Source organism: Amphibalanus amphitrite, unplaced genomic scaffold (assembly GCF_019059575.1).
Source record: "Amphibalanus amphitrite isolate SeventyFive unplaced genomic scaffold, NRLGWU_Aamphi_draft 000412F_arrow, whole genome shotgun sequence".
In the NCBI taxonomy this organism is placed as follows: domain Eukaryota; kingdom Metazoa; phylum Arthropoda; class Thecostraca; order Balanomorpha; family Balanidae; genus Amphibalanus; species Amphibalanus amphitrite.
The window spans coordinates 3,970-125,865 of record NW_024881906.1 but is presented as its reverse complement, the minus strand read 5'-3'; the positions used below and the strand labels follow the sequence as shown (position 1 = coordinate 125,865).

Here is a 121,896-nt window from a genome sequence, read left to right as displayed (position 1 = left end):
CGACCCGCCTCCCCCCCCCCCCCCCAGTAAAAAATCCGTGGCGACGCTCCTATATAGGTGGGTTTCACTAACTAAAACTACTGAGCCGAGTGACTTACGATAAAACTTCATCTTATAAACGACGAAGATCAAATGTCATTTTTTGATCTCGACATACTCGCTCCCTACCCCCCCCCCCCCGGTCGTCAGAATTCATTCACCAGACCTGGTATGTCGGCCGACTGGTGACCCCCCCCAAAACGACCCCCTAGATCCGCCCTTGATCCCAGCCCAAGATTCATGACTGTCTCTAGTAAGGAGCTCGATGAGATCAGATCCCTACAGGCCTTATAGGCCTCAAAATTCTGTATTGGTAAGGTAAGGTAAGGTAAGGTAACATTATTTTGTTGTATTCTTTCACATAAGTAATAGCAAAACAGTTGGGCCACTTTTTTACTCAACGAAAGTTTCAATTCGGATATCAACGCTGACGTCACAAGAGTGCTTGTAAACATTTGGCTACAATTGCGACGCAATAACAAATTTTGTAAATAATTTCCATTTTGAACGCATTCGGCTGGAACGCGTTTTAAACATTTTAAATTTTGTTTTGCGAGGTTGGTTGTGTTTTGAATGTTTACAGTCATAATGTGATATGTTTGAGGAGTTGCAAGAGCCTGTATGATGTTGAAAATTGCTTATTTCACCCTTCGCTCAAAATTGAATAAAAACTAGATCGTATTTTAATTTTTCACAAACAATGCCTATATTAAACCAGAAAATCGTGCATATGATACTTGCTCGTAAAAAATGTGCATACTTCGAGAAAAGATGTCAAAACCTTATCTAACCTGACCAAATCTTATGTAGGTAATTAGGTATCTTGGGTACCTTGCCTGTCGTCAATGGATGGTCGGACTCGGGTCAACTCACCTGTGCGGTGTAACTTATTAAGCATTTTGTGTAAAAATCAGTGAAGTATTAGTGTGTGGTAGATATCATTTTGGTTTCTCAAGCTTAAAAAATTTTGTTCATTCCTTTCATGTTTATTTTTTTGCAAGTTTCTCCAGTTTTCAGAGGGCGGAAATTGGAAAAGGTTTTTGTAGGTACCGTAAAACGGGGTGTTAAGGGACAGTTTTGAAGTGTTTTGTTATATTACTCAAGAAGGGTTGGAGATAGAAGCATCAAATTGTCAGCATTTTATGTGGAATTTGGTGCTTTACATGCCTGCCACATTAAAGTTTTTAAGATTTATACCTGCATATTATTTTTTATTTTTTTTTTCATCACTGTCCCTTAGCACCCCAATGTGGGGTGTTAAGGGACACCTATATTATTCCAAGAAATGGTCATCAAATGCCCACAATTGGGGTGTGGAAGGGCACACAATTTATTTATTGAAATGTTTTGCATATTCTGTCACAAAACAAGTCAGGTTCATTCACCACTAATGACCTTTTTAGCCAATTACGTGTAATGCAGTTTACGCTTGTGGAAAATGTGCTAATTATAAGGTAAAAAGAACCAAAAAGTAATCTTCTGTCATCAATAAAAACCCGTGTTGAAGCTTGTCACTTGTCATTATGTTGCCCTCTTTGTTTTAGCCTTTTTATGATGACATCACATTTACTTACATCAGTCTCCATTGACCCATCATTGTAAAAGAGAGTGTTGAGATGTTTTGTTACATAACTTAAGATGTGTTAGAGATAAAAGCATGAACTTGCCAGCATTTTATGTGGAATTTGGTGTTTTCCATGCCTACTTAATTAAATTATATTTAGATATTATTTTTTATTTTTTCTTCCCTGTTCCTTAGCACCCCACATCCACCTCAAAATATGCATGTATCCGGAAAAGAGGAAGAGGATAATGAATGAATGGGTGGATTTGCACAAGTTTTTCAGGAAACATGTGCAATACATGTGACAATACACCTATGTATTCATTTTCCCTGTACACCCACTAGTTTATGTGGTACACACAGAGTTTTGGAGATGTTTCAATTTTGTGAAAATGTAGGATGATTTTCAAATCCATTTTTGAACCAAATCACTTGCATGAAAAAACATACCATTTTCTCCTATGGTCAAGAGCAAAACAGTGTCAACTACCACACTGAAGTTTTTATTGAATCTTCTCAAATTAGGAAGTTAATATGACTCAAAGTTTTTCCCATGCAACTGTCCCTTAACACCCCACTGTCCCTTAACACCCCATTTTACGGTACCTACAACCTACCAACCAACAATCTAACAACCTACAACCTACAAACCTACCAACATGAAACCTAAAACCTACAAGTACAAAGCTACAACCTAACCTAACCTACAACCTCAAATTTCTGCCATTGCATATTCATATGGGCCACAATAGTAGATCGGACCTTATCTTGACAAATACTGATGTTTTTAGTTGCTGGGGTCACTGAAAATTTATCACACTAAAGTTAAGATGCACAAGGTTCCACTCATCTAGGAGTTAACTTATCATAAAGTTTGGCCCAGTTTGATGGCAACAGACAAGAGCTTTCATTTGCCTGTTGCCCTCAAAAGAAACTTTCTACTCTTGTTGCCACTCTGGATGGTTAATTTTCATAGCCATAAACCTATCTATTCTAAAGTACATCAGTTACCTGGTATGTTGTCTGTTGTGGAGGTCTGGTTGACTGATGATATATCATTCAAGCTGGTATTTTAAAAAAAAGAATGTACCACAAGACTGAGGTAAGGGCTGTAGCATGTTGCATTTTCTTTGTGCACAACTTGCTTGGCTGATTCAGCATTGTGGTCCTAGTATATGTACCTAAATGGATACAGCTATCATTCACTGGAGCTACACACTTTATTTTTACAGCTTTTTTATCTTGTATGCTAATTGATATATTATGAGGAATGATAAAAAGCATTTCAGTTTGCCATCAAGTCAAGCATGAAAATATGTGGCATCTATGATCTACCTACCTACTTATGGCATTCACAGTCAATGCTACCCCTACGCCTATCAAAATGTTTAGTTACTTAAGGGCAACAATTTTTTACGCCTATCATCTAGTCTTGTGATGATCGCCCACAGGCCACGGTTCATACATATTTTCTTCAACATTGCACACTTCTTAGGTTTCTCTTCTCTTTGAGCTCACTATAATAAAACACTTCTTGTTTTGGCAGTGGGCCATGGTGCAAAATGCAAATGTTGTCACTGAGGCTTAGGCATTTAAGCATTTGTTTTGTGGATATTTAAACATATTTTTGGTGATAAAATAACAATGATTGATGATAGTAAGCAAACATAGAAGTTAGAACTTGTAATAGCAAGGTAAATATCATTCAAATATTTTTTATAGGCTCACCAATCACACTCATCACCAAGATAACTTTATCTAAAATCACAGCTGATATTCAGCTTTGTGTCAGGAGGTTAGGATATTTTACTTATTCTTCTTCTTTCTTCACAGGGGTCTGTGTGAGTTACAAGCCAAAGATTTAACATGTGGGAGTCGCATAATGAATTTGATGACATTACCTTTGTGGAAGAAGAGGAGGTCTCACAAGAAGTCACTATTCAAGAAGATCAAGAAGAACCAGATGCAGTTAAGAAAGTCAACCCTCTCAGTGGGCTGAAACACCAAGATCCATTAAGCCTAGAGGCATTCTTTCTGGATGAGCTGACCCGAGAAATTGGATATGAAACTGATGAAGATGCCATCATTGATGTTTTGTGAGTATGTTTTTTGCATCATGTTGGTTCCTTCCCTGGAGTAGGGACATCCTAAAGAGTTGATATACATGTGCAGGTAATTTCATATCAATGAAATCAACTTCTTAACCAGTGCTTAAATAATCTTCGATCATCTAGTCTGGTGTAGATGAACCAAGCAAATAAATGTCCACTGACATTTAACACTTTGTTCATTTTGGTTACATGCTACCTAGTAAAGGATATCTAGTTCCAATATCTGGTCTATTCCAGACCGTCGGAGAAGGAGCCTCCTTTGCCGAACATTAAGAGGGTCGACTTGTACTTCGAGGAGACCATCCCCAGGATGAGTGACGCCGAATTTCGCGAGAATTTCCGCGTCAAGCGGTCGACGCTGGCCTGCCTGGTTGAGATTCTGGGCGAGCGAGACGGCACCTTTCAGAGTCACTGTCCGATCAACTCGTACATGTCGCGCGAGCGCCAGCTGCTGCTCGCGCTCTTCTACCTGGGCAGCACCGTCTCCTTCCGGAAGATCTCGGAGCAGTTTAACATGACCATGTCATCGGCGTTTGACTTCATCGACGAGGTGGTGGAGCAGCTGGCAAACTTGAAGGAGATCTTCATCCGCATGCCGTCTACGCACCAGATGCAGGGCACCGTGGACGGCTTCTACGAGGTGTCGGGCGTGCAGGGCGTGCTCGGCGTGGTCAACGACTGCCACATACCCATCCGCAAGCCGATGCACGACCCGGAGACGTTCTCCAACTGGCGTGGCTTCTTTTCTGTCCACCTGATGACGGTGTCGGACGCCTATGACCGGCTGACGGACGTGTGCGTCGGCTGGCCGGGCGGCATGCACGAGGCCGAGGTGCTCGACAGCGGTCCGCTCTCGGCGCAGCTGTCGCGCGACGACATGCGCGAGAATTTCGTGCCGGGCGACTGTTTCCTGGTGGGCGCCGAGACGCTGCCGCTGCGGCCGTGGCTGATGACGCCGTACCGCGCCAACCGGCTGCCGCCCAGCGACGCGCGCAAGTACTACTACAACACTAAGATGGAGCAGACGGCCGAGGTGGGCCGGCGGGCCGTCGGCGTGATGCGCGCCCGATTCCGCCGGCTCAGCTTCGTCGACACCAAGTCGGTGAAGAAGGCCGTGATGCTGACGTGCGCCTCGTGCGTGCTGCACAACATGTGCCTGACGCTGGAGGACCGCTGGGGCGAGGAGCTGGTCGAGGAGGATGAGGTGGAAGGCGTGAAGCGCGCCGAGGGGCCGCCGGGACCGGGAGGTAACCTGGCGCCGGCCGGCGCGCACCGCCGCAGGAACCGGTTGGTGGAGGAGCTCTGGAGCCAGCGGTCCCGGCGGACGTGAGGTCCACGCGACAGTCCAGTGACCAGTCCCAGACTTCTGACTGCACGCCTGCACGGCAAGGGGACGCGGTGGAGAACGTCTATCAGAAGACCTTCGTCAAGACTGAGAACGTTGGGGCGAAAGACTGGCTCATCATATACAGGTTCATCATTCACGAAACACATCTCATTTAGCTGGTAGATGGTATCATCAGAGGCCGACGGTTAGTTTCACATGCAGTGTCCGGCGCTATTTGTGTTGATGTGTTTAATGCCTTTCGTTTAGTTTGTAGTGTGCTTATCTCGCTTTCATTTGATATCAAGTTTCTTTTTATTTTAGCTTGAACTTACTGTTCGAAATTTATCCCTCTAGTGCGATGTCATCCTTCATGTAAGTAAATTTTGCACCAGCATCGAAGTGCATACTGCATAGTAATGGGGCGGTCTGTGAGAAATGTGAACTGTTGTGAATGTCACATTTTCGAATGAATGTACATACTTGAAGCGTGACCGCCTCGCGTTGCTACTGTCTCCGACTGCGTGCATGGAACTGATGCAAACGCAATGTGAATAAAAATGCGTACTGCAGTCGCTCGTCTTGGAGTGTGACTGCGCGCAATTCAGTGTTAGTTGGCAAATGAAGAAATTAACCCACGAGCCGCTGGGGGGGGGCATAAAGTTGCCCCCCTTTACGTTTTGTGAAATATCTCCGAAACCTGATGAGCTACGAACGTGAAACTTGGCATAGCTTCAAATGAATACCTAGGCAATGTTTGAGGAAAGTTTGGTGGTTGTAGTACCTAAGATGACGTCACAGTGATGTCATAAAGTTTTGTCGTTTTCCGATATGGACCGTTTCTGATGACGCTGAGCATGAAACTCAACTGTAAATGAACTAGACAGCACCTGCTGTCATCCTAAAACATTTAAACACTTCCATCTAGTTTCTGACCAATAATCGACCCTTTATATTCGGTCCAATATATCTGATGTATCGTGAGGAATATGAGAGTCGCAAATCTATAATTTCACTTATGACGTCACTGTGACGTCATTTCAAATGGGATCGACACCAACTTTGGACACAACCTCAGCTAGGTATTCAGAAAGATGTGTGCAAAGTTTCGCTTCTCTATCTCTTCGCGTTGCGACGATATCGTCGCAGAAGTAAAGGGGGGGGGGGCAACTATATGCCCCCCCCCAGCGGCCGGCGGGTGGCGCGGAGGCCCAGCGGCCGCCGGGTTAAAGAGGCTCGTAGACGAAGCGGGACGGAAGTGAACTGACAGATTACTGCACTTGTCACAGCTCTACTGTTATAAAAATGTCTCGGTTTGCGCCTGACCTGGCGATCGGCCTGTCAGAATCTTTACATGGGATGCAGTCACAGGTCATGTACGGCAATAGGCGGGAACTTTGCATCTCTTATTCCATTTCCCAGACCTCTGAGCTCTGACCATACGCTCCACACTCGTGCTTTTGTACGAAAATCAGTCAATCTCATCAATCGCTACCAAATAGTGTGTTCACTGAACGCTGAATTGGAAACTCGCACCCGCGACCGCATACAATGGTCGAACTAGAAAAAGGTCATCTGACGATCCGTAAAGGGCTACAAATGTTTCGAAATGTTTAAATGTTAGTTTCTTTAATCATTTTTTTTTCGAGCAATGAGCAGTTTTGAAAACAATACAATCGGGAGGATTTGGATCGGGCGAGGTTTCGACTAGGCTATGAGAGAAAAGTCAATATCCAAATCCCCTCCTGTACTCCGAGCACTCGCCAGTACACAACGATATTTTGCAAGTGAATCGGCAAAGACTGGCAATATGTCCCCCGAGACTGTATATTACACAAAATATCGCAAGCTGACAATCGACATGTCACATTCATTTGACATTTCTCAGGTTAACAAACCAGCTCAAGAAATGTCTGAATTCAATGAGCTGTGAACACGCCCGTGTCGCAATACCGAGAGGGGGAAATAACTAAGAAAACCTATATTTAAAATGTTCCCATGCTTTGCTCAATGCTCATGGTACCACGAAATAAGCCTAGTGACATATGATGAAAAGAAAACGCACAGATTTCGCTCGCGTAGTCAATCCAAACGACGAAAAACAAGTGCTATCATTCTCGCCACACTGAAGATTATGATACATCGTAACACTGCTGTGGTGATGAACGTGAGAACAAAGCCTGGATGCTATTTACATCGGATGATATCAGGTAGACCCGGAGCAGCGCATTCCACTCCCGCGCGAGAACAGCGACGCGCACTGTCCCGTAACTTCGTCCATCGCGCACGGTCCGGACTCCGCCAAACGCCAAATCAAATCGCAAAATCCGCAGGCACTCGACTCAAGCACACTGAACGCCCCACGAGCCAGACACCTCGGTGTCCGTGCCTCCTACCGTCCGCCACTCCCCACACCTGTCAGCCAGTTCGTGCACACTCGCCGCCACCGGCGTCTCAGGGGTGAATGCGCCCCTCCATGACGTTGACGAGCCTCTCGAGGGCACGGATGCGGCGCTCCTCCAGCTGGAGGCGCTGCTCCTCGCGGCGCGCCTTCGCCCGCAGGTAGTCCTCCACGAAGAGCGCTTTCCGCTTGGTGGCGAACGCCTCGATGTCGGCCTGCTGCTGCTGCGGCGTGCCCGCCTGCAGCACGGTGGCTTCCACGGGCGGCGCGGAGGCCACCGGCACGTCATCCTGCGACAGCGGCTGCAGCACGCCGTTCGGACCCAGCTTGAACACGGACGTCTGGCTACCGGGAGAGGCCACCGCCGCCGCCGCCGCCACCGTCGCAGCCGCCGCCTTCGCCGCCTTGCTCAGCTTGGGTGTGCCGGCGGCTGCCTTGGGCGTGCCGGCCGCGCTGGTAGGGGCCGACGGTTTGGGAGGCGCCGGCGCGATGTCTTTGAGCTTGCGTTTACCGCCCGCTGGTTTACTGGCCGTCAGCATGTTTGCACCGGTGGAGAGCGGGAACCCGGAGAGCGGCGGCAGCGTACGAGATGATATCACCATCAGTGGGATGGTCGGATTCAGACGGTCGCCCAGAATACGCTCCATCTGCTCGTAGTAGCGCCACTTGATCTTCGGCTCGCGGCCATACCGTCTGGCGAGGTTGTCGCGGTTCTGTCTGGTGCGCTTGAACGAGCCGACCAACATGTTCCAGCGGACACGCACCTCCTCTCCGGGCATCTTGAGCAGGTCGCCGATCTCCCGCCAGAATGACTTGCGGTTCTTGGGAGACAGCTTGCTGTACTCTTCATAGCGTTCCTCCATGATGTCAATCAGACGAGACGTGCTGGCCATCTCGCCCTCCGCGTCAGCCGGCAGCAGCATACCCGTGCCCGTCTGCACGCTGCCGTCCTCATCCGGCTCCAGCGGCATCGAGGAGAGCACGAACTCGGGCCGGTTCACCGCCGCGTCGCCCAGCACCTTGTCCATCTTGTTGAAGAAACGCCAAGGGTTGCCTCGCATGCGGCCCTGCGAGATGGCCATCCGGACCCGGTTGTAGGAGGCGGTCAGGTGGTTCCAGCGCATGCGCGCCTCCTCGCCGGTGGCGCCCACAATCTGTCCCGTCATCTTCCAGTGCTTCTTGCGCTCCCTGGGCAGCAGCTGGATGTACCTCTGGTAGCGCGCCTGCATGCAGTCGATGAGCAGCAGGATGCGCTCGTCGCTCCATTCGACGCCCGGATCGTCGGGCACCGAGCAGAACTGGGCGTGCTTCTCGCACATGGCCAGCTCGCTGAACAGCATGCCGCACGTGGGACACGGATAGGCGTTGGTGGTCTCGGGCTCGTCCTCCTCCTCGGGCTCGGCCTCAATCTCCTCCTCGGCCTCCACCTCCTCCACCTCCGCGTTCTTCGACATTGTTGCCGCGTAACCAGAAACAGCGGTGCTCTGAAACAAACAGACGGTTAATTTATACATTTTTAAATGTTTACCTTGGCGCTGTGGGAGGGGATGAGAGAATGCCCAGAATATTCCAGATTGCATGCATGTACCAGTGACAGCAATATCGTATTTCGTGTATAACGATTTTTTAAGAGACCTGGGGGCTGAAGCCAGGTGCTATGAGATAGGTGGGCACCATTCATCAGGACCGTAAATTCATTGTTTGTTTCCTCCCTTCAACAAAACGAGGCTTTTTATAAATTTGGTCCGAACCTTTTGATTGGAAGGATTCACAAGGACAGAGCCCTCGCTAAGCAAAGCTTGTTGCGTTGACCCTGCCGGCTGCCCTCTACTCTCCGATCGCGCAATTCCGGTTCTATGGCTGAATTTGGAGTCCAAAGTTTAACGTGCGCGCAAGCCGCGCACGCCGGTCCCCTCACTGACCTCGCCTGGCTACGGCCTGCCACCAACCGCAACCATACCTATCAGGAGACCCATAAACGTCAAGCGCCCGTCGCGCTTCGAACACGGACTGTGGTAACCGGGAACGCGTGCTCTCACCACGCGGAGCCCAACGCTCTACCGACTGAACTACAGGACCGGCAAATTCGCTGTTCGCAAATTTTTCGCAAATTCGTTGTTGTCGCTGTTGAATGGCAAAGCGCTGTTCACGGGCCCTGTGTGCGGTCAGACCGTACACAGGCTCTAAGCTCCGCCCACTGCGTCCCTAAATCAGCCTTCCGTCACCACACACAGCGACCGCTGTGGTCGGTCGGGACCGGGGACCGGCCGCAGCGGACCGTCCACCGCACGCAGCCGTGACGTCAGAACCGCCTAACCATTCCCTACCCCCACGCCTAAATCGTAACAGCAAGACGTGCGAGACTCCGCACCTTAGATTGGCATCACCATCGTACTCATTTTCCATCCAGTTTGGCAACAAAACCCAAAAGTTTAGATTTGCCCCGAAAACAAACTTTTGCATTTTGTTGCCACACAAGGCATATAGTTTGTTTAGTGATAAACCCAATCAAGGAGTGGAGCATGGCGCCTCTACTTGCAGTGAGTTCCGACCGACTGATAACATGATCTTTGAGTTATTACCGGTTTTGTCGAAAAAATAATACCTACCACGCAGTCTGCTGAGGGCTGTACCTATTTGAGTGGATGAGGAGTTTAGAGATCCGATTTTTGTGATTTTTTAGCCTAATTAGATCATTTTTAGGTTTGAAATTAGGGAAAGTGTATTACCAAATCATCAAAATATATTAAATTGGAGCACAATCCGGCTGTTTTTATCCGACACAGAACTTCCTTTTCACTAACAATTGTTCTACCCTCATTTTGGACAGACCAACCGATTGTAGGTATACAGCTTGGAGACCATATTCCGCGACAGAGTTTCTTTGGTGGGACATCATTTTTTGTAAGTCAGCACATCACCATATAGGAAAAACGATCTCTTGACGTCAACGCCAGTGACTGGCGCGTATTTGAAGCAGGCCATGTCTGCCGGCGTCGTTGTGTGGACGGTAGCACCGCACTCGGGTCCTCTCCCTGCAGGGTGTTATCGACGACCTTCAGCATTGCAACATCCGGAGTTCTCACGAGAACGTCTTCGAGTTTGTTGTGACTGTGCGAACACTGTGTTAGACTACAGGCTTCTCAGTCCTCTCCCAGACTCTTGCCAGTGCTCAGCTCGGCTGTATTTTCTACACTACCTGCCAAACACCACCGGTTCACAAGGTCTGACTGGGTGTAGCTTTAGCCTGAGTGGCCGTTTTCCCTGACAAATCATTTTTCAGGCTTGAAATGTCAAAAATATGTGATATTATGGTCAAATGTCAAGCCTGGAATTATGGTAGAAAACATGGCTAATAGAAGCCTCTCAATGAACCAAGTATTTTGCATTCCTTCAGAGTTATCAGTTCTGAGAAAATTCCTCAAGATCCATCTTGGATCCATGACCCAGTAGATGGATGGAATGGAGATTGAGACAAAACCGGGATAAATAGAAATGAATGAATATTTTTGGCAGGGCTGCGGAGTCAATGGATTTTCGGCGACTCCGACTCCGACTCCGGCTTTCAAAAACCAGCTCCGACTCCGGGCAGAAGTGTCAACTCCGACCGACTTCAACTCCCGACTCCGACTCCGCAGACCTAGCAGACCTTTACTGTAGCTCTGGCACGGTGACAAAGTTGCAAAAAAGTGACTTGAGGTTGGGTCATTCAAAGTGACCTGGTGACCTGACCTTAACCCGCGCCCTGCTGGGGGGGGGGGGTGTTTGAACACCCCCCCCCCCTTGTGGTTTTTCGCGAATATCTCAAAAACGGCGGCGCGGAGCGCCGCCGTTTTTGGTAAACCTTATCATACATCAATTCTACACATGTTGTGAAAATTTCAGACCAAGGTCATTCAAGGTCAGGTCACCAGGTCACTTGAAGTGACCTCACCTCATAAAAACTTTCAATGTCTGTCATAGCTACACCGAGTGACCGATCGCTTTGAAACTTTCAGCGATTGCTAAGGGCAATAGCATGTACAAAATGTATATCTCAGAATTTTGATATCGATGACCTAAGGTCAGGTCAATTTTGCGACCTCCCCATTATAAGTCAATGGGAGAAAATTGAAATGAGCCTCTTTTGGATGAAAGACATTATAAACACTCCCAAACACCGAATTACAAGTGTTTTAGACACACTGAACTTGAAAATGGTGTCCGTGACCCTTGTTTATGCCCTGAGGTCATCTCAGGTCACGAATGGTATCTAACAGTTTTTCGCAAATAACTTTTGATAGAGGCATTCTAGAGCGATGAAAACGCCTTAGATGTGTTCAGCTCGACGATACGGATCGACTGATATGCAACATGACCCTTTCCGGTCAGGTCATGACCTTGACCTGAGGTCAAATTTTCAAGTTGACCCTTCAAGGTCAAGTTATAGTTCATTCGATGCGTCTTGACGAGAGGAACACGATGGCGGTAAAAGTAAGCTCGTACAAGGCTTGGGTCAAAAGTTATTGCAGAAAAACTGTTTTCGAAAAAATCGGCTATTTTTGCAGTTTTTGCCCCCTGCAGGCAAAGCCGTTGACGTTAGGTCAAATCTGAGAGAATTACTCAGAAAGGGCGTTAATAGGGCTATCGAATGCGCTTTTCCGCGGCGCTGTAGCTCTATTGGTTCCCGAGTTATGCGTTGGCTTCTTGGAAATTTTCGACATTTGACCTGGAAATCGGCGAAATTTTGTCTTCAATGACCTCTGGTGACCTGACCTTTGCCCTGACCAAAAAATTGACCGAAGTGATTTCGTCATTATTTTTGACGCTCTTTCGAACGCCGCCTTCCGCGTATCGCTACGTGGCCCAGGAGCCGAGTTAGAAGGGGGGGTGTTCAACCCCCCCCCCCCAGCAGGGCGTGGAAATCCAGGACCCCCAGCAGGGCGCGGGTTAAAAGTTAGGAGGTTCAAACTAGCACATCATGTGTAAAATTGATAAGAGAATAGTCATAACAAATTTCGCGGCGCTACGCGCCGCGGTTTTCCCGCTATTCGCGAAAAACCTCAGGGGGGGCGGATATCCGCCCCCCGTCGGTGCGCGGGTCAAGGTCAAATTACAGTTCATTCGACGCGTCTCGGCGAGGGGAACACGATTCTGGCAATAGAAATGTCGTGGCTTTTTGTAGTCGAAAGTTATTGTCGAAAAACACTTTTCGTAAAAACAGCTATTTTTGGATTTTTTGCCCTCTGGAGGCTAAACCGTTGACCTGAGGTCAACATTGATAATGACCTTTTCAAAAGAAGAGTTCAAAAGCTATAGATTGCTCTTCCATGCCTTTTTCTAGCTACCATAGTTCCTGAGATAGCGGCATGTTTTCTGAAAAATATGACAATTGTCAAATTTTGACCTTTAATGACCTCTGGTGACCCCAATATTGCTCTAAGGTGAAAAATGACCGAAATACTTTCAAATGTACGCATTGAGAGCTATCGACTGCTTTTTACAGCGTCTTTCTAGCCCTCTTAGTTTTTTAGTAAGAGGTGGGTGGTAACATATGCCCCCTCCCCCCCACTAGAGCGAAGTTGGCTGAGACCACCACTGGGGCGAGGGTTAATAAACGCTAGCCCATGACATTGACATAGCTACACACGTTACTGTTACACCGCCAAACTTACATGTTCTGAATAGAGCTGAAGGTTTAAAATGTGGTATGTCTATGCACTCATAATAAATTGCATAATAAAATGACAGTTTAAGGTGATTAATTATCAAGAGCATCGCTACTGATACAAAATAAAATTGATGCCTATAAACTAGAAGGGCCAGTTCCAGAGTGTGACATTTATGGCTCACCTTTTCAACGCCTTTTTACGCTTCCACCAATAACTTGAAACGTAAAAGCAAAACACCGAATAATTTGTTTAATACTTATCCCACTTTTTAGCATGGAGTACACTGCAATGCTTCAAATTCAAATTATTTCGGCCAAATAACGCGCCTCTTCTGCGCCATAAATGCAGGGACAGACTGCGTTCGAAAGCGGGCGTTGACGAATCGCAAAGAGCTTCTTCGTCATCCACGAGTTCTGACCAATCAGAAAGCTGCTTTGGTCTGCGTTGAGCGCTTTGTCGATAAATAGCAAACTCTGTTTTATCACTATTTATTTTAAATTTCACTTTTACTTTATGTTTGATTACTTTTCTGGTGATATAACCACTATAATATGTGACTTTGTATCTAAAAGACGGTGTCGCGCACTTTAGTACCAGCGACTTGTCAATCACGTCGGGCTCCATGATTTGCATTGGATTTACGTTACATGTGAGATTTATTTCAATTTTGCGGTGAAAATTAGGTAGTTTTATTTGCTGATGCATATGCAAGACATAGTCAAAATAATCTATAATGTCTTCACTCATGCCAACCATCCAAACGATTAAAAAATTGCAAGACATAGTGCTCGAGTCTGTGCTTTCTAATGTATTGTTAGCTTCTCTAGTGAGTTGTGCATGATCAAAAATCCCTTACATCAATTGCAATAGCCGTGTTTACATGGAAGTGTTGCAAGCTTATCATTAGGTATAGCTACGCCTGTAATGTTGCAATAGATGCCAATGGTGCTTCACAATTTACAAAATGATGCTTTCTCAATCTTCCAAGAGCACTCCATCAAAATTATCACAAAATAAATGAGCTAAAGCATAGTTAAAAAATGTTATGTAACCAGGCATTATATAAGAATAGTTAGATTTCTGACTTTTTGATTTTTTTTTTGGTTTAGTAAAATTGTCATTAGTCACGTTTACTAGCATTTTTGATGAGGCTCCAGCTCATTCACTCTGTGATAATTTTGAAGCAGTGATCTTTGTATATTTAGAGGGGATAGTTTTGTAAATTGTAAATTGCACCATTGGCATCTTTTGCAACCTTACAGGCGAAGCCATAAGCTTGCAACAATCCCTATGTAAATGAGACTACTGTAAACATTTGCCCTAAATCCATGAACAAATAAATGCATGTCAGCAACTGATTTTGCTGACATGCAAAATCAGTCAGCAAAATAGCATTGCATGCTAAGCATGCAATGCTATGCTTAGCATTGCAGTTTGTAATCTATTTTGATTTGTAACAGTAATGCACATTCACTCTGTTTGTGTATCCAGGGCCACTGGTGTTGAAATATGGCCTTGCACATCCTGGTTGGATGGGCTGCTGGAGGGATGGGGGCATTTGCCCTCTCACAATATAAGAAATAGCATTTTGTCTCTTTTCTTTTTTGTGCTAGTGCATTATTGTTATACTGCTCAGAGTGTTCATGTTCTAGTGTTCAAGTAGCTATCAGTGGTTTCAATTATATTGTTTAAACAGTACTCAGCATGAGTAACATTATCAGTGGTTAAGGTTTCAGTGATATTGTTTAAACTGTGGTCATAATGTTTCTTTCAGATGAAGAAGTGAAGTTTGTGCAATATCACAATGCACCCTGGTCAGGATTACTATGGTGGACAGAGGATGCCAGGTCCTCCCAGGCCATACTCGGGTCCTCCACCACCAGCCGGGTCACAAATGCCTCCCTTTGGCAGTCCTCCAGAGTACTACCCACCCTCCAGGTCATATCCCCCACCACCGCCGCACCCTGGCCCCTATTACCCTCCTCATCCAATGAACGGACCGCCGCCGGGGGTGCCGGGCGTTCCACCACCGTATGGACCGCCTCCCTTTGGCCCTCCACCAGCCTGTGATCCCTACCGGCCCATGTACCCGCCTCCTCGCTGGGGTGCGCCGCCGCCTCCAGGGCCTCCCCCGCCCCCGCCCCCGCCGCCGCCCGGTGAGCGGCCGCCGAGTCGGCAGCAGAGGGAGCCACCTCGGGACGGCCGGGCGTCGGACCAGCCGCCAGGCCCGGAGAGGGACCGCGACCGAACCCGAGATCGAGACCGAGACCGAGACCGAGACCGAGACCGGGACCGGGACCGAGACCGAGACCGAGACCGGGACCGGGACAGAGACAGAGAGCGGGACAGAGACAGAGACAGAGCTCGAGACGGAGAGGGGGAGCGGAGTCGGGACCGGATGGACGGTGGCCGCGACCGGCGCCGTGTGGACGATCGGCGAGGGACCGGCGGTGGCAGGCCATGGGAGCGTCCACAGGACGGCAGGTCGAGCCGATCCGAGTCGTACCGGCGAGATCGCGGCGACGCCGAGCCGCGACGGGAGAGGGACGACCGCGTCAGACGGGAGGAGAGCCAGTCGCGCCGGCGGGACGAGTGCCGTCCGCAGCGGGAGAGGGAGCGGGAGCCGCGTCCTCGCCGTGGAGAGGAGGACCGCCGTGACCGGGAGCGCAGTGAGAGCGCCCGCCCGCGGGGCGCCGAGGACCGCAGACCGGACGGCCGCCGGCGGGACGACCGGTCTCCGCCACCGAAACGGCGCCGCCCCGACGAGGGTCGGCCGGACGGGGAGAGGACGCGCCCCAGGCGGGAGGAAGAGCGCGGAGGGCGGCGACGTGAGGAAAACCGCCGGCCGAAGAAGGCGCCGGGAATCGGCAGCCAGCCGCCGACGGACCCCGACCTGCTGCCGGACAGCACCGAGAGAGACAAGTAAGGACCACCAATGGGCAACTGAATGGGATAGGGAACCCGCAGCAGGGATGGGGAACGCAGGTCGCCGTGATAGGTCACGCCGCTAGAAATGCGTAAATTTATTCACCTCCCGAATAACTCCCTTCTCGTGTCCCCTGTGCCTTCCGTGAAGCTATCTGCCTTTTTTATATCGCCCGTGTCATCCTGTCTGACGACGGTCTGATGATGCCTCCAGGCGGTTTGAAGAGGAGGAGCGGCAGCTGCAGGAGAAGCGCGAAATGATCCGCGCCGCTCTGGAGGAGGAGGAGAAGATCTGGACACGCTCCTCGCCGGCCGAGCTCTACTATCAGCGGCAGGCCGAGTGAGTCGCGTACAACGTCCAGTTGCGGACACCGTCAGCCTGCCGTTGATGCCGAGAGGGATGCTGGCTGGCTGCTGAAACTCATAGCATGCTGTTGGAGATAGATTGAACACCAAAACATTTTGATCGTGTGGTCACCTAGGTCTCGATTTTCCGTTATTGATTATAATATGTATCGTGTTTATGCGAGTCTTTTAAGACTGCTTTTAGTTGTCCCATAAGCATAAGCTTCTTCCCACACCTCCAGCATAATTAGTTCACGGCAGACTGCGACTGTGTATGTGTGTAAGATTGCAGCATGATCTGCTTAGTGATTATCCCATCACCGGGCCTCCTGCTGACCCGCCCTCCCCTGTGTTACTACAGAGACGGCCGCGTGACGGAGGCCACGGAGCGGACCCGCGCCCAGTGTGCCGGGTTCCGGCACGAGCTGGCCGAGCGGGCCGACCGGGTGCGCGCCGAACTGCCGCCCGTCGAGCTGCCGCCGCTCAGCGCAAAGTGCCACGTCCACAACTGCGGTACGTACTACGGCGCGCAGTAGCAGCAGTAACGAGGTGTACCTGGGAGTGTTACATCCGTGATTCGTAACATTTCCTCATTTGGCGACATTATTGGGTGGTAGGGGTATTGACTATATCACTGGTAGCAGTTAGCGGTCTGGTCTTGGTACATTTTTTTGGGTGAACGATCCCGAAGAGGCAAAACATTGACATGACCTCCGGCACCCCTCCCGACCGACAGGTGGCAGTGAGAGCGACGACAGCTCTTCGAGCGGCTCCGAGAGCGAGGACGAGACTGTGCTGCTCAATGAGGAACTGGACCGCAAGAGCCGCCACCCGTACCGGCTGCACCCGGAGCTCTGGTACAACGACGCCGGAAAGGTACGGCGTGCCGAGGGCGGAGGGTGAGGATGTCGGGATAGCTGTGTGTCCATGGGGATGAAATTTCAATGCGATGAGGCTACTCATGACCTTTAAACCAAACACTAAAGTTGACTAATGTTAATTAATGTTTCTCTGGTTTCAGTTTCATAGTGCATTTTAGCACCAAGCTGTTGGAATGGTTTTGATCCGATCAACACACCTCTGTCCATTGCTACTGACGGAAACGTCTACCCGCCAAGTATTACTAGCCTAGTCTAACTCAACTCCTCCCTTCCACTCAGATGAACGTGGGCGATGTGTGCCGGTGCAGCATTAAGTCGCGCCAGGCCGGTATCCGACACAACATCTACGTGGGCGAGGAGCCGGTACCGCGCTGTGACCCGTGGACCAACAACGGCGACAAACTCTTCCACTACCGCGTGCTCATCTGTCCGCCCACCAACTTCCTGGTGAGTGCGGAACAGATATCGCCATGCCAGCTGACGTGCCGGCGATGGCATCGGCATGGAAACTGGGAAACTGGGGCTGAGAATTGAACGGGGCTGGGAACAGTTGGTGCAGCTGGTTTGTCCTTTGTGCCGTCATATTTCTGGCGCTGTGTGTAATTCCTGTGCTGTTCTTTTAAATCACTTGTGCTGGTGTTCGTTTTTTGTTTTCTCACCTTATCCTGACTGCCTGATCTGACCCTCCACTGCCGCTGTACAGGTTGGTAAACCGACCAGCATCCACCACGACGGGCACGAGTTCATCTTCGAGGGCCTCTCGCTGCTGTCGCACTACAAGCTGACGGAGCTGCCGCCGTGCCACATCATCCGCTTCAACATCGAGTACACGGTGCTGTACGTGGAGGAGAAGCTGCCCGATAACTTCGTGCTGGAGGAGGTCGAGCTCTTCAGTGAGTGGGCTGGGGCTGGGCTGGCTAACGGGGCAGTCGCGGGAAGTGAATGTAATATTGGGGAGACAGAAGGGAAATATTAACCCTCGCCCCGTTGGGGGGGGCCATTTTGGCCCCCCCCCCCCTGTGGTTTTTCCTGAATAGCAAGAAAACGGCGGCGCGCAGCGCCGCCAAATTTTCAGTACCTTCCCGGGCATCAATTTGACACCTTCACACCAAATTTCAAGTCTTAGGTCACCTTAGGTCAGGAGTTATTGAGGTCAAACTGAGGTCATGTTCGAGCAAAAATGAGCAAAAAACATGCAATCTTGAAACGCTCACCAAATCTACAGTTATCAAGCAATTTCAAAGTTCTTTATATGGTCTAGTAGACAAAAAGCGGCGCTACAAAACTGCTATCTCGGATTTTCAAAATTTTTGGTTTTTGACCAAAAAAAGATCAAAAAATTGATTTTTTTAGAAAAACTATTAAAAAATCCAAAATTTTTCCGAATTTCGAAAAAACCGGAATATATGTGATAGTCCCAGCGCTCTTCTATATACATACCAAATTTCAGATCGATATCTCGTTTTTTGGCCAAGTTATGGCGAAAAACTGTTCAAAAATGATGACGTCAAATTTTTGAACTCAATTTTTAGCAATTCTAGACCACGTACGGCAAAACAAAGACCACCATTGAACTCCCCGTGACGAGCTGCATCGATTCGATACCCATTTTATGCAAAAATATTAACTTTGAAATTTGACCTAATTTGACCTGACCTTGACCTGACCTTGACCTGACCTTGACCAAAACGTGATCTAAGCTGGCCCCAAAGGCTGCCTGACCCATATAATCGCATTTGTCATGTAAAATGGACCATAAAACATGTATCACACGACACTTTCATATTGTGACCCCCCCGTGACCTGACCTCTGTGACCTGACCTGGTATCAGTGACCTCAAATAGCAAAATATGTGTTTGAAGAACATTTCCCCATCGATGATTTTCAATGAAATGCATTTTACTCGATTTTACAACGCATTTCTTGAAGTGTCTGTAAACGGTGAAAATTGGACCTTTGACCTGACCTGTGACGTCATCGGTTTGACCTAGGTCAATAAAATTGGGTCACAAGGTAGTTCCCCGTTGGGGCTATCCAACGCCGTTTACCGCTTGTCGCTATGTTGCGTGGTTCTCGAGATCTTAGGGGGGGGGGGGCCAAAATGGCCCCCCCCCCCCCAACCGGGCGCGTTGCTCGGCAGAGCCCAACGGGGCGCGGGTTAATCTCGGAGTGACGACGGCTTTCTTTTCGATTTTAGCGTCAGACTGTCAGTTTAGCGTTTCTTTAACCTCAGCCACATTCGTTATTTACTTTTGTTCAATACTACCTATAATGTGTTGACCAGAGTGTTTCCTGATTTGTACTTAACATTTTATACCATTTTATGTCAGTCGTCTAGGATCGTGCTGTATATCGCAGTGTACCTTTTTGACCTGTCAGCAGTCGGTACTGCTGTTTCCACCCCTGACCTCCCTGTCTCTCCGCCGACAGAGAGTTTTCTGTACGACAGCCTGCTGGAGATGGCCGACCTGGACCTGTACCCGCACGCCGACAAGGACAAGACCGGCTGTCCCGTGTTCCACCTGTTCCCCAGATTCGTCAGGGACATCGCAGGTGAGCAGCATGTGCCCTGTAGATGCTGTCAATGAGCTGGTGGTGGCGATCAGGCCAGCGTCCGGCGATAGATTCCAAACAGTTCTGCTAGGATATGTCTAGTTTAAAACGCTACATGTCCCTTCATTTCGGTTCTCACTTATCTTTTACATGCAAAATGAAACAATCATTTATGCATTCTCGTGTTTCCTCTCCCCTGTTCTCATTGGTTTTTGATATTTGTTTCTCTTGGACCTTGTATGTTTTGTGCAAGCTAAGATTACTGTTCTTCCTTTGTCCGTTTATTCATTTCCAAGGCCTCAAGTGAGAATCTCTCTAATGATGGGCGTGGGTGCCCTCCAGGCGCTCATTTCCTGTTCGCTGCTGGTGCTGCAGCCCTCTAACGCGCTCCACCCCTCCCCAGACAACGGGAAGGAGATTCTCTCCCTGAACGAGGTGCTGTCCTACCTGCTGAAGAGCGACGGCCCGCTGGTGGACGAACACGAGCTGGCCGAGATCGCCGCCATGGAGCAGTGGCAGTGGCAGGCGCGCGCCGACCTCGTCAGAGGTGTGGGGACAGGCACACAGATAGTGCGGCTGGGTCGTGATTTAGTGATGGTGCTTTACTGTCGTCAAAAATGCTTAGATACACAGTGACATCGCGTCGAAAATAGCATCGATCCATACTTGAGTTGTTGTTAATTACAGGCTGAAAAGGCCCAAGATGCTTTCTTTCAGGTTCACCCGACTCCCTGCTTACGCTCAGGCCGTGTCAGTCTGTCAGGTATTGTAATTTGAATATGGTAGCTCAGGCTGTGCCCAAGCATTGTAAGCCGAGCTCTCCTGCTCAGCTGCGCCCGTCACCCAATGTTATAAGCTGGGCTGCATTCTCAGCCTGTCTCTCTGTCCTGCAGGGATGCTGGTGACCCACCCGGGCCGTAAGCCGGCCTGTATCCGCCTGGACCAGCTGGACAGAGAGGTGCTGCCGGGCGGAGAGAAGCCGGCAGAGGGCGAGCTGCATTTCCCGGAGATCGTCCACTTCGGCATCCGGCCGCCACAGCTCAGCTACGCCGGCAACCCCGAGTGAGTGACGCCGTGGGGCAGGAGTTCAGGGCGTGGGGGATGGTTCAGGCTGACCTATTAGATTAGCTGGAGTGGATATAAGAAGTTCGTAGTATTGTGCGTTTAAAATGTATGTTTGCTTGATAAACTGTCAGTTTTTCTAGCGAAAGACGAGCAATTCGTCGGAATTTTTCCTAAAAGCTCATAGTCGTGAAAAAATGAATATCACCGAAAATATCGGAGTGCCCGAGAGTCCAGATTTGAGAATGACCCCTTCCGCCCTCTCCCCAACTGTTCAACTGCTCTTACCTTCCATTGTCAGACTGTGACCCGCCCTGGTATGACCTTTCCCTTGTCATCTCCCCTACCAGGTACCAGAAGGCGTGGCGCGACTACGTCAAGTACCGCCACCTGCTCGCCAACCTGCCCAAGCCGTCGATGGAGGATAAGCGGAAGCTGTCGGTGAAGGAGGACCAGCTGCAGACGCTCCGGCTGCAGGCCAAGCTAAAGCGGGACGTCACCGTCGCCGTCTCCAGCAAGGGCTTCCGCAAGACGGGCCTGATGTCAGATGTGGTGCAGGTGGGTAGAATGCATAGGCGGCGGGACGGGGAGGGCACCGGGGCACCGTGCCCCCTTTGATTTTGGCATTTTAACATTAGCCCTATGGGCGCTGCATGGAAAGAATGGGACCAAAAGTCGTCAGTGCCCCCCCCCCCCCTTAATTGAAGGTGTTCCGCCGCTACTGGTAGAATGGTCACACAGTAGGACGGAGGCATATACGGGAGTCACAGTGTGGCACGAATACAATAACGAGTTGAGACTCGATGTGATGAGTTATGTGACAGTCGCTTAGGACATCCGCTGCATGTACATTTTCTTGTTTTGATTACGTACTTATTGCCGTGATACGAGTATGACCACGGACCAGACAGTGCCATTCATGTACATAGGTATGTTTGTGTTTCAGCACGCGCTGTTCCTGCCGGTGCTGATGTGCCACCTGCGGTTCCACAAGTCGCTGGACATTCTGGAGCAGACCATCGACTACAAGTTCCAGAACCGGTCGCTGCTGCAGCTGGCGCTCACACACCCCAGCTACAGGTGGGAGGGAACGGCAGACTGCAAACACCTGGACTTGGGAGCGGGGACAGGGCCAGGGGACTGGTCGGCTGAAGTGGGTGTTCGTTCTGCACACTACACCAACCACCATTGTCACCGCTTTTCCCTCGTTATTTTTTTTCACATCTGTTGGGATAAGTTTACAACTCTGGCAAGTACTTTCAGTGGTTATATGCAGACGCGAGTTTCGAGTCGACGCGCCGCTGTCGAGTGCTCTCGGCTTTAGCTCTTCCCTGCTCTGTGTAATTTGTATCGTATCCCTTTACCGTTCGGACCACTGACGACCTATCCCGCCTGTCGTCAGGGAGAACCACGGCACCAACCCGGACCACTCGCGTAACTCGCTGTCCAACTGCGGTATCCGTCAGCCCGAGTACGGAGACCGGTGCATCAACTACACCGCGTCCAGGAAACGGGGTACGTTCTACGGTCGTTTAACCGAGTGCACAGTCGCTGGGATGGAGTATCAGCTTGGGGGGGACTGTAGGCTGGGTTAAGATGTCGGGATAGGGTGGCGCTGCCATGCTCATGCTGAGCCCTATTGTAACAGAAAGGCATGATCTGATTCTGAATATGTCTTGTCTTTGTCTGTCTTTGTCTTTTACCAGCTCGTTTGATATGCAGTAATGTCCGATGCATTTATGGCCCCTGACCGCCCTGAAGTCGGTGCCTTATTTAGATATTGTTTCAGAGAGTGTTCGGCTAACTCAGCTTGTTCCGATCCCACGCAGGTCTGAACATCCTGATCAACATCATGTCTCAGTTCGGGAAGAAGGAGGCGACAGAGAGTCGGATCACGCACAACGAGCGACTCGAGTTTCTCGGCGACGCCGTGGTCGAGTTCCTCACCTCCATCCACCTGTTCTTCATGTTTCCCGACCTCGAGGAGGGTGGACTGGCCACCTACAGGTGCGTCTGCAGGCCGAATGAGCCGTACCTATTGTAGTCCGTCCATCAGTTAGTGGCTCCAATTACTTGAGTAAATTTGCTTAAGATTATATTACATTTTTGTTTCGATGTACCATACGATTTTTTATTTTGTTGAATGTAACTAGTTGAATGTAATTAGTTCATCGTCCTGCAGTTTCTGGACCTGCGATTATTCATTGTATAAGTCACCACCAGGGCGCCCCCACACTCCGCCTGCACATCCCCTAACCCCACCACCCCATCTCCACAGAGCTGCGATCGTACAGAACCAGCACCTGGCTGTGCTGGCGCGCCACCTGCGTCTGCACGAGTACCTGCTGTACGCGCACGGCTCGGACCTGTGCCACGACCTGGAGCTGCGACACGCCATGGCCAACTGTTTCGAGGCGCTCATGGGAGCGCTGTTCCTGGACGCCGGCATCGAGGTGGCCGATAAGGTATGTGCCAGATGTAGAACAAGACAAAAGGATTTGACAGGAAACTGATTATTCTGAGTTGACAGCATCAACACTAATGACGGATTTACGTTGTTGGTCGGTTGGTACCTTTCTATGATTTTGCTTGGTTTCATTTATAGCAGGAAAGGTTTCACCGGTGCGTTCATGGTATAGTACTGTTTTTTTAAAGGCGTGTTTCAGCATTCAGAAAAATGCGATTCTAAACTATGAGAGTCCTCCCTTTTCCGGGCTTTTTACTTCATGTAAACAAAAGCTTACGTAATACGTATGCCTTATTTAGTTCATATAGGAGTAAAGTGTTATAAAGCCGGTCTTATCCTCTTCGCTGTAAATGACCTCTTAGTAACCCTCCCTTACTCCGCTGCGCCGCCTTCAGGTGTTCTCCCGCACCTTGTACATTGACGACGACCGTCTGCTGAGCATCTGGCAGCACTACCCGCCGCACCCGCTGCAGGAGCAGGAGCCGCAGGGCGACAGGAAGTGGATCGACAAGTTCCCGCGGCTCCAGGTAACGGCCAACGGCTCGCTGAGCCTGGGGAGGGGGCGGGACGCGGAGTGCCACGGTGGACAGGACTGGCCGGTGACCGACCGTGTGGTACGATGATTGGCAAATGAAGATTCGATTTGTCTTTTCATGATAAGTGAATGGTACGTTCAGTTATGCTTGAAACCAACAAAAAGGTGTGTTGGGAAGGTAACTGCGCTGTTGTCTGGCTACTAGCTGAACTTTGTGTTAAATTACCGGACGTTACGAGTACCCCAAGTTTCGGGCTCACGTTTCCGGACTGTGACTGACAATATTATATTACGTTCGCTTGGCTGATGCGTATCCGCCTGAAAACCCCCGACGCTGACCGTCGCTGTCCGCCGCTCTCCGTTTCAGCAAATGCGCGAGTTTGAGAAGCAGGTGGGCGTCGAGTTCATGCACATCCGGCTGCTGGCGCGCTCGTTCACCGACCGCAGCATCGGCTTCAACAACCTGACGCTGGGCTCCAACCAGCGGCTGGAGTTTCTGGGGGATACCGTGCTGCAGCTGATCGCCTCCGAGTACCTGTATCGGCACTTCCCCGAGCACCACGAGGGACACCTCTCGGTAAGTGCACAAAATGTCACCTCTTGGTCAATACAAGGAGTGTTTTGTGGTCTTTGCATTTATGCACGGATGACTTATTTGGCATATCCGGTATATTTAGGGACATCAACTCTGTAGCATGCTCGTTATTCCGTAGCCTAGTAACATTGGCCACTTAATAGCAATTCATGGACTCACCTAAACGTGTCCCTTCCCATCGCCGTCCCCTTGTCTGACTTCGTGCTCCCCTCTGCTGCCCACAGCTGCTGCGCTCCTCGCTGGTCAACAACCGCACCCAGGCGGTGGTGTGCACCGACCTGGGCATGACAAAGTACGCCGCGTACAGCCACCTCAAGTCGGAGATCAAGATGAAGGACAAGGCCGACCTGCTGGAAGCCTTCATCGGCGCACTCTACGTCGACAAGGTGATGAGGGGAGGGATGTGAACGTGCAAGCATGGATGGAGCTGGAACATGTGGGTGTTATTCATTGGAGTTCTTCTGTCCACCCTAAATGGGTGACCTTGCCAGTACCTATATACATAAATAGTCAAACTAAAACTAGCATGCGAAACCAACATCACTGAAACTAACATCAAAATGTTGCGAGCATTTTGAAGCATAAGCCGAAACAAAGCCTCAGCAATGAACGCCACGTAAGATATTTGCCATAGTCACCTCTTGACATAATACTCGTTTGCACACAGCACAATACTGTCCGTCCATCGTGTCTCATTTCGCTGTATCCCGGTGTACCGACAGGGCCTGGAGTTTTGCCGCAAGTTTTGCGAGGTGTGCTTCTTCCCTCGGCTGCAGCTGTTCATCCTGAACCAGGACTGGAACGACCCCAAGTCGAAGCTGCAGCAGTGCTGCCTGACTCTGCGCAACATGGACGGCTCCGAGCCAGACATTCCCGTCTACAAGTGAGTCATGAGGGGATATTTGGTTGGGGAACCATCACATTCTTTGGGCGTATTTTTGTATGGCTATTTCAATTACTATAAAACAGCATGCCAATATCGCAAGGTTAATTGTTTCTGGCCTTCAAAATGAATTAAAATTTGGTTGCTCTTCTGGGGCATTTGATGCCTACTGCTTCTGGAACAGTGGAGCTACACACGTAACTTAGATGCAGACTTGTTCAGCTAATTATTTATGCTTCATGAATGTAGCAGCGGATGGGATACTGATGTCATCCATCGCAGTCCTGCCTCTGGGTTTATCTCCATTCCACCGATTACTGACAGCTGACCTCTGCCGCTCGTCTGCGCCAGGGTGATCGAGTGCATGGGCCCGACCAACACGCGCGTCTACTCGGTGGCCGTCTACTTCCAAGGCCGGCGGCTAGCCAAGGCGTCCGGACACAGCATCCAGATGGCAGAGATGAACGCCGCCACACAGGCACTGGCCAACTGCAAACGTGAGTAACTATCGGCAGACTGTGGGCGCTGGCCAACTGCAAACGTGAGTGCATTGTTTGTACGACACAACTATCGTGCGTGGCGTGGATCGTGAACAGGTTGGACGAGCGGAAGTCAAGATTTCTGCGGAAATCGGATCTGGGGGGGGGGGGGGGGTAGTGATTTCGCTCCTTTTTAACAAACTCCATTTTATAACATTGTATTTAACTGCTTACGTTTTTGACTTTCCAAACTTTTATCATTGCGGAAGTTTTTTCCCGTTCGCCGGCACCCTTCAGTACTCGGTCTTGAATCAGGCTGGGCGGCGTTAATTGCTGCGATCCCCGGTCCAGCCCGCCCTGTTTGCCACCTCCCGCGGTCACCGTCCGTCGTCCCGTCTGGCCGGTTTTTGCCCTCCCCGTCCAGCGCCGGCCGGCGGCCGTGGCCGCGGTCCAGGGTCGCGGCCCCCGTCCCGCCCCGTCAGCACCTCTGTGTGTGTCTGCGGGCTGACTCTGTCTCCGGGCCGGATGGGCCCAGTTACTCCGAGCGTGATCAGCTCAGATTGACCCGTCCCCCGCCGCCCGGCCGCCGGCGGACGCTCAGACAGACATGGGCGGTTTTTGCGAGAGGAGCTGTGTGCGCCCCCCGGCTGTCGCCAGCGCTGACTGTGCGTCTCGTCTGCAGCTGACTGGAGTTTTTGCAGCTAGATGCATAAACAACAATGCTTTTTAGGATCACCACTGCCAGTTTTTGTACAATTTAATTGGGTCTCGCCATTAGTTTTTTTTCTGCTTTCCTCCAGATTTCCTAGTATTTGACATGAACTGTTTATCGTCTGGATTCTGACTTGTATCGTGGAGAGATATGCAGTTGTCAGGGCGTCCGCGAGTCATTTCATAATTTTTATGTCACAGTTTCGGGCGGTGCGATTCCATACGATGGGGCGCACCACAATGTTTGCTGCGTCCGTTGTCGCTATCAGCGGGGCCTCTGATGCTCTAACACAGATTCGGGCGATATTCTTCGGCGGATAGGTACGGCGATAGTAACACATGTAAATCTATCGACCTTTTGTGTACCTATTAGCTATTCAAACATAGTTCGTAATCAGATGTAACGTCGCTGTATCGTATTGCGTACGGCACGATCATGTGTGGGTCCTTAATATAACTAGGACACTTAAATTAGCGACACTTCGTCGTTTTGCGTAATCCGATATGGATGTAATAAGAGTTGTTTACCGCCGGTGACACGATTACGTGTTGAGTCCCAAAACCAGGGCGACTTTGTCAGTACTGTTGATCTCTAAATTAACGCTCCATGTCAAAACACGATGTTCATTAGGATGTGATTGTGCAATTGCATCAAATGTCTCCATCTGCCTATGCGATCTAGGGATCCCATTTTCCTCTCGGTGGCAGGTCATTTGTGCAGTCTGCGCCGAGGTATGCAGTATTCACTGCATGACCTGGCAGTGAGACGCTGTTATTAGTCTGAGTATTGTGTAATGACAGAATAAAAAAGGCATAAAAGTTAATGCGGAAATGAAAGCCCAGTTTCAAATCAGGAGCACACCGGAACAGAAGAGCGGTGCACTACTCGCTAGTCGGGTAAAAATCCATGGAGCTCAGCTCGGCATAAAGCTTTGCAAGCTGATTCGTCAGTACAATCGTGCTTTTGCGGAGCCAGACGTAAGCCCGATACCACGTAACGTAATCTGTTGTTTTTTTAACCGAGCATCAGCTGGCCCTCAGTGGTAAAATGTTTCATAATTTTCGCTGTCGGGCGGCGGTCGGTCGGGTATCTGCAGTGGATGTGGTGGGCACGAGCCGCCCGTGTTGTCAGCCGCGGTATTTGCAGAGTGCGGAGTGCGGATTTCGTACTCCTCTACTGCCCCGCCCCGATCTGCTGGGAAGTTATGACGCCACGGGACAAAGGGAGGTGCAAAGGACGAAAGTCTTCAAAGGTGTGGCCTGAAGCGTGGCTTTCCTTCAACAGCGCTTTGGGTCCAGTTTTCTTCTGAGGGCGTAACGGCGGGACATTAGCTCAATCAAAACCCACATCTGAGCCGGACTATGAGTTATGACCGTGCCGAACTATGCTTCTGACACGGATAGCTTCCCGCCGTGCGCTTCCCCCGGCGGGCTCCGGCGTGACACAGTGTGTGGCCGTCCCGTACGGCCGGACGGGACAGAGGCGTTATCGTCCGGCGGGGCGGGGCCGGGGCGCGGCAGACGTGACCGTCAACAATCCGCCACGGACAGATACGGCACGGATAGGTCGATGAAAACACGCCGCTTGAGGAGTTTGGGGCACAAGCAGTATAGCACAGGATAGCTGGTCGGCTCATGGGCCAGGGATTGGGAATCATTTGGTATTTTCCAGAGATCAAGAAAATCGATAATGTTGGAACCCATAATTTGTGTAGCTCATGTAAATACACTGGTTTCAGTGATCTCGTCTGCATATGCTCAGTCTTTTTTTCATGAATGTAACACATCGTGGCAGTGATAACCTAAAGCGTTCTGCTTGTGCAACAACATATTCCGATCGTGTTCTGTCCTTGTTTTCAGACTTGTTCCCGCAGTTGGACCACCAGAACCGTGTGATCGCCAAGAACATCCGCATCCAGACCAAGCGTCTTGAGGAGCAGCAGGCCGGAGACTCGGCCGACCCCCGATCCCAGTCGCGCGGAGAGTCGCGAGGCAGCGACGCCGAAGGCAGGTCACGAGAGTCGCGAGGCTGCGACGCCGAAGGCAGGTCCCGAGAGTCGCGGGGTAGCGATGCCGAAGGCAGGTCCCGAGAGTCGCGAGGTAGCGACGCCGAAGGCAGGTCCCAATCGCGCGGAGAGTCCAGGGCTGGCGACACCGAGAGTAGGTCACAATCGCGCGAGGTTAGAGCGTTCAGTGATGACGTGAGGTCACTACGAAGTGACACGGATGATCAAAAGTCACCCATCCGTGATTCACGGAAGGATGATGACGATTACCCCGAGTCCCCCATTCATGAATCACGAAAAGATTCTGTTGATTCCGGGTCCAACACTCGTTTGTCACGAAAAAACGACACAGTTGATTCTGAGCCCACCCCTCGTGAATCACGTAAAAATGACACGGTTGACACCGAGTCCCCCATTCAAGAATCACGGAAAGACTCTGTTGATTCTGAGTGCCACGCTCGTTTGGCACGGAACAACGACACGGATGATCTGAAATATCTCACCCGTGAATCACGGAAAGACAACACTGTTGATCCTGAGTCTCCAGTTCGTAAATCACGAAAAGGCTTTGTTGTTTCCGAATCACACGCTCGTGATTCACGAAAAGACGACACCGATGATCCCGAGTCCCCCGTTCGTGAGTCCCGAGAGGACGACACCGATGGTACTGTGTCTCTGCCGCGCGATTTACGTGCCAGCTCGGCCAATGCGGACTCGCCGGTGGCGGAGTCGGTGTCCCAGTGCCGTGATGATGCTGACGGTGACAGCACCCAGTTGGGAGACGTTTGCCAGTCCCCAGCTGTCGCTGGGGCGACCACAGAAGACGACGACTCAGCTCCGACATAATGTGCCCTTTGATATTGGTGCTGTGTTCCGAAACCGGCGCATTTGGCTGTTGATACATTCTAGAATTGTATGTGACGTGACAGGCCACAGTTTTGGACGTGCAGCGTTCTGTATCTGAGTATCTGTAGCTGAGTGTCAGTACCTGCATTAGTGTACGTATGCATTTGCATTTTGACGCGTGTGTTCGTGTATGTTTGCGCGCCCGTCTATTGTTGCTATCTTCTCTACCGCCACAATTTCTCCGATGGATGTGAATTGTGGCTAAGAGCTTTCAGTACGTGAGTTGTCACCCCGCCCTATGAAAGATCGCTCTACCCGGTCTATGACTGTGATGGGCCCTTTTGTGAGGGCCAGGTCGTCCCGCCCCGACTGTGAAACTTGCAATCCAATGCGTGTGGTGCCAGTCTTCCCTACTTGACTGACCTGTGCCTCGTGTAAGACCCTGTTGGGTCGTCGGGACCGGATCTCACCATCGTAGGGTTTAGTCACTAGCGGATAGGTGCTCACTACGGGACTGTCCGCCGTTGTTCTGTGATATATTGCCGAGGGGCTCTTGTGACCGGCGATCGCAACTCAACGCTACACACCTTAGTCATTGTAGTTTTCCCGCCTGATTTTCAGCTACGCTTGCTCTTTTTTGTCTTATATTCGGTAACCTGTTTTTCTTGTAATGAATATTGGCTGGTAGGTATAGTTTGATTTTCTTTTTCTTTTTTTGTATTGCTTTGTCGACTAGGCGTAATATGCCACCGGAAATACCGATGAATTGGTTGGCGTAAAAGTCGAATCTTACTCTGATCAGCACCGTCTGTGCCGATCAGACCGTGCTCTGATCAGAGTATCTGACTGTATCATACTAGCCTTGGTGTTCGTAAATGTATGTTTGGTTGTTATTTTTACAGCCGTGCAATACATACTTCAGTGTGCTAAGTTCTGTTTACTTCCTCTGACAGCTTTCCGGGCTGGAATTCTTGAAGCACTTCTCAGCCGACTACTTACGCTACACCGTAGGCTGGGTGATAACTATGAAGTGACGAATTTTCGACCAGTGCGAGTAACAGCGTCTGTCTATGACATTTATCGAGAATGTCAATAGCAATGACTATCCTGACTGATATAATTGTTTAAGTGCTGTCGACATTGCTGTTCTTCATCTCTAGCCTCTAGTCACGGTGCATATAAATATCCGTGTCTATCTATGTGGTTGGGCAGCGTATCACACGACGATTACGTCAGAACGACAGATCTAAAAACGGTTCTCGCTCGTCATCCCGTGGTCTGTCCGGTGGTGTGAGGCGTTGCAGATCCCGTGGTTTCCAGGGCTGTGCTCCACTCCCCATGCTGTTTAGGTCGCGTGGCCACCCGGTTACCAAGCCGTGCTTATGCCATGTTGCTCGAGTCAGGAGAATGCCCCGACCGTGATCAGTTCGTGATGTGCACGTGATGACACCACTCCCGGCCGTGATACAATACGAGTCACCGTGATTGCCGGGGTGGGCTGCTCACGGTCGTATCGCTCTGCAGACGTGACTGACGGACGTCCACTAATCCCCCTCACGTCTTTTCTCCCGCTGACAGCCGTCATCTGACCTTGACATTGGCTGGCTCCTGCGGCGCTGCCGCCTGCCAGCGGCGCACGTCATCGGCGGGACGTAAACAGCCGCCGGTACCGTGTCACCCGCCGTCTGTGTGTGCGTGTGTGGCGGAGGGAGGCGGGCGCTCAGTCGGTCCGGCGGCCCCGTCCCGCCCGGTCACGGTGTGTGCTCCGTGGAGGGCTCGTGTCTACCCGACCCAGCCAGACCGACTGGACCCGAGGACCCGTCTGGACTCTGGAGGTGCCAGTCCGCCGCCACTACAGGTGGGTGCCAGTCTCTCACCTCCCCGCTCTGTCTCCGGTCAGGCTCAGCGCCTCTCGCCGCGCCTATCGCCGTGCTCTCGCTAATCCTCCGCCGCCAGCCGACGAGTCGGATCACCCCTCCCCTCCCATCCTTCCAGCTCTCCCCCGGTGCGGTGGGATCCAGCTGAGATTCCGGGGGGCTCGCGCCGGTGTTGGAGCCGGGCCTACCTGTCCGCCGCTCGGGACGGCGCCGTAGCGGCCCAGTCAGTGTGCCGAGCGCCGCCGTCGGCCGCGGCTGGATGTGGGCTCTGCGGCTGCTGTGCAGCTCAGCAGCTGACGCCATGTGGACCCTGGGACCGGCCCGTGACCAGCGAGGTGGAGAGGAGCGCGATGAAGACGAGGCTACCGATGTGGCGGGTCAGCTGCGAGAGGAGGAGCTGAGACATCTTAGAGAGGAGGAGCGGAGACATCTCAGGGAGGAGGAGCGGAGGCACCTCAGGGAGGAGGAGCTGCGCCACCTGAGAGAGGGAGAGCTGCAGCAGCTCCGGCGGCCACCTCGAGTGCACAGTACGTACGACTTGGAGGAGGGGAGATAGTAGGGGACCCGGGCCAGTTTGCCAAAGTGCAATAAGAACACTAATTCGTCCAGAGCAAGCATGAGCCTTGTGAGCATTCGATGATACTGTAGTTTTCTAGTGTTTACATAGGAGGCACTCATAAGTCATAACATCTTAGTTTTTTTTACATCATTAAAGTTATGTAACTGGTGTTTATTTGGCGATTGTCTTGCAAGTGGCACTTTTCACCCAAATGCTTCAAAAGAATATTGATTCATTCGCCCGAACTTACTTGGCCGTTGTGGAAGATTGTCGCTTTGCTTTACAATTTTACGAAAATTGCTCCCGAAGTTCTTTCTCTCGTGGTTTACGGATAACGATCTATTTTATTGCTCCTGGTATGTGAGTTGTTCTGTTTGATGAGTAGCATTATCATATCATTAATCGGTTAAATTAAGTTTAACTAAGGGTGATTTCTTCACGAATTGTATTGGTTTATTTTGCTGTCCATCGTGTCGTTCAATGTCCGCCGTATTCCCATCTCAATCAACGGTCGCTTATAACGTCTCCCTTTTACCGCTCGATAGTCGGTCAGGACATCTCCTTTTACCGCTTGATAATGCCTCTCTCAATAATAATGCCGCTTAATAATGCCTCTCTCATACCGCTCTGTAGAAGGTTATAACACCTCCCTTTTTCCGTTCCATAGTCGACCATAGCGTCTATCTTGCTCGTTAGTCGGTTCATAACGTTTCCGTTTACCTTTCGGGAGACGGTCAAAGTCATAACCACGTCTCTTCTCGGTTGTCGGTCAGAACATCTTGTACCGCTCAATAGTCGGTGATACGTCTCTCTCTTACCGCTCGTTAGTCGGTCGTTACAGCTCTCTTTTACCGCTTGGTAGTCGTCCATATAACGTCTCCGTTTTACCGATCGGTTATAACTTTACCGCTCAATATTCGTAGGCATAAGCGTACTTTTCTCAAAAACAAAGTCAGGTCTGATAGCATCATTTATGGTGGACCATTCGAATTATGGAGCGTTTATGATAATAAACGCTTATCTTATGCCGTATGCGGCACTTATGCATCGGCTTTCGAGCCCGAGCCGATGCATTCCAAAACAAAATCTTCTTACTTCTAGCGTTATCTTGCCGCCGCTGCAAAGATGACGCCTCCTCCAGGCGGACGGACCGGCAGAGTTCCGGTTCGCCTCAGGTGAAAGCAGCGCCGGTTTCGCCCGTGCATATCCGGACCTGCCGCGACCAGACCGACCTCGCCACCAGCAACATTCCTGCGCGGATCTGAGGAGCGCAGAGTTGGGCCATCGCCACCTGCACTCCGCAGGCTGCGCCGACCGCGGACGTACCGGTTCGCCCCGGGGCACAGGACGCGACCTCGGCATCAAAACATTGCAGAAACTTGAATCGAGCATACGGGCAAGATTCATACGGGCACGTCGCACTCAGCTGTGATTGGTCGCTGTGTCTGGCGATGACGTCACAGATCGGTGCGTCGTGTGACGTCATCCACTACTAGGCCTGCGCCGGGGGTCTATCGGCGGCGCCCGGCGGTGGCCGCAGTGGCACAGTCGGTCGGCCGCACGTGCCGGGTGGAGTGTCGACGCGTGGCGCTCCCGGTGGGCTGGTCGCATCCGAGCGAGGACGGGAGGCGGGCCGATTCAGCATCCGGACACGAACGCAGGTACCGAGTCTCGTATACCAGCACACCGTGAGTGGCTGTATTTCAGGCTACCTTGACCCGCTTGGCCAGACGGCGAACGCCCATTTAAATTCCAGCCACCGACGTCTGTTTTGCATGTTGCGTACGTGCCTCTGGCTCTGGCCGAGTCGAGGCACCGGCTACCTGCTATTCGCCTGTCGTAAATCTTGCTCTGTTCCGGCCGCTCGATCAGAATAAGCCGTTACCGAGTTCTATTTACAGCCTTCGTGTGTTATATTGTCGTGTGCCTGCGTCTCGTGAGTGTCGCCCGCCGAGTGTGGGGCGGGGTGACACCGGCCCGGTCGACAGGTCGCCGCTCGGACGGCCACATTCCGTGTGCCTGGTCCGGCTGGTCCGGTTCCGATCCAGCGCGCCGCCGAGGCTCGTCGGTTCCGGTTGGTGCCTCCTCACTCCGTGTGAGGAGCAGGGCAGCCGAGCACGAGTCTTCTCGTTTCCCGGCCGGGTGGGTCGGTGATTTAGAGCGGGTGAATGCACCGCCCCGAAACCACGCCGCCAGGCTACAGCGACAAATAATTTATTTATATGGTTTATTATTTTTAATAGGGGTACCTAACTGAGATTCTTCGGCATGCCTGCTCCTCTCATTCGTTATTGTTTTCTCTGGTTATTTTTATAATGCCCGTATAAGCTCCTTAGATTCCCAGTGATCGTCCGTAGTATTCAATGAAAAAGAAACGTGCACAAGACATTTTAGGACGGCAACGGATGCGGTAAATGGCTCGTCGGTCTGTCTCATAGGCATAAAAACTTATCGTTCATCTCTTTTATTCATCTTTTTATCGTTAATCAAGGGGGTCTAGGACGGGTAAACGTTATCTTTTATTTTAACTTCCGCTTATATGATTGCGTGATTGATCGACATACCCTACATATCTATGCCCATCACTTCATGGCCCGATAATGCATATTATTGCCCGTACCCTGAGCCAAAGTTCAGCCACGATATCCAGGAAACACCATCTCGGCCTGTGGTCGCGTGGCTCGCAGCTGCATATATACGGACACGGCCGAAAACGGACTTTGTGACGGGGCAAACGCACTGGACCCTGGCTGGGCCGTCACAAGTGTCGTTCGGTCAATGTGCATGCGTCGCGAATTCGGCATTCTCACGTTGACGGTTGTGGTATCATGTTTGCGGACTAGGGCCGACCGAGACGAAACGGGCAGACCGAGGCGTCATCGCCTGCAGGGCTAAATATAGCGAGCCGGCTGTTAAAAGTCCGTCATATTATGTGCAGTACCAAGCGTACCTAAATATAGTTAAACCGCAGGTCTCATCTTATATAATGGGCCACTGTCGGTGCTGGCAAACCGTTTATAAGCCCTCGCAGCGATCAGGGCATGCATTTCCTGTTCGCCGGATGTGAAATGACCCGTAGATTGACCGGCCAACGACTACGGGCTGACCGCTGATCTCAAAACTTTTGGAACGTCCGTTGAATGAGATATAACCTGTCCCGTGACCTGTCCACTTCCAGTCCACGACTAGTTCATGGCAGATGAGCGGTTCTACTACTTTCCAACCGTCGAACACCCTTCGACGGGCGACGTCATTTCCGATGGTGCATATTCATTGATTTAGCAATACCGCATCAGTGAGGAGGCTGCCGACTAGCAATAGCTTATGTGCATGCTACACATGACTGTGACTGTGCGCCTCTTTGCTAGGCATCGTTTGTCGACCTGGCAAGCTGACCGACTTCTGAAAGTGCCCCTGACCCATCTTCGCCTCAACAACTGCGTTGTTTGCTCCCGATTACGATTCAATAATGTTAGCAATTGGGACGAACTAAATTGATTTCTCCTTCGGGCAAGAGAACGGGCCGTGCATCAAATGTGCAACTAGTAAACACTTATTTATGCTTGAAAAAGGGAAGGGTAGTTATCCTGCACCGAAGCAGTGCTGAATCTGGTCATCGATCCATATGAATTCCCCTGTATAACTGATACCTATGCTAAACGGCTACTGCGTGTAGGTAATAAGCATTTCCTCAAACGTAGCGTCTGAAGTAATTAACAATTAGTTCGATGTCTATTTACGGTTTATTCATTCGGGGAATTGCTATGAATGCTGAAAACATCCTACCTGTAAAAAATCCCGATATGAGATCTGCGGGATCACAAGTCATTATCCACTGAACTTGCGGTTAATTTGCACTTATATGTATAGGTAAGACACGTCCAAGTTCTATTCAAGTCTACAGCATGACACTGCACTTGCAGATACCGATAGATAATGTTATTAAAACAAAGTAATTATATCGCTCAGTTCTTTATTCAGGCAACGCACGCACAATGATAAAGAAAACAAAAGTAACAGTGACGCGCAATCTATTTAGCTTAAAAATAAGCCGTTCAGTGGTCACCGTAAACGAAGGAAATAGTTCACTTTCACGAAATTATTTTTTTTGCAATGGATTTGTGATTTTTTATGTTCAAAATGATCAGCAAAGAAAATAAAACCTTTTTACAACAAAAGATTATTTTCTATATTTTTGATATAGGAAGAACTTTTCAGTTTCTGTAAGGCACACGCGATCCAGTATGAAAAGAGCATGGGTCCCGAAAACTCTTCAGAAACTGAAAATTATCACGGCCACCGGCATTTGGGCGATCTGCTCATGCTTTTGTTACTGGAGCGCCTCACTGGAGCGAATTTCTCTAGAGTTCTCGTAGATAATTTCTCTAGTTTCTGAAGAATTTTCGGGACCCATGCTCGTTTCATACTGGATGCGAATATATGCAAGGCACACATCCTCAACGCAAGACACATTTTTCGGGACGAGAAATAGAATATCTTTGCCTAGGGTGATCGTTGGGCTGTAAAAGCTCCTGATTTATGCTCGTCTCAGCCCAAGCTACGGAACTGCTATTCCAGTTCAAAACCCATGTTAAAATGTGAACTATTTCCTTTAAACGTTGACTCGACGTTTTATCAAAAATAAACCGCAAGAAGGCAGAATTAATCTGTTACTTGTGCTGCATGGAATGCGGTTTATTTATTTTATCTCTTACCATACAACTACCGGCTCGAATACTCTGGCATACCTTTACCTACCTAATAACGGTGTTACCTACCGCGTTATAATTGATATTTTCTTTTATATGTTTGCTTTCGGTGTGAGGCTGTGAAGTCAGAATGTCATTGCATAACGTTTACAATAGTGACCTCGAATACTTCACCTTGCCGTTTATTTTTCGGCCCGAAAGAGATGTGTGCGACTCCAATTGGCAATTAATTTACATAAAATGCATGTATTTCTTCGGCTCACAGACTGGCTGAGTTATGTCATACACGTGTTAGGGGGGCGCGGAGCCACACCTCTGTTGTAAGTGCCTCACAAGGCCATGTCTGGCGCCGCGCTTGTAGAGCTGACAGCCTAACAACAAATCCCCGGTTATGTGACGCCATCAGCCGGCGCCCTGTTCGCTGCGAACAACTCCAGATAGACGGATAGCTGCATTGAGAAGAGTGGCCGCTCTTTAGGGGTAGTACAGCAGGGAAGGGCGCGGGGAGGGGAGACTCGTCACGCAACATTCTTCACACACGGCGGGATCTGGATCTGTCAGCCGACTGACCTGGTGCCTCCAGTTCGTTCGGTGGTACACCGCCTAACCTGTCCCGTCCCGGCACGGCTCGAAGGAGGAGAGGTGCATCGACTGCCGACCAGTTTCTGTTTTGTCCCTACAGAGCATCCTTGGTGTGGCTAAGTGGACCTGTCGAGGCTCGAGGCTGAGCTAATAAAACTGGTCCAAACAACACATGATGCAACAGGGATGTGATGTGTGCACTGTGCACTGTGCAGTGCACCGACACTTCGGACAGGACGTGTAGGGCGGGCCCGGGGCCGCATCATGCTTTTGTGGTGCATCTTACACACTGATTTTGAAAGCGCCTTCTCAAGCCCTCCCAGTCTGGAACCTTCAGCAGGTTTCCAAGCAGGGCTAGGTAATCGTCCCATGGGCAGTTTACATGGAACAATAAAAACTCCAATTACGGACCGGGCGGGCGCTTCCCCAGTCGCTCGTACTCCCCGCCGGTCATCAGCTGACACTGGCGCGGTGCTCAGTGGGCCGCGCCCCCGCGTCCGACCCTCTGATTGGCTGGCGCCGCGATCGTACGAGCGTGGGCCGGCGGGGCGCCTCCTCGTGCACGGCGCCGCGGATCGACCGCACCGCGGTGGGCGGGGATGGTGGTGGGGAGGGGTGGCGGACGTCACTTGGCCGCTTGCCGAGGTTATCTCTTGTCTACCGACGTGCGATGTCACTGAGATGAGATAATTGCTCGCTATTAGCCTTTTCATATATACCTATCTATGCATCTTGAAAGGCAAGGACTTTTTGCCTTATTTGTTCTGGAACTCAAATTTTTTCATCGAGTGCTTCGTCTACCACGCATCGGCTATTGATGTTCTTTAGCTTATATTTGATTTGTTTTGCTACGATTACTATACTAACTAAATTTCGTCGCATCCATTGCGAGTGCGACGTCATGCAATTTCACCATTTCGTGGCCATGTTCCCATGAACTGCGTTCTTCTTCTAAATTGACGGCTCCTCAATGACCTCTGGGTTTGTTTACAACATCGACTGAGTTTTGCCGCCTTGGTTTTGCCGCTGGCGTGCCGGGCGGTTCGTCTTGGTTTCCTAATTGGTATCGATCCACCAACGATATTTCTTTCGATAAATTGATGTGCTCCATCCTGTTTTGTTATTACAGGCTTTTAATATATTTGTAAAGTCCAGGTATGTCGCTGAATTGGCCTGCTTCAGCTTGATTCAGTCGATTCTGGTTCAGCCCTACCCCAGGACCCAAGTTGGTGTGAATAAATAGTGTGTTATTTGCTCCCATAGTCGTTAAATGTCTTTTTTAGGTTACCCTTATGATGCTGTGACATAATTTCAATGTTAAACTTAAGTTATACAGCAAAATTGCTCTGAACATCTCAGTTTTGATTTGTCACTTCAACGCAAACTCAACTCATGAACTAATGATTCATTTCAGTTTAAATGTTTTAGTTAAGTGTATTTTGAGCTCATTTTCTTATTTTCTATTGATCACAGTGGAGCAGCACAAATTCTAATCACTTAACCCGGTTCGGTCCACCTATATCTATTGTTCTTAAACCTTTTTTACAAGCAATATGACTGCTGAGTGCTGACTTCTTTGGTTTATTTTTATCTTTATTTTTTGTGTTGTGTAACAGCTAGCTAGCATCAAAACTTTGTGACTCTGTGAATTATAAGCTGAAGCAGTTGTCTCTATTTCGTTGCAGGCAATATGTCTGGAGGAGAGGCCAACTTTCCAGCCCAGTTGGGGCATAGCAAGTCTTTGCCAGTCATGGGACATCAGAAGCTGAATTTTGTGGTGGCAACACCAGAAGAACTTGTCAAGCGGCTGGGAGGAACCCGTCCAATCAACAGGGTATGTCATGTTGAAGTTTCTGTAGTATTTTTGCTACTATTCAACTCTAATATATGCACTTAAATCCAGAATCTGTATTCTGTAATAAGTGATAATTCTACTCTTTCATGAATAGTTGAACTTTGACAAAACAGTCTCATTCATGGAATAATTAAGCAGTTTTAAACTTAAGGTCTTAAAACTGTACAGTAGTTTGGTTGAGTTGTTTAGTTACTTCAGCTAGTTCTGTGGATCATCTCAGCCAACTTGTGTTGCTCTTCTTTTTTTTTTGTATAAGCTCCTTGTTTTCTAATCAAGCCAATGCAAGCAAACTCAAACAGCTGGATTTTGCTTCCAGATACTCAAGTAGTTCAATTCATTAACTTGTATGTTGTACCTGGCATATATTCAGGAAATGGTTAATAATGCAAGACCATGACAGATCCATTTATATGTCAGTAAATACAGGAGACCCACTGCCCAAAATGTTAACCATTTTCATCTTTGATCATGGTGGCTAGTTAAAAGAAAATCCATTGCCTAGTTCATCTGACTCACAATGACTCATAATGACAAGATCTTTCATCTTTGTTAGTCTTGGCTGTCTCAACATTCAGTCCCTGGACTATTTCTGCCCCCAGATCCTGATTGCCAACAATGGGATCGCCGCTGTCAAGTGCATGCGCTCCATCCGCCGCTGGGCGTACGAGATTTTCCGTAACGACAAGGTGATCCGATTCGTCGCCATGGTAACGCCCGAGGACATGAAAGGTGAGCCCTCTTAGCTAGGAGCATGTGCGGATATATTGTGTGAGATGACATGTTGGGTGAGATGGGTAGAATAGGCTAAGCCATGTCGATAAATGAGGGGAACATAGGGGAGATGGTGGAGATCCGGACAATAGGTGGTAAGGGTTAAGGAGCGAGTCTGCGATTGTTTTCCGAATTTAGCACCGTTGCATCGCGGCTGGGTGGGGATGGACTTCCCAGGGAGGTCACTGGCCAGGTATGGACGCCTTCTGACCGGGCTAAATATGGGAGCGGGCTGTTGTCGGTGGTGTGTGGGACCGGAACACCCGAATCGGACGTCTTATCGGCCACCAAGGTTATCAACTGTTTTGAGAGTAGGCACTGAGGTGTGCGCTAACGGGACGAGGGTTGGCCCTGAACGTACGAGCGGTGTGTTTTGAGGTTTGTCGAGTATGACATGAATGTATGGTCTCAATGTGACAGGGAAACTTTTAGTGAACTCTGTAAAGTTATCGGAACAAGTCATTTTTAGATAAGCATATCGATTAGCCCGTTAGCCTCTATGTAAGTCTTTTTAGAAGACCGCACAATGCATTAGTTGTGTACTTCATCGGACACTCGCACTACAATGTTCAAGGCCATTGCAAGTGCACACCACTCTACATCCATCCGCCAGGTCGTAATAATATACACAGTGAACCGTCGGGTGATATCACCAGCTAGTAATAAATCATGTGCAACACAGGATACACCTCACAAATGCCGCTCTACAAATGTTATCGCAGGCTCATAGTCATGCTTAACAACAACGGGTCAGCTGAGCTCACATTAGTATCAAGTTATAAACCATGTGTATTGTGTATTTATCCGTGCCGGAAGTTCCGCCTCAGTGACTGTCTGGCCGACCTTTCGGCTTTCACCGTGTACCACCTGACCCCTCTGAGCACCGTTAGACCCCATCTCTCCCCGCCTCGGAGTACTGCGAGACCCTTCTGACCCATCCCCCGCCTACAGCGAACGCCGAGTACATCCGCATGGCGGACCACTACGTGCCCGTTCCGGGCGGCACTAACAACAACAACTACGCCAACGTCGAACTCATCGTGGACATCGCCAAGCGGATGTCGGTGCAGGCAGTGTGGGCCGGCTGGGGGCACGCCTCTGAGAACCCCAAGCTGCCAGAGCTGCTGCACAAGAGCAACATTGTGTTCATCGGTCCGCCGGAGAAGGCCATGTGGGCACTGGGTGATAAGATCGCCTCCAGCATCGTGGCGCAGACGGCCGACATCCCCACCATGCCCTGGTCGGGATCAGGTGAGTGCGGGGACTAGTGAAATAATCACGTGCTAGTTGAAAAAATGTGGGGCATTAAATTAAGATGCTTACTTCAGACTGTAGCACATGTTTGTGACCATGTTTTTACTTTTATGCAGCGGTAGCTCAATAAGATTTAATTAAAATTACGTTAGTCCTCGTACACCGCACTTATGTATAAGGACGGTACAATTTTGCCAAGCGATAGTTGACATCTTATTCTTCTTTGTCTCTGAAATATGCCTGCCATCTTCCGCTCCAAGACAGTCCAGTCCTTCCTAACTCTAAAGGCCGCCGTCCACTGCGACGGAATTCCGTCCGGAGTCCGTCAGGAATGTCGCCGCACGCTGACCGCATCCGGACCGCAGACGGAAAGCTCACGGACACTTGCTAACAATTTGTGAAGAGTAATTATCAATTATTACAAAAGAAAATATAGCAATTTACTAGCATAACATAGTGCTGCCATGTCAAAGAAATTATGTTTACTTACTTTATCATGAAAGAGTTGAAATTATTTTTTTCAATTTGCAATTGAAAACTTTGAAGACGGAAGACTGTACCTGTCCGCGTCCGTTCCGCCTGCGTTCTCCGCAGAAAAGTTCAACATGTCGGACTTTGTTATTTCCTTTCCGTAGCAACCGCTTCCGGAACGCTTGCGGAGAGCTGACGGAAAATCAACAGCTGATTGCCGTTCGGATGCGGTCCGCACGGAGCGCACACGATTTCCGTACGGACCGGATGCGCCCATAGGGTTCTGTGTTAAATTCCGTACGGACCGCACGCGTTCCGCACAGTGGACGGCGGCCTTTACCCTCGACGCCACGCACACTGATCTCCGTCCTACAGGTCTGAAGGCGCAGTACAATGAGAAGGACGGCGGCAGCCACGGCTCACTGCGCATCTCCTCGGAGCTCTACAAGGCCGGCTGCGTGTCCAGCGAGGAGCAGGGCTTGGAGGCGGCGCGACGCATCGGCTTCCCGGTGATGATCAAAGCATCCGAGGGCGGCGGCGGCAAGGGCATCCGTAAGGTGGAGTCCGAGGACCAGTTCTTCAACCAGTACAGACAGGTGCGTGAGACGCCGGAAGCCAGCTTTGGCTTGTTCCTCGCATTATGCTGTTACATGTTTGGGAAGTGACGTGATACGGTTAACCCGGCAGGCGGTGGGCCTACCAGCCACCTTCCGCGCGGTGGGGGAGGGGGGGGGGGCATTTTTTTGCCCCCCCCCGTATCTCCGAAACTGCTGGACGGATCCGGAAAATTCAAACGGCGTTCGATAGCCCTGTCAAATTTGTCGGAGGAAACCAAATTTCATTGACCTCGGGGTAACCGATGACGTCACAGGTCAGGTCAAAGATAAAACGTTTCACCGTTCACGGGCCTTCTAGGGAAAGCGCTATAACACCGAGTAAAACGCATTTTGTCGAAAATCAGCGATAAGGCGTCAGTTGTCTAGTACATATGTTGCTATTAGAGGTCACTGGTCATACCAGGTCAGGTCACAGGTCAGGTCACCAAAGGTCACCAAGGGTCACCACATGAAACCAACTTTACTAAGGTTGTGCGATGCATGTTTTATGGCCAGTTTTTCATTTCCATTTCAATGGTGTTGGTTATAAGACCATAAGGTACGGTTTAGGTCACTTTCTGGTGGAGGTCAGGTCAAGGTCAGGTCAAAAAAGGTCAAATTTCAAAGTTGATATTTTTGCATAAAATGGGTATCGATTCGATGCAGCTCGTCACGGGGAGTCTAATGGTGGTCTTTGTTTTGCTCTACGAGGTCTAGAATTGCCAAAAATTGTGTTTGAAAATTTGACGCCATCAACTTTGAACAGTTTTTTCGCTATAACTTGGCCAAAAAAAGAGGTATCGATCTCAAATTTGGTAAGTAGATAAAAGGCGGTAGGGACTATCACATATATTCCGTTTTTTTCGAAATTAAAAAAAAAACTTTTTGGATTTTTTGGCTATTATATTCAAAAAGTCTATTTTTGATTTTTGGGGGTCAAAATAAAAAAAACTCGAAAAACCGAAATAGCAGTTTTGTAGCACTTTTGATTCCACACCTTTTATGTCTGAAAATTTTTTATGTATCTCTAAAGCTGTAGGCCTGACAGCTCTTCCCGCGAAACCTTTTTTTTTGGGTCGAAAATGGCAAAAATGACGTCACTCTGACGTCATTAGCGGCCAACCTATCATAGCCTTCGGAAAAAATTTGGTCACCATGTGCGCTAGCTGCTCCCGGGAGGGTACTGAAAGTTTGGTGACGATCGGCGCAGCGGTTCTCGAGATATATATTGAAAAAACTAAAGGGGGGGGGGGCAAAAAAATGCCCCCCCCCCACCGCCTGGAAGGTTAATGTATTTGTGCGATTTGTCCATGAGCAGAGTATCTCTTTGATCTGTAGTCGCGACTTAAGATGCAGCCATGTGGTGCTTCAGCCTTTGATCCCTACTACGCATCCTGACCATTACATACCCACTGACCTCCCTGCTCAGGTGCGTGCCGAGGTGCCCGGCTCGCCCATCTTCGTGATGAAGATGGCCACCCAGGCGCGCCACCTGGAGGTTCAGCTGCTGGCCGACCAGTACGGTACGGCCATCTCCCTGTTCGGCCGCGACTGCTCCATCCAGCGGCGGCACCAAAAGATCATCGAGGAGGCGCCGTGCGTCATCGCCAGCCCAGAGGTGTTCGAACAGATGGAGAAGGTGCGTGATCGGGGGACAGAAAAGGGATGGTGCTGGGGCGGTAGAAAGAAGGAGTCGGTTCGCTTAGATCAGCAGTTTAGATGGGGTGGTTGTTTCCTTGTTCTACAGCGCACATTTTAATTAACTACATTGATATAGTATGACATACATTCACTCATTCATTTATTCATTCATTCATTTATTCAACAATTCATATTCATTCAGTCATGCATTCATTTATCCATTTTCATTCATTTTCATTCATTTTCAGTCATTACAACACATGCTTCATAAGTGTGATGAATTATGTGCTACTAAAATCCGGCCGTTAATTCTGTCCATTATCACAATATTTTGTCAGCCAGTTATCCCGCTCCTCACTCGCTTCTCTCTCCCCTCCTTCACAGGCGGCCGTCCGTCTGGCCAAGATGGTGGGCTACGTGAGCGCCGGCACCGTGGAGTACCTGTATGACGAGCACGGCGACTTTTACTTCCTGGAGCTGAACCCGCGCCTACAGGTGGAGCACCCGTGTACCGAGATGATCAGTGACGTCAACCTGCCAGCCGCCCAGCTGCAGGTGCGGGGACACAGAGAGGGTGAAGGGATAGGGAAATGCCGAATGGGGGTGTGTAGATGGCCATGCACTGTGAGGGCATTGCGAGGAGGGCGGTCTGCGTTTCGATAACTTGTTGGGATGAGTAGCGAGTGTCGTGCTATCTGATCTTTACTGCTAATTTGCTGACTTTTCAATAGAGTTCCGTGTGTAATCGTATCGTTCCCAGGTTCAAGCTCTATTTTTTGCAACTTTTTAACAAAAATTGCTAAAAAGCAAAAAAAAAAAAAATTGTGCTTTTGCTCGTTCATGCTCTGTACCTGTCAGTTTCATTTTTTCGCGCTACTATTGACTTTCGGGCCCAATGTGCCGGGCCGGCTCCACGCTCTCAAGTCTTACACCATATCATGTCTCCCCTTGTTACTACAGATCGCCATGGGCATCCCGATGCGGCGTATCAAGTGCATCCGTCTGCTGTGGGGCGAATCTCCCTGGGGCGACTCGGCCATCGACTTTAACGACACGTCCAAACGGAAACGGCCCGTCGGACACGTGATCGCCGCTCGCATCACCAGCGAGAACCCGGACGAAGGTGAGAACGGGTCACGTGACATACGCCCGGTGACGGATAGTGCGGACTAGACGACTCGCGAAGGTGCAATTGCAAAAATGACAGGATGTTTGTTGTATTGTTCCAGGAAGTATAGCCCGCTATTACAATGTTCAGAACGGTTGGCTGGTGATCGTTCTCCGTTATAGTCTGCTGTTGTTTGAATACTTTGTGGTGGCAGTGACATTGTTCAAGCGATGTCGCTCGGCGCTGTATACCGTTGGCTACACTGCCAGCTACCGGTCTGGTGTGATCACTGCTCTGGTCATAATGGCGGCCAGCGATCAATCATGGCCAATATATTGAGCCAATGTCGCCGTCCGGGGCGTTATTGAGCTCCGCTCGCAGTCAGATATTGCGCAGTGGTCAGCCCGACTCGGCACGGCCATTCTGCGCGACGGGGCTATGGATTTTACATGACTTGCGCAATAGCCGGTCTGTTCGTAGCGCTTTTGGAAGCCATGCGTCGTACGTCATCTGGTCCACGTTGCTGGTTACGTTTGGTGATATTTCTCGTGAGCTGCTATTTCGCTTTCTATTTCGTTTCATTTTTGTTTTAAAATGTCAGCGCGTGCGTCAGTTGTTCGTTTCCGACGTAAGTCTAGACACCTTTAATTTGAAGCTCACGCTATTCGCCACGAATGCTGCCAAATTCTCCCTCAAATACCCCAGACCCCACGTCCGCATGTCGTATTGTGCGTCACACACCGTGAGCTGAGTTGACGCCGCCCGGGTTGTCTTTGCCCCATCAGGTTTCAAGCCGAGCTCTGGCACGGTGGAGTAACTGACGCCTCGTGTTCCCGTCTCCCACAGGTTTCAAGCCGAGCTCTGGCACGGTGGAGAGGAGCTGACGCCTCGTGTTCCCGTCCCCCACAGGTTTCAAGCCGAGCTCTGGCACGGTGGAGGAGCTGACGCCTCGTGTTCCCGTCGCCCACAGGTTTCAAGCCGAGCTCTGGCACGGTGGAGAGGAGCTGACGCCTCGTGTTCCCGTCCCCCTCAGGTTTCAAGCCGAGCTCTGGCACGGTGGAGGAGCTGACGCCTCGTGTTCCCGTCGCCCACAGGTTTCAAGCCGAGCTCTGGCACGGTGGAGTAACTGACGCCTCGTGTTCCCGTCCCCCACAGGTTTCAAGCCGAGCTCTGGCACGGTGGAGGAGCTGACGCCTCGTGTTCCCGTCGCCCACAGGTTTCAAGCCGAGCTCTGGCACGGTGGAGTAACTGACGCCTCGTGTTCCCGTCCCCCACAGGTTTCAAGCCGAGCTCTGGCACGGTGGAGGAGCTGACGTTCCGGAGCAGTACCAACGTCTGGGGCTACTTCAGCGTGGCCGCCTCCGGGGGACTGCACGAGTTCGCCGACTCCCAGTTCGGTCACTGCTTCTCGCGCGGCGACAACCGAGAGGAGGCCAGGGAGTGAGTGGGGTGAGGGGATCGCTCCGGGAGAGGGAGAGAGGGGAGGGAGGATTCTGCGTGCTACGGTTTGTAGTGGGGCTTAGTAGCTTCTCCGTTGTACGTTTTGCTGCGTGTATTCTGGTTTTACTTTGAAGGTGACCCATTACATAAAAGTCAGTGCTTAGATATGAGATATACGCAAAGCGGGAGCAAAGCTGCGTGGCGAAACAGTCTGTAATGTCATTGGCAGCCAACAATCATGCATGTAACCAATTATCGATTCTAATAATGACGTTATTCCGTTGTCGCGCAGGAACCTGGTGATTGCCCTGAAGGAGCTGACGATCAGGGCAGAGTTCCGCAGTACCGTGGAGATTCTCATCACACTGCTGCACACTGATACATTCCAGGTAAGATGCCGATCACATGGCCAGAACTCAAACCACCGTGTCCGCACCATTATCCTTCTAACAAAATCAGCTATCGTCGCACTGACCTCCCACCCATTGTGTTAAAACCAACGCCATCAGTCTGCACTGGTCTGGCCTTCCCTGAAACCACCAGCGCCGCTCCGACCTCTCTTCTCGACATAATGGTCATCATCGCTTTGGCCTCTCTCTTACGCAGAGTCAAAAGACCATCACTATCGCTCTGTCCTCTGCAGTCTGCAGTCCTGTGCAAGAGCATTTTAGCGTCGTGGTGACTGACCGCCCTCCTTAACGCCAGCAACCACTAGCGCTCTGACTTCCTTCCCCCTCTCCTACAGAACAACACGATCAGCACGGCGTGGCTGGACCGTCTGATCGCCGACCGGATGCAGGCCGAGAAGCCCGACGTCATGGTGGGCGTCATATGCGGCTCGCTACACATCGCCGACCAGACCATCGCCAGCGCCAACCAAAAGTTCCAGAACTCACTCGAAAAGTACGTGAATTGATAAGATGCGGTGTGTGCTCACTTTATTGTGTCCGATCAGCATTATCAACTGTGGATGATGCCGAAATGTAGCGGTCATCACAGTTTCACCAATATCGTGTCTTAGCGATGATCATGGGAATTCAAAGCAAGCTAATCGCAGTTCACTCCTTCCTTCTTTTTTGATCCTAGGTCAGATTATCAAGTGTTTGATGCTAGATGATTTTTTTTAACCCTGAGAAGGCACCAACTCCTGTTAAATGCTGTTGCCATCCCACAGGGGTCAAATTCTGCCGATGTCGTGTCTGATCAACTCTGTTGAGGTGGAGCTGATCCTGGACGGTATCAAGTACGTGGTGAGCGCCTCACGGACAGGGCCCAACCAGTACTTCCTCGCCCTCAACAACTCCTACAAGGAGATCGAGGTGCACCGGATGCGCGACAGCTCCATGCTGCTCTCCGTCGACGGCATGAGCTTCAACACGTACATGAAGGAGGAGGTCGACAGGTGAGATTTCTCAATTTCTCAGCAGAGGAAATAATATGCGAGCCGTAACAGGCGTATAAATGCTATTTTTTGTTGATACGGTTTTCATGAATGCTATTGGAAAATCGAAGACGTTTATTTGTGGCATTCGAAGTTCAAGGGCATGTCTAAAATACAGATCAGTTGAGTGTGATGAAGCGAGGCCTGAGACAAGCTACCGTTACCCGCCTCTCGGTACAGTAACCGATGGTAACCTCCCGCTCTGTCACCTCAGTTACCGAGTGGTGATTGGAAACCAGACGGTGGTGTTTGAGAAGGAGAACGACCCGACCATCCTCCGCGCCCCCTCCGCCGGCAAACTGATGAACTACCTGGTGGAGGACGGCGGCCACGTGGTCGCCGGACAGCCCTACTGCGAAATAGAGGTAAGATCACGTGGTCGCCGGACAGCCCCACTGCGAAATAAAGGTGGGAACGGTTGGCATTGGGTATTGATCACGTGGTCGCCGGCCAGCCCTACTGCGAAATAGGGGTAGGAACGGTTATCCTTAGGTCACAGGGTGGACGGACAGTTCGCTACTGCTCGAGATCGATGATGAAACAGTCATTGTTGGTTAATGCTTCACGAGAATATCATCGGATAGTCATGTTTCGAGTTGGAGGTGGATCACCCAGGTGGGAATGCCGGCTGTAAAGACGAAAGACTGGAATAATTCGGAAATAATTGTAGAGAATGATTGCATCAGAAGCCGCCTGGTGTCAGTGATGACCCGTGCGCCGGAATCCAGTGATATCCCTGTGCGCGTCTGGTGGCCATCATCTCCATGTCCCCACGCGCGGTTCTCCGCTCTGACACTGATCCGTCTGCTCACCTCAACAGGTGATGAAAATGGTGATGACGCTCCACTCGTCCGTGTCGGGCTCAGTGACGTACAACAAACGGCCGGGCGCAGTGCTCAACGCCGGGAACATCATCGCCAGACTCGAGGTACGGGTAGAGCTCTGCAGATCGCAGCTCATAGACCACAACCTTCTGCCTGCTCAAAGCTGGTCAATCAAAGCTGATAGACTTAAAACATGTCATGCCATACAGCTATCAACTCGTGGCTGATTGGCCACAGTTCACACAGCCTTCTCGAAGCTTAGGTCTCACCTTAGCTCTCACTAAAGATTGCATCACAAACTGTGGCATCACAAGCTACTGCTGACGGTAATCTCATTAACTAGATCGAGGCAGTTTTGTTACTGTATCCGTTCTCCCGACTCCCTGTCACCTTCTCTGTCCTCCGCCATTTAACTTTTGCGTCTTCTGTCAGGTGGACGACCCGAGCCGCGTGACCCGCGCTCGCCGCTTCACGGGCACCTTCCCGGAGGTGAAGCACGACCTGAAGGTGATTGGTGACCAGCTGCACCAGCGCTTCCAGTGCGACAAACAGCGGCTCGAGAACATCCTCAGCGGTGAGACACGGGGACCAAGCCTGGGAAGGGGAGCGGACGCTCGAATATGCTCAGAAAAAGTACGGGGAAAGTCTGAGAGTCATATGGGGCAACCATGGGCTTTCCTTGACTTCTCCTGAATAAAGAATGTTTCTTATAGACGATCGTATATTTTACATATTAGTCTTCCTAGAAATTCACCCGCTACGTCGTGTATTTTGTTTTACTCGTAATTCCTGCGTGACAAGCAATAATGTATAACTTCATATGTGTTCTTCACACCCTCGTGCTGAAATGTTCTGGTGTACTGAGTGTGACTGTGCCCGCTGTCAGGCTACTGTCTGCCGGAGCCGGTGTTCCTGAGCCGGGTGAAGGAGACGGTGGAGAGCATGATGGCCGCGCTCCGGGACCCGTCACTGCCGCTCCTCGAGCTGCAGGTCAGTGGACTGACGCGATATACCCTCACTGTTTGGCTTCGGACAGCAGCTGTGGGCTGCGGCTGGCCCTAAAATGGCATCGGGTCATTATTATTACCAGTAAAACGCCTTTTGGGCGAAGAACGAGCGAGCGAGATAGTGAGCCCTGCACGTGCGTAAGGGCGAGAGGATACTTCCAACGGGGCTTGTGCAAAGCACCCTTCTAATCGGTCGCTAGCGGTGTGCCAAATTTGAACGCAATCGGCCCAGCCGTTCCTGAGATCTGGTAGCGGCATTCTGCACGTGCGCACGTGCAAACGGGGTCCAAACTGACTTTTGCACGGCACCCTACTAACCGGTCCCCAACCGTGTACCAAATTTGAGCGCAATCGGCCCAGCCGTTCTCGAGATCTGGAAGCGCCCCCTGCACGTGCGCACGTGCAGTAGCACCCTAACCGCAACACATGGGAATGCATTGCCTGATAGGTGCCTACCTGTATGCCAAGTTTCAGCGAATTCGCCCCAGTAATTACCGAGTTATTAAAATGGGAACAAATTCGATGCCTCTTATTGTTGTATTTTGCACGTGCACCGGGGGTGACCCACGTGCATCGAGAGTATCCTATTTTTGGTAGAAGGGATGCTGCTACCCTACAAAAATTACCGCAAGTCAATCGCCCAAGCGGCTGCTAAGATATGAGCCTCTCAAAATCACTACTTTTGCAAAACAGCTTCACCCTTGACTTTTCACGTGGCACGTGCCACGACAGTCACTGAAGTGTGTCAAAAGTAGTCAATTACGGGGTAGAAGGGATGGGGCTACCCAGCAAAAAAGACCGCAGGCCAATCGGTCCAGCGGTTGCTGAGATATAAGCTTCTCAAAAGCGTTACAGGCCGGGCCGGGCCGGGCCGGGCCGCTCATACTGAGATTTTTCCGTTATATTGAAAAGACTTCGCTTCGCTCGCTGCGCTCGCTCGCTCGTAATCACTTTTGCTTCTGGTGACATTATGCTGATCGTAGTTATCCGTATCTGCCGTTAACAATATCACAGCGCTATCATCAGCTGAACGTTGTTTCATATTCGGTAACTCTCATCAAGGCAAAATACAGTTATACAGTTACCGCAGGCCGGGTATAGATAGAGCTGCTACGACTGATATAGGGAGAGCTTCTGCTTGCCGTATCTGACCGTCTATCCTCCTCGACCGACAGGACATCATTTCGTCCATCTCGGGCCGCGTGCCGCCCGTTGTGGAGAAGCGGATCCGGCAGCTGCTGAACCAGTACTCGTATAACATCACCTCGGTGCTCACCCAGTTCCCCAGCCAGAAAATCGCCAACGTCATCGATAGGTGCGGATAGTCCTGGTTGAGTTTTGGGTAGGCTGGAGGAGATGGGATGGACTGTCTTTTGGCCTGGCGGAGGGGCGGGCTTGGTTGTTCTCTAGTCTGGAAAGGCACGGAGCGGGACGGGACGGGTCGGTCTTCCGGCCTATGCAGTGGAAGGACGAGGAAGGAACTGTCTCGCGGGCTGGGAAGAGACTTTTGGGAAGACCTGCGCGGAGGGTCTCTTTCCTAGCCTGACTAATGGTGGAAGGGATCTGAGGCCTGTCTTCCGGGCTGGGACTCGCGATTGAAGTCATTGTCGATACCTACCCCATTACTTGAACAGGGTCGGAATTGGAAACGCCTTTGCTTCTCTTTCCCAGCCTCCCTCTGTCGCGCTCTCTATTTCACCATTGCCCATCCCTTCCCCTCTATTCCAGTCACGCGGCGACGCTGCAGCGCCGCCAGGACCGCGAGGACTTCTTCCTCACCACCCAGGGCGTGGTGCAGCTGGTGCAGCGCTACCGGAGCGGCATCCGCGGCCGGCTCAAGGCGGTCGTCCAAGACCTGCTGCGGCTCTACCTGCAGGTAACGCAGGCGGCCGGCGGACCGCTACGGAAGGGTACGGCGGCGATTGGTTTTTGGCAGAGCGCTGGTGGATCTCTTTTTGGCGATTGGTGTTTGTTGAAACTATCTTATTACAAGAAGGAAGGAACTATGATTCAACGTCGGGCTAGCTCAAATTTTTGTTGACTAGGTCCCCATACGTTTTGCATCCGCTTATGAAATCACGCTCAATGGCTCCTTTGACCTGTGAACCCTGACCGTCATGCCGCGTCCCCAGGTGGAGAGTCAGTTCCAGGTGGGCTCGTACGACAAGTGCGTCCACCTGCTGGCAGAGAAGCACAAGGACGACATGGCCGTGGTGGTGCAGACCATCTTCTCACACTCCATGGTACGGCTCGGGAAATAACGTTCTGCGTAATTCAATAGCAGTTAAATGTGCATTGTGAGCCTTGAGTCTGCCATTTTAACCAGCTGACGTTATTATGCAAATTCTTAGTTATTGCTCATCTGTGCTGATTTTGCTGTGGTTTTTATTCATTTTGTTTGATGCTTAGGTTTCCTTATTGCTGTTTGCGATTCCTGCCATCTATTTCATTTAACGATGCGGCGCCTTGTGCCAAAGTCCGCCCTTGCGCCCGTAGTCTCGACCTATTCTCTGCTATGCTAACCATTCGCCCGCTCCCGCTGTGCCACAGGTGGTGCAGAAGAACCAGCTGGTGACGCTGCTGCTCGACTACCTGGTGAAGGCCGACCCGCAGATGCCCGACGAACTCTCCGGCATCATGGAGGAGCTCACCACACTGAGTCGCACCGAGAATGCCAAGGTGTCGCTGCGCGCCAGACAGGTACGAGAGCTGCAGAGAACGCCAAGGTGGCACTGCGAGCCAGACAGGTACGAGAGCTGCAGAGAACGCCAAGGTGGCACTGCGAGCCAGACAGGTACAGCAGCGAACCGGCAGCTGAGCCAACGGTTTAGCTGGCGCTGAACGTACTGCTGACCCAGTTCGGTTCGGCGGCAGGACGTCTTGGGAGACGTGTTCTTTAATGATTATTACCGAGCGACAGATGACTGGCTCTGATTGCATTGAGGCGGCTGCCTAGAAGAATAGCTGGACAAGCCATTGAATTGCCATTTTTTGTATGATTTAGCATCCAAATGTGCTACTTTTAATTGAACTGATCAGAAATGTAATGTGTGGACGTCTTTGTTTCGTAATCACCTTAGTGTTTCTATTTGTTGACCAGCCTCTCATCGGCTGTTGAGCAAGACGGCTTCAGCTAACTCGCCGCTTTCCCTTTGTCTTTCCTCCCGACCGTTCGACAGATGCTGATCACGGCCCAGCAGCCGGCCTATGAGCTGCGGCACAACCAGATGGAGTCCATCTTCCTCTCCGCCGTCGACTCGTTTGGCCGCGGATACCAGCCGGAGAACCTGCAGAACCTGATCCTCTCCGAGACGAGCATCTTCGACATCCTGCACGACTTCTTCTACCACCACAAGACTGCAGTGCGAGTGTCGTCACTCGAGGTGAGCACGGTGACTGGTGAAGCTACTGCAGGGCTGGACGAGTGATATAATTAAAGGTGTTTGGGGAACTATTTGACAAGTTATGACATTCAGCACACCTAGTGAGCTACTCATGTAACAAGCTTTTTGGACGATGCACCATGCTCCGAGGGACAACCCTCTTGCTTTGATGCGACACTATTTTGATGTGTTCCTACGTCATGTGCTAACCTTGTTGACGAATTCCCTCAGGTGTACGTGCGGCGCGCCTACATCTCCTACGATCTGGCGTGCGTGAAGCACTTTGAGCTGCCGACGTCTGCCGGATTCTCCATCTGCGTGGTGTTGTTCAGCTTCTTCCTGCCGACGTCTCACCCCAACAGGTAGGGCGGCGTCGGCCGGTCCGCCGTCCGCCGGCGCAGCACTCAGTGTCGTCTGTGAGCCGCGTCCGTATCACGTGCCGTGCCGTGCCGTGCCGTGCCGTGTCCGCACCACCCCGTCCGTGACGCCTGGGTGACCGGTGGAGGGGTGGGTGGGTGCCCCGTGGTGACCAGCCGGCCGGCGCTGTCGCTCTGTTGCAGCGCCGACCGTAACCTGAAGCGGCTGAGCGTGTCTCGCGCGGCGCCGCCGTCGTCGCACAGCGCCACCGGCCTGCTGTCGGTGGGTGGCGCCGGCCGACCCCGCTCGCCGTCGCCTCACTCGCCGGCGACGCTGCAGCGGCCCGTACCGTCGGCCGGCCACGGCGCCCTCTCTAGTAGCAGCTCGCCGGCGCTCAGGTAACGCTGCGCCGCCGGCTGACGCGCCGCCGCTGCTGCCGCCGCTGCTGCCCGCGCGGTCCGCTCCGGCGGCCCCTCCCCATGGTGCTGGCTCTCCCGCCGACGGCTCTCGCCGGGCTGTCACCAGATGCTGCCATGTGCGGCTGCTCCGCGGCTGCTTCTACGCCAGCTGCCGCCGCTGCCTGTCGCACAATGCTGCCTCTTTCACTGCACTATCTCTGGTTTTTTCTCTGCATCGGGCATGGAGTCGCTATCTTTTCGACATTCTCTTTCAGTGTACACTATTGGTCTTCACTGGTTGTTGATTTTACATGCACTGCTTTCTTGTGTTTCTTCTTTTCTCGAAACTGTGACGGCATGTCCTTCTACATATATTCTGTTTCGCACTGCTATTATTTTCGTTTTTTTTTCTCCTGATTTCAGAGCTTTTTTATATTTCCATCATGACGTGTATATGTTTGCTTGATGCATTTGGTGGTGGGCACGCACATGCGTTTGTGACTGATTCACGCTTGCGTCGGGCTGTACGCGCATGTCTGTGCTGTCCTTATCTGCCGTTTACGATCAGGTGACGAAGGTCTGTCCCATCTGGGGCGACTGGCCTGTGGCTCCGCTCTGATGGTGAAGGAAATCAGTTCTTTTTGGAAATCAGTACAGACTTTCCGCCTCGGGCCCTGGTCTAGTATTGCGCCTTGGCTGCGCTGTTGCTCGCTGGGTACGCGCTGGTTGCTAGCTTAGAGGCTGTGCTTCGGCTCGCTAGCTGAAGAAAAGCGTGAGGGGCGGGCCGCCGGACGGCGGGCAGCGGTCGGAGCGCATTTGTGTTAGGGCCAAGTAAAGCTGCATATACCACAACACGGTGTATTGTGCTTCCAGCGACCGAAGACCAATCACGGACACGGCGACCCGCCGACTGACCCAGTCTGGTCACGGTCGCGCCCTTATATAACCACGGCACAGAGCGCATGCGCGATGACCGCGCGGCGGTCAGGCGGCTCGCCGGCCGGACGGCCGGGCCGCCGACCCCGCCCTGTTCCACGCCCCACTGGGCCCCACACGGCCGGTCCGCGGTCACAATATCCCAACACTCCTCCCCCCATAAAAGAAACGTTTCCACTTGGTCAAGTAACAAAGAAACGCAACACACTACGCGACCGGAACGCGACCGGAAATACAAACTGATTCAGACACTGGTGATGCACATCGAGAGCATCCGAGGCCTAAGATTGAAAACGATCTGGGGGGAGCGACACTCTGCCAGACCTGGTCACATACGCGCCCCGCACAGATGTACCCCCATTCCCCACCTGATCTCGGGCCCGCCGGCAGAGGTAGTACAACGCCAGTGGATCCGGTCCAGTCTTCTCGGACCCCGTCTGCTTCCTGGGACCCGTTTCTGTGGCTGTGTCCGATGCGTCGTCCCTCCTGGTGCTTCCAGACGTTTCCTGTTTGTGGGACTCCCGTTCCACAGCTGGCTTTAGCTGGTTGAAGTGCAGAGCCTTTTCCTTGCCCTTGTCGTCACGGACGAGGTACGTTACTCCTCTCTCTCCTCCGAGGCGGCCGATGATGGTGCCCGGGCCTTTGTAGTACAGTCCCAGCCCTATACCCTATTATCCCGAATCCATACCCGGTCACCAGCCTCGAACCCTTTTCCGCTCGCGCGCTGGTTGAATCGGGTCGCAGCCTCCGTAGCACTGGCCCGGGTTTTCCTGATAGTCGTCTGATAAGCCTCTGAAATGGCCTTTAGACGGTCTTCAAGGTAGCACCGGATATTTACCGCCCGATCCGGAGGGTTGATGACCGCATCGAGTGGCGTTTTCGGGTGGAATCCGTGCAGCAGAAAGAACGGGGAATATCCGGTGACGCTGTGCACAGAGGTGTTGTAAGCCATGCAGTACGCCTTGATGTCAGCGTCCCAGTTCGTTCCCTGAGGGTCAACGTATTTGGCGACCATGTCCTTGAGTGTTCTCATAAAACGCTCTACCATACCATCACTCTCGGGGTGATAGGGCGTTGTACGCGTTTTCTGGATGCCCAGTCGCTTGCACATGCACTGGAACAACGCAGACTCAAATTGGCCTCCTTGGTCCGAGTGAATCCTGTCTGGCACCCCCATGTCGTAAACCCAATCCAACAGCACCGTGGTTACGGTTTCGGCATCCTGCCGTCTGACTGGGTACACTCGGACGTATTTAGAAAAGTAGTCCATGATGACTACTGCATATCGGTTGCCATTCTCCGACACCGGCATCTCAGTGATGTCAATCGCAATTCTGCGGAACGGCTGACTCGTGACCTCCGTCACCAGAGGAGCCCGTTTCTTCGGTGCAGGGCGATGGCGCCGTTGGCAAAGGTCACACGTGCTGCAGTACCGACGGATGTCCGCGAACATGCCGGGCCAGAGGAAGCGCTGTCGCACTCTTTCCGTTGTTCGACTCCGTCCCAAGTGTGCGGACGTCGGATGGTCATGGGCGAGCGTCATGATCCTTGATCGCATCGAATCGGGGACCAGGGCCCGGAAGCCCCACTTCGTCCTCATGCCGAGGACGCCCTCCCGCACTTCGAGCTGCGTCCAGCTCCCACGCAGTAGCTCCCACTCGGCGAGAGGGTGATCGTGCGGTGGTTCCCGACTGCCCAGACAGGCGTTCCGCATGACACTGAGGACCTCGTCCTCTTGTTGCGCCGTCTGCAACTCCGATTGTCCTGGTGCTTCAGTGATTAGGCGTCCCGCCTGGTCACCCTTCGCACTAGGTGGCGCAGTAGGCAGTGCGCAGACTTGGTCAAGTTCTGCTGCGCCTCGAGTCTTCCCCCCACATTCTTCCTCTTCACCAGCAGGTTCTTGGGCTCTTGTAGCTGCGGTATGCACGGGTGCTTGACCGGTTTCGGCGGGACAAGACTTGCTGCGCTTACCCGTCCAGATATTGCCGTTGACTGGTCGCTGCCGGGACATCGCATCGGCATTGCCGTGATCACGGCCCGGCCGGACAACCACCCGGAACTGGTAAGAGCTCAGCTCGATGGCCCACCGGCCACGTCTTCCCGTCCCGTCACGTTCCACATTGATGGACTCCGGTACACCCGTGAGTGGTTTGTGATCGGTCACGACTTCGAATTCTGCTCCAACTGTGTACTGGTTGAATCGCCGGATGGCGTGAACGATGGCCCAGAGTTCTTTATCATATGTTGGCCATCTGCGCTGTTGCTTTGTCAGCACCTTACTGTCGTAGGCGATGACTCTCTCCGTGTCACCCACCCGCTCCGCGAGCACTGAACCGACTGCAGAGTCGGACGCATCCGTGTACAAGACGAATGTACCACGGAACGTAGGGAGGGCTAACACTGGAGGTGCAGTCAGCGCCCGCTTCAGACTCTCAAAAGCTGCTTCAGCTTCCGGCGTCCACGTCAGGTGGTCACCCACCACCTTGGCTTCCCTCAGCGGCTTCGTGAGATCCATGTATTGTGGGACAAAACGGCTGTAATATCCGCACAATCCGAGGAAGCTCTTCATGCCCTCTTCCGTCTTCGGTGGAGCCCAGTCGAGTATCTTCTGGATGTTATGTGGGTCCGGTAGGAGTCCCTCCTTTGCGACCCGGTGACCGAGGAACGTAACTTCGCGTTTTGCGAGGCGGCACTTTTCTGGTTTGAGCTTCAGCTTCGCCGACCTCACTCGCTTGAAGACATCACGGAGCGTTGCGATGTGCTCGTCCTCGGATCTGCTTGATATGATGATGTCATCAAGGTAGACTAAACAGCGTTTCGAGTCCAGACCTGCAAGCACCAGTTCCATGAGTCGCTGGAATGTGGCTCCAGCATTTTTGAGACCCATGGCCATCACCCTGAACTGATGGAGTCCTTTGCCCGTGGAGAACGCCGTCTTTTCTCGGTCCTCTGTGGCCAGCGGGACCTGCCAGTAACCGGTCGCCATGTCGAGCGTCGTGTACCACGTCGCCCCCGCTAGGGTATCCAACGCCTCGTCGACCCTCGGCAGAGGATGCGCACATCCGCGAGTTCGGCTGTTGATCGCGCGGAGATCGACGCAGAAGCGGAAACTTCCATCTTTCTTTCTGGCCAGGACGACTGGGGAGCACCAAGGACTTGTACTCTCTTCAATTATTCCATCTTTCATCATCTGCGTCTTCTGCATCTCGACTTGCTCGCGGAGTTTAACTGGTACCCGCCGTGGTCTCTGCTTCACGGGAGCCTCCTCCCCTGTGTCGATGTGGTGTTCGAGCAAATCTGTCTTGCCGATATCACCCGCATACTGACTGAAGATGTCTGCATATTCGCTGAGAATGGTTCTGAGCTTCTCCTTTCCTTCCGCTGAGAAGTCAGATCCGTCCACATCAAGTACTTCTGTCACAGTCGTATTCTGACGCCTTTCTGTTCTGCAGCTCACATCATCAACGTCATCATCATCACTGTCCTCAACGCCTCCGTCTGCAGCCAGGCACAACTTGTACTCGCAGTCCTTCTCGTTTGTAGCATCATAAAATGTCCCTAGGTCACTGCCTCTGAGAACACGGACTTCTTCAGACCCAACGTTTGTCAAAATGATCGAGACGCACCCGTCGTCGTCTGCAACGACCAGAGCCCTCGGAGTCAGGAGTCCCTCCCGCTCCGCTACGGTTGATGGCTCGAATATCCCGGCTGCACCCATTTCATCACTCTGCACGCCGTCCACTCTCTCCAGCTTACCGGCTACCACGCTCTCTGACCGTGCTGGAATGACGACGTTCGACAGTAATCGCACTCGCGCACGTCTTGGGCGAACCTGCTCCCGGCTCGGCAGGGGAACGCTCATGGTTCCAATCTTGAATGAGCCAGCGTCGTCGTCGATGACCGTGCGATGCATGCACGTGAAGTCGCGACCTAGTATCACGTCGTACACGAGGTCGTCTGCCACGGTCACTACCGGGCATCGGAAGCTGACTCCATCAATGCATAATGAGAGGTTTTCCAACTCACCAACTACCTGGAGGGAGGTACCTCCCGCTCCGATAGCATTGCGCGCGCTCGGGCTGAGCCGGATTGCTCTGAGTGCTGGGTTCCCCTCATAAAATCCTCTTCGCATCATGGTGAAGTCGGCACCAGTGTCCACCAGCGCCCATGTCGGAGCGCCGTGAATGACGACCCGAACAGCCGACGCCGTGAGTGGGGACGCTTTCGAGAGGACTGGGACCTGTCCCACGGCTCCAGTCCGGTTCAGTTTTCCTGATGCGCACCGGCGCCCCGCCGGGGATCAGCAGCTCTTGTCTCGGAGTGGCCTCCGCCAGTGCTGCCACCCTGGAAGTATTGGCACCCCGCCATCCAGTGGCCCTGCTGCCCGCAACATAAGCAGAGCGGCAGCGCGCGCCCATCCCTTGTCGACGGCAGTGAAATGGGGCAGTGTCGCTTGAGGTGACCCAATTCTCCACAGCCGAAGCATCTGACGCTAGGTGAACCACGGCTACGCTCGGGGCAGTCTCGCTGAAAATGACCCGGCTGCTCGCAGCGGTAGCACCGGGGAAGTCGGCGAGACTTACTCGCATCAGTTGTCGTCTTCGGCGCCATTGTGATGGCCGATATCGACTCGTGTAGCCCGCGAATATGATCTTCGATGGCTGTGAGCCGGTTGTTGTCCGTCACAGTCTTTTCTGTTTGACCCGCGGTTGCTTCACCCCCGACCGGGCGGACCGCCCCGATGACGTCGATCTCATGATTTCGCACTGCCTTGATCGTCTTCCTCGTCTCCTCGAATTCTTTACTAACGCGTACCGCGTCAGTCAGTGTGGATACGTTTTGGCTGATTAACCTCTCTTGCAATTGCGTGTCACGGAGGCCACAGATGAATCGGCCGCACTGGAATCCCTCCATACCACTGTGTTCGCTGGGCAGAGCCGGCTGGGCTAGCCCACTCAGCTCTCTGATCCTGGCTGAGAAGTCTTCAACAGACTCCGAAGGTGACTGGCAAACTCGGTTGAGTTCGGCATGAGCCTGCAACGTGCTTATTTGCCGACCGAACCGACTTTTCAGTGCTTCAACCACCCTGCCGTAGTCCTTCCGTGACTCTTCGGTGAGTGACGCGAATGTGTCCAGTGCGACTCCGTCCAAAAGACCCACCATAGCCGCCAGCCGGTCCCCGGCTTTCATGCTCGCCGTCTGAGCTTCGAATCGGCGGAACCATTTCTGCCACACTTCCCCCGACTCTCCACTAAATTTCGAAGCTCTTGAAAGGAAAATGGTAGATAAATCCATAGTTTGTTATACTGAACTCTACTGGAGAGAACCTCTCACCGCCCAAAGTCTCTACTCACCGGCTCCCTCCACCTTTTCCACCGTGAGCTTGCGTAGGCCGTCACAGAACTCTCACAGCAATCTTCTTTCTTAAAAACTCATATGCAGCCCATTTACGTTATTGGTCCTACCGACCGCGCCAAAATATGTTAGGGCCAAGTAAAGCTGCATATACCACAACACGGTGTATTGTGCTTCCAGCGACCGAAGACCAATCACGGACACGGCGACCCGCCGACTGACCCAGTCTGGTCACGGTCGCGCCCTTATATAACCACGGCACAGAGCGCATGCGCGATGACCGCGCGGCGGTCAGGCGGCTCGCCGGCCGGACGGCCGGGCCGCCGACCCCGCCCTGTTCCACGCCCCACTGGGCCCCACACGGCCGGTCCGCGGTCACAATATCCCAACATTTGTGCACTCAGCAGTCCTCGACTCTTCGGTTCTTTCGGATCGGCCGAACTGACTCGGCCCGGTCTCTCCGATCGAGCTCACTTTGCCTTTCCGACGCCGGCAGTGCGTTCCAGCGGGTCTATACTTTTCACTGATCTTTGGGCGGCAAGAGCTGTGTCGGTGACTAGCTCTCCTCGCCTTAGAGGTCTTCCAGTTGAGTCTGGCTCATCGGTCATGTTCACGGTCAGAACGACCGTTTGAGGCACGCTCAGAGCCTTCTGGTCACACTTGAGGAGTGCCGGGTCCGCACTTGACTGTACTCTCGTCCTTCCTCAACACACAAGAGGGCCTTGATGGAAGAGCTGACTCCTGTGTTGATGATGGCCATTTGGTGCAGATATTGTGTTTTTAATGTTCGCTCAGCTACTATCGGCAAATGTGTATCTGAGGCCTCTTGCACCAAAATCCTCTTGCACCAATGCTTGGATTATTTTGCATCGTATACCCAGTCCAAGTCTCAAATGTAACAATTTGCGTGCAAAATTTGGCAAGCGTATGTGGGATTATGTATTGGGCAATTGCAAACAAATTTACCACCGTTAGATTAGCTTATTTTGAAATCGGTTTTTCGATTTTACCTAGCTAGGTAGTTTGGTGCAAGAGGCCTCTGTACCCTCCTAACTTATACTCGTGCTGCACGATTCGCTATCTTATTGTTTTACTTTCTGTTGTGAAACATTGGTGTTTTCTTTCGTGCTTTCATTTTTTTGTCTGCTTGATTCATGCTGCACATTTTGCTTGCTACATTGCTTCACTTATGCACAGTGTTCACATGCATATGCATCTATGTTCAGTCATCAGTCGTTTTATCAGTCAAGTTTTGCCGGGCTTTGATTTTTAAGCATAAGTCATATTCAAATAAAGTCTCAGTCCAGTAAATGTCAACGCAGATTGTCATTCTCACAGATCATAGAACTCTGTACACCTCTCTGGCGTACAGCGGCTTATGCACAGATTTAGAACATTATCATTTTCATAAGGTAGCTTTTGACTCAAAGAAATACACAGATGAAAGAGAAGACCGCATTTTCATAGACACCTTTTTCAACTTATTTTCATCCTTTTATTCCATTTCCCCTCTCCTGGCTTCATTCCGAACCTCTTCAGTCTTCACGAGCACACAATCCCATTTTTGTGTTATGAATTCTCTCGCTCACCTATCTACTTTTCCAAAGACCAACTGGTCCCCGCCGCACCCTCCCATCGATCCTAGTGTCCTCCCGTGCCTTTCATCACTGTCTCCTCTGACCCCAGCTCTCCCCTCAGGAGTTGGCCAACGATCGTCCTCTCTTCCACCCTCAGACTGACCAGTGACCCGCTCCCCGTCCCCACACTGACCAGTGGGCAGGAGCCGCGTTCTTATTCCATTGGACTGTTAACTAACCCTCTCCCTTCCATCTCGGTCTGACAGGCTGAGCGGCAAGCTGGACCAGCCGGGCCACCCGCTGCTGCCGGAGCGCGAGTCGTGTGACCGCGTCGGCTGCATGGTGGCGTTCCGAAACTTCGAGCAGTTCGAGGCGGGCTTCGAGGACCTCGTGGAATTGGCTCAGGTACGGCGGGAGGATAGCGGGTGCTAAGAGCGGCAACCATGCAGGTAGGGAGAGTGGGATGATGGATGGCCTTTGTTAGGTTGTGATGTTTGCCACGTTGTCGTATGAGTAAATTTGTGTTACCGTGTTGCTCTCAGCATAGGTTTGCCAGAATGTGTTATTTATTTTCGTGTAAAACCGCTATTTAGAGCGTTTAAAGATCATGATTAGTTATGTTTAAGATGCTGTTAGGAAAGGAGAATATACAATGCGGTGTTAGGTGCTTATCTAGCCGTCACTTAGGAACTACGCTTAAAAGCCAGAAAGCGCGAAATTTTACAACTTTGTAGTCGTGTTCTCTCGGTGCGTGCTCGCGGACCGTCGGGTTGTAACATAGATAACATCTATGGTTGTAACAATGCGCTCGCTGGGTGCCGCTGTCGCTGCGTCAACTGGCCCTGACCCGGTATGTGTGTCTGTCTGTGTGTGCGTGCGTGTGTGCGTGCGTTTCGCTCGTGACCGGACCGGGAGCAGCACACTCAGCTGGGGCCTCAGCCGACCCGCTGGCCTGACGTCAAGGTTGGAGCTCGGTAGCGCTCGTTGGCTTTCCGCGGCTAGTCCTGTGTGTCACCGTGTGTGCGTGTAGTGCGCCGCCCGCGGGGGTACCGCCAGATGTCTACTGTCGGCTTCGTGTGCTCTCTGCACCTTCTGCACACTGTCTGTCTGTCTGCCTATCCGTTTGGCCGCCTGTGGTGGCGGGCCTCTGTGTCACGGATAAATGAACTACATCGGGTGCCGCTCTAAGGCCCGAAGGACCACCTGTGGCCACTGGTAGACTACTGGTAGACTCAATGCGGCTTCTAATAGGCTCACTGAAACTTCTATAGCCAGCTAGCCTGCTAGATGCTCATCTGTCGCCTTTCTACACACGACTATTTAGGTCCACTGCTCTCAGCCATTTCACTGCTGATGATGGGTCTGCGGCAGACTGTAATTTAGTCCGACGGCTAGACGCGAGCCGTCAGAGGCAACGGCGTCTCAGAGTAACTGCGCAGCTACACGCTTCTACTAAAAGTAGACCGATCTTTCCTCGCTAGCATGGTGCGGCTGGAGCGCGTGTCAATGTTGTCACTGGCACTGCTAGTACTTGCCACTGCAGGCTGCGTAAAGCAGAAAAAGTACGCTACGAGATGTAACTGCTGTAGAGAAGCGTTTTTATACAGCTTTCGGGCTTCCTATACAAGAGTTTTATCACGTGATCCTGCTGTCTTGTTTCTGAGTGGCACATTGTAAAACTCAATGGCATGACACCGGATTCTGAGAACTGCTGTGTTTGTCACTACACCATGGTGACTTCCAATTCGACGGTATTTGTTTTATTTTGTTTTGTTGACTTAAGCTAACGCACACTGCCTAACACAAATGTTCATCGCGTGCCTCATCACTCACCATACACTGTCAGAACTCACAACATCATTTGCTGTGAATAATTAGAGCCCCTGTTTCGATTGCTGGCATTCCAGATTCATATATCAGACAGAAGCGTATTTTCCCGTGAGTCTAGCGTCGCCTTATACCTTTGGCCATAACGCTCCCTTGTTCCGCCTTACCCAAGCCTCCTCGCCAGTAGCATCCCATCCTTACATGATACCCGATCCCTGGCGGTCGTCTTCCTTGATTTAGTCCCAAGTAGTACCGCCCTTTCCATGGCCCGGCCAATCATATCATTACCCGATCCCAGACGCCCATCGTCTCGACAAAATCACCCATCAATACCGCCCTTTTTGCTTCGGTACTCATACCCGAGTCGTGACAACCGTCTCCCTAACGAACTCACCCACCAATAGGTACCGCGCTTACTGTGCATTTCCAGTACCCACGCCCTGACGACCATCTCCGGCAGGAGGAGCTGATCCCCGCGTGGCGAGACCGCGGTCAGAGCCGGGACCTCGACTCGGACACACTGGGCATGTCCATGACGCTCGGCAGCTCGCTGACGGAGATGGCTGAGGTCGGAGAGGTGAGAAAGAGGGAGGGAGTGAGGGAGCGACTGTGGGTCAGGCTGAGCTGCACGACAATTGTTACCGTTTCATTTGAAGATATTGTAAGCCATTTCGCAACAAAATATACAGGGTGTCCCGAAATTGATGCGCGGTTGGTGCCGCATGTTATGTTGTCCCTCCCGAGTGCTGAACAACTGCAATTTTACCGGCTCTGGCACCACTGACATCTTGCTGGTCACACGATCACGTGAACCAAGCGGCTAACCCGACCACGGCCGGTATTGGGCGCGGGAGGCCACTCTTGTCCAGACAGGCAACGTGGAGAAACCGCATATCACCAAAAGTGAAAAGGCACAAACTACCGATCCGCTACCGCGCGGTGGGGATGATCAAGGACGGTGTGACCCAGGTTCCGGATGCCAGAGAATTGGGCGTCAACTCTGCGACAATTAAACTTTGGATGGACCGCAAACGATCAGGAGAGACACTCAAGAACAGCACAGTTCGAGGGCGGAAGACTGCCTTGAGCCGAGTGGCGAAAATCGTGATTGTAAGTCGACCTTTAAAAAGCACCATTCAACATCGCTGACAAGAAAACTGAATGAGATGCATGTCCCAGCATACAAATCGACCCTCCACCAGTATTTGAAGACTATCTTGAAGCTGAAGCTGCTCAGCTTCAGGATGCCGACCTGGATTACCGTGGTCCAGAAGTGCAGGCAGCTGGATTTCGCCAAGACCCACAAAAACTGGACCATTCAGAACTGGATATGCGTCCTTTTTAGTGACGAGGTGCCCTTTGTGGTCTCTAAGCCCCTAACTGCCAGAACGATCGAAATGTAGGCCAACGGCAGCTCTGAGGAGTCCGCTGTCGAGACGGTGAAACGTCTGCTGAAGAATTTCATTTGGAGCATGATGAGCTACTGAGCTGGATGAGAGGCTCTCTGAGCTTCAAATCGTGCCTTGGCACAGTGATGCAAATGGGGTTCACGAGTGGCCATAAATACCCAAAACTCAAGTTTACCAAATCGAGTTAATTGCGATATGGCCGAGTAGACAAATGTTTGGGGCATCTGAAATCACATGGTTTTCACTAGGGTTACCCGCGTGCTCCGCAACGCAAAGGGGGGGATTTTTTGACCCGTGGGTATTGGGTTGGTCTGTGTCGATTTGGTTGGTAGATATCCATTTCGTTCGATTGCTTTTTTACGGCCAAGCATTTTGTAAGAAAACAAAAAGATACATCGCATCGAGGTGCCCGTGTCGTATTATCATGCGTTCTACTTTAGAATGATTCGAAAACTGGCGTGAAGTCTTTTGTGGGCCATCGATGAATTTCGCTAAAAATGACAATGTAATGGTTTGGAACATTTACATTTTTAAGGATACTGTTGCTAATCATGCAAAAATGAAGAGTGAATATTGGACAGAATTGAATGCTCTATCCAATGGTACCATATTCAATTGCCAAAGGTATCAGGTTATGCAGCAAACCCCGTGTGATTAATAAAGTGGCACAAAATTGACAAACACCATTTTCTCCTGTGATTTGCACCACCTTGATTTGGATCAATCAGCTTTTCACGATTTTTATATGAGAGGCGGTACCTTTCTTTTGCAAATAGGCGTTGATTCAACTCGCTCCGTTTAACGGTCACCTAAAAATAAAATCAATTCCAAAATCCCTCAAAAACCGCAATTTTTCAAATGAAAGTGCCCTCTCCGGTGCACGTGGCGCGTGCTATCCTCTGCATTGCACACCATTCAATAACCCGTTCAATTCTGTACACGATGCTGTTTTCCCCGTGCCGGTCGGACCCCTGGTCACCAAAATATTGCACCGGGACCGGAACCGTGTCGGCCAAAATTAGCCGTTTTCGCCCGATTTCGCACGCCGATTTATACATGTAAAGTCTATGACGCGAATTTGCACTTTTTGAGCACGCGCCACGCGCTCCCTATCAATCCGATCGAGAAAAGACCCCTCAAAGGCACGTCGCGCATCCTTGATCTATAAGTTGTGCAAATTTCACCGGGCTAGGTGCAACGGTCTGACCTGTAGTCCACGCAAAGCAGCACCAAGTCGGGACCTCGGTAACGGACAGACGCACCCTCCTCAAATAGTAATATAGACAAGCGGCTGCGCCACTTGCTTTGCTGCGTGGTAGGAAAAAATTGCGGCACCAGCCAATTTGCTTTCGAATGGTGTTTGATTCATGTCGATGTGTCGTCTAGAAGCATAGATATGGACGGAAATGTGAAGAGAATTTAAAAAAAGAACTGTTCTGAGGGCGTTGTTGGATGACATTTGGGTGATACGGGGTCAATACGGGTCAAAGGGGTCAGCCCCGGTCACTTTGGGTCAGGCCAGGTCACATAGGTCACCTCTCGTCCGCTGGGATCAGCCCGGGCCACTGTTCTGCTTTTGCCTCCACCACTACCCCTACCCCACCACTACCCCTACCACTACCCCTACCACTACCCCTACCACTACCACTACCACTACCACTACGTCTACCCCTACCCCTACCACTACATCTACCCCTACCACTACCCCTACTACTACCCCTACTACTACCCCTACCACTACTACTATCCCTACCAGTCCCCTACCCCTACTACTACTCCTACCACTACCCCTACCCCTACCCCTACCTCTACCACTACCCCTACCACTACCCCTACCACTACCCCTACCACTACCCCTACCACTACCCCTACCACTACCCCTACCACTACCCTACCCCTACCACTACCCCTACCACTACCCCTACCCCTAGCAACACCGCTGGGTCATGTCAGGTCACAGAATAATTGGATCCAATCAGTACTAAAATATCAGACTTAAAGTGTTCCCAGCCCTGCCCCTATTCGTGCCATTCCATTACGCTTAATCGTATTTGTCGGAAATGGCGCTTTGTGGCATGTGTGGCGCATTGCGACAAACGCGGCGCATTTTCACCCGGCGATTGAGCACGCATCTTTGCACCAAATTGTACCCGTATCGGACCATATTTGACAAAACTGTGCGGTTTGCGGCAAAAATGACGTCTTGTCACCAATGTGACGCATTGCGGCAAACGTGGTGCATTTGTGAATTCCATCACAAATTGTACCCATTTAGCGACAATCAACACATTTTTTCGCCACTTTTTATTCAAATTAATAACTTGCCCATCCGCCAATGCGAGGCACCCGCCACCGATCGGCATGCATTTAGTGCACAAAGTTTGTCGACCCCGGCTCTCAATGAAGATCTACGAACCGATCAAAATTTCATTGGCGTTCTTCCAGCGCGCGCCACGTGCCAACCGTGCACCCCAGCGAGTCGAAACCTGGAAAAGGCGTTGACCCGCTCTGTCACCTAAAAGGTATGCAAATTTCAACCTCCTACCCCGTACCGTCTGCCCTGTAGCCGTAACAAATTGAACCCACTACACGGCGTGGCGGACACACACACTCACACACTCACAGACAGACGGATTCTGTTGGAATAGTAAGTTAGATGTTTTTGTCAAAACCGGCCTCGTGTATAATCGTCAGAAGTCGTGACATTTTCTAGGTCGTAAAATGACGGTCAGACACTCGCAAGTTGAAACGCCGCTGGTTTGCGTTCATTTCGTACAAATTGAAAAAATTATGCATGGGAATGATCCTCAAAGCCTTCTGCTTCTAATACCGGGTCACAAAAAGCCGTGTCTCATTCGCTTTGGCGGTAATCTGACTATTTGTCATCATGTTGCAATCGCAGTTTTTTACTAAGAAAAAAATGCTTTCGTTTCACCTACAGCACTTAACACAGTGTGTGCCCGTTAGTCCACCATACCATAGCCTTCCCTAATCATTTCTGAGTCGCATCGTGAAAGAATTAAGGCGCTAGCACATGGCTGACCGGCGCTACAGAGGTTTTTGTCCAGGCGGTCGGGTGCCGCAGTGGGCGCGCAGTGGGCGGGTGGGTGCCGCCGCGCGGCGTCCGGGCGGCGCGGCGGCGCGGCCGCCCGGGTCGCCCGCTGCGCCGCGGCACCCGACCGTGCCGGATGAAAACTTCTGTAGCGCCGGTCAGCCCTGTGCTAGCGCCTTAATTCTTTCACTTTGCGACTCAGAAATGATTAGGGAATGCTATGATATGGTGCACTAACGGGCACACACTGTGTGAGGTGCTGTAGGTGAATTGAAAGGAAATATTTTTGGTAAAAAACTGCGGTTGCAACATGATTACAAATAGTTAGCTCACCGCCAAACCAAAATAGATACGGCTTTTTATGACGTGGCATTAGAAGCAGCAGGTTTCGGGGTTCATTTTCATGCATAATTTTTGCAGTTTGTATGACATGAACGCACGCTAGCGGCACTTGAATTTCAAGTACCTGACAGTCATTTTACGACATCGAAAATGTCTCGACTTCTGACAATCCTACACGAGGCCGGTTTTGACAAAAACATTAAAATCATACTTTTTCAGACACCTCAGCCATTTGCCTGACTGACCATATTACGATTTATTCGATTAAGTGAACTTGAATTTTGGGCCTTTTTCGTATTTATGGCCACTCGTGAACCCCATTTGCATCACTGTGCTTGGGGACAGACCGTGACTGCTGATTACTGTCAGCGAGGTGGTGAAGAAGACTGCTGCCATAAAGATGCTGGGGAAAAGGTAAATGGTTCAAAAACCAGAGTCAAACTTTTGTCGGACATGTCCACTCCAGGGCCATTTTCCAGCAAGAAAGTGCTCCAGCTTATCACGCCAGGAAGACCCAGGACTGGTGCCGAGCGAGGCTCCCAGGCCTCTGGGAGAGGGGACATGGTCTGGCAACAGTCTGGACCTGTCCCCGATCCAAATTATCTGGACAATCGTCAGAAAAGAGCTCAGCAAGCTCCCACGGGCTAGCTCAGAGAAGAGGCTGTTTAAGAAGACATAAACGGCATGGCGTAGTTTCAAAGGAGAGACTCTTGACAACCTGGAACGTGACACGCTAGAGTGCAATAGACCGCGTATGCAACTGAATGGGGACTATGATAACATACATATAAGCCGTGAAATAAATTCAAGCATTTCATAAGTTATTGAGGATAAGACAACCGCGCATCAATTTTGGGACACCCTGTATAGATACCCATGCTGTTTCGTTAAGTTGATGGTTGCCACGGGCGTAAATGTAGTTTTTTATGTTTTATTTGTGGACTCTAACACAGCTTTGATACCATTTTCCATGTGTCCTTTATAGATGAGGACATTTACGAATATCTTCGCTTTTCCATCAACCCTATTCTCCCTGTGACCTCCCTGTGACCTCCCTGTGAACTCCCTGTTACTTCCCCTTGATCTCTCTGTGACCGCCCACTCGCCCTCACTCCCGCAGCCTGAGGACGACCCGAAGCTGATCCTCAACATCGCCATCCGGGTGACGGAGGAAGTGGACGACGAGGCCATGAACGCCCAGCTGTCGGCGTTCTGTGCACAGCGCCGCACCTTCCTCGTACAGGTGAGGGATTAGACTGTATGACTGGGTGGTTACACTGTGGGCCATGAACGCCCAGCAGTGTCGGCGTTCTGCGCACAGCGCCGCGCCTTCCTCATACAGGTTATACAGGCTGGTGATTCGACTTGGATGACGGGGTGGTTGGTGGTTAGGTACACTGTAGTCCATGGACATGAGTGATGAGCACGAATGTAATCAAAGTTTTGTCGTTACCCAACGCTTAGTCTAACCAGCAGGCGTTATTCATTAAAACCGTGTTAATTGAGTTTCATCCAACCGTCCGTAATGCCATGCGCCGCTGCCTCAGGGGTTCGGCATGAACCTCTATTAGTATACCAGGTATACAGAGGTCTATGGCGGCGCATTTTGTTGAGAGCTAACTCCGCTTTACCACACCCTCCCGCTGACGCTCGGCGTCTCACCGACAGAGCCTGGTGCGCCGTGTGACATTCGTGGTGCTGTTCGACCACGAGTTTCCGCGCTACTTCACCTACCGGTCGCGCGATCAGTTCGCCGAGGACCGCATCTATCGGCACCTGGAGCCGGCGCTGGCCTTCCAGCTGGAGATGAACCGACTGCGCACGTACGACTTAGAGGCGCTACCCACCTCCAACCACAAGATGCACCTCTACCTCGGCAAGGCCAAGGTACGCGCCGCTCGGCCTGTCCGGACCCGTTTGGGAGAGATACTGCTGGAGGAATATGATGTGATTCTGTGCTGGAATTTCCTTTTCCTGTATCCTAGATACTAGAGACACTGTAACAAGGCGCGTGTTTTTTTCCTAAGAAACATTACTCACGTTCATGCAATAGTCTGCAACTAAGATGACTCCTCTTTTCTCTGGTCGTCATCGTTTGCCGCTTTTTGCCGCTTTTTTGTGTTAAACGCATGTTTCTGACTGAATTTTTGCCATGACGTGTCTGGTGACTGGTCCTCAATTTGTGTCTACGTTGAGAAGGTCAGGGTATTTTTGAGGGCCTTTGAAGATAACAAGAAGCTAATTCCAACATCAGAAATAGCCAGGGCCTTACAAGTTATTAAAATCAACCACTGTATCGGCTGTAGCCACCGAACTGACTGGACCAGAAGCTCCTGGGCCGAATAATCAGATGCCTCGCCGCCCGCCCCTGGCCAGCGCGAAGCCCCGATCTGTCACCGCTAAGCCTCTGGTTTGGTCAGTGACTCAGTAGCTCTCGTAGAGCTGAGGAAGACTCAAGTCGCATCACTTCGGGAGCTGAAGAGCACAATTCAAGGCTTTGCCGACAGTCTGGACGCTGAAGATGAAAACGGGCTGTGAGGCACCTCCGGACACGTGCCGAAACGGTGCATCAAAAGAAGGGGCAGATGTGTGGAATAGGTTTGAGTGACGGTGATATCGTTTTTATATATTCAAATGTCCAACAATTGCGGATGAAATGATATGCAAATTTCCTTAGAAAACATTGTTATTATGTGCATTATGACCTTTTACTTTTTGACACTTTTAGTGAAACACCCTGTAGTCCAGTGTCTGATGGCACCGGCCGTCTCCACTTCAGCGTCTGACCCCTCCGCCCTTCTCTTTCCGCAGGTGGCGGCCGGCCAGGAGGTGACCGACTTCCGTTTCTTCATCCGCTCCATCATCCGCCACTCTGACCTCATCACCAAGGAGGCCAGCTTCGAGTTCCTGCAGAACGAGGGCGAGCGGCTGCTGCTGGAGTCGATGGACGAACTCGAGGTGGCCTTCTCACACCCGCTGGCCAGGCGCACCGACTGCAACCACATCTTCATGAACTTCGTGCCCACCGTCACTCTGGACCCGGCCAAGGTGCGGGGCTGTGTCTGTTGTTGGGGTGGGGAGGATCAGACAACACAGGACAGGGGCAAGTCGAAGAGCAGTTAGTATGCTAATAACAATGCTGATGATGGAAAATGGAGACCAAATGGTTTTGGATTGGCTTTATTTTCTTTATTTCTAGTAAGTGGATGTTTTTGTCCGTTAATGATGACCTGACCTAACCTCCATAAGTGGTCGTGAAACTTTCATCTTATGATGTTAACTTGACCCGCCCCGATGCCGTCCCCGAGTGCGTGTCCGATGGTGATGCAGATGACCTAACCGTCCCGGATCTGACCTGGGCTGAACCTGCCCTAATCTCCGAGTTGCCCTCGGGTAACGGAGTTTTCGCGATATTGTGATGGCCTTACCTGACCTGACTTGACCCACCTTCCCTGTCCTAAGGTGGTGGAGTCTGTGCGCCCGATGGTGATGACCTGACCTTCCCTCCCCTGTCCTCAGGTGGTGGAGTCTGTGCGCCCGATGGTGATGCGCTACGGCCCGCGGCTGTGGAAGCTGCGCGTGCTCCAGGCCGAGGTGCGGATGACGATCCGCTCGTCGGCCCACTCTCCGACCACCTCGATCCGGCTGTGTCTGAGTAACGAGAACGGATACTACCTGGACATAGCGCTGTATAAGGAGGTCACCGACCCGTCCACTGGACAGGTGAGGGACGGAGAGGGGCTGCGGGGTGACTGAGGATTCGCGTGGACTGGTGGCTGTTGGCTGGAAAGTCGGCTACCCAATGGGCAGACGCGGGAGCGGATGATGGCAGGGAGATGTCTTGCGATAAATGTCTGAAGAGCCAGCTATTGTTGCCTAACTCGCCTATCTTGCTTTCTCTGTCATCGTCACCCTTTGCGTCAGCCAACGGACTTGATGAAGTGAATACGAGTATAATTAATCATGTGGTGCTTTAAATGCATATGGTGTTGAATTCAGTCATAGGCAACGCCGCCAACTATGAAATGAGGCGTCCTCGCAGTCGCTGCTGTCATCATCCTGTGCCTAACCCCGCCGCCCGTCCCCCGTCCGTTCACAGGTGAAGTTCGAGGCGCTGGGCGGCAAGCAGGGCCCGCTGCACGGCCTGGCCGTGGACACGCCCTACCTCACCAAGGACTACCTGCAGCTGAAGAGGTTCCAGGCACAGCACAGCGGCACCACATACGTCTACGACTTCCCAGAAATGTTCAGACAGGTAACCGCGGCTCACTTGCAAGCATAAGCTCAGATAGCTAATCGAAGTTCCCTGACATGGTCAGACAGGTAGTCACGGTTAACGGAGGCGGTCAAGCATACTGGTATTGACTGTGGTTTGATTCAATTTTGGTTTGGTGTGTATGCCTTTATTTTACTTGATATTTTTAAGATGCTGAGGAAAATATTAGGAACAATATTTCCTTGTTAGATTTATTTCTTTTGCCCGCTTACGACCTATCGTATGCTTACTTTACTTTGGACAAAATGTCAGGAAACACACAATGCTGAATATCGTATCGGAATTTTCCTGCGTCCTATTTCTGACCTCGGCTCTTCCGTCGTCTCGTGCTCAGGCTCTGGAGAAGCTGTGGTCGAACCATGTGCGTCGCAACCCGGACGTGGTGCCGCCCGAGGACCCGCTGCACCATCTGGTCGAGCTCATCATCGACGACGACAACAACCTGATCGAGGTCAAACGGCTGCCCGGCGAGAACAAGGTCAGAACAGGCGGACTGACGGTGGTAGCCTTACCGTGCCCGCTCGGCCGGCTCCATTGTCAGCGCCACTTGGCTGCTTCTCATGCAATACAACTTTAGTGCAAGTGTTTCCTGGAAGGGTAGAGTGAGAAAGTGTAGCCGAGTTCATGAATTGGTTGTCACTTGTTTCGCTGGCTGGTTTTAAATTACTGCAGGGTGCTATCAGTTGGATAACCATCCATTGAACATCGTGGCAGTGTCCTGTACGCACGTCCATAACCTCACTCTCTTCCGCCTCTGTCCCTTCAGATCGGCATGGTGGCCTGGAAGATGACGCTGCTGACGCCCGAGTACCCGAGCGGCCGCGAGGTGGTCGTCATCGCCAACGACCTGACGCACGCCATCGGCAGCTTCGGCCCAGAGGAGGACGTCCTGTTCCTGAAGGCTTCGCAGGTACGATGGGGGGAGACCCTCCAGCTGCTGCCACCGACTTATTGGCATTTGAAGGCCTGGTGGTTGTAGATGAACTTATGTTGTCTAGATGAACAAGCTCCTGTTTTATTTACGTCATCCTTGCAGTTTGCGTTGAGGTTACCGAGTGATTCTTTTTTTTTTGTCTTCAAGCTGTTTCACTTATCCCATTGCGTAAGGTAGTCAAGCATATGCACGCCATCGAAGGAGTGGCATTTCTCTATCGAACAACGTGTGTTTGATGAAAACAGCGCCCATTGTTCATTGTATACAATAAAGTTACGACTTTGTAGCTGACGTTTCTTCCCATTTTCCTGTTTCAGCTGTCTCGCCAGCAGCGCATTCCCCGTCTGTACCTGTCAGCCAACAGCGGAGCCCGGATCGGCATGGCCGAGGAGATCAAAAACCTCTTCAGGGTCGCCTGGGAGGACCCCAACGACCCGGAAAAGGTAAGTGAGACCGTCGGACTGTTTGCCTCAGAGCATCGTGAGATACGATCCTTGACGCTCTTGTGACATTTTTAATCTCTCTTCCCCTTTGTTCCGTGAGTAAGTAACTACTTTGCCTGACGTCGTCGCTCTTTCTCTCCGTCAGGGTTTCCGCTACATCTACCTGACGCCGGACGACTTCCAGAAGGTGTCGGCCTCCAACTCTGTGCACGCCGACCTTGTCGAGGACGACGGGGAGTCCCGCTACAAGATCAGCCACATTATCGGTACGGTCTCAGTTCGATGGACATGCGTTTTCAGTTCATGGACGCGTTAATACCCAATACCCATGGTGCGACGTGATATTCACGCGGCGCATTCTTTAGTGCAGCCTCCTTCACATCTTGATACGACCGTTTTCGTACTGCTCTAATCTAACCAGCTGGCGAGGTAGACAATATTCTGGTACTCCTCTGTCGCTTATCCTACTCGCCAAACGAGTCCGTTTGTTTAATTCGACCCATTATTCTATTTTTGTTTCTACAGGCGAGGCGGAAGGTCTATATCATTACCCTCTATCCCTATCCCTCGTTCCAGGCGAGGTGGACGGTCTGGGCGTGGAGAATCTGCAGTACGCCGCCATGATCGCCGGCGAGACGTCCCAGGCGTACCACGAGGTGGTCACCATGTCGATGGTTACGTGCCGCGCCATCGGCATCGGCGCCTATCTGGTGCGTCTGGGCCAGCGCGTGGTGCAGGTGGACACCAGTCACATCATCCTCACCGGATTCGGAGCGCTCAATAAGGTCAGTGTCCTACAGTGTGCGTGGGTGTTGATGGAAGTGGAATGTGCGCAGAGGAAACATGAAAATTAAATGGGACGGAAAAACGTTTTACATTGGTTGGGGTAAAACTGAGGGCTTATTGGACTAAACTTCCAACATATTGTCGATACATGCACGGATCGTTTGGCATAGTTCTTGGTAATACTTAATTGGAAATTCGCCTTTTCATTGAAATACGTTATTGCTATCCTCGTCTGTTGCGGATTGTCATTTCCCTCGCATCATCTGGCATCATCCCCGCTTACCGCCACCCTCTGGTGTTCTCTGCCACAGCTGCTGGGCAGCGAGGTATACGCCTCCAACAACCAGCTGGGCGGCGTGCAGATCATGTACAAGAACGGCGTCTCGCACGACGTGTGCGGTCAGGACTTTGACGGCATCTGCACTCTGCTCAAATGGCTCTCCTACGTGCCCAAGGTAAGGACGTGACGGGGCAGGACAGGATGTCGGGTCAGGACGAGCTAGTTATGACTGGCGGGGAAATTGCGACAGACGATAAAACCGTATTTTAGCGTTGAATGCTATGCTGGATTTGAGAGAAATTGTACTTCCACTCAGCCAGTACTGTGTCAATAATAATTATTTTGTCATTCCTAAGCCAACTGCACGAGCATATGTGAGCAGCTGATGTGAGACCAACCCACCACCATCCGTTGTTAGCACTTACCTCTACTGACATCCCCTGCATGTTCTGTGTTACAGCATAAGGGTGCGCCGCTGCCTGTTCTGCCGAGTCCCGACCCGATCGACCGACCGGTGACGTTCCAGCCAACCAAGGCGCCCTACGACCCGCGCTACCTGCTCACCGGTCGATCCAACCCAGGTCAGTCAGGGAGTCGAATCGTCGTCATTCGTGTGTTAGGGGACGATCCAACCCAGGTCAGTCGGGGAGTCGAGCGGGTGTGGGAGGGGCACGCTCTAATCCAGGTCAGTCGGGGAGTTCAACGGTTACGTGGTTGTAGGACGCTCCAACCCAGGCCAGTCAGGGATTCAAACGGGCAGGTGGTAGTAGGGTGTTCCAGCCGAGGTCAGTCAAGGATTCCAACGGATGTGTCGGAAGGAAAATGAAACAGTAAACAGTTCGAAGCCGTACGGACATGGTATACCCTGGTTAGAAGGACACTTTAATTATAAGTTAGTGTCTTAACTGAATGAAACCGTCGACACTTGCAGCAAAGTTCAAGCTTCAGAGTCCCATTAACCACAAGTTGACGGGCACCTGTATCGTCCACCTCAATTATCACCAGCCTTAGTTTGCGTCCGCGGATACTCAATACTGTAACTTGAAGCCTCTATCCACCACAGTCAACTGTAGGTTTTTTAGTCCCCATTAGTCTCACGTCTTCCCTACCCTAACGCTTCCCGCCGTCTCTCCGTTTTTCAGCGAACCCGGCCGAGTGGGAGTCGGGTTTCCTGGACGCCGGCTCGTTCTCGGAGGTGATGGGCGGCTGGGCGGAGACGGTGGTCTGTGGCAGAGGTCGGCTCGGCGGCCTGCCGCTCGGCGTTATCGCAGTGGAGACACGGACCGTGGAGGTGACGCTGCCGGCCGACCCAGCCAACCTCGACTCCGAGGCCAAGGTACGGATCGCGAGATGAAGCCGGGGTGATGAACAAAACAGGCTTTTATGGTAGGCTGAGATATCGAGATATCTTCGTTCTTCTGGTAGATTGTTCTCAATAAAATGCAGGCATTTTAGATTAACATGCATAACGAACGGTGTGTATGCATATTTACAATCGAATATACAAACGTCGTGGGAAGACCAATTTGTCGAAGTCAGTGCGCTGACAAGGAATGGTGGTACTGATCATTTTCCCACGTCAGATGCAGGTTTCGTGATGGCTATAATTTGCAGTTGTTGCTCTTTCCAGGCGCTCCCTTTTCAGTTCCCAGTTGACATCCCTCCCCGCGCGTCTGTCTGCACAGAAAATCTCCCAGGCTGGCCAGGTGTGGTTCCCCGACTCTGCCTACAAGACGGCGCAGGGTATCGAACTCTTCAACAGGGAGGAGCTGCCGCTCATCATCTTCGCCAACTGGCGCGGATTCTCCGGCGGCATGAAGGGTGAGACAGAGTGGAGAGAGGCCCTGGGAGGGAGAGGGCTGTGGCGGAGCAGGGCAAGCGGAGGGCATTAAGCTCATTAGTAAAATAATGTCCTTTGTTATTTCCGATTCGAACTCTGATAACTTATACCTACCACACTGCCGGTCATGCAGATCGTCCCATCTCAATTACATTTTCCTCGGCTCCCCAATTATCGTTGGACAGCCGACGCGACTTATATGACCCCGTTCTGCTTGACCCGGCGCTCTCTGTTTTCCTCTTTTTAACCCGACGCTCTAGCTAACTCCCCTGTGCTCTTTCTCCGGCCAGTCATGCACGACCAGCCGAAGTTCAGCCCCCCCCCCCCCCCAGCTCTGTCTGGCTCCTCTAACTCCCCTCTGTTCTCTCTGTCAGACATAATACGACCAGGATATGTTGAAGTTCGGTATTCTGACTCTGTTTGGTCCCTCTAACTCCCCTCTGTTTTCCCCCTCAGACATGTACGACCAGGTGGTGAAGTTCGGCGCCATGATCGTGGACGGTCTGCGGGCGTACCGTCAGCCCATCATCGTGTACATTCCTCCTTACGGCGAGCTGCGCGGCGGCGCCTGGGTGGTCATCGACGCCGCCATCAACGACAGATACATGGAGATGTTCGCCGACCCCGACAGCAGGTCAGAGGGACAGACTGGAGGGAGGGATCGACCCCGACAGCAGGTCAGAGGGGCAGGAGAGAGAAGGTCTGGTTGTGACGAGCCCATAGTGTGGTATGTACCACTACCAGTACCGAAAGAAGGCTTTGTAATGTTATGATGTTAGTGGGCTACCTGCAGTGGCTGCTGCATTTTATTTTGTAGGACCCTGATGAGTCATTTTTTACTTGCACGGCTTCCGTGCGGCAGCTCAGTGTTGCCGACACTGAGACGGTTGGCGTCACTGATGTGGTCGAGTTTGTTAGCGATTTATTCGTGTCACATCCCGTAGCCGTACCTTTCTCTACGCCCGTCAGTCCGACTCCAGCCCAGGGTCGTCTCGTCTCCAGTCTCTGACTCCCTCACCTTCTCCCGTCCGACTCACAGAGGTGGCGTGTTGGAGCCGGAGGGCACAGTCGAGATCAAGTTCAAGACCAAGGACCTCATCAAGTCGATGCGCCGGCTGGACAGTGAGCTGCGCACACTGCTGAACGAGCTGAACCAGCCGGAGACTGCTGGCGAGCGGCGGGCCGAGCTGGAACGCCGGCTGTCGGCCCGGGAGCAGCACCTGCTGCCCGTCTACCATCAGGTGCGTAACGGACGGCGGACTGGCTCTAGTTTACCCTGCCTCGATGGTGCGAGAGGAACCCACGAGTGAGGTCTGCTGGTCCTTACCTACTGTGGTATGGATGGTGGGTGATTGTTGTGCCCCAATCGTGATGCCTGGGTCGACCCGGGTGTTATTGTTTCATAGTTGATTCGTTCCAGGGCTTGCGCGACTTGACCAACGAATCCGGTCCGGTGAGAGGAGTCGTGCTCGTGTGCCAGGTTGTCTATCCCATGGTCTAACCTCCCTCCTTCCCTCGTCGGATGATTGCACGACCTAATCATTTTCTAAGTTTAACACTCCCCCGGCCTCCCTTGTGACTTAACCCCTATTCAGGAACGATAGTCCTTCCCCTATAGTCCTTCCTCTTGCAAGGTCTGATCCCCCACCCTGTAATTATGTGTTGTCTGCCGTGCTGTCCAGTTTCCAGCCTAGCTAGCCTCTCCGCTTCCCAATCATGCCCGACTCCCCTGTTTCGTCTCCCCATTATGTGTCGTTATGGCTGTCTCCTTATCATTCTGACCTCCCTCTTTCTCTCTGCACAGGTGGCCGTTCAGTTTGCCGACCTGCACGACACACCGGTGCGTATGATGGAGAAGGGCGTCATCCAAGAGATGGTGCCCTGGGGCGAGTCACGCCGCCGACTCTACTGGCGACTCCAGCGCCGGCTGCTCAGCCTGCAGGCGTGCCGACTGGTGGAGCGATTCCAGCCCACCTCACGACACCAGCACGTGCTCAGCAAACTGCAGCGCTGGTTCGTCGAGGACAAGGGAACCATGCAGGTACGCTGACGGGCCCAAAGGGGACTTTTCCTTCTGCTTATTTGTTAATATATTATAAACGCGAGTGTAGTTGTGAATTTATTTTCAGAGGACGCTAAACGGTACAACTAAGCGTGCAGCTGATTTGCTTGATACGGTTTTGTTTACGATCGGTGAGGTTTAGCGTCAGTTGTCGATCGTAACCCGCCACCTCACCGTTACCTGCATTGCTTCTGTTACAAGACGTCAGAGTTACCGATAATGTTACCATTACTCACATACTGTCATCAGAGTTACCAGTAACGTTACCGTTACCGTAACAGAGTTACTAGTGGGATGACGATCAGCTGGTGTCCGAGTGGCTCCCCGTTACCAGTAACGTTACCGTTACCGTTTACAGAGTTACCAGTGGGATGACGACCAGCCGCAGCTGGTGTCTGAGTGGCTATCCGCTACCAGTAACGTTACCGTTACCGTTACAGAGTTACCAGTGGCATGGCGACCAGCTGGTGTCCGAGTGGCTCCCCGTTACCAGTAACGTTACCGTTACCGTTTACAGAGTTACCAGTGGGATGACGATCACCTGAGGTGTCCGAGTGGCTCTCCGTTACCGTTACCGGTACCGTTACCGTTACAGAGTTACCAGTGGCATGGCGACCAGCTGGTGTCCGAGTGGCTCCCCGTTACCTACCAGTAACGTTACCGTTACCGTTACAGAGTTACCAGTGGGACGACGATCAGCTGGTGTCCGAGTGGCTCTCGGAACAGCTGGACACCAACAACGTCTCACATTCGATGCTGCTGGAGAACATCCAGTGTCTGGAGCGGGAGGCGGCCATGGCTCGCGTGAGACATACAGTACAGGTGAGACATTGATACATTGTGAGACAATGTGAGGAAATGTGAGACCTCCAGTGTCTGGAGCGGGAGGCGGCCATGGCGCGAGTCAGGAATACCAGGAGCCAGGCGAGTCAGGTGAAACAGTGAGAAATGTGTTAGGGCCAAGTAAAGCTGCATATACCACGACACGGTGTATTGTGCTTCCAGCGACCGAAGACCAAGCACGGACACGGCGACCCGCCGACTGACCCAGTCCGGTCACGGTCGCGCCCTTATATAACCACGGCACAGAGCGCATGCGCGGTGACCGCGCGGCGGTCAGGCGGCTCGCCGGCCGGCCGGCCGAGCCGCCGGCCCGGCCCGCGCCTCGGCCCCGCACGACCGGTCCGCGGTCACAATATCCCAACACTCCTCCCCCCATAAAAGAAACGTTTCCACTTGGTCAAGTAACAAAGAAACGCGACACACTACGCGACCGGAACGCGACCGGAAATACAAACTGATTCAGACACTGGTGATGCACATCGAGAGCATCCGAGGCCTAGGATTGAAAACGATCTGGGGGGAGCGACACTCTGCCAGATCTGGTCACATACGCGCCCCGCACAGATGTACTCCCATTCCCCACCTGATCTCGGGCCCGCCGGCAGAGGTAGTACAACGCCAGTGGATCCGGTCCAGTCTCCTCGGACCCCGTCTGCTTCCTGGGACGCGTTTCTGTGGCTGTGTCCAATGCGTCGTCCCTCCGGGTGCTTCCAGACGTTTCCTGTTTGTGGGACTCCCGTTCCACAGCTGGCTTTAGCTGGTTGAAGTGCAGAGCCTTTTCCTTGCCCTTGTCGTCACGGACGAGGTACGTTACTCCTCTCTCTCCTCCGAGGCGGCCGATGATGGTGCCCGGGCCTTTGTAGTACAGTGCCAGCTTCGGCTTCCCGCCGACCGAGACCCTATTATCCCGAATCCATACCCGGTCACCAGCCTCGAACCCTTTTCCGCTCGCGCGCCGGTTGAATCGGGTCGCAGCCTCCGTAGCACTGGCCCGGGTTTTCCTGATAGTCGTCTGATAAGCCTCTGAAATGGCCTTTAGACGGTCTTCAAGGTAGCACCGGATATTTACCGCCCGATCCGGAGGGTTGATGACCGCATCGAGTGGCGTTTTCGGGTGGAATCCGTGCAGCAGAAAGAACGGGGAATATCCGGTGACGCTGTGCACAGAGGTGTTGTAAGCCATGCAGTACGCCTTGATGTCAGCGTCCCAGTTCGTTCCTTGAGGGTCAACGTATTTGGCGACCATGTCCTTGAGTGTTCTCATAAAACGCTCTACCATACCATCACTCTCGGGGTGATAGGGCGTTGTACGCGTTTTCTGGATGCCCAGTCGCTTGCACATGCACTGGAACAACGCAGACTCAAATTGGCCTCCTTGGTCCGAGTGAATCTTGTCTGGCACCCCCATGTCGTAAACCCAATCCAACAGCACCGTGGTTACGGTTTCGGCATCCTGCCGTCTGACTGGGTACACTCGGACGTATTTAGAAAAGTAGTCCATGATGACTACTGCATATCGGTTGCCATTCTCCGACACCGGCATCTCAGTGATGTCAATCGCAATTCTGCGGAATGGCTGACTCGTGACCTCCGTCACCAGAGGAGCCCGTTTCTTCGGTGCAGGGCGATGGCGCCGTTGGCAAAGGTCACACGTGCTGCAGTACCGACGGATGTCCGCGAACATGCCGGGCCAGAGGAAGCGCTGTCGCACTCTTTCCGTTGTTCGACTCCGTCCCAAGTGTGCGGACGTCGGATGGTCATGGGCGAGCGTCATGATCCTTGATCGCATCGAATCGGGGACCAGGGCCCGGAAGCCCCACTTCGTCCTCATGCCGAGAACGCCCTCCCGCACTTCGAGCTGCGTCCAGCTCCCACGCAGTAGCTCCCACTCGGCGAGAGGGTGATCGGGCGGTGGTTCCCGACTGCCCAGACAGGCGTTCCTCATCACACTGAGGACCTCGTCCTCTTGTTGCGCCGTCTGCAACTCCGATTGTCCTGGTGCTTCAGTGATTAGGCGTCCCGCCTGGTCATCCTTCGCACTAGGTGGCGCAGTAGGCAGTGCGCAGACTTGGTCAAGTTCTGCTGCGCCTCGAGTCTTCCCCACACATTCCTCCTCTTCACCAGAAGCAGGTTCTTGGGCTCTTGTAGCTGCGGTATGCACGGGTGCTTGACCGGCTTCGGCGGGGTAAGACTTGCTGCGCTTGCCCGTCCAGATATTGCCGTTGACTGGTCGCTGCCGGGACATCGCATCGGCATTGCCGTGATCACGGCCCGGCCGGACAACCACCCGGAACTGGTAAGAGCTCAGCTCGATGGCCCACCGGCCACGTCTTCCCGTCCCGTCCCGTTCCACATTGATGGACTCCGGTACACCTGTGAGTGGTTTGTGATCGGTCACGACTTCGAATTCTGCTCCAACTGTGTACTGGTTGAATCGCCGGATGGCGTGAACGATGGCCCAGAGTTCTTTATCATATGTTGGCCATCTGCGCTGTTGCTTTGTCAGCACCTTACTGTCGTAGGCGATGACTCTCTCCGTGTCACCCACCCGCTCCGCGAGCACTGAACCGACTGCAGAGTCGGATGCATCCGTGTACAAGACGAATGTACCACGGAACGTAGAGAGGGCTAACACTGGAGGTGCAGTCAGCGCCTGCTTCAGACTCTCAAAAGCTGCTTCAGCTTCTGGCGTCCACGTCAGGTGGTCACCCACCACCTTGGCTTCCCTCAGCGGCTTCGTGAGATCCATGTATTGTGGGACAAAACGGCTGTAATATCCGCACAATCCGAGGAAGCTCTTCATGCCATCTTCCGTCTTCGGTGGAGCCCAGTCGAGTATCTTCTGGATGTTATGTGGGTCCGGTAGGAGTCCCTCCTTTGCGACCCGGTGACCGAGGAACGTAACTTCGCGCTTTGCGAGGCGGCACTTTTCTGGTTTGAGCTTCAGCTTCGCCGACCTCACTCGCTTGAAGACATCACGGAGCGTTGCGATGTGCTCGTCCTCGGATCTGCTTGATATGATGATGTCATCAAGGTAGACTAAACAGCGTTTCGAGTCCAGACCTGCAAGCACCAGTTCCATGAGTCGCTGGAATGTGGCTCCAGCATTTTTGAGACCCATGGCCATCACCCTGAACTGATGGAGTCCTTTGCCCGTGGAGAACGCCGTCTTTTCTCGGTCCTCTGTGGCCAGCGGGACCTGCCAGTAACCGGTCGCCATGTCGAGCGTCGTGTACCACGTTGCCCCCGCTAGGGTATCCAACGCCTCGTCGACCCTCGGCAGAGGATGCGCACATCCGCGAGTTCGGCTGTTGATCGCGCGGAGATCGACGCAGAAGCGGAAACTTCCATCTTTCTTTCTGGCCAGGACGACTGGGGAGCACCACGGACTTGTACTCTCTTCAATTATTCCATCTTTCATCATCTGCGTCTTCTGCATCTCGACTTGCTCGCGGAGTTTAACTGGTACCCGCCGTGGTCTCTGCTTCACGGGAGCCTCCTCCCCTGTGTCGATGTGGTGTTCGAGCAAATCTGTCTTGCCGATATCACCCGCATACTGACTGAAGATGTCTGCATATTCGCTGAGAATGGTTCTGACTTCTGAGCTTCTCCTTTCCTTCCGCTGAGAAGTCAGATCCGTCCACATCAAGTACTTCTGTCACCGTCGTATTCTGACGCCTTTCTGTTCTGCAGCTCACATCATCAACGTCATCATCATCACTGTCCTCAACGCCTCCGTCTGCAGCCAGGCACAACTTGTACTCGCAGTCCTTCTCGTTTGTAGCATCATAAAATGTCCCTAGGTCACTGCCTCTGAGAACACGGACTTCTTCAGACCCAACATTTGTCAAAATGATCGAGACGCACCCGTCGTCGTCCTACCGACCGCGCCAAAATATGTTAGGGCCAAGTAAAGCTGCATATACCACGACACGGTGTATTGTGCTTCCAGCGACCGAAGACCAAGCACGGACACGGCGACCCGCCGACTGACCCAGTCCGGTCACGGTCGCGCCCTTATATAACCACGGCACAGAGCGCATGCGCGGTGACCGCGCGGCGGTCAGGCGGCTCGCCGGCCGGCCGGCCGAGCCGCCGGCCCGGCCCGCGCCTCGGCCCCGCACGACCGGTCCGCGGTCACAATATCCCAACAAATGCAGAGGCATACAGAGAAGATGCGAGGAAATGAAGACGGTGAGAGGGTGAGGCAATATAACGGATTGAGCTAGATGAGAGTAGCCTACTGAGAGGCGAGTGGACTGGATGAGAAAAATGTGACTCACTTTTCTGCAGTCCATTGCCACCTCTCCGGGAATATGGCGTAGAATGCGTCATTAGTCAGAAGTTTTCGGAGCCGGATTAACACAACAACTTGTAGAATAATGTAGTAGGAACCCCGTGGCAGTTCGAACATGACCCGGTTAGTGATGTAAAATTGATTTAATTGACGTCTTACGACACGCTAAGACACCTGACCCGATATCTGACCTTGCTGACCGTTCGGCAGGCGCACCCGGAGATCTCGTCGGAGACGGTGCTGTACCTGATCCAGCACCTGAGCAAGCCGCAGCGCGCCGAGGTCATCAAGGCGCTCAGCACGCTGGAGAGTACGGCGCCCGCCGCTCCGACCTCCGCCGGTCTGCCGGCCGGCGCCACTGGCAGCGACGTACCCGAGACGGACACGGGCACCAGCTCCGAGTGACACCAGCGCCACGCCGCGGCCGGCGGCCGAGCTACAGTGTGATCCGCCGTCAGTAGATGGCGGGGGTGTCGCTCTCCGGGAGCGCCGCTCAAGGCAGGGTCCGGTGTGTTCGTAGGGCTGGGTGGGGTTGAGCCAGACTCTCGCCATGTCTCGAGTACGGGATCATCTGTGTCTTAGCTGGAGAGCTGATTACGTGGGTGGCTAGTTTTAGGGTCTCGCCGCGCCGCGCCGTCAGCCGCCGGTGGTTCCGTACCTGGCTGATGTGTCAGTGCAAACCGTGGGTCTCAGTGGGGCGGCCTTATCGCAGTGCATGTGTCTGTGCTGCTATGTCGAGCAATGGGAACTCTGTTTTACTCTGTGTCGCCGACTAGACACGCCTGGGATTGGTCAATGATTGGTCAGCCGATTCTCCGAGCCGCCCGGACTTGGACGGATCGGCCCAGAATAGGGAGGCTCAGATGTGTATTTATCTTGCTCAGACTCTGGCTTTTGTGGTGTAAGCGGCCTACCTCAGAGCTGCCGGTAACCTGCCGATCAGCGGAGGCACATTAGGGTTGCGGAAGGTGCGACACCAAAGTAGCAGGATTTCTAGGGAAATATATATGTAGAGTTCCATTGGGCCTAGGAAAACTGCTGATTAAGCTTTAGAGAGGGAGATTAACTTACCGCGCCGCTGCCGATTATTTAAATTGTGGTAGTACGATCGTTCCGGGATCAGTGAATCGAACCTATTTAGTTGTGTTGTAAGAAGCTAAGTTCAAGTGTATTGGAGTGTCCCGTACTGATCATTCTCTGCTAATTCGAACTGAATGCGATCGAGTTTGGTGGGCGGTTAACTGTGGAATTATTGGCAGCGAAAATCCGTGGGGCAGATGAAGGCGGCCGGGACCGATCCCGTCATGAGCTCAGCACTCGGCAGACGACTGATACGACTGGTGACCTCAGTGATCGGCCACCTGCAGTCTGCTCACGCCGTTCAAACGCCGATATACATATGTTCTACAGATAAACGCGTTTCATGTATTGCCAGCCGCTTGTTTATTTTTATCGACAAATTGCGATGTGTTTCCTTGCCAATTGAATGTTCTCCTCGGCTTTGATTATCGTGCAATGTGCTCGTGGTAATTCTGATTGGCCTGCAATGTGCTCGCGGTAGCTGATTGGCTGACAGTGTGCTCACGGTAGCTCCGATCGGCTGACTGTGCTCGCGGTAACTCTGATTAGCTCTGACTGTGCCAGCCCGACTGTGATTGGCGGCCGTGTGTTGGTTTGTCGGGTCCGTGGCCCGGCCAGGTAACAGGCGGTCCCGTCGGTCACTGTACCCTGAGCTCGGTACCGCAACGGGAGGGCCGGGAGAGCCACCCGTGCCGACTGGGTGCGCTCACAGCAAGGAGATATATTTTGAAACGGCGAATCGTCGGCAATGGTTCATGTGGTGTGAAATATGCAAGGGTGGCAATGCGACCATAGGCCAATAAATGTTCATGTATGGTATAGCGATGTTGTCAAACACGAGTATGTGTGACACAAATCGTAAGAGTCGCACGTCTTTTTGTATGCATAAAGGCAGAGCAGTCGGGCAGCTGATAAGACAGCCAACAATCGTCTCGAGCAAGAGCAGCGACAGGTAGCGGCAAGAGTTGACAGACGAGGTTATGGTTTACGCATTAGCCTCGAGTGGAGGGTTAGGTTGGGTAGAGTCGTTTGGGAGAGCAATCTCTTCAAACTCTTTCGACCTAAAAAAGCCATTGCAGAGCCACAGGGTGATGAGATAGGGCGTAGACATTGGACTTTGCGGACGCCACGGGTGGGCGTCGCCCACCCGTGCGCCGCAGCCACGAAGACCGTCGCCGCGTAGCGAAAGTGCTCTGAGTAGACATCTCGTCCTGCCGCTCAAACGGTCATCCCGGAGAGGCCTGTAGTCCGAACGAGACCTTGTCCAGTGTCCTCGCAACCTGTTGTCTGGGGATGACCGCTAAGCACGGCCAAGGGTAGTCGGCGAGTAAGGAATCTGGAAACTGATTGATGGGTTTGTTCTGGGGCTGGCAAGGACAGATGGAACTTGGATGGAACGTTTCTTTTTTTTTCGCTACTTTTTGTCAGACGAGAGCAATGTGTAGCGAAACGGTTAGCAAATTATTACTCAGTCGTTGATTTGCTCGGAAACTTAAAAACTGCAGTTCCAAATATTTCAGCTCCACCCAGTATGTGACCTTGAAACTCAGGAAGCATCTCTAAATAACGAAATTTTGTCGAAACGAAATCCATACTTATGAGCAGTAACGTAAAAACAAAGTGAAATCTTATTTTGAAATTTGTTTTGATTTTCAATTTGAGCCTTTTTGATGCTCAATTCTGCTTCTTAAGCTGAAAAAGGGCGTGGGAAAATATTCATCACCGTGGGAAAACCGACTCAAATGCATGAATTTGTCGGTTTTTAGTCAAACGTATGCCTGAATGCTAGGCCAAATATCAAAAATGTTATTCATCGTGCCAAATTCATAACATTGGATCCAGATGAGCCCTAGAATCGGACATTTTCGATGGCATCTCTGAGAAATATTTCGTAATTGGTTGATGCTCCGATGGGAAATATGCGTGAGAGAAGTGTAGGCAGTTGCGCCGGAGGCGTTTCGAACTGGTAAGAATGAGAATGCACTGCCAATTATTCGTGGTCGGTGATTCTAGTGACTGCCATAAATTGCTGTAGAAGGTTCGGAACTTATAATTTGGTACTTTCAGCAAGTTTATTACAGTTTAGTAGCCCGCAAAGATCTTCCATAGTTGGTGTTTTTGCCGCCGGAAGGTGCGCCACATTGTCTCAAGCGCTGAATGTCAGTATCAAAATGAGTTTCAGTCATTTTTTTAGTTTGTTTTTCATAAATTCAAGAGGAAAACGCATGTTTTAGGATCTAAGTTCAAGGAGGACAACTAAACATTTTAGAACATGGATTCCGCTGCGCGCATCACGATATGAATGGGCAATGGCACCTATTAAATCGTGCATTTGTGCTTGTATAGTCTGATATAGTCTGATAAGTTAAGCCTGGCTGATCACTTTCATTGCTCAAATGCTGATTGCATGAGATGATCAATGGGGATAAATGAAAATTTACAAAAGTACCTAAATTGAGAGCAAAATTAAATTTTCAGCCAGAAAGTGTTTGAAAGGAATTGAGGCTTTACATGTACTTTTCATAAAGCGCTAAGTGATTTGACAGCCTAAAATAGTCAGATTTAAGTTGATGTCATGGTTTTGTTTGATTTACTTATTCTTTTCAAATTATTTTTGCATTGATATTTTTTTGCATTGGCTCTCCTTGTTTTATACTTTCAGATCCACAAAACGCGATCTTAAACTTTTGCAATACGCTGTGCAGTGTACACCCTCTGTCCACATATTGATGCTATTTTTTAGCTTGGTGTCATACTTGTGTTATGGAAATCTGGAGAACTTTTTTCCAAACCATTTGAGTGTAAAATGACCTTTGTAGTTGGCATGATCAAAAGCTTCAATAAAGGAGCAAGCTTATTAGAGTATTATCTGATGAATCAAAACATATTGTGAGAATATAATATCCTGTTCTAAGCTTCTGAGCTTTGCAATAGTTATGATGTTAACCCGCGCCCCGTTGGGCTCTGCCGAGCAACGCGCCCCGTTGGGGGGGGGCATTTTGGCCCCCCCTAAGATCTCGAGAACCACGCAACGTAGCGACAAGCGGCAAACGGTGTTGGATAGCCCTATCAGGGAACTACCTTGTGACCCAATTTTATCGACCTAGGTCAAACCGATGACGTCACAGGTCAGGTCAAAGGTCCAATTTTCACCGTTTACAGGCATTTCAAGAAATGCGTTGTAAAATCGAGTAAAATGCATTTCATTGAAAATCATCGATGGGGAAATATTCTTCAAACACATATTTTGCTAGTTGAGGTCACTGATACCAGGTCAGGTCACTGAGGTCAGGTCACTGGGGGGTCACAATATGAAAGTGTCGTGTGATACATGTTTTATGGTCCATTTTACATGACAAATGCGATTATGTGGGTCAGGCAGCCTTTGGGGCCAGCTTAGGTCACGTTTTGGTCAAGGTCAGGTCAAGGTCAGGTCAAGGTCAGGTCAAATAAGGTCAAATTTCAAAGTTGACATTTTTGCATAAAATGGGTATCGAATCGATGCAGCTCGTCACGGGGAGTTCAATGGTGGTCTTTGTTTTGCCGTACGAGGTCTAGAATCGCTAAAAATTGAGTTCAAAAATTTGACGTCATCATTTTTGAACAGTTTTTTCGCTATAACTTGGCCAAAAAACGAGATATCGATCTGAAATTTGGTATGTATATAGAAGAGCGCAGGGACTATCACATATATTCCGGTTTTTTTCGAAATTCGGAAAAATTTTGGATTTTTTTTTAGTTTTTCTAAAAAAATCAATTTTTGGATTTTTTTTGGTCAAAAACCCAAAATTTTGAAAATCCGAGATAGCATTTTTGTAGCGCCGCTTTTTGTCTATTAGACCATATAAAGAACTTTGAAATTGCTTGATAACTGTAGATTTGGTGAGCGCTTCAAGATTGCATGTTTTTTGCTCATTTTTGCTCGAACATGACAGTTTGACCTCAATAACTCCTGACCTAAGGTGACCTAAGACTTGAAATTTGGTGTGAAGGTGTCAAATTGATGCCCGGAAAGGTACTGAAAATTTGGCGGCGCTGCGCGCCGCCGTTTTCTTGCTATTCAGGAAAGACCACAGGGGGGGGGGGCCGAAATGGCCCCCCCCCCAACGGGGCGAGGGTTAATCTGCGTCCCAAGCACTGTTTGGCTGGTGCTGTCTTGACAGCCTAGTTTTCACAAGAGCATGTGGGTTCAAATCGTTTGTGAATGAGGTTTAAAGCTAATAATTTTCACCATTGGCAGTGCAAGAAGCTTCAGCAAGTATAGGCTCATGCTGGAGTCCATTCTGAATAACGAAAACCTGTTGATAGAAATTGGTTACCGAGCAATAGGTGCTTTCATGCATGCCAGATGTTAAACAGATTGCTAATTGTCATCAAAAGAAGCAAAGGCCTCATTGCCTACAATACAAGGTAACCCTTCTTTGGTGGTGTGGTGACACTCTTCACCTTCTTCAGAAGGCAAATCTGGCTGCCTTTTGTTTCACATCTGAGAATGTTTGTAATGGCAGTTTTTTTATATAAATTTAATCCGAACCTAATGATTGGAAGGATTCACAAGGACAGAGCCCCTGCGAAGCGAAGCTTGTTGCGGTGACCCTGCCCTCTACCCTCCGATCGCGCAAGGCAATTCCGGCTCAATGACGGAATTTGGAGTCCAAAGTTTAACGTGCGCACATAGTCGCGCACGGCCTAATGTTTGTTGTTGTTTAAGCCTCTCCCAAAGATAGGTACTCACCTAGGCACCTAGGCTCACCTAGGCACATACCTACAAAATCACTGTTCTTCATTTTCTTTGTAATGGGTGTTTTGGAGTGATTTAATGTTCAGGCTTGAGGTTTTCTTTGAAAAGCTGATTAATAATGTGAAATACCACATTTTTCATGAATTATGATGTACTTTGGCACTAAGCTCACATTGTCTTTAGTCTGGCATTATTGATTATAGTGACTGGAACCTGAAGCTTCATCCTCATGCAGCTGGCTGCTTACAGGAAGTCTAATGATGATTTAATCTGAATGGTTCAATATGCTTTTCAAGAATCGTACCTGTCTTCACCTTAGCATTATACTTTTTCGCCACCAAGCTCAATTCAGGATGCTCTTTCCAGCATTCAATTGTGACTTTTTCGCCATTGTAGCCTGACTAGTTATCTGTTGGCGTTAGCAGGTATCTACCGTAGTGTCATACACCATCGCTGAATGTATTGGTACCTGAAGCCAAATGGTGCCGGTAAATACTTATCCCTAAAGGTGACTGTGTCGATACCGTTGCCAGTTTAAGAGTAGTTAGGTACCGGTAATTCCCCAAAGCTAATGGTACCGGTACCTGCAGCTGAAGGGTATCGGTACTTGCTTGGTGACTGTACCGGTGTACCAGTACCTGCGGCTGTCGGCAGCCGGTACCGTCCGTACCTGCCGCTGACGGTGGCGCCCCCTGTCCGCCTGTCCGCGCCTCCGCCAGGTGTCGTCGCCGCGGTCCGCGTCCACTGTCGTTTCAGTCCCAGTAACGGCCGCTCTCCGTTCAAACCCGACTCGTCCCCTGACCCTGAACCGGCGCTCCCGATCTCACGGTCCTCCGCCCGGGGAACGGTGGCGGCGGAAACCGCCCCGAGTCGGGCCTTTCGTCCCACCGTCCGTCTCTGACATAGGCGCGTGGCTGGGCTCAGCTGGGTGGGTGACGTCATAAAGGCTGTCGGTAGGAAACTGATCAATATTGGCGTATTTTAGGGTGGATCATGGGTAAGGGAATGATCAGGATGGAGCCAAACATTAATGTAATAACATGCTGTTACTTTCATGTGAATCTGTTTGAAACCGAAGCTTTCTCCATCTGCCAGTGATGTGTGGTTGTCAAGGCCAGTGCTGATCTGCCATAATTTCGATTTTTGACTAACTACTCTCTTTGTGTAAAAAAACATTAAAAAAAAATGTTTAAAAAATGGCAAATCCCCTGCAAACACTACTTGGGCTAGTTAGCCCAAAAGAGTTAGCCAATTTCTGAGATAGAACCCCGTCCCCATTTGGACCTGAGTCCCATCCTTCCGCTGCAGCGCGGAAGGACGCCGGTGACACACAGAGAGCAGCGCGCTGCTCTCTGTGTGTCACCGGGTGCCTCCGTCGCCGACCGTCACCACATGCTGTATTTGTGGCGGCGTCACTCGTCACTCTCCGTCCCTCTGTCCCGGCGGCGTGATGACGGCGGTGACGGCTCCGCGGAGAGGGATGACAGATCGCAGAGTGTTTGCGCCATCAGCCGTGCCGTCGCCACCGCCACCGCCGCTGACTATTCATGCTTCTGTCTTTCCTGGGTTTCTCTGGTGTGACACGACGCAGAGTTTGTTAATTGTGGCATCTAAAGCAAGGATGTTTTTATGCAGCATGTATTGTTAACGAGCTACTGACTGTATATTGTTTGTTGCAGATTGCTAGCACGGATAAACTGCTGATCGTTTTCAGGTAAGTCAAACTCGGGTCTTTGCCGGTGTATGTTTCTGGTGGCGGCGGTGATGGTCTTTTGTTGTGTCGACTGTAGTGTTCAGTGTTTCGTGCCCGACTAGTGCGATTTCCGTTGGAGGCCATTTCCCCTCGTCTCTGTGTATCTCCGTTCGTTTGTCGTCCACGCGATTGTGAGCGTTGCTGCTCACCCCGCACCCAAACAATAACTGAACGCCACCCGTCGGTCTGCCGAAATGTCCCCGGCGGTGTCTGTGTCACGAAACCTCGCTGTCTGTGTCGGAATGATGACGGAGAGCCCCGGCCGTCACACTGTACGGTGACCGATGACGCCATGAAAGTCTGATGAAGACGTGGCCCAGTGTGCGGACTGTGGTCGACACTCGACAGCGCACACCGGAGCGCCTGTCGACAGTATCGCCGAAACGGCTCGCTATGACTCAGGCTTCCAAGCTCAGGCTCAGGTGACTCGCCGCAGAGTTGGACCCGCAGCGGGTCGGGTGGCGGCGCGGCCACGGTATTTGAAGCGGCTCGCGGGAGGCTCTCACGGTAGCCGGCCGTTCTCAGGAGTGCGTGCCACCCGTTCGCCAGCACTTCCTGTCATTTGTCAAAGTGGCTACTCATCAGCCTGGTACAATCACGGTACCCGTAAACAATTACACTGATTTAGAAAGGCGTTCGTCTCTGGGCCTGTTCCATTGCCACCTTGCAGATCATATGCTTCTTAGTGACACATGCATGATTATGAATTTTTCCCTAGCGAGGAGATTTTGGCCCTGGAAGCCGGCAGGCCAGCGGAGACCCCTCTTCGAATTTAATGACAGTGCCAGGCTTAGAAGCGGTGCGGTGATGGAATCGTCCCGTGACGATGTTTGAGGAAGGATGGATCAAATGCGATCCGTGACGGTTCCACAGAGAATCTGTCGGCCGCCGACTGGCATCACTGGTGGGTTAACACATTTCACGCGCTCTGCCGGCTAAATGAAAGATGTCTTGGGGAATTTGAACGAAGTGGTTCGCACCACCGGCACAACGTGAAGGCGTGGAATGGGATGGCCTCTCTGTTTAGCCCACCACAGCTGAAATGTCTCTGGGTTGTTTTTCTCATTTCACGCTGATGTTTGGGAGTTTGTCGTGTAGTGAACTGAAGGATGGTAGCTTTACTTGTCTCATTTCACGCTGTTCTTTGGGAGGTATGTCAGATAGGCAAGCTTCAGGATTGTAGATTGAAAGAAAACATCGGTGTGGATTCTTACGCTTACTAGGTCGTTACAGCTATGGGATTCTAACTGCCTACGGAGGTGCTCCAATGTGAAATTCTCGGGTAGGGGACTGAATTAACTGTGACTCAGCTACTGGACTTTCCAGCAGCAGCTGCAATCAGATCCGGATAAACTTTAGTAGCCCAGAAACATTTCTTTCGGCGTCTTCCCGACCCTCACCGGTCCCGTGCGTTGCACTGCGCCGGGCTGCAGTGCTCGTGCCGGTAGCACCCACTGCCGGCGCCCGCCGGGGGTGGCGTGGGGTGGCGACGTTCTGCCGGTCATCACCCCTCTCGGCGGCCGGCCGTGGCCGTGGCGTCGGCCGTTTTCCCGTGCTTCCGTGCGCCGGCCGCTCCCACGTGGCCGTGTGAGAACACCTCGCTGCCGCCGCCGCCGCCGCCCCGACCTTGCGCCTCTGCGCGGCGCGGCGCGCGCCCGCTCCCTGAATAGGTGTAGCTTATGATTAATCCGGCCGCCACGACGGCGCTGGTAATTACCGGCTATTAGAGCGGGCTCATTTCCTGCGCGCTGACCCGACCCCTGACCCGGGCCACGGCGACGGTGGGACCGCGCGGCGGCCTGTCCCTGCGCAGCGCCCCCGCCGCCGTCGGTGGGCGCCGCCCGTGCGAATGGGGAGCGTGCGTGAGCTGATCGCGACTCGGTGGTGACTTGCGAACCACCGTCAGCTAGGTGCCGACAATGCCCAACTGACGACCACCGGGTTACCGACAACTCTGTGGAATCACATAAACATACCGTATCTGCTCCCATCGTTGTAGTGTTGTCGACTCTAGCGGCACCGTTCATTCTGACTGGACGCGGGGGATATCGATCTGGGCAGGTGCTGCTGTGCTCCCCTGCTCCCTGCTGTCTGCCCTCCCTTCCTCCCCCTCCGTTACCCGTCACGGCGGCAGTAGACCGATGGTTTGGATGTGCGGGATGGGTGCGTTTGTACCGCCCCCACAGAGCGATCGCCCGCCCCTTGTCATTACACAGTGGACCTCCGTCCTCGCCCTGTCTAAATGTCGGTCACCGGCGGAGGCGGGGCAGTCTGCTATCAGCGATCACCTGAGTGTGTGGGAGGCTTGGTCACGATGTGACCAGCGACCAGCGCGGCGGACTAACTGTAGTGCGTATCGTCCCAGTCGCTGCCGTGCTGCCGGTCCGCTCCTTGGTCCGAGCGGCGGCCCACTGCGGTGCTCGGTGCCATATCGGCCCCGCTGCCGGTCCGCTGCAGCACGGCGGCGCATCTGTCGAGATACAGCAGCGATCAGCACCCTCCGTTCCCATCCAAGATTACTTTACTATAGGTTCCCATCGGCGGCTCGCTGATCGGACGGTTGATGTCGCGCCGGTCCTGTGAACGCCCGGACTCGCACTGCCGCGGCGCGGCGGTGCGGCTCGGTGGCGTTTTTAGCGGCTGGACGCTGTATTTTTTCATCTCCACTCTGCCTGATTCACCGTCCGGCGAGCAGTTTGGTGCGGCGCTGCACTGCTGCTCGCCGAAAGAAATCCGGCTGGAGATCGCCACCGCCGTCGAGACCGGAAGCCGGTGGCTTTCCCACGCTCCCTGCGCCGAAACCAGCTGGGGACAGATTCGTGGCGACACAGATTTGCAGAGGTGCCGCCGGCCTCTGGCCGGATTACGGGTGCAAACAGAGACGAAATGACGTGGTAGCGACAGTCTGCTGTCTTTGTTCTGATTGGAGTTGCGGTCGGCGGTGGCTGGTTTCGTCAGAACTGAATGCGTGCGGTGCGGTGGTTTTCTGAACGCGGCCGGGGCGGGACTGTCACGCTGTGACTTGACAAGTCGTGATGGGAGCTGACAGCATCGACGGTCGGCCACTTGGTCGCACATTTTCCAGTGATTCGAGCCAGATCATTCCAGCAGTATTTTTAAGAGATATTTTTCATTTAGTCACACTGCTTGAATTTTTCAGGTTCAGGATGGCTGGAGTTCATTTTTTTGCGCTAGTTTGATTCAGACATTTCCCCTTATTTTATAGTTGAAACCTAGCTTACCTCAAGTCGTCTACCATCTGGGTTTCACAGAGTGGTTGGGCTGCAGATGGACCTTAAATGCTTTGGAACAGCGGGTTTGTTAGGTTTTACATGCATTCTCATACATCATTGCATGCAGTTTCATAAAGTATTTATATTGCCCCAAATGTGTTAATCCGGTTTCTAAACAAAATTAGTTTCACTGCACGACCTACCGACCAGCCTACCGTACCTCTTGTGATCCAAAACACACGAGGCTCAGCCGGTTTCGTCACACTTTGGAAGACATGCAAAGAGCATGGCTTTCATCACGCATTCGACTTAACTATGGCTAGTGCAAGCTCTGTTCCTGTAAGTTTAAAGCTACACGATGTTGTTGTAATTCTGCTTTCTCCGGTATTTTGGGAAGACATAGTTTTCATATCGCCCGGTGGAGCGCTGGTGGCGTTTGCGGACGGCTGTATTTGGTTCATTGCTGTGCTAGCCCTCTGGACGTTTGACCAGTCCGATCAAAGTATTCCTTATGCCCTTACTCATAATTTGGCCGCCGGTGATGCTCGACCGCTCCGCTACTCTTGTTTGGACTCTCTAAGTCGAGTTCCGTGCTTTGGGTCAGGCTGCTTTATTTGGGTGAAAATTGTTTTCCTCGTAAATGTTTTGTTTGGTGTCTTCTGTCTCGGATGCCATGATCTCCATCCCTGTCTCTGTATCCCGTCCCGTACTCAGTACCCTGTCCAGAGTCCAAGAGTCATGGACTCTATCTAACCCTGTACCCTCTTTTCCGTAACGTATGCCCTATCCCTCTTCCCCTATCACCCCATCTCTCCCCGCCTTTACCCCGCCCGTGTGTTCGGTGAGAGCTGACGGGTGTCGCCGGCCGGCGGCTCTCTTAGAACTCCTCTCGTGATGCAGCGTGGGACCGCCGGCCGGCGCCGCCCCGGCCCACACCTCATGCACTGCCCACGCCGTGTCTCCCTGCCGGTGCCGCCGTGTGTCCCGCCGTGTCCGTGTCAGTGTCAGTGCCGGAGCAGGTGGACGTCCGCGGGGATCTGAAAACAGACGGGTGTGTCGGTCGTTCAGGTGGGTCGGCCATCGCTCATAAACGGCCTGTCACTCGTTTTGTTTGTGTACCCCGTTATGCATGTGTGCATGATCAGTGTGCCATTAGTGCATCCCTGGTGCCACGTGACTACTGCCCCGCTGGTATCTCATCACCCACCTTCTGTCCCGCTCCTCTACTCACCCATCAGTGTGTGTCCGTTACAGCCGAACCGATCCTACTCCGGGATGATCCTCCTGCCGTACTGATCCGAAGACAGTGCGTCCGGACACACTGCCGGAGCGCACTATCAGAGATGGCTGCTTCAGCGTGCCCGATGGACGCGGCCAACACCCTCCTGCTCCTGTCGACCGGCTCCAGCGGTGTCCAAGGACTCCCACTGGACTCCTCCGCCACCGTCCAAAGTCTACCGATGAACTCCTATGACGTCCTCCCAGCTCCGCCGGTAGACTCCTCCAGCACCATCCAGCTGGCGCCAGTGAACCCGCCGTCCGCCGCTCTCCAACTCCTGTCCGGGACTGTCCCGACACCCGTCCTGCTGGCAATGGTGGACTGCCGACTGCGGTACCAGCAACAGCAGCTACAGCGGCCGTACAGTCTCCTACTCTGGAACCCACAGACTCCGCAAGTGCTCCATCCGGTCTCGGTGGTCTATATCCTGTATCCGGCCAGCTCCACCAACCTACCCACTCAGGTAAGTTTCCTGATATGTCCCCGGTGTCATTGTTGAGGCGCCCCCTGAACCATATGGCCATTTGTAAAGAAGCAAACATCAGTAGTACTTGCCATTTCCCAACATATCGACTTGTTTTAGTTCATGTATTTAGTTGCTGCCTTCTCAATCCTAAGACTCCTTATGTGCGTGTATGGCTCCTTATGTTTCATAACCGCGTGTGTGTATTGTAAGCCTCTGTACCGATATGGCTGGTCCTCCAGTCGGTCTGGAGAGCCCAGTCCAGTCGCCAGTCCTGTGACTGCTCCGCCCCAGTCGCCAGTCCTGTGACTGCTCCGCCCCAGTGGCCAGTCCCGTGACCGCTCCGGTCCAGTCACAAGTCCTGTGACCGCCCTAGCCAGACGGCCGGCCGACTGGTCACGAGTGGACACTTTTCTGCACCTCGGGGACGCTGAGAGCTCGGTCACACCGCGCCCCGCCGACAATCTGCGCCGTCTGTGCATTTTTGCCGGCCGCTCAGATGGGCGCCCATTGTAATTGGCCGCTGTGCTCGCCAGTCAGGCCCGCCGACCCGGCTATGTGATGAGCGGGGTGTCACGGACGATGCGACGTTTTTCATCGATCTCAGTCGGGGACGTTTCACCGAGGTCCGCGCACACCAGGCGATGGTATCTTCCAGAGAGGGTTCGTCTGGTTCGGCAGAGAGTCAGCCACGACTAGGCTGCAGAAGAATTGTTTTGTTAACGGTATCGTCATTACATTGAAGTTTTCATTTGTGTCTGCCAATTAGATTGTTCAGAAAGTCCCTCTTTTCAGCGTTGTTTGCTTTACTGATCAAACAGCGCTGTTTCAACAGGTGTGGGAATACGCTATTTTTAGCTGTAGTCGCGATAAGTTTGTGCACGACACTTTCTACATGACAGGTATCTGATTTTATGGTGGCACTGACCCGGTGAAGCAAGACATCCAGCATGGGACCCAGTTTACAAACCGGGAGTGGTGCGTTTCTGCTTCTTCTAAGACCTTGCTCTTGACTGTTTCAACACTCTTGCTGCCGTCTTTTAGTCTCAGGATGGCTATCTTCTGGAGCATATGGCCGATCTGTTATTCAGTGGTCTGTGTGATAGGTCTAACACGGGTCGGTATTCTGACCGGTGACCCGCCCGGCCCTCTGACACCCGCCGCCCGTCGCCGCCGGTCCGGAGCGATCGGTGACAGCTGGCCGGCCAGTCGGCGGCGGCGGCGGCGGCCTTGCCGTCCGGTCTGCACTGGGACGGCCGTTCCCACGCCGCCGCGTCCGGAGCTACTTCCGGAGGTCGTGAGGCGGCCGGAGCGAGCGGGACGCGCCGCTCCGCTCTGACCGGGCCGCGCTAATCCGAGACCAGCGACGGCCGGCGTCACGAGCGACCAGCGCCGACCGCCGAGCCGGCGTCACCGCGGTGCGGAGTTTGGGGCGCCCCGACCTTGGCGGCGCACAAGTAGAGCGGTGGCCGGCCGTTTGTTCCGGCCGGGCCGGGCGGGCGACGCGGGGTCAGGCACCCCTCTGAGGGTCTCATCGGAAGCCGGTGGATGAGCAGCCTAATGACAGGTATCCCGCGCACCTGTCGGGCGGTAGGGGGCGCCCGCTCCCCTCCCCCGGGCGGCCCTGATGGGAGGGTAGGAGGGAGGGAGAGCGGCCACCGGCCAGAGTGGTCACTGCCGGACGCTGGGTCGGACGCGGGCCGTGCAGCGCTGTCCGAGACGGTGTCCCACTCGTGCCTCTCCGTCTCTGTGCGTCTCGTGTGCCGCCGTGTGAACGCTGTCTGCCAGGAGTGCTGCGCGCCAGACCCAGCGCCACGCGACCCGCTGTCGCCGTACCAGCTGATCGTCCTGTGAACCGCCCACCCGCCTGGGAACATGACGGTACGTTGGGGATCGCGCCGCCAGCAGTTGGTTGGTGGTTGAATTGGGCGTGTCGTATCGAATACCGGCAGCTCCGGCCTCGGCTGTCTGGCGTATGATGGGGTGACGAGGTACGAAGCTCGTTAAAAATGTCAATTTTGTTCCACTTCATATGGTTCGATATTGACTTTTAGGTTGACGGTTTACTGATGATTTCCTGGAGTGTCCATAATGTTCACCATCGATCGCACTCACGGAGCATTACTTTTAACGCCCGTTTCATGCGAGGATCCTCTTCCTTCCGCGGCATCTACCCACAAAGGCTGGTGTTTTATGCGTGCACGCAATGGTGTACAAAAACAGTGGCGAGCTACCCATCCCTCGGCGGGCGCCGGTCCGTGTCGAATTGGCCCGGTGTGTGTGCGAGCGGTCCGCTCTCCTGTCTGAGGGCAGTTCGGGTGAATGCGGCCGTTAAATTCTGCCAAACGGCCGTTCCGAGTGATTGTTGCCGGCTGGAATTGCCGCGGCCGACCGGCTGCCACCTATTCACGAGGAGTGAGGTAGGGGAACGTTTAGGGGTCGGTGGGGCGCGGTGCGGTCCTTGATTAGCGGCACAGAGGCAGGATTTAACCGCCGGGATGGTCACATTAGTGCCGCTGGGGCAGAACCATCAACTAACGCTCATAATTGGCGATAATGGGTGCTTGAATTGATTTTTGGTTCATTAACAATGAGGGGTAGGTGTTCTACTGATTTGATTACGGTTGGTAGGCATTGGAGAGGTTGTAGGTACGCTGTTCAACTCTCCTTTTCGGCGAATACCCATTGGTATATAAATAAACAATGATGCTGGTAAATCCATGTAGCAGCGCCGATGACCACTGTAGTCCGGGCGCCCAAAAAAACCCGATTCATCAAATCCATGTAGCACGTTTCAAAAGACGGCCCCGTATTTTGTCTGCCAGCATCAAAACTATGTTACAGCCGCTTACGTCGTGTGTGGCTGGATCGAGAGTCCGAATTTTTCAACCAAAGACCTGGCAATCGTCACGCGTGGTGTGAACGAACTAGGAAATCCCGCACAACAGCAAAACTTGTCACGAAACTCACCGTCCTCTAGCGAACTGCGTGGAGCATTCTCACTATTTTTGGCGAACTGCGTGGAGTGTTCACACTATATTGTGCTCAGCCGAGGATCATCGCACCGGCAGTTACTTAGTATGTATCATACTTGCCACCCGAAAATAAGGTAAATGACGGCACATAGCCAAACGATAGGTAATGTCGTGCCGATCGCTCTCTATTCCGGGCCGATTTCTGATCACATCCGGCCATTGCAGTCAGTGAAGATGATATACAGACTGGGAATTCTATTAGACTCTCTGTTTCCGGACATTCTATGTGGATGAGCGCGAATTGAGGACGTAGCGGTGCTGTGAGGTCGCTGCCCTTCGCTCTGTTTCAGTCCATGTTGGGAGCGCTGGGAGTGTGAGTGCTGCTCTTCAAAAGGCACGATGCTCGCTGTTTTTCTGGTTCAGATGTGACGCTGCTTTGTTCCACGGCGTTCTCACGTGAAATGACGTCACGACTTACATCACAGGCAGCGTGTGGACATTGCCATGATTTGTCTCGGCAGAGGAGAGCTGTGTCTTTCATGGACTGACAGTGGAACTGTCAGATTGGCATTGCTCAGCAGAGGAATATGTGTAGATCACGGACGTAATAGCCGGCTTGGCAGTCATGCTGCGTGGACTTTAAGCTAATGTGCAGTGAAGGCTGCTCAGGCCAAGATTCCTCTAACCTGAAGTAGGCATAGGTGGCACGCGCCATTGTGGACGATGTGTGTGGCACGCGTCACTGTTGGTTTTGGAGTTTGTGGCTGTGTTGTCAGCTATGTGTCACTCCATAGTAAAGCACATATGGCACGCGCGACTCCACAGTGCATTACGTGGGTGACACGTGCCACTCAGTATACATAGCACTTGTGGCACGCGTCACCATCCGGCCAGTAGCCGTGCCTCTGCCGGGCTCTATCCCAATTAGCCATCATTTCCCGCTGGAACTGCTGCGTCACGGCCTGGAATGCTGAGAGGCAGACGAACCGTCCTTCCCACTGAGTTACTAGCCGTGTCGGCTGTCGGATGGTGTGGGACGGGTGTCGGCGCCGGAGCTGTTTATTTGCCGGACGCTGGTCGACGGTGCTACTGAGCCATTAGCTGCTGAGACTGAGACTAGGATCGGGTTGAGACTGGCCGTGACGCATTGACGATGTGCTTGAGCCGGCCTGCAGCCGCGGCCGGCAACGCCTCGCTGTTTATCCAGACCGATCGGCAGCAAAACTGCAGCCGGCTCGAGTGGCGACGGCCGGTGCAACGTCGCCGCTGCAGCCGTGGCGCCGTCGGCCTCCTGTCGTTCTCATGGTGCAGCCGACGGCGTTCCCACGGCGACCTGGTTCGCGCCGCCGCCGGGAGATGGCAGCAGCGGCCGCGTGCGCCGCCGTGCCGATATGAGAAATCGGCCCGGCCGTGGGAACCGAGGAGCGCGCCGCGGCCGTAATTGTAGACATCCTGTGTTACGTGCCGAGCGGGCTCGTTGGCGGGGCCGGACGCGCGGCCCTCGCGCGACCAGAATGAATGGCAGAGCCGGGTGTGACCTGTGACCCGCGCGGCCGCACCGCAACCTTCTGCCGTTTTTAGCGGCCCAAATTGCGCCCGAGGTCGCCAAGTTGAAGGATGGCTATGATTATGTCATTGTTCGACATGACAGTTTGCCCTGTGCTAATTGTAGTCGAAATTGCGAGTAAACGGAAAGTGTATGATTCCGTACTATCGCTCATCCTGAATTGGTGTGCGTTTCTATTCAGCGTGACAATCATCGTGAGTGACCGGTTTAGATTCTATATCTCGAATTCATGGCGTTAGTATTAGGCGAGCCGTTTTCTTACGATGGTCTCGGAATACGACAATAATGACACCCTGTGACAGTTTCCCTCATCTGGGAAACTGGGCGTGACGAAGATGCGTGGCACCCCGCCCTGATTCACTGGGAATTCCCTCCGTGGGAGTCTGGTCATCGTTGATAGCGCGGCTCCGCTCGGCGTACGACTCCGAGCTACTCTATCAGCCCAGGCAGAAAGGCATGTGCTGCCAATTTCACGGTAGGGCCCTTCCTCGACCGGTGCGCCCTTCCTCCGCAGTGGCTGACTCCCGTGACTGCTCCACTGACTCCCGTGGTGACCGCTCCACTGACTCCCGTGGTGACCGCTCCACTGACTCCCGTGGTGACTGCTCCACTGACTCCCGGTGTTACTCGGCCGTGGGCCGGCCGGCCCGCCAGCTGACCGTGGCCGGCGCCGCGGGCAGTCTCAGGAGGAGGGGACCGGGCCGCCCCGCCGCGTCCCCTCCGGAAACCTCCCGTGTGTGTGTGTGTTTGAGTAGCCCTCCAGGAATGTGTCACGCCCGCTAGCCAGCCGGCGCGCTGGACTGGAGACCCAGAACCAGTCCCGTGACTGCCGGGTGACGCGTCTTTCGGCCCGGGGCAACGGACACTGCTGCGTCGCGCTCGACGGACTCTGGACATGAGGAGCAGATCCAAACAAAGACGTATCCACAGACCATATCCAGAGACTATTTCCTTCCCCGGCTTCATCGCCCAGGGCGCCATCGCCAGTTTTCCCCGACGGCGGTCAGCTACGAAGCCGTGGACAGTCTCGTTGGACACGGGTTTCACGGCCGGGTGCCGCCGGTCGTCCTCTGGTGAGCACGGTGACGCGTTGGCCGCTCCAGTGCCCGCCCGGCCAGCCGGTCCCCACACTCCGTACCGTGGGAGCCGATCGGCCGAGCGGTCTCCCCCGGTGTGCGCCGGGCCGGTTTATTCCAGGTGCGGCGGCGGTGGCGTGTATTGGGCCACAGGACGCGTTAAAAACGCTGGGATGTGTGAGCGTGCACTGCGGATGACTGGTGGGACTGGAGGACAGGGTGGGATTCAGTAGCAGTCGGTCTCTCAGTGGTCGAATGCTGGGCTGAGGACGGGAATGAGGGGAGTAACATGTACAGCCCTCTGCAGACTGCGTGGTAGGTATTCTTTTTCCGACAAAACTGATAATAATTCAAAAGTCATGTTATCAGTCGGTCGAAACTCACTGCAAATAGATGCGCCATGCTCCACTCCTTCGATAGGGCCTATCAATAAACAAAGCATACGCCTTGTGTGGCAACAAAATGTAAGAGTTCGTTTTGGGGGCAAATATACACTTTTGGGTTTTGTTGCCAAGCTGGATGGAAAATGCATACGATGATAATGCCAATCTAAGCCGCGGAGTCTCGTGCATCTTGCTGTTACGATTTCCGAGTGCCCGATAGCATAGTATTCGCGTTATTCTCGGTTTTGTCGAAAAAAGAATACCTACCACGCAGTCTGCAGAGGGCTGTACATGGGGCACTGCACATTAGCTTAAAGTCCACGCAGCATGACTGCCAAGCCGGCAATAACGTCCGTGATCTACACATATTCCTCTGCTGAGCAGTGCCATCTGACAGTTCCGCTGTCATTTCATGAAAGATACATGGGGCCTGTATGCCAAGGAAAGTCAATTTTTAGAATATAACTGAGGGCTGGGCAACATTTGACTCGTAGGCTGAATGCTGACATCTTTCAAATTATAGTTTTAACTAAACATGATACTTTTCTTCGAGGTTTGATATGCGACAGCGGAAAGTCAGTGAGGCGGGTACAGTACAGTTCTTTTTTTACAGAGAACTCGAATCACAGCTTCTGTGCTTGCAGCGATGGTTGAGGATGACGCAGCCTTCGCCGCGTTTCACCAGCTCATCCTCTCATCAGCCGCGATCCCTCCCCTCCGCTACCGTCGCCGCCCCCGAGAGACGGGCCAAGGATGGCAGCTGTAATCGATCCTGTTGCAAGGCCCTTCGCACGGCGCCGGTGACCCCGGTGACCTGCCGGGGGCCAGGGGCGGCCCAGCCCGCCCGCCGGGGGCAGAGGCCAGCGCCGAGCGGCGGCAGAGGCGCCCGCCGCCGACCTGCCGGTTCGCACGCGCCGTTTGGCGTTTAATTTGCCACCGGTGGCGGGTCGGTAGAAAGTGAGACGGGTGGGGAAAGGTGTGGTCCGCCGGCCCGACGGTGACCCGGCGGTGACCTGGGGCGGCGCGGGTCGCCGGGTCACGGCGCTCCTGACAGCCGCCGTCCGGTGAGCGCCAATCGCGCCGCCGGCTCCAAACGAACGCCGTGTGAACGCCGTGAGTGGTCGGACCAGAGACCCGCCGCGGGACCTGGATCCGTGGCGAACTCATCAGTCGCATCAGTTCCGGCTTTCAAACAGCTGCGATGGCTTCCCAATGAAGACAGGCCTTTTCCGACGAATGTGTCCATTTGTCCAATCTTTCCAGTGAACGTCCATACCTTTGATTGAACGATTGAACAGCTATCCTTATTCCTATATGCCACTGTGCTAGTTGTCATAGACGATTCCAAAATTGGACATGGTTCCTTATTTTCCATGGAACAAGGATTTTTGCGGTTCCGTTGCAGCTCTGCCTTTGTCGTTGCATACTTTGCGGCATCACAAACACTAACAATTGCCATCGTCTTGTCAAGGCTGTATGCCGCAAAGTGGCGTCTTGGTTCAAGGCAACAGTGGTTTTCGCCGCAGCCTTGAATAATACAGTCCTCAAACGCTAGAACCAGTGAATCAGCACAGTGGGTCCAATTTATTTCAACTGCGTCCGTGACATAAGTGATACTGGATACATGTTCAATGTTGTTGAGTACGGAAGGCAAAACATGATGGTGGTGATGTATTCTTTTAACATTGTCATTTAATGGATTTTTATATGAATGTTTGTGATTTACAGGGTGTTATGGCTCCCTATCCAACAGAAATCGGTGTTGAACAGAACCCGCTTACGAGCTTAAAATTCATGCAAATAGGATAAAGTGTCCTCATTGCCGGCAAGTAACGGACTCTCGGCGACCGGTCCGGCTCGCTTTGTCCGGAAGCATGTCCAGCAGCGATCCCGGGTCGTCTGCGGCTGGACGGTATTGCCGTTCGCACGCTGAACGCTCCCGATGTGTGCGGGGCTCCCACCGGCGCTGGGTTTACGCGGTTGGTGTGAAAGCGGCCGGTGCAGCGCTCGGCTACATCAGACCACCCGTCGCAGCAGTTCGGACGTCCGCTGCAGTCTGCAGTCGGCTGCAGAACTGCAGTGGAGAGCGGACCACCGGCTCAGATGTGATCGGCAGCGATCTCGTCTGATATGTGCGCATTCTTGTTGCGTACGGTGTGTGATCTATCCCCTCCATATTTCTCCATATACTGCTGGGAACTGTCCCAGCACAGAGGCTCCAATTACGAGAAATGAGGTTGTGCTCTGCCTTCAGAGGCCACCCCATTCTGCTGGCCAAACGTCTGTCAACATAGAAGATCCTCATCCGGTCCCACCAATATCACACACACGGGTGCAGGGTCAATCTCGGCTGACCGGTCCCTCGGCCAGTCCCGGCCCGTCGCCGTTCGCACGGCGGCTGCAGCGCCGGCTAACGGAGACACAGCCCCGCCGATGACGCATCTCCGCGCCGCGCCGCTACCGGCCCTCTCACGCCCGCCAGAACCGGTCCCGCTGAGAAGTGGTGTGGTTCTCAGGCTCCCTTTTCTGCTGTAGCGTAACTTTTGCCAAATTTGGAATGTATCTACACGGTCACTCTTAGTCTGTCACGATGTAGAGCCGCGGTATGTGAAAGATGCAAATCTCTCAGAAAAGTCCGGCCGGCGTGCATGTGGGTGGTTGTCGATGGTTTTGCTCGCACCGTGGCTTTTCTCACGCTTTGCGGCCGGCTGGAGCGACCTACCTTATCGTGTTGGTCCTGGGAACTTTGACGACGTGATTCTTATAAAGAGGATGACAGCGCTTGTGACGATGGATCGAGCTTTATGGCTCATTTACAGCGGCTGAGTGAGTTCGTCTGTCATCATTATGGGGTCGGTAGTTAAATGGACAAATTGTCTGACATGCTAGAGGTGATCAGATGTTGATGGGGCGCGGATGGAGGACATGAGGGGACTTGTGGGGCTCCCGGCCAAAGACCCTCGGAGGGACCGTCCACGCGGTGGACTAAGCGTGTCCGCCCGCCACCTTGTCCCAGATTGGTGACACGTCTTTACAAGCTCGATTACTCCTCAGACCGACTGGACACCGCTCTGTAGTCTGCTCAAACTGGATTAATGGCCGCGTTTTATTGTCCTCTCGAAGTGGCGCCATTTGTGCCGCACATTGGTGCCGACTGCGGCGACTCTGGCACGGCAGGGCGGCGCACCAGTACGCACTGCGCTCTACACGGTTCTGAGCGTGCACGGCGACGGTATGACGATGGCGAGGTTTTTGTCGGTAGATGGTATTGGTCTGCATATGCCAGCTGTGGCTTTTCTGACAGGTCCCACGGAGTGGCCTTTCAGCTCATGGATTCGGAGCTTTGTGAATTCGGCCCGTGGGCTGCCTCGTGGTCTTTTGTGAGCCGTAAATATAGGCGGTCGATCAGCCTGAAATTCAGCTCCTGAATGAATGCATTCGGCATAAACCCTCGGCCCCGGGGCATGCTGAATGCCACCGTCGCTGCAAAAATGTGTACGACTGTGAAATAAAGGCTATCCAATGCAAAACGAAGCCAGTTGTTCACTGAATGAGAAGTGCAGGAATTTATATGTGTTATGGATTGCACTGGGCTGGCCATGCCAAGTTACCTATGTTAACCATGTTTTGATCCTTTTTGGTTTCTGTCAGTTACGATGACCTGCAATTCGTACTAATTTTAGCGTATCAAGCTGCGATGTCTCTTGGTGAATGGCGTGCTATCGCGCCACACTTATCTCTCTCTGCTGTTTTGTATCAATATGTCCTATGTGCTACCGTAATAATATGTCAAAGTCCTTTGTCTTGTACCGTGTCGACATTTCCCTCGTGCCATTTTCATCGGTCTATACTGAATCGAGTCATTTTGTGCCGTATGATGTGCCCTGTTCCGTGTCGTACTGAACTGTCTATGTAGTGTCCATGGCGTACCGTGCCGTGCTGATCTGCCGCATGTGTTGTGCCGTGCCGACCCGTCCCATATGTCGTGCCCTACCGATCCGTCCTGCGCTATACCGCACCACTCGGCGCGTGCCGTCTGCCCGGTGAATGCGGCGCGTCTCTGCCGGCTGGGAGGTCTCCAAGCCGCCCTCTGTGTGCCCCGCGACACCCATCGGTCGCTGCCACAGCGTCTGAAAGGACGTGCTCGGAGGAGGCCGAGTGGCGCCGACAATAGGTGACGGAGAGCTGCGCCAGGAGGTACTGTGTCTGGCGCTGTGGGGCGAGAGGCGAGACCGCTGTGTGGTGTCTGGTGGTGGTGCAGTGGTGAGACGGGCTGGGAGCAAATAAGAAAATACCCGATGTTACCAAAATGACTCCGACGATGGATGAATACTACGACTAAAGTATTGCACGGTAAACACATTAAATGATATTTATTATTCAGATCTGGAAGAGGTGATGTGTCTGCCTCAAGGTTACGGACTCCGTTTCTCGGAGCCGGCGCGCGGTATATGGGGTCAGGGCGGTGACGGGCGGCCCCATTCCGGCCCGACTCCCCTCGGTCTGTCCTTCCGCCGTCTCGCGGGCCGTGGGAGTGTTTATGGCGGCTCCGACCGCCTCTGTCGGTGCCGACAGCCCGACCTGAGGCGCGGCGGGGGGATCGACGCGACGTTTACCGCCGACGGACGACGTCTCGGTGAAGGCCGCGACTGCGGCGAGTAAGACTGGTCTGTTGGTCCGTCTCCGAATGGTCACGCGATCGAGTGTGGGCTGCTAGAAGGGGACAGAGTCGAAGCTTATGGACGGATGACTGGCTGATGACATGTGGCAGATCAGTTATCTCACTCTTTCTCAGACAGTCTCCCATCTCTTTCTCCTCTGCTACTGTTTCGCGCCGTTTCGCTCCTATCGACTGAGCTGCAATGGACTGTGTGAGTCGTGTTGTGAGTTGTCCGTCCGTGTGGGGTGGAACCACGCGACGGCCAAGGCTGGCGGCGTGCGGAGCTGCCGCTACCGGCCGGTCATCAACGGGCATTGTCCAGCGGCCTTCGTCAGCGACTCATTGTCTCGGCGTATCGAGGCGCGTCGCGACGGCCGTCGATGCCGCGTGCGCGCCGCGCGTCACGCCACGTCGGCGCGCGGCGCGCCCCTGGCCTCTGCCCCGGCCTCTGTCTGGGCCCGGTGTGGGTTGCGCGCGGGCAGGTGCCGCCCGGTCGCCGCCGTCCGCCGCAGGTGCCGCCCGGGGGCGCCTTTGAGCCGTCAATGGAGGCTGCGCGCCGGCGGCAGGCGCGCGGCCGCTCCCGCCATCTCGGGGGTGCGTCGGTGCGCGCCGACGCCGACGATGCACCTGCCACTGCCGACGGCCGCGTTCCTGACATTCCGACGCTGTTGTGTCGTCTCAGCAGCCGTCGGTGTCGGCACCTGCTGCGCGCCCCCGGAGGGAGAGGGTCAGGGGGACGCGCGCCGGGGGATGGGGGCCGACGGACAGGAGGCCGCCGGCAGGCCGGACGGCGGCGTCCCAGCTGGATTATCTAGCGATGCATTGAAACACGGTCCGTGCAGCCGGCAGTCGGGATGCCATTGGCGCAGCTGACGACTCGAACTGGCGTCCGTCAGCCCAGCTCGGCAGCTCGGAGGAAGCCGTACTCGGCAGACGGACCTGTGCGTGCGCCACTCCGCACTGTCCGGCCATTCCCACGCCTCTGAGCCCCGCGTCGCAGGCGACTCTGGCCGGCCGTCGGCGCCGACGGCAGCAGCGCCGCGGGCGAGATTCCCGTGCGCCGCCGGCGCCGGGCTCAACTGGATCGCGTTACAGGGTAAACAAAGCTAATTACTGCTGGTGAGGAGGAGCGCGGATGGGGCGTCCGTCGCCGCCGGAGGAATGCGGGCGCCGTGGCGGAGCGGGGGCGTCACGCTGGACATTTAAAGGTATGCGTGCCGGACAACGGTGCCTGTCTCCCCTCCTTCGTGCGCCCTCCCGCTCGGAAGTTTCCCATGGAGGAGTCGGACCGCGCCAAGCCGATGGGAACTATGACGGCCTGTTGCCTCTGTGAGGGACGGCGGCTGTAGTTGGCCCGGCGACGACGACGCAAGGCGTGCTCAGAAGGGTTTTCGCCGAGCTGCAGTAATGAGCGCCTTGAGCCAGTGATTTACGGTTCCATGAATGTCGGCTCGGTCGAGGACGGTGTTGCACAAGCCCGTTTGCACTGCGCTGCGGTTTGCCAGAAGCGAACCCGTGACCCCCGCAGGCAACGCAACCGCCGTGTCATGGCCGAAAATGGGGGAGGGGCGTACTTTCGGGAACAATGCGCCCGCCCCCGCGCACTTAGCGCTGTTTTAGCATCATCTATACGTCTACGGTCGTTTAATGTCAGATATTTTTCTTTTGCTCAACCCAGTGAGATGGCGCAGGCGTTTCGCCACAGAGAAAGTATGAATGCGCCATTAGCACTGCCGGGGGATGTCATATATTCTGTTTGCCGGATGCTAATGTCTGAGTTTCTCACGATAAAGTGCAGCGGTTAGGGCGCGTTGCGGTGGGAGCCTCCTTTTCACCGGCACTGGCCGCCAGTGGAACTTTTCATGTGGCCCGCCAGCTCCCATGACCGTAGTGGCCGGCCATTTTTCGGGAGAGTTGACCATGCTCGTGGAATTCTCAACCAGCAGCGGTGCAAACTGTCGTATGCGGCTCCGCAATAACGGTTCCTGCCACTTTGTGAGCTTTTGCCTCCAGGCAGTTGATCGTGTATTGCCCAGGCTGACTGGCACGAGCAATACACGATGACTGGTGCTCATGCACAGTTTCATTCACATGTTGAAGAAGACAGAGATCTTCCCAAGGAAGTGCACACATGGAAAATGAGACTGAATTCGAAGAGCCGAAGTCGGTGTGTTCATTCCCTGAGCAGTGCTACCTGAATGTTGACGTGGTTAGCCCGACTCTCAGGGCTGTCAAAACTCAAATCATGAAGATGAATTACATGGCTGGTAACCCCAGGGCTTATTCACACAGTTTGCAGCCGAGGTACAGGAAATGAGTTGTTTGTTTCAAATGATTACTGTTTAATTATTCAGTTGCGTTATAGCCTCCGGCGGCTTTATCCGCAATGGTGGGTCGTGATAATTTTTTAGCATCCGGCAAAGTATTTAGAGCGATCTTCAAACCATTCTGTTTAATCATCATTGCGATATATTCAGTGTAAGTGTGAATTAGTTGTATCACAGATTGTTTTTATTGTTTAAACTTTTTAAGGCTTTCTGATGGCCCGACATTTAGGAGAGGTAAAAAGACCGAACTTCATCAACAATTGTGATCGTGAACACGCTGTGGTGGTAAAAAAGGTCTCTGGTCACCGGCGTCATCATGCTATGGCCAGTAACACAGCTTACACTAAACTTGTCTGGTTTAGCTCGGTATGGGTCCAGCCAACAAGCTTGTGATCATGCGCTGAACTGCGTCGTGACATGAGCTGCGCAGACTTACACTAGGATCAGTCTAGAAATCAGCTTTACTTGGATTGGCGATGCGTTATATATAGGCAGGTGCCACTTTGTCCAGAAAAACTCTTATTGCTAAAAAGTTTAAGATATCTTGTTACTCAAATCTGACCCGTATGTTCACAAGCACACACACTGCGCAGTTCGCTTGCAAACCTACCATTCCTTTTTCATGCTTTTTTGCCTCGCCGTCTTGTTTTCTTATAATGCACCATGTAGCCAAAAGCCTCCTACTAGTATGTACAGTATGTGCTATGCCATTTTAATTAGTTCGTTTCTTTGCGTTTGCTCCTGGGTTCGAGAGCCTGTGAAATCTACCTTTCTCGACGCTGCGAGTCGGTTCTCAATTTTAAACAGGCGCCTCGGTGGAAAATCACCGGCCAGTGGCCGATGATTCGGTGGCCGATTCATCGGTGGCAGCCGGCCACCGATGGACTGGGCGTTCAACAGAAAACGTGAGCAAATCGTAGGTCCGTGGCTTCTGTCGGTCCTGTCGACACTGCGGATTCCGTACATCGGTCTGCCATAGTATGATGCACCGTCACCTTGTATGGTCGCCTGCTTTTACACCATGGACCGTTCGTTATATTTTGATTACAGTAAAACGGAAAATTAATTGCTTTTTAGGTACTATTTGTTTTACTCCTTCTGAAGTTGTTTCTAAGCGCTTGGGTTTGTTATGACTCGCACGACATTGGGAATTCGGACACCGCCAGTCTCTCACATACCGGACACATTCCCAACACTGGGCGCCTGTGTCGACCCGGCCCGGCCCGGTCCGCCGTCGGACGGTGCGTCGCAGACGGCGCGCGCCTTCCGCGGGTGGCCCCGTGTGTGACGTCACGGCCGACGCGGGCGCCGATTGGTCGGCGGTCGTGTGCCGGCCGCCGCGTGCCGCCAATCTCGGCGGCCCGGCTCGGTGCCGACCGGGCCAGGCCGAACCCGCAGTCTGTCGTGCCACCTCGTGAGAGACGTGCCGTCGCCTGGGCCGCCGCCGCGCCGCGCACAGCAGACAGACAGACAGAGCAGCAGCCGCCGGTGTTCTCACGGGAAGCGGTCACAATCCGCTCCCATGATGAACGAGGTGTATAACGCCATCAGCGGACAGGTGGGTGACACGCCGCCCGCTTTGCGAGCCGCGCGTGACACGGGGATCGGGCCGAACCGCCGCGCAGCGCGCAGCTACTGACCGTTTTTGCAGAGCTGGGGTGGCGCAACTGGTGGGTCGGCGCCGGCTTTTGATCCTAGCTCTGGTTACGTTCTCATGGGTCTCCGATGGTGAACCACATGTAGTTGAACGCCGTCTTTGCAGCGTTTCTTCTTTGGTTGCCACTTGTTGATCGTCAACGGCATGCTGTTTGACTACCGAAATTGGAGTCAGGGGGCTTCTATGTTGGTTAGTTCAGTTAAGTTCCAGTGCATGATTTGCAGCCACTGAGGTCCGCTACGCTGCATAGGTCCCCATATGTTATCGATAAATCCCTCTATAGTAAAAGCATGTGTGATGAATATTTTCAAATCTCGACCGTGGCCACATTTTTTCCATATCTGGTAGCCGCAGCGCCTGCATAGCTGCAACGAGATTATCTCTTGATGCGATTGTGATTAAATGGCTCGGCGTGATGAACTGAGATGCATTAGCGGGTATTACGCTGTTCGTGACCCTTATCGTCACCGCCATCACATCAGGAGGTGACGCGTTCTTCTCACAACTGGCTGCTTAGCAGGTCACGCTGAAAATTCCAGACCTAGCACTAACTTGCTGAAATAGGATCTAGAAGAGGCTACTTTTTCCTTGCATTGTCACAATAGGTTTTTATGGAGGCATCTATCCGACTTTTTCTATTTTTCCTTGTGATGAAAGAAATGTGGTAAGGTTTCTTTCTTTCGACTTTGTCCCACTATCTTTTTTACTTGAAGCTGCTCAGTGCACGACCTAAATGAAACCAAAGTTTGAACTTTGCGTCCTTTGTCCATGGTTTTTGACTTAATTTTACATATCTAACTTTTACTTTTGTCATAGGTTAGGCAATGACACATGCCTTTCATACTCGTATTTGCATCCAAAACATGCTAGCTTTGTAATAATTTAATTTTAACCTATTGAATGCCTTTGTGTTTGTCGGTTTTTGGTAACTGTTTCCACAGTTGCGCCGTGTCTTATCGAGTTTTGTGTTACGCCAAAGCTTATTTCAACTAAATCCGTTTGAAAACACTTCACTTAGAGAATGTGTTTTATCTTAGTTTCTCATCAATTTTAAGGTCCGCTATATTTTAAATGTGCTTTATTTCCTAATGTACACAATGTACCAAGATTTCTTTCTTACGACTTTGTCATGAACTGCAATTTAAAATAATGTTCTTTTCAAAGTTGCTTTGTCACGGTCGTCTTGTTATTTAGGTTTCAATCTCATATGCTAAACAAAGCTTGCCTATTTGCAGCCCATCTCATCTGCTATACGTAGAAATCTCTGAAATCCTCTAGCATCGTTAGCACCATCGCATACCGTAACTCTAGTTGATTATGTATCCGGTCACTCATTTTTAGCCGGCTCTACCGTTCTCAAAGTTGCTGCCCACCCGATGTCGGCACTGCTCTCAGCGGATGTCGCACTGGTCTCGGGCTCATCTGGTCTCGGGCTCATCTGGTCTCGGACTCATCTGAGTCACCGCAGACCACTCACTGGTGGCGACAGCTGGGCCGTTTTTGTTGAGCCCCAGTCAGCCGCAATGCCTCATCTCTGAAGGCTCGGTTGCATGTTTTAACATAACTTCGGTGCTCTCATGGATGAACTTACGTCTATTAGTTGCTACTTTTGCTCTAACTTTTGTGGGCGAAGCGACGACAATAGCCCATGGACTGTATAATTCTTTGTAAGCTATTGCATTATGCAGGAGGCTCATTCCGTGTTCAGTGTTCCAACTGCCTCCGGGGCTGACTGCATGCCTCCCGGCAATAACTCGTCGCCGTATTATTTTTATTGCGGCATTCCCACCCTTTCACCGCGTCTCGAGTGTATGCCGCCGCTAAATCATGTCATTACTGGCCGGGCCACAATGCGCCGCCGGTCCTCGTGAAAGGCTTATTGTGGCCGGTGTCTGTATCGGCAGCTGAGACGCCGCCGGTAGCCGGCACCGCGTTTGGATACGGTTTGCCGCTGGTCGTGTCTGAGGGGGCGCCGGACCCCCGTCCCAGCCGCCCGACCCCCGTCCCAGCCGCATTGTCCGCGCGGTGATGAGAGCCGCACTGCGGGGGCGGCCGCTGGGGATCACCGGACAATGCGCGGGACTCTCGGAAGGACTAGTAGTGACCGGTCCTCTGGTCACAATATACTGCCGCGATGAACTGGGGTCACTGGAGAGCGGCTATTGTCCCGGGTGGCGGCGGGGGCGGCAGGGGTTCTTCTGTGCCACGTGCCGTCCCGCTCCCCGGGATCGGTATCACGGCTGATCTCTCCTCGGTGGACGGTTTGATCACCTGGCCAGGTGCTATGTGTGACCTGGCCCGGCCGAGCGGGAGCATACCGGCAAACACGGCCTCTCAATGGTCCCAGAGGCCGGCCTCACCAGATAGGTGCGCGATGTGAGTCCTTTGTTGTGAGCTGATGTGATCGTCACTCTGAGGGACATGGGAGACGGCTTTGCAAACATTTTTGATCGTTTACGATCTTTTGCGGCGAGTACAGCTTGTAGAATCTGTCATCCTAGCTGTCTGCATTTAGGAAGTTTTCTAAACGTCTCGTCGACAACATATTGTGAAATCAATTCCCACCATGTTGCTGTATGCTGTACTGTTATTCTCATTATTTACCAACTGCACGAATCGACCGTGCACCTCTATACAGCTTTTAACTCACTACCTGTTGAACGTGGGAGCCAACTACCGTAGCTCTGCCATTAATTTTGCGTGACCATCTCTCGTTTATCACTAATCAATCCATCGATCCTGACCGGATAGCTGCGGACACTTCCCAGAGAGCTCCTCCACATTTCCCGCGGGTAATCTCCACCCAAATCTGGCCATCTCGGTAGTGCGCGCCGTTACTGGCTCCTGTCCGGCTCCGGCTCCGGCCACCGGCTCCGGATCCGGCCGCTGTCCGTCAGCGCAGACGTTCTCAGGACACTGGGAAGGCTCCCACACGCTGAGACCGACCGGCGCGGCCGGCTTTAGTGACCTGCTGACCATGTATGATCGCGAGGATGATTCTGCTGCTACCAGGTCTCAGGGTGGTGACAGGCCGGAGCTAATTGCCAGCTGGACACTGGCCGACCCGGGCGGTGCTTGCCTTGCCAGTGGCTCTGGGGGCTGAGCTGCATGAACCTGTTTACTAACAGCCAGCGGGCTGTAGTTGGTTTAGGTGTTACCAAGACAGCAATGTGTAACGTAGGCGCTTGTCAGTTTCGACATAGCAATATCTGTCGTCCGGTTTATAATGATAAAGGCGGTGTGGAAACGGGCCATAGTACCGGCATGTACCGGGAACGCTTGTGGCTGTATCCAAACCACACGGTTGCGACATTTGGCCGGCCCTGAATACTTATTCATAGCATATTTTGCGGCTGACAGTTTGCCACATTCTGCGCTTATGACGGTAATTGATTCAATCCAGTGATTTTTTCTAAGACCTCTCAAATCTGTTAGCATCACTGGTCGGTACACATGGAAGAAAAGGGAAGACGCCTCTTCAAGTCACGCTATCACATCATATTTACTTTTCATACTCTCTTAGAGAGCAACGCGTCGCTTTTACTCGCGGTAAAATAAGCCGTGAAACGGCCGAATTTTCCCGTGTAACTACTTTCGACTCTGTCTGACTCTGAGGCGGTCGCCCGGTGGCAATTGATGGTCGGTGGGCGGGCGGCCGGCGCCGGACGGCCGACGCCTTCCCACGCGCCGTTCTGCATTGTGACCAGCCGGCATGCGCTCATTTGCCGAGTAAAATTGTCCGTGGGAGCCGGCGGCCCCAAGGTGCCAATGCCACGGTTTGCTGCCCGCGCCGGTCCGAACGGCCCGGCGGCGCTCCGTATGGAAAGTGGAGCGTACGAGGTGTCCGAGCGGGGACATTTCCAAAAACCCAGAGAGAGCCAGACAGCCCTCGGTGGGAGCGAACAGCCTTTACGGCCTTAGATATTATTAGATATTAGATATTATGTAGAATAAGCGCTGTTGGGGGCGTTTCATAAGGCATTGCGTTTCTGTGTGCCTTATGAAAGTGTCTGATGAAAGTCATATGATGCTTCGGCTAGGATAGCTAGGATGTCTTTATATAGATCTATTAGGCTGAGTTTGCATGCTGGGAGAGAGCTAGCCGTCTGCTGTAAACGACAGCGCAGTGCTCTGGTGCTATCCTCTCTTGCGCCACTGCAGTCTCCATAGCGTGGGCCGCCTGGACTGGTATACTGTTCTGTCTGCACCGGCGTTCCAGGGGACTGCAGTCGCGCATAAGAAGATAACACCGCGTCTCTGCTGAGCAACGAGTAGCTCTCACGGCGCGGCGGATTGGCGAAACGAGCCGCATTTTTATGGACATTTTACCTCACGTATCTGCTTATGCTTCATCATAATGGTGATTCGGTGATTTCTTCACATTATTTGATTAATCTGTTGCGGATGAGTATTAGACATTACGGGATTCAGCCGAAAGAAAGTCTCCGTTTTTTTTTTTCGCATCTTTCACGCTTTGGGCCTCGCCTGATGCGCCCGTTTCCCTACGGAGCCGGTTCCTACTGCCGGTTCCTGCGGTGGCCGCCGTTTGACCGGTGTCGCGTTCCCGTCATTCCCCCGTTCGGAAGGCCGCCGCCTGCTCTCCCACAGCTGCGACCGCAGGCAGTGCGGCGCTCCGCTCCCAGGGAACCTCCCGCCGCCGGTGCTCGGCTGTTCCCCGGGCGCGCCTCCGCGCCGCCCTTTGTCCACGCGCCGCAAAAGACGGTCCGAGGGCGACTCAGCGCTATTCGGCGGCGACGTCGGCCATTTTTCTCGGCGGGCAGATTGCCGGTTGCCTTGTCGGTAGCTGCGCGGCGCCGGTCGTGATTGGTGCGGCTCGCTTTCTAACGGCGGCTTCAAGACGGCCGGCAGCGGTGGGCGGAGCGCCCGCCGACCGGCGCTGCCATTGGCTGAGACGCTGTGACGTCAGAGCCGGAGACTCGGAAGGCCTGATGAGGCGGCCAGGAAGCCTGGGAAAGTGGCCAGAACTGAACAGGATGATTCGTTATGTGTTATTACACGGCGTTTGGCGTTATGAATGGTGGCCAGGCGGGGCTGAAGCGTGGGAGGCGACGTCACTCGGGCCGGCGAGTGGCGGGGCCGGCCGGCGGCGGCGAGCGTTTTGTCAGGAGCCGGTGGCTCTCCTTGATGATCACTGGAGTCTAGAATAGCTGTGTACCCTCGACATCTGGTGCTGGAAGTCTGCTAGACCCACATTCTGATATAAGCACTAGGCAGGTTCGAATCCCTGACGCAGATTCTGAGAGATGCAGCTGTCTTTTTCGCTATTACTCAGCCATTTGTTGTTATCTGAAGATTGGAGTCATTTCACCTGGTCATCATGACACCCACCGTTCAGTATCCTGTCCGCCGCGTCAAGAAATCACCAAGGCCGTATAATAAACCGTGTCGCTCCGCTCGACCGCCGTTGTGAAATATATCGGAGATTGGTGGGACCCGACGGCGGTGACCGACCGCAGCCACATGGCTCGCTGCCCTTGGTGAGACCCTGGAATTGTCTCCAGAGGCCGGCACATCGCCGCGGGAGAGCTGAGAACGGCCTCAGAGACCACCAGTTGGTCGACTGATCCTGGATAACTGCGCTGGAGTAGAGTGCTGGATATTTACGCAACTGCAAATGCACGCAAGAGAGATCGCGTGCGGCTGGCAACTAGGGTGCTCACGATATTTGCTTTTGGTGATCCTGCCATTCTCTTGGTCTGTTTATCGTCAAAGACTGATGATGTGCGCACTGCTCATCCCGTGGGTGGTTATCTCGTCTATGCCACTGTCTGATGTGGTTTGTCGTCTACGCCACTGTCTGATGTGGTTTTGTCGTCTCCCTCATACGGTCTGATGTGGCCGGAGGCGCCGGAGGAGGAGGCGGCGGCTCCGTCGGGCCCGTTAGTCACGTCACGGCGTCACGGCCGGCGGACCGTGCTCCCGGCCCGGAACGGAGCGGCGCCGTTCTCACGGGAACGCCGTCCCTGCCTGGACGGGGGATTCCGGTTGAAGCGCAGTCACGTGACCTGCGATATCTCGGTGCGCTCTAAGCGGAAGGGGTGTGCCCTTATAGGTTCGTTAACTTTTGAGCCTATTTATTTGTGTCGTAACGATTGCAAATAATTTCAATCGTCGATGGACAGAGAATTGAAAAAGCATTACGAATATGTATATTTTGACTGGAAAATACGTCAATGGCAGCCTGCAGCCTATTTGGCACGGGAAGCTTTTTTCCGGAATTGTCAGTACTAATTGCGCAAAACTACGCCTAAACTGGAAAAGATGGTTCAGGTAACAGCGCAGTGTGTTTATACATACGGTTTCTTTAAGCGCACTGCACTCATTTCGGATCAAGTACGCCCTGAATGGATATTTCTTTTTTTTTACCTATACCATTTTCTTTTACCTTCCAACGAAGCTGCCATATGAAGCACTTTCACAGTATCGATGCATGCAGGCCTGTAGATCATAATGGATAGGTACATTATTGTAAATTCCACATATTTTACTACGCATATAATTATAATTTCCTAGAAAAAGAATCGTGATATCCCCTTCCGAAAACGAAAATTCATCGTTTTTTCCACTTATTCTGCCTCCGATTCCATTTCACTGGCCTTCTCAGGCTTGAAACGGGACCTCTTAGACTGGAACACGGGCCCTCTCCAGCTTGAAACGGGCCGTGCTTTCCAGCTCAGGGGCGTCATCGACGTTGTGTTCGGAGGGGTCGCGACCCTGCATTTCTTATGAAACCAGAGCAGTCGGACCCCACACTTTGAGCACTGGTACTTATCTATGAAAATAAATTACCTATTTCTTATGTAAATCTAGTGCTCACCCCCAAAAATAGTGGGTAAAATCAGGAGCTTTATGGGCTTTTGTGGGATTTACTTTGACTGACCGTCTGGCCTGGCCCCCTCACTTGTATTTTAGGGCCTTGGTTTTCAGGTGGCGTGCGTGGCTCGCAATTCGCATCGTCTGTTGTGCCGTTGTGCCGCGTTTATTCTTGTGGGAGCCGGAGGTAAGTAAGATTTGTTTTAATAGAAAATGTTTTTGTGTGATCAAGTATATCTCACTTTCCATCTTTTGTCTCGTAGCGTGTTGCCGTCAGCCAAAGGGGTCCATCTCTGATCTCCCAATGATTTCGAATGCACACCACCTCCCACATCAATATAACGTTAGATCATTCTCATTATTAGGGGCAGCAATTGAGCTGCCCCGGTCTCAGCATTCTGATTTGGGGCAGGACTTTGTCTGCCCCGAAAATCTCGTCTAGCTCCCTGCCACATTTTGCAGACTGGTAGGTAGATACCTATCTCAGTTCAAGTTCACAATTTATTTTAGGGATCTACGCTGAGTTGGGGAAACTGTGGTTATCTGTTTCATTTTTGGAAGCTTCCATTTTTGGAATGCTCTTTTAAAAATAGAAGGGTGTGACGGCCGATATACTTTGGTTTAGTAGTCGCGACTCGTAGAGCAGCACTTTAACGATGTTCTGCTGCGTTTTAGTGTCGCCGCATTGACCTCTATAGAGGTCAATGTGTCTGCGGCGCGTCTGAGACAAACGCGTCGGCGTGGTTTTTGACTTTTTGATTAGATCTCGGCCGAAATCAGAGAAAGATAGGGCAAGAACAAGGTAAGATTACTGTTAAAACGTTGCAAACAGGTTGCAAAGCAAATGTATATGTTGCACTCAAGATTCTCGTTGCACTACTTTGGTTACATTATTGGCTGCAATTTATTTGGTTGAACGTCAGACGGATCTGCATCTCGTCGGCTTCGGAGTTTGAAGTGTCTCGTCGTCTTATCATTTTCTTTCCCCTTTTCCCTTGCTACCCCATTACCAATACACGTAGTATTTAATTTATTTTATTTGTTATCATTTTGGGTTTTGAGGCTTTCAGCCGTAACAAAGGGCATTTTCCAAAGATTGGGACGCTCCTTCCATAAATGGGACGTCTGGTAAATGACATTTCACAATAAATCCCGACCTAACACATTATTGGGTGAAAAGTTCCAACGGTACCTGTTCAAACATTAGTAAAAATGTATAGTATAGGTGTTTTTCGATGTGAAATATTGTTAATTATTTGCAAACATCGAAAAGCTAATAAAATTCTGATTTTCCTGTTACTAGTTAATTTAGTCTAATTTCAATAACAACACAATTAGGTTTTGGTTGTTGATGTAGGTGGTAGGTGCATTTTTGGTAAGTTTAGGTTAGGTTTTGTTAATTTAGGTTAGGTTAGGTTTGGTTATGTTTTGTCCGAGCTATTGGTGCCTATACTTATCAGTGTTCATAATTTGGTTTAGGTGTAAATTATCTGGCTATTTTAGGCGGTTATTTATGGTAACACCTTTGGTTAACATTAATCAATAGATATAACTAATCTAGCCACAGTGGAAATGTTCGGTACTATTGAAAAATTTCGACCTATTGTAACGGTTGCTACCATTGCCACTGACACTATAGAAAGAGCGCTTGTTACTTACCAGAACCTGCTTCACGCACGCCACCACACGCTTCCCATTTTTTACTACACACAAATATTCTCAGGCCATGCGGCCAGTAGTCGCCTGTGGCTGCATTGGAATCGCCTAGAAAGTCCAAATGTAATTTGGCAGAAAAGACCAAGATAGCGTGTAGAGATAGCATATGGAAGCTCATTTGTTGAGTTGTAGGTACTAATAATTTATCCAAATTATTTGTTTTAAATAAAAATCGATGGAATTTGTATAAGTACCACAGTTCCATGAAATACAGTCATTACCATTTAATGCACCAAGTTCTTTGGCATACCTTGGACATTTTCCGCCTAATTATATTCCAACTAGAAATGGCACTTGGCAGCCACGTGACGTCATGGGTTATGACAAAGTGGCTTTTTGAAGTACCGTAAAACGGGGTGTTAAGGGACAGTTTTGAGGCGTTTTGTTATATAACTTAAGAAGGGTTGGGGATAGAAGCATCAACTTAGCAGCATTTTATGTGGAATTTGGTGCTTTACAAGCCTGCTACATAAATTTTTTTAAATATATACATGCATATTATTTTTTATTATTTTTCATCACTGTCCCCTGGCACCCCAATGTGGGGTGTTAAGGGACACCTATATTATTCCAAGAAATGGTCATCAAATGCTCACAATTTGGGTGTGAAAGGCTACACAATTTATTTATTGAAATGTTTTGCATATTCTGTCACAAAACAAGTCAGGTTCATTCACCACTAATGGCCTTATTAGCCAATTACATGTAATGCGGTTTACGCTTCTGGAAAATGTGCTAATTATAAGGTAAACAGAACCAAAAAGTACCCTTTTGTCATCAACAAAAAACCATTTTGAAGCTAGTCACTTGTCATTATGTTGCCCTATTTGTTTTGGCCTTTTTATGATGACATCACATTTCATTGACCCATCATTGTTAAAGAGTGTTAGGTACGGGGCTTTTGAGGTGTATTGTTATATAGCTTAAGATGTGTTAGAGATAAAAGCATGAACTTGCCAGCATTTTATGTGGAATTTGCTGTTTTCCATGCCTACTGAAAGAAAACTTTATGAAATTATATTTAGATATTATTTTTTATTTTTTCTTCCCTGTCCCTTAGCACCCCACATCCACCTCAAAATATGCATGTGTCCAGAAAAGAGGAAGAGGATGATGAATGAATGGGTGGATTTGTATAAGTTTTTCAGGAAACATGTGCAATACATGTGACAATACACCTATGCATTCATTTCACCTGTACACTCGGGGGCAGATTGATGTTCCACCACTCCCTACCCATCGGGCTCCCATGGCTCAGCACTGGCTGCTGTCAGTGGCAGGACTGGCAGCACTGGCATTGGCAGGCAGTGCTGAGCAGTGCTGAGGGCAAACACTGGCAGCAGCCACTACTGATCCATGGGAGCTCGATGGGTAGGAAGTGGTGAAACATCAATCTGCCCCCGAGTGTACACCTACTAGTTTATGTGATACACACAGAGTTTTGGAGATGACTCAATTTTGTGAAAATGTAGCATGATTTTCAAAACAATTTTTGAACCAAATCACTTGCATGAAAAACCATGCCATTTTGTCCTATAGTCAAGAACAAATCAGTGTCAACTACCAAACTCAAGTTTTTATTTAACCTTCTCAAATTAGGAACTTAGCATGACTCAAAGTTTTTCCCACGCAACTGTCCCTTATCACCCCACTGTCCCTTAACACCCCATTTTACGGTATGACAGGGTGCGGCTAGTTGTCGCCCACGGGATTGTCGAAAAAGCCCAAATAACCAAGGAACTTGGCGGATTTTGACCAAGGCTGTTCCACAACGCCCTTGCACAGCGCCAGCATTCACAGCAAGTCAAAGTGCAGCTCCGTTCTGTTATTCTGTTATCTGCATTATTTCTATTGATAAATACCTAATTTATAAGCGATAGGCCTGAGGAACTGCTCTTTTATTGTATTCTAACATGTGTATCGTCCCTGAGGCCACTGTGCTGCTTGTATTCTCTTAGAATCTGAAGAATTATTGCCTATTTGATAATTTATTTGTAAATTGAAATTGTAATCAAGCTGAAGGTCTTTATTAACCTGACTTTCAAGATCCAAGAGCAAGACAAAATGTTTGTGATTCTTTTAGCTTAAAAATAGTTGTGCTGGTTGCTTATCACCCTGGACAGACTAGCAGAGAATGCACCAGAACTCGGAAGAAACCTGTCTTGCCGCTAAGTGCACATAAGATTACTTATGTTACATGTGGTAGAATGGGTGGCAGCAAATGGAAAATGTTATACTTTT

General features: G+C 52.1%; 4 protein-coding genes and 1 long non-coding RNA gene across 21 annotated transcripts; 4 read left to right on the top strand and 1 right to left on the bottom strand.

Annotated features, from left to right (window-relative positions):
* Positions 1 to 233: 233 nt before the first annotated feature.
* LOC122390861 (putative nuclease HARBI1) lies at positions 234 to 5,610 on the top strand. Of its 8 annotated transcripts, none has more exons than XM_043384261.1 (3): positions 234 to 292; positions 3,437 to 3,699; positions 3,952 to 5,610. In XM_043384261.1, the coding sequence occupies exons 2-3, from the start codon at positions 3,470 to 3,472 to the stop codon at positions 5,042 to 5,044; spliced, it is 1,323 nt and encodes a 440-aa protein (XP_043240196.1). In that variant the 5' UTR covers positions 234 to 292; positions 3,437 to 3,469; the 3' UTR covers positions 5,045 to 5,610. The 8 variants fall into 8 exon arrangements, with proteins under 8 accessions (XP_043240196.1, XP_043240198.1, XP_043240193.1 ...); XM_043384263.1 differs by having other exon boundaries at positions 268 to 357; XM_043384258.1 differs by having other exon boundaries at positions 280 to 362.
* Positions 5,611 to 6,847: 1,237 nt separating this feature from the next.
* On the bottom strand, positions 6,848 to 13,515 carry LOC122390862. Of its 2 annotated transcripts, none has more exons than XM_043384265.1 (2): positions 13,272 to 13,515; positions 6,848 to 8,923 (listed from the first exon to the last, which is right to left on the bottom strand). In XM_043384265.1, the coding sequence occupies exon 2, from the start codon at positions 8,891 to 8,893 to the stop codon at positions 7,493 to 7,495; it is 1,401 nt and encodes a 466-aa protein (XP_043240200.1). In that variant the 5' UTR covers positions 8,894 to 8,923; positions 13,272 to 13,515; the 3' UTR covers positions 6,848 to 7,492. The 2 variants fall into 2 exon arrangements, with proteins under 2 accessions (XP_043240200.1, XP_043240201.1); XM_043384266.1 differs by lacking the exon at positions 13,272 to 13,515 and adding an exon at positions 13,094 to 13,255.
* Positions 13,516 to 13,696: 181 nt separating this feature from the next.
* LOC122390864 (ribonuclease 3-like) lies at positions 13,697 to 30,309 on the top strand. The gene is made up of 21 exons (XM_043384269.1): positions 13,697 to 13,739; positions 14,865 to 16,012; positions 16,230 to 16,355; positions 16,722 to 16,873; positions 17,097 to 17,236; positions 17,521 to 17,688; positions 17,945 to 18,134; positions 19,673 to 19,795; positions 20,199 to 20,342; positions 20,689 to 20,857; positions 21,208 to 21,415; positions 21,804 to 21,937; positions 22,260 to 22,372; positions 22,687 to 22,864; positions 23,136 to 23,322; positions 23,720 to 23,851; positions 24,227 to 24,436; positions 24,679 to 24,840; positions 25,177 to 25,337; positions 25,689 to 25,834; positions 28,388 to 30,309. Exons 2-21 carry the CDS (start codon positions 14,895 to 14,897, stop codon positions 29,377 to 29,379), a joined length of 4,953 nt encoding a protein of 1,650 aa, XP_043240204.1. The 5' UTR covers positions 13,697 to 13,739; positions 14,865 to 14,894; the 3' UTR covers positions 29,380 to 30,309.
* A 756-nt stretch (positions 30,310 to 31,065) lies between these two features.
* On the top strand, positions 31,066 to 85,812 carry LOC122390843 (acetyl-CoA carboxylase-like). Of its 9 annotated transcripts, none has more exons than XM_043384186.1 (45): positions 31,066 to 31,237; positions 38,792 to 38,940; positions 39,561 to 39,690; positions 40,684 to 40,983; positions 41,833 to 42,053; positions 43,483 to 43,692; positions 44,079 to 44,249; positions 44,655 to 44,817; positions 46,080 to 46,242; positions 46,535 to 46,631; positions 46,988 to 47,145; positions 47,417 to 47,644; positions 47,898 to 48,048; positions 48,504 to 48,611; positions 48,940 to 49,081; positions 49,394 to 49,497; positions 50,690 to 50,829; positions 51,243 to 51,390; positions 51,647 to 51,757; positions 52,065 to 52,214; positions 52,694 to 52,897; positions 53,129 to 53,259; positions 53,458 to 53,652; positions 61,787 to 61,925; positions 62,439 to 62,483; positions 63,808 to 63,924; positions 69,271 to 69,393; positions 69,819 to 70,037; positions 70,962 to 71,198; positions 71,670 to 71,873; positions 72,250 to 72,405; positions 72,761 to 72,904; positions 73,193 to 73,336; positions 73,678 to 73,803; positions 73,949 to 74,069; positions 74,380 to 74,588; positions 74,901 to 75,044; positions 75,330 to 75,450; positions 76,012 to 76,205; positions 76,555 to 76,690; positions 77,166 to 77,343; positions 77,749 to 77,950; positions 78,514 to 78,750; positions 79,447 to 79,593; positions 84,122 to 85,812. In XM_043384186.1, exons 2-45 carry the CDS (start codon positions 38,797 to 38,799, stop codon positions 84,314 to 84,316), a joined length of 7,107 nt encoding a protein of 2,368 aa, XP_043240121.1. In that variant the 5' UTR covers positions 31,066 to 31,237; positions 38,792 to 38,796; the 3' UTR covers positions 84,317 to 85,812. The 9 variants fall into 9 exon arrangements, with proteins under 9 accessions (XP_043240121.1, XP_043240118.1, XP_043240120.1 ...); XM_043384183.1 differs by lacking the exon at positions 31,066 to 31,237 and adding an exon at positions 31,501 to 31,783; XM_043384187.1 differs by lacking the exon at positions 31,066 to 31,237 and adding an exon at positions 33,354 to 33,476.
* A 952-nt stretch (positions 85,813 to 86,764) lies between these two features.
* On the top strand, positions 86,765 to 96,050 carry LOC122390834. The gene is made up of 3 exons (XR_006258238.1): positions 86,765 to 86,957; positions 91,412 to 91,446; positions 95,973 to 96,050. It is a non-coding gene; the product is annotated as an uncharacterized LOC122390834 (long non-coding RNA).
* Positions 96,051 to 121,896: the final 25,846 nt, after the last annotated feature.

Bases quoted from the DNA above. Each gene is read 5' to 3' on its own strand.
- LOC122390843 (XM_043384183.1), top strand. From the start codon at position 31,516: ATGTGGGCTCTGCGGCTGCTGTGCAGCTCAGCAGCTGACGCCATGTGG. The intron at 43,693-44,078 runs GTGCGTGATCGG...CCTCCTTCACAG, and splicing joins TGTTCGAACAGATGGAGAAG to GCGGCCGTCCGTCTGGCCAA. The intron at 44,818-46,079 runs GTGAGAACGGGT...CGTCCCCCACAG, and splicing joins CAGCGAGAACCCGGACGAAG to GTTTCAAGCCGAGCTCTGGC.
- LOC122390864 (XM_043384269.1), top strand. From the start codon at position 14,895: ATGCACCCTGGTCAGGATTACTATGGTGGACAGAGGATGCCAGGTCCT. The intron at 16,356-16,721 runs GTGAGTCGCGTA...GTGTTACTACAG, and splicing joins TACTATCAGCGGCAGGCCGA to AGACGGCCGCGTGACGGAGG. The intron at 20,858-21,207 runs GTGAGTGACGCC...CTCCCCTACCAG, and splicing joins AGCTACGCCGGCAACCCCGA to GTACCAGAAGGCGTGGCGCG.
- LOC122390861 (XM_043384261.1), top strand. From the start codon at position 3,470: ATGTGGGAGTCGCATAATGAATTTGATGACATTACCTTTGTGGAAGAA. The intron at 3,700-3,951 runs GTGAGTATGTTT...GGTCTATTCCAG, and splicing joins GATGCCATCATTGATGTTTT to ACCGTCGGAGAAGGAGCCTC.
- LOC122390862 (XM_043384265.1), bottom strand. From the start codon at position 8,893: ATGTCGAAGAACGCGGAGGTGGAGGAGGTGGAGGCCGAGGAGGAGATT.